The sequence below is a fragment of the Rhamphochromis sp. 'chilingali' genome (genome assembly GCF_963969265.1).
Source record: "Rhamphochromis sp. 'chilingali' genome assembly, chromosome: 17".
NCBI classification, from domain to species: Eukaryota; Metazoa; Chordata; class Actinopteri; order Cichliformes; family Cichlidae; genus Rhamphochromis; species Rhamphochromis sp. 'chilingali'.
In genome coordinates, this window is record NC_137944.1 from 2,066,877 (window position 1) to 2,211,055 (window position 144,179).

Sequence of the window (144,179 nt, forward strand, 5' to 3'; positions counted from 1 at the left end):
GGACACAGGACGACCCCAGATGTTGGCAAACATACAGTCAGTCGTGACAGAAGCGCTCTGTGCTCGACCACAGATTCAAACACCAAACATGTTATAATTGTGTTTGAATGAATTCAAATCAGCTTATTTACAAGAGGTTTTTATACATTTGAATAAATATCTTGTTTTTAATACACTTTATATTAATGTACAGTAATGCTGCTGTGAGAAGTGCTGATAGTTTTTAATAGAAGGCCTATAGCACACAAATGTTTACTTCTCACTGTTATGTTGTAGAATCCACTTAATCATGAAGTGCTGTGTCCTGTCGACTGTAAGGTTTTTTAAATTTATGAAACAAACTATAATTTAGGGCTCATGAACTGTCAGGTAAATGTCTCATAACATCAGGAGCAAATGTCATATCAGAGGGATTAAGCGAATAAATGTGAGTCCTAGGCACAAGATGAAAAAGAGCTTCCAAAAGTCATTGATGAACAAACACTGGGCACTAAAGTGGCATCCTCTCTGCGATGGGGTGTGGTTTGCAGCTCAGCAGCAGGGGAGGGATGGAGAAGGAAGTTCAGAGTGTGGTGTCAGGGGAGGCTGACCAGCACAGCAGGTCTCCATCACCTAATAATGCCTCGTGTGTTTGAGCAGGATGACCTGACAAGAGCGCTGTGCTGGAGAAGAGGCAAATGGAAAGCTGCACAAGTAGAAAAGTGAAGAAACGCTGACAATAATTATGAAGACGACAAATGTTCATCTTCTTTTCCCACTCTGTTAGTTCAGAAGTCGGACCGAGTCCATTCAATCACTTGAATGGGGACAGCTTTGGGGGATATTTTGGTGAGAATATTTTTACTAACTAAAAAATGGTTTAACAAGTAGCCAGAAAATATAATAACTGTTGTTTCACCGCTGAGCTGATTGATCTGGTACAAGGATCTCTGTGCAGCGCTGGAGGCGATACATGCCACAACTCAACTAGAATAATAAAGATTTTAGCCAAGCATAACACACACTACAGAATCCTACCATTACTATTATTATGACGATTATTAAGTCCTACACACAGAGGGGTGTTGCATTGTAACTGCCTCAACAATAACTGCAAAAACTAGTGATTTGGTCACATTTTGGAGGTTACATCGTTTTTCTAAGGAGAACAAGAGAGAGAGAAAACCATGAGTGGAGCACTCTGGAGATGTGGTATGTGACAAACAGCTTGAATGTATCCAGCATAGGTTAGCTCAGGAGGTTATAATTGTAATATTGTGACACAAATGATCTTGAAAACTTCATATTACACCTCTCAGAATCTTTTTGTGTAAAACAGCATTTAATATTCATTTCACTTTGGAATAACTTAAAAATAATACAATTATGAAGTCAAGAAAAAATCCTGCACTGAGCTGCAACAGCAACATTTCTGTACTGTGTTCAGAAAAGCAGAGCTCGACGGTGAAAAATAAATGATTAATCCTAAATAAAACCAAATCTACGTTTGGCTGCAGCCCTTAAAACAATTTACATGTATGTATATTATCAGATCCTCTTCCTCAGTGACAGAAAACATTTAGATATCACATAGAAAGACACGCCCCCTACTGTTAACGGTTGAAACAACAAACCAGACATTTCAAAATAAACGCCAAACGCCAGGTAAAACCTCCCGGCTTCGAACTACAAAACAATATTTCTAAATGTAATGAGTGTTATGATAACATGGCTGAGCTATTCCTATGTTTTTGTTTTGTTTTTAGAAACGATTGACGTTACACAGTGTAAAAGTAAAACTACAAGTAAATAGTTTTATTTCATCGGGCCAAATCCTGATTAGACAAAATCTCACAAAATATAAATTATTAAATGTGAAAGAAAATCATTATTAAACCGCGTTAATGTATCTGTTGGTTATTCCTACACTGTGTATTTATGTGTTCACTTGTCATTGGAGCTGATGATTGATTTGAACCAGTGACGCTGATGGCTTGCTTTTATTTTGAAGTCTGACAAGTACTCCGGTGTGCGGCGGTGTGGAGCTGGGCGCTTGACAGACTTCTCCAGCAACGATTTGTATTGATGTGATCAAAGGCGAGTGAGGTGGAGGCTGACCCGTGGGCGGTCACACTGCGCAATACCATAGGGCAAAGTTTGCCTGCTCTGATCTGTCGCTTGTGACTCGGAGGACTGCTGTGTGCGGCATGAACCAGGGCTGAGCGCAGGCTCGGGTGGTGCGTATGTCCAATATTATCTTTAATGAATGCTGCCGTGTAACCGCCGTGTTTCAGAACGTACTCTCTGGCGCGGGCCTCTGCCTGTCCACTGCACCGATCCTAGCCATGGGTGGGAGTCTGGGTTGCCACCGCTCCATCCCCAAAGACCCCACTGATTTCAGCTGCGGCAAGCGCAAATTCAGCGCCGCCTGCAATTTCAGCCACATTTTGGTGAATCAAGAGCGGCTGAACATTAACATCGCCACCGAGGAGGAGCTCATGACTCTGCCGGGAGTTAATCGCACAGTTGCGCGGAATATCGTGCAGTACCGGGACTGTATCGGTGGCTTTAAAAAGGTGGAGGACCTGGCGCTGGTAAGCGGGGTCGGGGCCACCAAGCTGGAGGTGATCAAACTGGAAATCTGCGTTTCTAGCAGGACCAGTTCTTCCCAACACTCTCCGTCGTCACTGCGCAAAGACTTGGACTCTCAGTTCTACACCGGGATGAACATCAACACCGCCACCCCGGCGCAGCTCATGAGTATTCGCGGTATCACGGAAACGATTGCAAAGAACGTGGTTTCGTATCGCGCGGAGCACGGCCCATTTAAAAGCATCGAGGACCTGGTAAAGGTGAAGCACATCAACAGCTCGCTGCTCGACAAAATCCGGTTCCAAGTTTTCGTGGAGCGCTCCCGGGCACCCTCCACCAACACGAACGCAGGGCTCCCCGGCACCACCAAGTGTCACCCAAGCCCCTCTTCCTTTAGTCTGGGCAGCGACGACTTGGACCTCCCACCTGGAGGCCCGACCCAGATCGTCTCTGTGCGGCCGAAGGTGGATCGCCCGCTGGGGCTCCGGGACGGGAAGTCCGTAGTGCGCGTGGCCACCTGGAGCCTGCAGGGCTGCTCGTGCGACAAGGCTAACAACCCGGGGGTCAGGGAGGTGGTGTGCATGACCCTGCTCGAGAATGAGTGAGTACCTGCACACACACTCATCACACCTGAAGGCCGCGTGGTTACTGAAGCGTGGGCAGATGAGGAAAGCTTATTGTTTAAGTGGTCTCGGACGTGTGTCTGATTTCTGTGCGTGCATCCGGCAAAATACTGAATAACTCACTTTATTAAATTCAATCACTTTTATTTATATTGCGCGAAATCACAATAACAGTCTTAATGAATGAAAGTTTGTAAGATAATAAACAAAACAACTCGAGTTTCATTTTTCCATCACACTAAATGCGCACAACGTACAGTCAGCTGCATGTGTGCTGATAGTCATTATGTCAGGATATGCCAGCTGTGCCGTCCACACACCAAAGGACACCTACAGCCACTCACGGAGCCTTAACAGGACGAACCCCTCCCACAACATTACTGCGCGCAGGCCCAAGTGTTCTTGTGCAGAAACCTAAATAGTGATTTGATTTGAATGACAGTCGTGCAGGAATGATGGCTCTTTGTTTCAGGTTTATGTTGTGCATATTTCAGACTTCACAAAACCCAGACTGTGAAAAGACTACAGCACACCAAAGTAGCTCTTTGCTTTGTGTTATTTGTCATTTATGGGTTCAAAAATGTGGAAACATCATTAAAACTACTGCAGAAAGAAAATAAGAGAACATTGTTTAAAAAGAAAAGTTCAGAGTCATCACCTGATTTTACAAAAGCATAAATCTGGGATTTAACAGACCAAACTTAATCGTGACCTGACGAGTTTTTTGTAGCGTTAAATCTGGTTTTATGTCCAGAATAAAACTCGCATCATGCATCTTTTTTTATAAAGCCATCAGATGCATATGAAAGGGAAAATGTATCATACAAAATACATGAAAATTCTACCCCGAGACAGCAGGCGAAAAACATTATCAGGGCTTCGTGATTGAGGTCAAGCCAGTTTTGTGCTGCAGGGTGACACATTCTCAGATTCCCTGTCAGACTTGTGAAATGAATAAAGAGCACAGTGGACCGTGGTTCATATTCCACCAGTGAAAATGTTCTTTTAAGCAGAAAACAAACTAAAACAAAATAAAAATCCATCCATGCATTTTGTTTGGCTTATCTTGGGCTGGATCGTGGAGGCAGCAGCCTAAGCAAGCATGCCCAGACCTCCCTCTGCCCAGCCACCTCCTCCAGCTTATCCAGGGGAACACCGATGCGTTCCCAGGCCAGCTGAGAGATTTAATCTCTCCAGCGTGTCCTGTGTCTGCCCCGGGGCCTCCTCCCGGTGGGATGTTCAGCTCTTGAATGACTGAGCTCTTCATCCCATCTTGTCCCTGACCCAGAGTGGCCACTACAACCTTCTCCGTCTGAGGACCGTGGCCAAAGACTTGGCGGTGCTGATTTTCTTTCCAGGCATTGGTCTGCATACAGTGAAAACATAAGACTCTGTGGAAAAACTTTGGGTGTATATACCTGTGAAGACCATGAGTGGCTGTGAAAAAGGAGAGTATAGGCAGAGCGCAGCAGCAACGCAAATCAGGCATTAGGGTTTAAATCTCAGTGGCTAGGCTCTTTCTTCTGTTCTCTCATGGATAAACGAGAAGCTAAAGTTTGGTAAGGTGTTTAATTGATACTCCCCCTTTTTTAATATTACAAAAAAAGTTCTTAAAGCCATCTATAGAGCTTCACCGTGGTTTCCAGAGCAAACTGTGTCAAGTACGGCCTAAAGTCAGTAATGGTGTTGTGATCATTGTTAGTGAGGAGCAGGAACAGCAGCAGCAGGAGGGCACTGTGAAGGAGACTCAGTATGTTTGCACAGTGACAAACTGCTGGGTTAGTAATCATAAGACCCAGTCTAAGTTTACACACTTCATGACTTTCCTCCAGGCAAAAGCAGACAGCTACTACAGTTCAATGAACTCTATTTTTTTTTTCACCAAAGTTTGCACAAACTGCTCTCGGCCCAAACAGCCTATCAGGGATGTGGAGTTAGACTCAGCTGGCTGCAGTCATCCTGACTATAGGGAAGTGAAAAGAGCTGACTTAAGCTCCTAATAGCAAGGTTCATATGGATCAAAGCATGCAAGCTGATAATGTGGTGTTAATGTTTCTTACTGTTGAATTCTTCTTTCCCTGCTTTTGAAGCATTTATGAAATATGGACCGTGTCTCTCAGTGTCCCAAACAAGGTGGGCAGTTCTGTTCTATTGTGTCAGCTGGGACGCATCTACTTCCCCTCCTGCGTCGACACTTCACAGAGAGTACTGACGACGGTGCACCCAGCATGCTTTAGACAGATCACTGATGTTAGATCCTTTGTCTTCCCTTTAATTTCTCTTGAACTTCCTGATCCATAATGACTGGATGAGCAGAGGCACGCCATGATTTTTGTTATATGAAAAGTAATTGAATTAATTAATAATGCGTAAAGTAGTGTGCTATTATTATAAATGCTGCCCGATATCCTGGACCTAAAGCTCTCTCACACTCTCACCTTAGGTTTGTTGTGGTTGCTGCACCTCAGTTGTGTATTTGACAGATTGTTGCCTATCTGATAATGTGCACAAACGTACAACTAACCAACAAAGAGGGATGAAGGGAATCATCTTTCACTCTCACTTTACGATACAAAGGAGTTCATGGTTGATTTAGAAGGTGTCCAGGTCTGGTGGCCTCAACATGAGCCCAGATCATCACACCTCCACCACCATGCCTGACAGTTGGTATGAGGTGCTTCTGCTGATATACTGTCATATACGAGGGGGCCAAACAGGCCCAGCTTTGTTAGCCAGCTAACCTAACTAACTAACCATCCAAAGCATATGGGACTGAATTAAAATGTCGAAATTTAATGTTGAAAGATTTTTTGTTATTTTTGTATTTTGGACATTTGAGTGAGATAAAAGCCCAGTACTTACGTTCATTAGTTTATACCTGGAAACTGGACCAGTTTCTTGGACCGGCTCCTATTTTTTCCCTCCAAATATCCTTCAATCACTGATGTGCGATGAATATTGGGACAGGGTGGACCTGGTGCAACCTGTAAATCTGGGGAAAAGAACGCATTTGTGGGTTGCTTTTGGACGAGCCCATGTGGACAGCCTTCGTCTCCTGGTTGTGACTTAATCAGTCTTCAAATGTGACGCTCAAAGGACGCAGCCACTGATGCTTCACCGTGTCTCACTTGTGTCTGCATTGAAGCAGCTAATATGAAGTCCTGTTTGGCATTATCAGTGGTTGCTACTGTCAGAGTGACACTGACGAGTCTTTATGCAACATTTACTCTTATGCTTATGTGTATTTTTCTTGCTGTAAACCCAACTAATTTTGTCTACCTCTATAGACTTGGCCATAGAGTCGTGGCTTACAGTTACCAGTGTTGCCCTGATGAGATGGCTAATAGGCAGCTCAGACTGTGGGTGTTTGAATCCTTGCCAGTGGAAATGGGAGGATCAGGATCTTAAGCAGCAGGAGCGTTGCATGCTCTCAGAGCGATCAGACCTGCAGGGGAGGAAGGAGGTATTGTCTGTGGGACTGCAGGCTGTTTATTCTGAAAACAGGATCTGTGGACAAAGTTTCTGCCTATAATCCCATCAACACCAAGCTGTTCAGCGTCTCAGGTGGGCCAGTGTGGCAGAGCAGTGAAAACATGCAGGTGCTAGAAAAGTGAAACGGAGTCCAGCAAAATGTGGTCTGAACAGGGTAAAAAACAGCTTTTTAAAACTTTTTAAAACAACAGCCACTGATCAAAGCTTTACAGCTAAAAGAATAATGAAAAGCATGATACAAATCAAAGAACACAAGTAAAACAGCACAAGTTAAAAAAAGAAGAAGCCATAATTAGTTTGGAGCAGCTGTTGCTCAGGAGGTAGCCTCGGTCATTAACCAATCAGGTGGTTTGATCCCTCTACTCTCGTCCTTTGGCAAGATACTGAACCATGATTTGCCCTTGATGTATCCACGGAGCGTGTGCGTGTGTGTGTGTGTGTGTGTGTGTGTGTGTGCATGTGTGTGTGTCCCTGATGTGTTTGTCACATTTTCAGTATTCAGGGTTATATAGACTGAGCGCTGCAGAGGTTCATTAACAGGATCAAACACCAATTAGTCTAATTGAGTAGAACCTGGAGTACCATTGAAAACCCAGCAGGCACAGGAGGAACATGAACCTCCACACATACTTACCCAGCTGGAGTTTAAATCATGAGACGCTCTGTTTTTATGCCATGTGTACTGAATCAGGAGAAAACAGGGAGCACGAGGGTTTATTTGCATTTTCAGAGATGCAAATTTAACTTGATAATGAATTAAAAACATTGCTATTGTTTTCAACAATGAAATGTTCGTCAGGATTTTAATCATTTTATCTGAACTGAGCATTCAAAAAACCTCTGTGCAATAAACAACATGTAACTAAACTTGTGTTTTTCAGTGATGGTCTGAGAACATCTAAAGCTAATGAGCAACTCTGTCTAGATCTCTGGTTGATAAGCGAGCACGAAAGACTGCGGCCGATCCTCGACCTGTGTTAAAGATTCTGACCGTTCGTACGACTTTGAGGTGCTGATTCTTTTAAACATGGACTTCCTGCTGCGATGTTTCTAGAACAAAAGAAATCAATATTTTGATCAGCTGTTAAATACTAATTCACTAACAGTGACTCAGAGAGGCCTCGTGAGTCATTGTGTTATATTTAGTTGTTTTTGCTCTTTGGTGCTATTGAAATATTTCCATTCATTTAGTCATTTGGGTTTTTGCTGGTGTTGTTTTTTTATTCTTGGTGCTTTGGTTGTAGCTGCATAATGTAGAAGTTTACAACTGAGCAAAATGTAATTCCCAGGAGTAAACACGAATCATCAGGAAGGACATCCGGTGTAACAAATCAAAACAATCTGAGCAACCTGTTGTGGCAACCGCACTGTAAATAACAGAGGAGCTCAAAACAGCTTTTATTCTTGGTGGTCTGAGGACAGACTGACTACAGGCATGGAGTTTTAGGGAACTATTGCATGAAGACTGTAAGACTGCAGTGTCATATATGCATGTGATCAGTAGAGTCCAAAAGTGTGGAACCAGATTTGCACATTATTCAATGTTTATTTTTAGTCTTCAGTTGATGCAGATGGCTGTTGTTATTGTCATCGTCCTACAAAGACTGTTTAGCCGTAGCCAGTAGCTTTCAGAGCGCTGTCTCTAATGCATCTGGCTGTTTGTGGAGTCTAGCTTCAAATTGGCAATCACACATAGAATTATGAAGGACTAAAGTTTATTTTTTCCTTTTCTTTTCTTTTCTTTGTTTTGTTTTGTTGTTGTTTTTTTTAAATAAAAGGAGTGAAGTCGATGTAAAAATGTGGATGGGCTGGTGGTGTGTTTCCTCCTCACCCAGGCAGGTGGAGTTCTCTAGAAGACCTGCTGGGGATGCTTATAAGGACCTCAGCTACCCTTAATCCTTTGAAGGGCCACATTTAGACCACTGCCAGTAAAGGAGGTTGAAAACTGGAACTACTGGTGTGTAGTCGTGGATGGATAGATGGAATTGGCACACTGAGCATGAGAGTGCTGAAGAAACAGCTGTGATGTTTATTTATAGTAGCACAAGTACAAATGGCTGAGACGGTAGCTTCAGTGCAGCTTTTCTTCCTTTTGTGTTGGTATGTATTGACAGCGTGTAGAAAATCTTTGCTATAACAGTCACAGTTTATGTTGATTCTTTGAAAACATCACTAGTTGTTGCAGAAATGTCTGGAAACTGCTCCATTTGAGCAGATACCAGGTGTTGCACACACATCTCTTCTCCACGTTACCCACAGTTGTCAAATGACTGTTGGCGATGAGAATCGGTCCCCATCTTTAAAGGAGAAGAACTCTGCTCTTTTTCTCTGTCTGACATGAATCCTGTATAACTGAATCAACGTGGCGGTCTGATCATGGCTGAATTGTGCCATGTCATGTGACATGTTGTAACTCAATTCTGACTCCTGACTGACGGCATTACTTATGATGCTTGTGCATCCCTGGTTTCATTGAGGATCAGCTGACAGGAAGCAGCCAGCAGCTGTAATGTTGAGTGTCTCACCTGTGTTGCAAAATGCAATGCAAAGCAGCTCATCTTCAGAGTAAAAGTGCCTGTTAGAAATGTATAGCATTTTATTAAGCTGACTGTTGATCTGGGAAGTCATTTGAAAAGTAAACAGTTCAATATTTATTGGGCTGTAAAGGCCCCTCCTTCATGCAGTGTTGGCACATTGAATTTCAAACAGTCTAAAGTGTGTCTATAAAGAGTCTTATTTTCTCAGCTGTCTGCCAGTTTGTTAAAAGAAACTTTAAATTTGGCCTAAGTTTGCTGTGTGTTTACTATGCTGAGTCAACCATAATACATGACGATCTCCTAGAAAAACTGATCTCAGCTTTGCTTGGTACCAGTAAGTCATAAATGCTGTGCAGATGCAGTGCGAGGGTAGAAAGAAGAAATGAAATGCTCAGAACTTTTAAGGCTAAAAGTTCCATTAATGTTAGAAGATTTCTATAAAACAGAGTCATCCCTCACATTACTTCATAGCTAGTAATAATTTTAATTTTTCAATGTTCTGATACAATGTTTGGGGAAAAATAAATTTTAAGTTTATAAATTTTAATTTACAAATACAAAATGGGTGTTCTGATGATTAACTCTAACCAGTACGGTTGAGTTTCAAAGTAACCTGAAAAAATGAACGTGGTCCACCCAGTACTATATACAGTGGTGTGAAAAGTGTTTTTTTGTGTATGTTTGTCACACGTAAATGTTTCAGGGTCATCAAATAAACCTAAATATTAGGCAAAGATAAGAAGTAAACACAAAATGCAGTTTCAAAATGAGGGTATTTATTAGTCTATTAGGGGAAAAAATCCAAACTCAAAGGCTCTCGTGAGCCATTATCCACAAATGAAATCGAAAACATGGAAGCTAGTGAACTTTCCAAAGAGTGTCTGACCAAAATTACCCCAGGAGGTCACAAAAGATCCTAGATCAACATCCAAGGAGCTGCAGGCCTCAGTCGTGTCAGTTAAGGTCAGCGTTCATGACTCCACCATAAGAAAGATGCTGGGCAACAATGGCCTGCATGGTGAGTTCCAAGACGAGAACCACTGCTGAGCAAAAGGAACATAAAGGCTGATCCCAGTTTTGCCAGAAAACATTGTGATGATCTCCAAGACTTTTGGGAAAACACTCTGTGGACTGATGAGACGAACGTTGAACTGTTTGGAAATGTCACATTACATCTGGTGTAAAAGTAAGACAACATTTTCGAAATGGAGCATCATACCAACAGTAAAATATGGTGACCATCTATTGTGACCTGAAGCTGAAGTGCAGTTGGGTTCTTTAGCAGGACAATGATCCAACACACATCAGCAAGTCCACCTGTGAGTGGCTTAAGAAAAACAAAATGAAGACTTTGGAGTGGCCCAGTCAAAGTCCTGACATGAACGTGACTGAGATGCTGTGGCATGACCTTAAAAGTGCAGCTCCTGCTTGAAACCGTCCAGTGTGGCTGAATTACACCATTTCTGGAAAGATCAGTGGGCCAAAATTCCTCCACAGCGCTGGGACACACTCACTGCCAGTTAACACAAACACTTGATTGCAGTTGTTCAGTTCAGTTCAGTTCATTTTTATTTCAAACATTTCAAACATGTGCCTTCACAATCATTACAAAATATCATTCCATTATTTGTTTGAAAAGGAGTAGGCTGAAGTATTTACTTATTTGTCCCTACCCCCTCAAGTTTTACCTCTCATTCATTTAATTTTTTTTTTGTCTTAAATTAAACAAACAACATATGAAACATATAAACATATGAAGTAAAACAAAACATAACATACATAAATCAAAAACAAGAAATTAGCAAGCCCCACCACAGTATAGTTTCTTTCATATGAAAAATACAGAATGTGTATATTTGCAGATACACAAGTTATGGAAAAACAACAAACCAAAACAAAACAAAAAAACAACCAAAAAAGAACCGCAACACCATTACCAGCAACATTACCATCCTGGGTTAACCCCGTTTTCTTCATTCTTATACTTATTTAAAATTAGGTTTTTATATTTTACTTTAAACTGTTTTATGTTTTGACTGTCTTTTATTTCTTCTGTTAGACTGTTCCATAATTTAACTCCTGCAATTGAGATAGACATAGTTCTTAAAGTTGTTCTAGCACTTTGTATTTTTAAATTCCATTTCCCTCTTAAGTTATACCCACCTTCTCTTTCTATGAACAATTTACAGATTTCTTTTGGAAGCAATTTATTTTTTTACTTTATACATTATTTACGCTGTTTTAAGCTTCACCAAGTCTTGGAATTTAATAGCTTGCATTTTGACAAAGAGTGCATTTGTATGGTCCCTGTACCCTACATTATTTATTAATCTAATGGCCCTTTTCTGTATTATAGTTATTGTTTGTGTGTTACTTTTGTATGTGTTTCCCCAGACCTCTACACAGTAGCTCATATATGGCAGTAGTAAAGCACAGTATAAAATGTGCAGTGCTTTCTGATCCAACATATGCTTTGCTTTTCCCAGGACGGCAATGCCCCGTGCCAATTTCCCCCGAACATAAGTAATGTGTGGCTTCCAACAGAGCTTGTGGTCGATGATCACCCCAAGAAATTTTATTTCATTTACTCTTTCTAAATATACATTGTCAACACATATTTCTACTTCGATGTTTTTCTTTTGGTTTCCAAACAACATAAATTTTGTTTTATCTAGATTCAATGATAATTTATTTATATCAAACCACTTCTTTAATATCGTTAATTCCTGTGTGATCATTTCCAAAACCTGTGGCAATTCCCCACCTGCACACAGTATATTTGTGTCATCTGCAAATATTACAAACTTTAAAATCTCCGATACTCTGCAGATATCATTTAAGTACATAATAAACATTTTTGGACCCAGTACTGAACCTTGAGGTACTCCACAAGCTATATCCATCAAATTAGATTTATATTCATTTATTTGTACATATTGTTGCCTATTCCCTACATAGCTTTTTAACCATTCCAAAACCACTCCCCTAAACCCGTACTTTTCCAGTTTTTTTAATAGAATTTCATGATTAACAGTATCAAACGCCTTCTTTAGATCTAAGAAAACTCCGAGCGCATACCTCTTATTATCCATACATTCCGTTATCTTTTCCATTAAATCTATCAGTGCCAAAGCTGTTGATCTGTTGTTTCTGAACCCATACTGACTATCTGTCATTAATTCATATTTTTCCACAAAACTGTCAAATCTTTTTATGAAGAGTTTTTCCATTATCTTAGAGAACTGGGAGAGTATTGACACTGGTCTATAGTTTGTAAAATGATGTCTTTCACCGGTTTTGTAAATGGGAATAACTTTAGCAACTTTCATTTTTTGTGGAAAAACTCCTTTTTGAAACGACAAGTTGAATATATATTTTAATGGTTTTACGATACCATCAATAACTGTCTTTACAATTACCATCAATAATTGTTGCTGCTAAGGGTGTTTAGGGGGCAATCACTTTTTCAGACCACTGGAAAACCATGTAGTAATGACAGGAGGAATGCCCAAAGTGTCCTTTTGTTGTCAGTGGGTTTCATTATCATGCTTTTCTATCAGGTTTTTCAACTAATTATTTATTTTAAGAGGATTTGGGTAAATAATGCATATGTATGTATATGATGTACGTGTAAAGGTACATTTTTAAAAAAATGCATTCTCTCTCTTATTACAGTATCAAGTTACTGGCAGTGCAAGACCTGCTGGAGCACGAGGCTATTGATAAGGTAAAGTGGAACATGAATTACACTTATCCCAACTTCTATTGTAAATGAGGTGACTTGCTTGCACGGGCAGCAGGAATCAGAAATGTGACAGCAGCTTGTCTTTGTGTATACTCTGCAGGGTTTCAGTGATGGAGAGGATCGTTAAATTGATTGGGTTACAGCCATGTGGTTTAAGTACGCCTGAGTTAAAAATACTCTTGTGCTCTCGCTCCCAAGACTGACACCCTCAAATTTTAGTTTATTTTTTCCGTCACACTGCTGCCAACATTAGCGCACATTTCATTCATTCATTCATTCATTCATTCATTCATTCATTCATTCATGTCATTACTGATTTCTCGTAACTTATATTTGTCATATTTCCTTTTAGTGAATAACATAATGATTAGCAACACATCCTGTCTCGTCCCCCCCTCTTTGTCACTGGCTATGGGCCAACTTGTAACAAGTGGGGGCTTGTCTGGGATCTAATTCATTGTTGGAGACGGTTTGCATCATCTGACTTAAGCTCATTGTTCGATGGAAACTGTTTTCACTCCTGTCTTGGAAGGAGTCTGTTGGCTTGGTCCGCTCTGTGTACATTTGGCTTGTGTTTTTGTTCTTTTGTCACAGCTGACAGAGGAGCGATGTCCCGTTTCTCTGGGCTGGTCACAGTAAGGGGGCAGATGTATTTAGTTGGGATGTTTCTGGCAACTATTTTCTTAGTTGACTAAACGAGGGAAATAAATTTGACCACATAACTGACTAGTCTAAAACTAAGAAACACTCAGACGTCAGCTTACGTTTGAGAACCGTTTAATAAACAATATTTAAAAACTCTGAAACCATTAATCCCATTCTTCATGTCACTTAACTGGGCAGCACCTCACATCGTGTGTTATAAATATTACACATTAAACTCCAAATAGAAAAGGAAGAAAAAAACTTTAAAATAATAAACGAATGTTAAGTTTAACTATACTACAGCGTTACTACAGAAGATGCTCATGTGTTATTAAAATATAACAGATTAACATCTGAATAATTAATAAATTGTTGCTGAAAAGTCTGGCACATTGTGCCGGGTATCATTCAGAATGTAGTCACGTGACACACATGAACAACTTTAATGAATAAAGATTTTGAATAACAAATCAATAAATTATAGCCATTTTCTTCCGCTTATCTAAAGTCATATCTTAAAGATCTTATAGTACCTTATGACCACTGAGGTGAATTGGCACTTCATGAGTAATCAGACTCCATTTTATCTTAGAGACTTCGTAGTACCGTGTCACTCCAATAGAGCACTTCACTCTAGGGACTCTAGGGCTTACGTGTAAATTATACTCCTTCAGGAAATCTACGTCGTAACTCGCGCTTTAACTGAAACCCCATCCTATACCAAAACCTTCTATATAACAGATCGACACACATCACAAGGGCTTGAATGCCATGGGAGGTTGTGGTATAGTGATAAAAGGAACTTCTGGTTATTATGCAAGTTAGAATGTGGCTTTCCAACAGAGGTCCAAATCAAGCTGTGGTTGCGAGGATATTTAAAAGTAGAAGCAGAGCCTTCAGCTTTCAGGTTCCTGGTCTTTGGAACCAGCTCCCAGTTTGGATTTGGGAGACAGAAAACGTCTCTGCTTTTAAGATTAGGCTTAAAACGTTCCAATTTGATAAGACATATAGTTGAACTCCAGCGATCCAGCAATGACTCCTCCTCTAGCTGCTCTACAGAAGGCCTAGGGTGCTAGGGCAGCGGTCTCCAACCTTTTTTGCGCCACGGACCGGTTTATGCCCGACAATATTTTCACGGACCGGCCTTTAAGGTGTCGCGGATAAATACAACAAAATAAAACTAGTACCGGTACCGAAAAAAAGAACATTTATTCATAACACACGTGAAAAGACCCAGGAAAACCGAGTTAACGATAAAAACGATAACAAAATAACACTGAAAACTGATAAAAACCCTGAAAACCACACATTTCACACCTGAGCCTCAACTCTCGCGGCCCGGCACCAAACGACTCACGGACCGGTACCGGTCCGAGGCCCGGGGGTTGGGGACCACTGCTCTAGGGGGGTTCCCATGATGCACTGATTGTTGCTTCTTTACTCACATATTTTACTCACTATGTGCTTACTCTGCTCACTCTGCATTTCATCATTTGTTATTATTAATCTCTGGCTCCCTCCCATCACCTCAAACCAGCTGTGGCAGATGGCTGCCCCTCCCTGAGCCTGGTTCTGGCAGAGTCCTCCTCTTGCTAATAGGGAGTTTTTCCTTCCCACTGTTGCCAAGTGCTTGCTAAAGGGGGTCGTTTGAGGTTTTTGCTGCAGGGTCTTTTTCCTTAAACTATAAAGCACCTTGAGGTGATTTTTGTGACTTGGCACTAAACACTGCCAGTCAAAAGTTTGGACACAACCTCTTATTTAATGGTTTTTCTTTATTTCTACTACTTTCTACATCATAGATACAAACTGAAGACATCACATATATGAAGAAAGATACATGGAATTATGTAGCAAAGAAAAAAAGGATAAATAACTCTAAATATGTCTTATATTGTAGATTTGTCAAAGTAATGCTTTGACGAATCTGACAAATCTTGCTTTGTCGACAGCGCTGCAAACCTTCGGCCTTCTCTCAATAAGCTTCATGATGTAGTCACCTGAAATGGTTTCACTTCACAGGTGTGCCTGTCAGGGTTCATTTGTGGAATTTCTCGCCCTCTCATGCAGGAATTCTGATAACCTCGATCAGGATTTTTATTCATCTTTAGGCATGAAAAAAGATTTTTTAACTTTCTTTTATACATGTACTTTAAAAAAAGTTTTTTACATGTTAACTTATGTGGACAACATCACCTTTCATCATACCATCAACACTGACGCAAATACAAGAAAACAGCCTTTGAATAGCTGCCCACTGTAGTGACCACTGTGCGTGAAAGAGTTAATGGGGTTGGGACCATCAGTTGTGTTGTGCAGCGGTCAGGTTGGTGCACAGCTCACAGCTCTGTTTGACAACTGATAGAGTTCATATTATGGCGAGAACCAATCAGCTAAGTAAAGAGAAACAACAGCCCATCATTACTGTAAGGACTGAAGGTCAGTCAGTCTGCAACACTGCTAAAGCTTTGGCCCCAAGTGCAGTCGCAAAAACATCAAGACTACGATGAAACTGTCTGACATGAGGACGCCCCAGGAAAGGAAGACCAAGAGTCCCTCTGCTGCTGAGGATACATTCATCTGAGTCACCAGCCTCAGATCAGAGCCCAGATAGATGCCACACAGCTCCAGTAGCAGACACATCTGTACATGTTCAGAGGAGACTGTGTGAATCAGGCCTTTATGGTCAAATAGCTGCTGAGAAACACGACTAAGGAAAAGCAACAAGAAGAGATTTGTTTGGGCCAAGAAACACGAGGAATTAGACCATCTGTGCTTTGGTCTGATGAGTCCACAGCTGAGATCTTTGGTTCCACCTGTTGTGTCTTTGTGCGATGGTGAACGATGGTCTCTACATGCACTGTGAAGCCTGGAGCAGGAGGTGTGATGGTGTGGGGGGGCTTTGCTGCTGACACTGTTGGGGATTTATTCAAAATTGAAGGCAGACTGAAGCAGCATGGCTCCCACAGCATCCTGCAGCCACATCCCATCATTTATTCTTCAGCAGGACAATGGCCCCGAACACACCTCCAGGCTGTGTGAGGGCTCTGTGACCAAGAAGGAGAGATGGAGTGCTGCACCTGATGGTCTGGCCTCCAGTCACCTGACCTAAACCCAGTGGAGATGGTTTGGGATGAGATGGAGGACCAACAAGAGCTCAGCATCTCTGAACTCCTTCAAGACTGTTGGAAACCTTTTCAGGTGACGACCTCGTGAAGCTCATGGAGAAACTGCAGAGAGTGAGCAAAGCAGCAATCAAAGCAAAGAGTGGCTACTTTGGAGAATCTAAAATATAAACGTGTTTTGAATTATTTCACACTTTTTTATTTACTACATAATTCCATCTGTGTTCATTCATAGTTTTGATGCCTTCAGTGAGAATCTAAATTTAAAAAAAAACAAAACATGAAATGTGAACGTGTGTCCAAACTTTTGACTGATAGTTTATATATGATTCAACTGAACATTTGCTTTAATAACTGTGCGCCGGTTTGAGTGGTTTAAAATAAGATTTCATATTGTTTGCTATTAACTGCTGCTCACGCACTAAGTATAAGTTGACTTTAAATTGAATGTCCGGAAATCCGTATGTCTTACTTTTGAGAAAATAATATAAAATGTTCATATTCAAATCTGAAATATTAATTTCATTTTTAAATTTCAAGTCCTGCCAGCTGGGTCCTTTTAATTTACAGGGAGTGCAGAATTATTAGGCAAGTTGTATTTTTGAGGAATAATTTTATTATTGAACAACAACCATGTTCTCAATGAACCCAAAAAACTCATTAATATCAAAGCTGAATGTTTTTGGAAGTAGTTTTTAGTTTGTTTTTAGTTTTAGCTATTTTAGGGGGATATGTGTGTGTGCAGGTGACTATTACTGTGCATAATTATTAGGCAACTTAACAAAAAACAAATATATACCCATTTCAATTATTTATTTTTACCAGTGAAACCAATATAACATCTCCACATTCACAAATATACATTTCTGACATTCAAAAACAAAACAAAAACAAATCAGTGACCAATATAGCCACCTTTCTTTGCAAGGACACTCAAAAGCCTGCCATCCATGGATTCTGTCAGTGTTTTGATCTGTTCACCATCAACATTGCGTGCAGCAGCAACCACAGCCTCCCAGACACTGTTCAGAGAGGAGTACTGTTTTCCCTCCTTGTAAATCTCACATTTGATGATGGACCACAGGTTCTCAATGGGGTCCAGATCAGGTGAACAAGGAGGCCATGTCATTAGTTTGTCTTCTTTTATACCCTTTCTTGCCAGCCACGCTGTGGAGTACTTGGACGCGTGTGATGGAGCATTGTCCTGCATGAAAATCATGTTTTTCTTGAAGGATGCAGACTTCTTCCTGTACCACTGCTTGAAGAAGGTGTCTTCCAGAAACTGGCAGTAGGACTGGGAGTTGAGCTTGACTCCATCCTCAACCCGAAAAGGCCCCACAAGCTCATCTTTGATGATACCAGCCCAAACCAGTACTCCACCTCCACCTTGCTGGCGTCTGAGTCGGACTGGAGCTCTCTGCCCTTTACCAATCCAGCCACGGGCCCATCCATCTGGCCCATCAAGACTCACTCTCATTTCATCAGTCCATAAAACCTTAGAAAAACCAGTCTTGAGATATTTCTTGGCCCAGTCTTGACGTTTCAGCTTGTGTGTCTTGTTCAGTGGTGGTCGTCTTTCAGCCTTTCTTACCTTGGCCATGTCTCTGAGTATTGCACACCTTGTGCTTTTGGGCACTCCAGTGATGTTGCAGCTCTGAAATATGGCCAAACTGGTGGCAAGTGGCATCTTGGCAGCTGCACGCTTGACTTTTCTCAGTTCATGGGCAGTTATTTTGCGCCTTGGTTTTTCCACACGCTTCTTGCGACCCTGTTGACTATTTTGAATGAAACGCTTGATTGTTCAATGATCACGCTTCAGAAGCTTTGCAATTTTGAGACTGCTGCATCCCTCTGCAAGATATCTCACTATTTTTGACTTTTCTGAGCCTGTCAAGTCCTTCTTTTGACCCATTTTGCCAAAGGAAAGGAAGTTGCCTAATAATTATGCACACCTGATATAGGGGGTTGATGTCATTAGACCACACCCCTTCTCATTACAGAGTTGCACATCACCTAATATGCTTAATTGGTAGTAGGCTTTCGAGCCTATACAGCTTGGAGTAAGACAACATGCATGAAGAGGATGATGTGGACAAAATACTCATTTGCCTAATAATTCTGCACTCCCTGTATATCGAAGCAGATTGGTAGAAGATGATACTTAATACTTTTAAAATGTTTTTTGTGTGTGTATTACCCGTTTGCCATGTTGTATTTAAATAATTATCTATTAGATAATAATTTGGGTTGGCTGTAGCTCAGGAGGTAGAGCAGATAATCTCTAATCCGAAGGCTGGTGGTTCAATCTCTGGCTGCTCCAGTATCCTTGGGCAAGATACCAAACCCCAAGTTGCTTTAGATACTTTGTGCCAGTTGCTTCCAGAGTTTTACAAAATGTTAATTTGCTTTTTAGTTAGTAATATAATAACAGGCAAACCTGTCTTTATGTGTTGCAGTTCTGTGCAGAATTAAATCAAGGAACACTTGCCAGTTTACAGAAGTGGAAATGGCCACGAGGGCTGTGGAAAAGTGTTGTGTCGGAAAAACCCACCGGCCATTCCAGCAAGGTGGGTTTACCATTGGCAGCTGTTACAACGACACTTTAAATTGTATCCACAAAAATAAATCAAAGTCTAAACTTTGCCGAAGATCAATCAGTTCAGTTTTCAGTTCCCAGAAATCGATTTGAATAATTTACCCGTCGAGAGTTTTTAACATTTTTTAACACTGTGACTTTTTTTCTTAACCACTACAGTTTCTTTTATTATCTAGAACTGTTGGAGGTGTACTGCAGTAAAACTATAGTAGTGCTACTGCACAGACTGATCTTTCATGCGGAATAAATATGAAATGATCTTTTGTAAAAATAGCAGTGACCCTCCAGCTCTATTACCAGCAGCTGTTTACCTTCATGCTTACACTCTAAGAATCAGCATCAGTAAACTACATGTCAGATGTTTATGTAACTGACATATGAATAGCTGTGATTGACTAAATCATAAGTAGAGTAAGAAGATTGACTTGAAAGTTTATATTAATTAAATAAACCTTTGAAAACGTATCTAACACTAATACATCCCTCTGTTCACAGGGAGTGAGCTACTCTGGCTTTTTGTGGGATAGCTCCTCAGGAATTGATCTGAAGGATGCCCTTGTCTTGGAGTCTCCTGCTGTCAATGGAAATGGGAGTCATGTACACCATCCACTCTATGTGGCTCACTTTTTAGTAAGGCTATAATTTATTGTCATTGAATTCATGTGTGTTTGGTTATAAAAAACAATTCAATTAATTTTATTTATATGGCACCAAACCCACCAACAGCTGTCTCAGAGAGCCGTATCTATAAGACCCTGGAACGATGAAGAGAACAGCCCAACAATCAGACAATATCCATTTGTAATTGTTTAGGATCTGAATACTTTCTTAAACCTCCAGAACTAACACATGGTTGATGCACTGCTGCATATTTCTTTGGTTTTATGTATTGTTCTTCTTTTTACTTAGCAGGATAAAAATTTAAGTGGTCAAAAAATTGACTTTTTCCATTAGATTGGTTCATTTGAGCTGACGGTGGTGAATGTCCATATGCAAGCCCCTGCTTCACCAGAGCAGTCCGGTGGCAAAAACCAAAACTCTGATGAAGCCAAGTGTCAACGCCTCCCTCCCAGCATCCAGGGAACACTAAAAGGTTAGTCTGCCAGGTCGGACCAGTCGAGACCGCATGTGTCAGACGCCGTAGACGGATCCGCAAAGTCTGACGTCATTTTTGACGTCTTGTCCTATTTTCCGTTTCTTCCTTTGCAGGTGAAAAGGATCTACTAGTGTTGGGCAATTTTGGTTGCTCTCCTCAGAGCTCAGAGCTGGACACACTGAGAAAGGAGAAATTCTGTGCCCTGATACCATCCACTCAGTTCACCAACATCACCACCTGCTCACCACAGGGCACCCGCTGCGTGGACAACATCTGGGTCAGCCGTTCTCTGCAGAAGATATATTCAGGTACATGTACAGTTGTGTTTGGACAGTTGCACCGATTAAGATTAAAAAGTTCTCTTAGGTTGTCTTGATAAGGTCAGGTTTCATATTAAGGGAAATTATCTGTGAATTCATTCAGCATTCATCATATCTCAAGTTATTTAGTTCAGTTCAGTTTTATTCGTGTTTCATTAATTCAGGGCAAAAGTTGGCTAAGTTTACATTACAAGTGCATCTCAGGATATTAGAATATTATGGAATAGTTTTTTTTTTGTAATTTAATCAGGTTAGACCTGATATGATTTCTTCTGCTTTATTTTAAATGTTGGTTCGCTCAAATTATTATTATTAGTAGTAGTAGTAGGTAGTAGGTAGTTGGATGGACAGCTGTCTCGCTGACGGATATCGACACTCCATGGAGGGAAAGCCACAGAGGATCTGTGCTGAGAAGGCTGATTGATTTCAGAGAGCTATATCAAAGCTTTTTAATCAGAGGTTGACTAGAAACTAAAAGTATGGTAGGAACATCTGTATAAGCAAAAAACAAAAGTTGATTTTAGGAACTTGGCTGAGGCTGGTCTTAGCAAATCACGAGCCACCGTGCACAGATGTCTTCAGGAAAGAGGCTACAACTGTCACATTCCTAATATCAAGCCAATCCTGAAAAATAGAATTCTTTTAGTTTATTATCTGAGCTAAAATGAAAAAATGTTACCATCCTGCTGTTAGACTGTTGGTCCAAAGTCCTCTTTTCACCTGAAAGTAAGTATTGCATAGAATCTGGATGAAGAGTGCAGAGACACAGAAACCACGATGTTTGAAGACCAGTGCGATGTTTCCACAGTTTGTGAAGAGATTAGATGATAGTTGTAAGTTTGATAACTTTCTGACCATTACTGTAGGAGGAATAGCAGCTCTTCTGAAGTCTGAGTGGATGGACGAAGGATGCTTTTAAATTCAATTCATTGTATTTTTCTGGCACCAAATCACAACAGTTCCCTCAAGGTGCTTTGAGACCATGCCATAACCACACCGATTCTCAGAAAGGCCTAAAAATAGCCAGTTGTCCACCTAACTGCACATGTTTAAAGGAAAGAAAAATCCTTGAAAAGAACGTTAAAAAAAAAAAGAAATTCAAAAAACATTTTTTTCATCCCTAAAGATGAATAAAAATACTTAAAAAAAATTTGTCATAATTCATGCATGAAAGGGTTAATGAATATTTGAAAGTTATTATATTAAAATAGTGAAAAAAACCCCAATTTTTCATAATGTAATTTTTTAAAATGGAAGATGGAGATCCTGCAGAGTTAAAGAACAATCAGAGTTCCCGTCTGATCCTCTGAATCGAGCTCAGTTGTGGCATGATAGAAGACTCTAGGTTAAATAGTCTGGATACACTGATATGAAGTTTTAAAGATAAGTGGCAATGTCCACGTTGACTCTGTCATTTATTTGATTTTTTTACATAACTGTATATAAGTAAATAAGCCGAGTACACCTCCATGATTCAGGAGCTTGTAAAACCAACTTAGATTTTTTGTTCTGTCTTGTTTATTTCTGCCTCTTTCTAACATGCGTACTATGACTGACAGAGCTCTGACCAAGAGTTCCAGTGTGCCTGCTGGTTTATGCACGAATGGCAAATAAAGAACTTTGAACCTTGTATTTTAGCTCACTCAGGGTTTTCATTATGCACAGCTCCAATTTTTTATGAGGTGCGTTTTAGAAAGATGGGGATTTCTCTTGGCGACCCTTCCAAACAAGCCGTACTTGTTTAGTCTTTGTTTCTAACTATCAGGAACTCAAACATATAACATGCTAACTTACGCCTGTATAATTTTAGATGTAGTTCTTGTGTTATTAGTTAGCACTGCGTGTCTACATAGAGTCATCACAGAAGTCCAAGTCGAGCGTTGCTTTTACACAGGTGGTCAGTTTAGTTCTTTATATTGTATGTTTACAATCCTAACAATCAGATGAGCCTCTATGAACAGTGGGAAGGAAAAACTCCTTTTTAAGAAGAAGAATTGAAAAGAAAGAAAGAAGTCACACAAGCAACTAACGATTAAATGTATAGCAGTTTATAAACTAGTCATATAAAACAAGTAAAGTCAGGTTTTTCATTAACGGTCTTAAAACGAGGCTGGCTTTAGTTTCAAGTCTGGTTAAAAACAGGTCAGGTTTTATGCCGAACACAAACTAAATGTTAAGTCAGTTCTCAGGTCCTTTACACAAGACTAAGTGTGCTCTGGAGTTCACCAAACCAATTTAAAATTTGGTCTCCAGTTATGACAAGTCAAACCAGGTGTTCAAGTCTAAGTTTGGTCTAATCTGAGTGTCAAATCATCAACTTACCAAGTGTGCCAAGACAAGTCTGAGCCTAGTTAAAAGCACTTTGAGGCCACACTTGCACCTGAGTTATTTAGACTAGAAGTCACTCAATCAAAGTTTAAGTTGAGTCTCAAGATAAAAATAATTACAAAATACATGTAAAAATGTATTTTAAACTATGTGTAAAGTAGAGGATACATGGTTACTTCTCAAATGTATGATGAACGTGATCCTAGTTTTATAGAAGCTACTATCAGATCAAAGTTTGGTGCATTATTTGTGTTGCATGAAGTTCTAAGTATCTCCTGACTGTTCTTGTGTCCTTTGTTCTTGACAGGCCACTGCATGGTAGTTCGGGAAGGCTTAACTAACCCCTGGATCCCAGATAACTGGTCATGGGGCGGTGTGGCCTCTGATCACTGCCCTGTGTTTGCAGAATTTTATGCAGACCTACCTCCTAAGGAGCTTAGCGGACCTGGTATGGCAGTGGTGGACAGGGGAGACATTCTGCCCAAACATGAGCGGTGACATCGGCTGCAGCAAAGACAGAACTGAATGACATGAAGATTTTAACCTATCAGGATTCTGCTTTATCTCGGTTTGCTGTGGCGCAGTTTCCTACAAAATGTGAACAAGTGCCAAGATTGCCTTTTGGGTTTCAGGTTATCAATGGAAAATCGTAAATGAGAAATATTCAAGCCATAACAAATGTTTAGACAAAAATATGATGTATTTTAAAAGAAATGTGCCAAACATTTTATATATGTATAGAAAAATAAAAATAAATTGATAGATGATCACGGTCTGTACGAACTCTTATTGATACAGTTTGAGCACCATCTGAATGACCTGGATCTCTTTACAGGCGCTGCTGTGTCCTTCATCTTTTATAGTTCACTGGAGAGTAAGATTCAATCTCAGCTGCTGAGCTCATGAAAGCTGTGTGCTTAATTATACAAGTGAAGCTTGTGTGCATGTGAACTGCCATACTTCCCTGAGAATAACGTTGCCAGGCACAGTGACATCACAGGGCTTTGCTGCTGCCCTTAAAACTGGTCGTTAACCACCTTCACAATACTGCTTTTGAAATTAAACAGCCGAGTAACACACACTTGTGTTATACTGCTCAGCACGAGGCACACACGGGGTTTTAAAAGCACTGTTTATGTGCACTGACGCCTTCCTGGGCTGCTGTTGCCGACTGGCTCTTTCTGTTTTGGTACACAGCTGTTCTCTCTCAGCTCCTCTCTCCCTCCACATCCTGTGTGCTGCTCAAGCAGGGGAGGCATGATCTGATGATCCCTAACTGCATTGGCCAGCCTCCTCTGGCACTGCCCCCTGAACCCACTGCACCACTCCCCCCACTTTTTTTTTTTTTTTTTTTTGCCCTGTAACACACACAGATTTTACCACATGAGCTTTGAGCTATTTTCAGGTCTTACTGATCTTATTGACCTTACTGACAAAGCACTTTACACAGCAATCAGATCAGAAATTGACTCTGAGCAGTCACGTGATCCCATGACAGCAGAGATGACGCTGGTGATGGTTGGATGACTCCTCATGAAGTGATTAATGTGCTGCTCAGTAGTGAGAGCTGCTGGATTAAAAAAGTTACTGCAGGCAACCTGGAGAAAGAATTTGTCCCATGATTCTGATACCAGGAGACCAAATGATCCTGATTATAACCAACTGATGAAATACAAGGTGAAGTGTATGTATTCCAATTAATTTGGCATAACAGTATATCTAATATATGTTTGGTAAGGGTCTAAGGAGCTTGGAAAGAAGAATATTTTGTAATGAAGTATAAGTGAAAAGCGTAAAATAAAAATGAAAGTTTTGTTTGTGCTTGTCCCAGTGGGAGTGATCGCACTTGTGTGTGAGGAGGAGGAGGTTTACACACATGTCTGCAAATAAAATCGTGTTCATTCGTGTGAACATAAAGAAATGAGTCCACGAGCAAAGCATTGGGACGTAACTCACACTACAACTGCGCAAAAGTGGAAACCGGATCGGGAAAATAGGCACCGCACGGTGATAGGACACTGCTGCTGTACACGTCACATAATGTTTCTTAAAGCAATACACGCACCGATAACGGGTGTGGCTAGCTGTGCTCAGGGACCGCAGATTTCTACAGCTTGATACACTCACCGACGTTTTGGTATCGTGTTTCTTCATCTTCCAGACGCTGTCACTACAAAAAAATGTCAAACTCACTAAACTTAATAAAGAATTCCCAAATCATAAATGTGTTCCTTTTAATCTAGCTTTTAAAATAAACCCTGGAATGCAACCTCTGGTCCCCATCACAGGGACCAGTAGTGACCTGTAATGGAAATGGGTGTGACGTTTAAACCCATCATAACTCCATGTCATATATCCTCCTCTATGTCTATTTTAACATTTATTTCTTTAATTTTTATATCTCAATATCATTACATATTTTCTTGTTTAAAAAAAAAACAGAAACACAAGTTGACTGAATCCAAAGTGTTGAACCTCATAACATTGTTAAATAATCAAGATTAAACTATCTGTCCAAAATAATAGAGATCATTGAGTAAGATCCTACATCTCCAGAGTTTCATGACTTTTGGTGTTCTTTAGATCAGTCACTGCAGACACAGCCCAGACAAACTGGAAGCTTCATGTTGCTTCACCTCACCGCCCGAATCAGGGTCTAATGCTGCATTTTGTTTTTCACATTTACAGTCTGTCAAACTTTTTCAAAAACTAAAACTAAAAAATGAGGGAAAGTGGAGGCAGGAGAAGCAGGTCCGAGTGTCAGGTGAACTGAACTTCAGGTAAGAAGTGATGACCTGCAGTCTGTCTGGGTCAGATATAAACCAAGTTTAGGTGGAGATTATTTTCGTTGTGCTGACTTTTTACCGTCAGTTTCAATAACTCGTACTGCGTACTAGCAAGCATGATGGAGTTTCTATACAGCTGGGTGGTGCTGTGATGTTACTGACTGTGAACTTTTTTTTATTCATAGGGTTAGTTAGTAAAGTTGCCAACCGTCCTGTAAAAACGGAATCATCTCGCATTCAGAGAAAATATTACACGTTTGGTATTGAGCTGAAAAGAAACAGTTTCATTCAGCTAGAATGGAAAAAGACACAAAGCTGGATTTATTCTTTGTCTTTGCTGCACAGCTGCCTCTTCTTCTCTCATTCTCTGCCCTCTCTCTCCTGTTGCTGCTTCAATCATGAAACTGATCAGTGATCAGCTGATCATCTCTCTTGTTTGTTTATCACTCACTTTGTGCCGAAAGAGGAAACCAGCAGATGTCGCGCTAAACAACAGCAGCACGTTTAAGCTTGATCAGCTGTTGTTAGAATTTATTTAATATTAATTTCTAGTATCAGCTGATGTTTGCTGGAGCCACAGCTGTAAAGCTGCTGGTCATGATGTCTGTTTGGATATGTGGTGAGAGGGAAACATGAAGATGAAACCAGGAGATGTCCTTACTGGATCATCAGAGCTGTGATGGAGAAACAGGTTTACCTTTTAGGTGACATGAATGAGTTGAAGGGAAGTTATGAACTGTTTCTGAGAGACAAATAACACCAGGATCCTTTTCTAAGTAGCTGACAGCTGGTAACTGTGCAGGGGCGGGGCACAAAGAAATACTTTTCTTTCTGATTCTCATTTAAAATGTCTCGCTTTTATTAAATAATTATCTGAATCTTACAACCAAAGTTTTTATCTGATGTAAAATGTATAGAAATCATACATATACCAACAAGACTGTACATCACTGTCACAGCAGCGTTTGTTTTCATTCAAAGGCTTTATGGCTTTTCCTATAAATACCTGGTGGGCCGGTCTCTAGTCAAAATGCCCATTTATGTCCCAGTCCAGCCCTGGCCGCAGCCAAAGCACTGAGCGGGCTCCGTCCATGAATGTGCTGCAGCGGGTTTTGAATCCAACAACGAAGCTGTGCTGCTGGTGATACATGATACAAGAATGCATGACTCTGTAGTGCCGACTTCCAATGTACCGGGTTGGCATGAATTATGTTTTTGTTTTTTCCTCTTGCGAAAACTTAGACAGGATTGTAATTCCTGCCAAAAAAGCAATTTCCGACATTTTCCAAAATTTTGATTGGCGACATTTAAACGATCGTAAATTACAAATGTTTAAAGCCAGAAACAATATTTTTGTCACAGGTAGAAACTGCAATCAGTTTTTTTTTTTGCAAAGCAACTTTTATGTTATTAATGAATGTATATATTTACATTCAACTCATTGACATGAAAAGATTTATTTTCCAAAAGAGATCGGACCAAGAGGGCAGCAAAAATTGCCAAGACATAAAACAAAAATTAACATAACAATAATTTCAGAATATTTTAAGTGGTCAAAAAGGCTGAATCAAATATAATGTAGAACACAGTATGTAAAATAACGCCGAGTCGTAAAGATACCCGCAAAACAGGCCATTTCTTTATTTTATATGTAACACCTTCGTAAACCCTGCTGACTGCAGATTATTTTGTAATCTGAGCAAACATAAAAAACACACCGAAACACCGGAAGTCATTCTTTGGCACAACACCGGTCACGACCCCTCTCGGTGATTTTGATTGGCTCTAAGTGGTCCGTTGAAGATGTGGAGTCTGCGCAGTAGTCACAGCGCCGAAATTCAAATTTGAACAGAAGCTGTTTGGTACAAAGAGAGAAGCTGGAGTCGCGCAGTTCTCTGTACACGCAGTTGTAGTAGTTTTACTTCAAACTGCAGTCGAGTTGTTAGAAAGTAACCAGAATGGATCCGTTTACTGAGGTGAGTCACAGAAAAACTTTACTAATCAGCCAGCAACGGAAGAAGCTGCGTTAAAGTGACTGGATAGTGCACAGCTAACGTAGAAACCAAATGTTATAATGGTAGTGCTCAGAGAGCACGGGGCATTAGCTTGTTTGTTATTAGCTTTAGACGTTGACGTTATTAACACGGCTGAAGAAAACATGTCACGTGTTTCTTTGGTCAAAACGACTACATGAGCCACAAAAGTATCTCATTTTAATGTCAGTATGTATGTGGCTGGAACAAGTTAACAAGTATTTCGCTCCTGAATGATCGTTATATTTAAGCGCTCCTTAACCTTCTAGCGTCCACATATGTGGACATCACATTTTGGGTTATTTAGACCAAAATACTCAATTTTGCGCTACAAGGGCCTGATGTCCACTTACGAGGACATTATATGCTACTGTTCTATCAAAACTTTAAACGAATATCCTCATGTGACTCTCATTTTTCTTAAAAACAAAAATAAGGTTAAAAAAAACCTGGTAATTCTTTGTTTTTACATTCATCGGGCCCCAATGTGACCAAATATCAAAGTGAAATTAAAAATGCTGCCGTGGAAGAGTTCGGGTCTTAGGAGGTCAAACAACGCCCCAGTCGTTAAACTCGCTGAGTGTCCGTAGCTGCGTCCAGCAGTCGGACCTGTTGGGCGTCAGTTTCTTTCTTTTCTGTTATTTTCACTCATGTCGGTGCTGCCAGCTAACTAACCGACATGAATCAGGTCTGATGTCATTAGAGTTTAAACCGCAGGCGTACAGGAGCGTGCGTCATTCTTCAGCAATGCTTTTCGTCAGCGCCTGCAGAGCTGATGTAGGGTGTCGTACGTGTCGGGACTTGCACAGCAGAATAGAATTAGGCCTTTAGTGCAATTGTTCATGGACAACGAGGTTATGGGTGCATTCCCGTTAAATATGCAGCAATTAAAATATGAATAGTAAGACAGCAGAATGAAACAAACAGGAGAAATGTAAGCGCAGTGTTAGAAACACGAGGGAAAGCAAACACGTTCTTATTATCTTTGGTTACTTCGTGTTTCTTTGGATGCGTTCACATGTTTCAGGAGTTATCAGCTCTGACAGCTAAAACTAAGAAACATTAGAATCTGACAGTGAGGGAAATATTTGTAACAGTAGTCAAAGAGAACAGTGAGAGCCCAAAGCTATAGGAGACTATTAAACCGTTTATATGAGGTGTAAACACTTGTAAATGATCTTTGATGCAGAAACTGTATCTGTGAGCGGCATCATCCCTTTAGATGCAGCAGCGTTGCCATAAATCCCTCTGTGCACCTGGCTTTAGTTTGTAATTTAGCTTGACTCCGTTTCACTAAAGCAGTTGAACACTACAGAGGTGATGTTTTATTAACAACCCAACTCTACCAAACTAGAAACTGTTGGAGCGAACTCGAGCTCGCAGAGAGAACCTCCAGAAGAAACTCGCAGAAAGAACCAATGCAGCGAACAGACAGGTGGTGAAAAGGCCTCGAGAGCCACTGACTGACACAAACATTGTGATCAGCGAGTCTCTTATTGATAAAGGTATGAGCCCCTTTAGTGTTTTGGCACTTTAACCTCTGAGCTGCAGCTGTCTTGTGTTTGCTTAAATCTCTTTATTGTTTTCAGTGCCCCAGACGTCCACAAAGCCATCTCCCTCGAAGCGCAAGTGCTCTGGAGAAAATGTCCAACCTGCAGCTGATGAAGAGAACCAGGAGCCGGTGATGCCACAAGCTCCTCTTCTCTCAGATCCTCCCACAGACAAAAAGCCCCCGGTGGGTCCAGCCAGCATCCGGCCTTTCTCCTCCTCGGAGAAGACTTCAGGAAAGCCTGTTCTGCAGTCTCAGGCAGTGCAGCTGAAAGCGGAACGCCCAGAACCCGACAAGGTGGCTGTCTGCACTGCTCTTGTTCCTCCAAGCAGAACAGAAGCACAGATAGGAGCCGCCAATCCAGCTCCTCAGAGTAACACAGAGGATCCAGCTCCATCTGCTGCTGGCATGAAATCACGCTTAAAAAACCTGGCAGAGCAGAGGAAGTGCTGGAACACTGACGGTAACGGTTTCCTGCTGTTTAATTTACATAGAATGAGTTTAAATTTACAGGAAGTTATTAACAAGACTTCAGGAGGGGGGGGGGGGGGGGACAAAATGATCAGAAATAAATAAAAATTAGTCTGAGACAAAAGATCTCCATCCTGAGATAACAGCTGAGGGAATCTACATGAAATCGGCTCAACCAAGAAATGTGTGTGAATTTCTGTCTATGTAGAAAGTCCCAGATGTGGGATTTTTGATCATTTCTCACAGTTGCTGTAGTTTCAGAAACAGATCGTGCTGAGTGTCAGACTGATGGTACAGTGAGTCGGTCTTATGGCAGGTTTTAGTGACTGTGTGTAATCTAGTTTTAAAAATGCGATAATGGCAGTAATATCGTATCATAGGTCAGGTATTGTGTTGTCTGGTGATTCCCACTTCTACAAGCAGACAACAGGAGGTTGAAATGCTTTCTGATGCTGTCTATTTTAAAGAAATCTCTCTTATATGTAATGTAGAACTATATAACACACTGTTGGCTCTCTTATACGTGATTCTTTTGGTTACAGTTACAGTTTATGACACCAAGAAGCATTCAGAAAAACAGATGTTCCATCTTCGTCCTCAGATGAGCTCTAATCCTGAAATTCCAGATAACGTCTGTTTTTTACGTGTGAATAAACGTGTAAAAGTGAAATAGTTTCTCCCTTTTCAGATTCTTGTGATGTACCTTCAGACTGTATTCCTGTATCCACGATAAAGAGACCGTTTGATGCCCAACCAGCTGCCAGTCCCTCTGTCTCCTCAGAAATTTCCCTTGGGAGGAGAGGCAGACTGGCCAACCTGGCTGCAACCATTGGTTCCTGGGAGGATGATCTCAGCCATGCTAAAACCCCCAAAGAGAAAGCAAAGGAGACGCTCGCTGCTTCGTCTAGTCCCAGATTTACAGTCAGAGGTGCTGCGGCTTCCAGCACTAAACCCAGCGTTTCGGTGACCAGTTCAACCGTGAGGAGCAAGTGCACGGGCATCTCCAAGCAGGTATTCATTTTTTATCTTGTGCATAATCGCTTCACTATTCAAATTTTAGCTTTTCCTGCAAGGTTTCCTGGGTCACTAGAAATATATCTCCTGTATAAATAAACTGGCTTTCCATCTGTTTATTTTTCAGCAGGCTGCGTTTTCTCCAAGCCTTCAAAAAGCCGACTTGGTATCCAGTCCTCAGAAGTGCTCCAACCAGGGCGCGACAGTGTCCTCTATTCATCAGAAGACCTCGGTTGAGGAACCGGCCCTCTTATCTAGTCAGCAGAAGGCCAGCTCCTCCATGTCAGCGCTTCAAAGTCCCCAAAAACATCAGGCCCTGTCCAAAGGCCCAAATGTCTCCTGCAGTCCCCAGAAGCTGGAGCTTTGCGCCAAGCCCAGCTCATCTGACCTTCCAGCCTCGAGGGAAAAGGTTACTACAGGAGCTTTTGGTGAGTTGGACTGGAAAGCTGGTTATGATGAAAATTGCTCAGTGGCAGTGTCTGCATGTTTTGATATGGCCAGTTTCTTAGCACATCAGCCGGTTCTATTCACTTGTGTACCAGGGGCACCTTCCTACATTGTCATTTAATTGTCTGCTCAAATCAGTGTTGACACAGACCCATTAGTTGATTCTATCCTCCACAAGTTAGAGTGATTTTTACCATCTCAAATAGGAGTGAAATCTTTGCGGGAGCGCATCAACCAGAGCTCACCTGCTCGAGTCGGAGTACAGACCAGCGCTGCCTCTGTGAGTCCAAACACCAGGTCGGTACAGGAGAGACTCAGAGCTGCCCAGGCTACAAACACAACCACCGCTGACATCACTATGAGGCAGAAACTGGTAGGTTGATGTCATTCTTGGTGCTGCAGTTATGTTTTTCGCCCTTATCCGAATAGCAGAATGGCACATTCTAATATCAAGCCTGCTCGTTTCAGGAGCGTGAGAGTGAGCTGGCTCAAATTTGCAGTCGCTTCCAGCAGAGGAGCAAAATGTGGAAGGACAAAGAAGGAGGAGCGGACACTAAGGTTGGACAGGAAGCATCAGGCACACACAGAGTAAATAAAGTCTCCCAGCATTCACCCCAGTGGATTTTTCAAATGATGTACTTTTCAGGAAGAGGTCGTAAAGCCTGTTGAGAGAGAAGTGATCTCATCTGAGCCGCCGGATGAATTCCCTGCACCATGTAAGAAATCTGACGCACGCGGCGAGTGCGCTCCTTCAGGTATTGCATGACAGTCCCGAACAGAGCCCGAGTAGTCGGACTACTGGTAAAGTGAAGCTATCAGTTATCTGGTGTCGGGCAGATTATAATATGGCATATTGTTTTTAGTCACAGTGCAATGACTGCTGTGTGTTTTGTCACCATCGGTGGTTCTGTTGGACCCTCAGCAGTGATTCAGTTTAACTTCAGATTTTGAGTTTAGGATGTTGGTACAGCTCTACACAACAAAACAAACCATACTTCCTGATGACAATCTCAAGACTTGTAACATGGGTTTAAATAAACAGCAGGTCGTCAGCTGAGCTCCCCTCCAGTGTTGACCTCCAGCCCCCTGAAAGTGGCTGTTCACACTACAGATAAGTTGACTGAAGAGACCCCAGAGGAGAAAAGAGAAGAAAACGTGGATCAGTCTGTCAATTCTACCGTCATCAACGAGCTGTTTGGAGATCTAGAACAGAGTGAAGATCCCAGCGGTGATGAGGAAGATGCTTTAAACATCTCCTCGATGTCCCTCCTCACTCCACTGGCAGAGACTGTGGCCGCTGTGGTAAACAGTCCAGAAAAAAGAATGATGGTAAGCACCGACGAGTCCTCGTCCATGGAAATGCAGCGGTAATTGTTCAGTGATAATATTTTCTTCATGACTTGTGCAGACATCCACTCCAGCCAACTCTTTCATTATGAAGAGCACAACTCCCGACGATGTCGCCATAGCCAAAAGCTTCCAGACCTCCTCAGATGGAGATGGTGCAAGTGTCTCAAGTGAGGACCACAAGCTTCCCTACAGGTAAGTGTTTCCTCCGTGCAGTGCTGAGATGCTTCAGAGCCGTCTGTTTTCACCGTCTCACTGAATGTTTGTTGCTGTGTGCAAGTATCGATGCATACAGGTCAACCAGGGTGAAGAACACCGAGAGGCCCAGTGTGAAGCAGGTTATTGTGAGAAAAGAAGACGTTTCTAAGAGAGCCGAGGAGCCCCGAGCATCCAGCCTGTTCAGTGTCAAACAGAAGATAAAGGTTTACATTAAACTTGTTCCATATAGGATTTCAACTGGTAATAAACTACAGTCTGATCTTACACACAAATCTACCTTTTGTGTAGATTCTGACAAATGAAATCAACCTGCAGCAGACGGTTATCTATCAAGCCAGCCAGGCACTCAACTGCTGCACAGATGAAGAACACGGGAAAGGCTCGCAGGTGGAGGCTGAGGCAGAGAGGCTGCTGCTGGTGGCAAGTAAGCACATCTCTAATGTTTCCTTAGTCAGCTCAAGGTTGTTCACATAGCACGATCACAGAGTCTTGAGTAAAGGAACACAAATAAAAATACACATAGTGCTAATATTTAGTTTCCTGTATAAAATGTGAAAGCATTGCAGAGACCTACCCTGTGTCGATGTTAGAGTTCCACATGTCGGTGTTTAGAAGATTAACGAGGGACATGGTTTGGCCCAAAGATATGACTTTGTTTACGTTTGATGGCCTCAGGCGAAAAGAGAGAAGCACTGAAGGTGGAGCTGGACCAGCTGAAAGGAAATCCAGGAGGAAGGAAAGAGGGGCCTGCAGCCCCGCAGCCAATGGCCTCCAAAGGCTGCATCACCCTGCAGGAGCTACGCCTGCCTCTCAAGGCAGACTTTGTCTGTTCCACTGCCAATAAACCAGGTACACGATCCATAACTCTACAGTTCTCCATGTTCTCCATTAGACCACATCTCAAATGAGTGCTTTTATTAAACTGTTATTTGTCAGTTTTAAGAATCTTCAGTCAGAGTGAAATCCCACAATTTCACACTAATGTTGTCATGCTGTTTGTTTCCATTATTTCAGAGTCTACCAAACATTCATTTTTCATCATGATCAGGGCGGGAGCAGAGAACATTGTGGCCACGCCTTTAGCCACGACACACCGTGGCCTGAGTGGCGACACCCTCACCTTCCCCACCAAGTTCACTATGTGAGTCAGAAGCAGTTAGTGGAGGCACTGTTGGCCTTCAGTCACACCGCTGTGGTCACTCATCGTTTCAGCACGTCGCCTCTGTTGTGAAACACTATTAACTAAACATAATCAATTTATTTACTGATTGCTGAGGAGAATCTTTGACTTTCAGATCTGACGTTGACAGTGGCTTTGACATCAGTGTAGAAGTATACTGTCTGGTACGTGTCCTCGTTCTGCAAGTACTAACGCTGTATTTCTGTGACACCGTCTGTTCATAGTCTTCTGTAAGTTTCTGTTTTGCAGTGTTACTGATGGTGCACAGTGCTGTTCCCTTTCAGGTGCAGAAACGGGAAATCTGCAGTGACAAGAAGAAGAAAACCAACAAGTCGAAGGTAATTCCTGTTTTATTTTACGTTTGTTGTTTGCTGTTGGGATATGCTTTTAGAGTGTGTGGCTGTTCTCACTTTACTCTTTAAAACAAATGTAATATTTCTTCATCTTCCTAGGCTATCACTCCAAAGAAGTTCCTTGCCATCACTGTAAGTATTTAAAAAAAACTAAAACTTTAAAGGAAAAATGAGAAAAAAGCTCCTTTTTTCCACATGTTAATTAATTTATTCTTCTCCTGCAGAAGACGACACAGACACCAGGTATGTGACACTAAGGTTTATACAAACTGTGCTGTGAAGACTATTATGTAACAAAGTGTAAAAGATACAGAGTGATGGTCTCAATATAAGCTTCAAGGAGAAATGAGCTTTATTAGGTCAAATAAACGTACTGGATGAATCAGTGATCTGTTGTTCTCACACTGTGGATTCTGTTCATTTGGGCCGTTTTAAACAGGAGAAACATTTCAATACTCTTCCAGGTGACGTCTTTAGTCACAGTGTGACAGCTTTTGTGTGGAAAGTTGTATCTGAGCAAAACCAAATACAGATGTTTAGCTATAATGCATGTCTGAAAAAAACAAATGAGCCAGATGGAGCCAGAGTGGGTACACATCACCAGTGTTTTCAAGTCAATATATTTCTAAAGATTCTTTTGACATGAAATTCTCACTAGATGTCAGTAATGAGGCACCTTTTTATAGGAACCAGCTGAGACGCATTTGCACCCAGTAGCAGGGTTTCTAATTACTGACAGATGTCTGGGGGTGTGTCCATGCCTTTTTGCACCTTCCTTTTTTCATGTGTTCAGTACTTTCCCCCTGTGTCACTTGTCATTATTAAGCATAATGTATGTTGTTGCAGTTGTGGCCAGTCCTGGAGGCCCCAATGCGGTTCGCACCAGTAACTTTGCTCTGATTGGAGCATACAAGCTCACCCTGGCTTCAATTGGGAAGACCCAGTTTCCTTTGGAGAAGGTATGAAAGCCCCGAGTTCATAGTCCATGTATATCTGTCTCCATTCACACTGTTACATCCATGGCAGTAACATCCTCATGCATCTGTAAACTCAGTAATTATGTCAGCCTATGTATGTAACCATGACACACACACACAGTGTTTCCATGTCCATATTCACCTGTAGACTGCACCACTGTTTTTCTCCCACATGTACTGAAATCGAATGATTGTCATTTCTTATTTTCCCAGTAAAATATAAAGAAATGTGCAGTGGCTCATGACTTTTGCATAGTGCTGTATGAAGTGTTAGCCTTCCATTCAGTCTGCCTGCTCTGGGTCATAGGTGCCATTCCTGTGCCCTTTGGAGGGCCACATCTACCTTAAGATGCACTGTGAAGTGGGCTCAAAGGTGGAGGAAAGGGGCTTCCTGGTGAGTATGGCTCATGAGGCTGATGCTGGCCTTAATGTGCTGCTGCTACAACTATTCTTGAAGTCTAATCATCTGTCTTTGTTTTTTCTTACCACAGACGATGTTTGAAGATGTTAGTGGGTTTGGAGCTTGGCACAGACGATGGTGCGTCCTGTCAGGATACTGCATCTCCTACTGGACTTACCCAGACGACGAAAAGAGAAAGGTAACAATGCTGCGAGCCAGCAAGCAAGTTTGTCTGTTACTCTACATTCACGTGCTGACTAATATGTGACTGCTCTAAACCTGCAGTAACAACTGAAAAACATTAAATAGACGGTGCCAAAGTTTAAAGCTTTAAGAATAAAATGTAAGCAAAGACTGAACAGGGTTGTTCTACATCTCGTAGAATCCCATTGGTCGCATCAATCTGTCCAACTGCACAAGTAAGGCAGTGGAGCCAGCCAGCAGAGAGTTCTGTGCCCGACCCAACACGTTTGAGCTCATCACCATCAGACCACGGAGAGACGATGACAGAGAAACGCTTGTCAGCCAGTGCCAGAACACCACGTGTGTCACTAGGTACGTTTCCACCATATGGACAGGTACTTACTCCTGAAGAGTGGCTTGATGACAGTCAACATACTCTGCTTGTTTTCCTGTGCAGAAATTGGCTGAGTGCTGACACCAAGGAGGAGAGAAATCTGTGGATGAAGAAGCTGAACCAGATTCTGGTGGACCTGCGGATGTGGCAGCCAGATGCCTGTAACAGACCGCTGCCCAACTAATCCCTTTGTATTCTTTGGACTGCTGATGATGCATGGCTTACTAAGTGCAATATACTATCATACCAGTTGGATATTTGAGTAGGATCATTGATCACAGGAGGTGAAATAAACATCCGACACATGCTAGAACAGGTTTTTCTGCATTGACGTGGGTGTTGGGTTTTTATATATCTGATGCATAAGCCTGGTTTGATGTGCTTTGGCTGATGTTGCCACGTTTTTACGTTAATGCTAATATTTAATATGCACATGCTGCATGGCTTTAAAACTTTTGGTTTCAGTGTTGAAATTTGAATGTGCGTGGTGTTCAAATTCCTCTGTCTCTAAATATATACGTGTGTGTGCGCGCGAGTGAGTGTGTATATGTGTCCATGCTTTATAACCCCCTCCCCCAAAAAAGTATTATGTTCAATGGAGATAACTGGGGAGCCGATCTGTTACATATCCTGCTCTGAAGCCTGAGTCTGCATAACCAGCATGCTGGCCCATGTCCCAGCTGCCTGTCTTACCCTACTGTGCATGTCTGTGGAAGAGAGAACCAGGCAGGCACAGGTAGAACATGTCAGCTCCACAAAGAGCTCCAGACATCAGTGTGATGCAGCAGTGTTTAACCACTGTGCTTCCATGTTTCAGTTTTCTTATTTTTAATTAAAATGTAAAGCTTCTGTCAGATATAACACATGGCTCATCTACACAAAGAAATTGAGGGGGGGGGGGGGGGGGGGGGGGGTTTAATTTAGGTGACAGTTTTGACCCCTCAGCTGTAAAAGGCTGATGAGAGCTTGTCACCCTGGCAGGTGGGCAGGCAGCATGGACATGCATATGAACACAGTGACGTAGGAGTTTATACGATCGGTATAACTAGTGTAGTTTGAATCGCAGCGACGTGGAGGGGGGAGGTTGAGGTCACTTCACTTGTGACAGTAACTTGATGATTTTAAAATTGATGCCACCCGTGTATCTACCAGGAAGCTGGGGGCAGCATCAGCAGCCACCTTTTTCAAATGTCATTTTATATACATGTTAATGAGTCTCAGGTGTAACAGCAAACTACAGAGTGCACGTTTACCTCTTAGGTACCTGTTAGACAATGCAGAGTAAATAAAATAGTCTAGTGACCTGCAAATAAATAACATTTTCAATAAAAGCACTTTTTTAAAAGCAAATGTTGATAAATGCAACCTGAAAATGGTCTCCATGCATCATTATCTCTAGTTATCTCTTGTTCCATCCTTTTACACTGATTTGGTAAACGTGGCTGTTTAACAATGTACGCTACAAGCTTTATTAAAAAAAGAATGGACGGGCTGTTTTACATGTTGCTGTGTAATTATATTGAATGAAAACGGTGCTTTTTTACCTTTTTGCAATTTGGTGCATTAAAAAGAGTATTTGCCCTTTTCTGATTTCTTGGGGTTTTCCACAGTTGTCATGCTTGTTTCAGATTATCAAACTAAGTTTAATAGAAAAATAACTCCAGTAAATACAAAATGCAGATTTAAATGATTATTTCCTTTATTGGAGAATAAAAGCTCCAAACCTTACTGGATAAAGTCAGTTCCTAAACTGAATCACTGGTTGGGCCTTCTCAGCAGCAAGAAGTGCAATCATGTGTTTGTGATAAACGGCAAAGAGGTTACACAGCGGTGATGCAGGAAACAAGTGACCTCACTGAGATAAACAGTTCTGTCGTGAAAAATAAAGTTTCCACAGGACTCTGCAACCACATAAATACCGAAGTACATCTTTAATGGCTTACATGAGATTTCAGAGTAACAGCCATGTGTTGCTAACAAAATGCACTTGATTACCTGATCATCAGCAAGTGTGACCTTTAAAGACAGCTTTGGCAGTTGGCTGGTCTAGATCGTGCACCTCTCTGCTTTTGTAACCTGACACATTAAGACAGCTGCTGCAGCTGGAACGTCATTAAATCTACCATCGTAGATTTAATGATGTTCCAGCTCAGGAGCCCCGGGCGGTCAAATACCTTACAATGCGTCCTGAGGTATTTAAACAGGAGCAGTATGTGCTCCTTTGTGCAAGGAGGAACAGGATGAGCACTGCCAGAGCCCCACTGACCACCAACAGGGCCTCTGACCAATCAAAGAAACATTCATCAGGCTAAATTTGAGCAGTCCATATAAAATGTGTTCATGCTGAACAATATTAGTTTTCTTAGCCTTTTCCATAGATGCTTATTATGGAAAAGGCTAAGTAGAAAAGCATCAATATAAATACCACCCAGAAATAGAAGTAGCTCACATTTAGTTTCTATTTTAGCACGATAGACTATTTTAGCATGACCCAACCCTCGCCCCCTACCGCTGCTGCACTGGCACGGCCTGTGGTGCTTATTGTGCTTAGGTTATGTTCTATGTGCAACAGTTACTAAATACATCCATCCAGTCGCTTCTGCTTGTCCTTTGCTGGAGCCTATCCCAGCTCTCAGATTTAGTTACTAAATCGCTCAAAACTACATTTTTAAGTGTTTTATTAAACATGTCTTTAAAGGCTAGAAATTTTTAATCCAGCTTTGCCTTTATTTGCTAATATGGGACAATATGGATTTCTAGTCCGTTGCTCACTGCAGAACTCTGGCTTCACTAAAGGCTTTGAGGGCGTTATTAGCTTTAAGGCATGCAGCTGAGTTATATCTGGGAGTAAAACTTCCTCTGATATGTCACTTTGTCCTTCAGAGAACCCACAGCATTATATGCACTATATACTATTACCTAAATAATCGTGATGTCTCGTCATGTAAATAGTGCAGATATTAATTGACACAATAAGCAATCAAACTGCTGGCCTAACAAAAGATGCAGATATTCCTTTATAATAATCAACATAGACTATTCTCCCATTCACCACCCACATGTGTCTGTCTTCCTCCGCTCGGCGACACACCTGCTGGGAATCAAACTCTGGTACTTGGTGATTCTGTTCTCAGACATTCAAGCTACAGACACCAGCAGCCACAGTCAACTGTCTTCCAGGAGCCAGAGCAGGCGACACCGAGGGAAATTTATGACCCTGTGGACAATATCCTGCCTTGTGGGTCAGCAGTTGAGGACAGGGGGAGTCAAACCTCTTATTTAATGGGACATATCTCTGTGTGACTTCAAGTGGGCTAGACTAGTGAAACAGTTACTGGCACTGAATACCCAGTGTAGCACGCCATTCCTGTACAGTGCCAGGAACCTACTCTCTGTGGCAGTAAAGAAGGCTAAGTCTCACGTGTTAGTGGTGAGCCGTGTAGTTAGAATGATGGAGCACATTTTCTAAATAGTGTGATGTTGGAATATATGGTTGAAGTAGCTCCAAAAGCAGGAAGGCAACACTGTGAAGTTGAACTGAAAACAGTTTTGCCCCCTTTATACTGTCTAGAAAAAACATTTCCTCTGCCTGAGCTGCACTATAAAGCTGTAAGTACGAAGTGTGTCAGCCACAGAGCGAAATGAATCTGCCCCAATTGCTTCACTGTTGCTGAGCTGAGCTGGCTGGAGGCAGCGTGGTGGCACATGAAAAATGGGACAAGTCAGTTTTGTGTGTCACAAAAGTGGCTCTTTTTAAAATCTGGTTAAATCACCATAGTAAGTAATGCTGAACATACAACTTGGGATACAGTAAGTTAAATTCAGAGTTCTGGTTCAAAGCTAGCTGGAAGCATCACATTTTCTCACCGATCCTTTGATTTCGTGAGTATCTACTCGGCGATGGGAAGTTGAATCTCTGATTCAGTTGCATCAGTGTGATGTTGATCTTGGTTGCAGATCACCGGACCAGCTCTTTATTCTATATTCGAGTGTGGTGACAGTTTGACCCTCCAGTCTACATCTGTTTTGTGGACTTGGACTTGGACATTTGATCATGTCCCTAAGACGGGGTCCTTCAAGAATTTGGGGTGTCTGACCTGTTGCAACATTGGGAGAGATTGTTCTGGATCACCGGTAATAAGTCGAACTTGTCTGTTGATTGATTCTAAGAATAGAATAAGGTATTTTTTACTGGTGTAATTTAATTTAATTTTCAGTTGTTACAGACGGGACAGACATGGCTGGGGGATAGGAAAGGGAGAGAGAAAGATGAAGGAAAAGAAAAACAGAAGGAAGAGGGACAGTGAGAAATATACAAATGTCCTGGATCACCTGTTGAGAGAAAGAAAAGAGAAGCAAAAAAAGAGAGCAACATAATAAACACAGCACCATCGCATTAATCTAGCTAAGTGTAAATAACAGTAAATACTATATACTGAATGTTGTTGTGCAGCACGCAGGACCGACAGCACACAATGTGCTTTGAGGTAGCAACAGTCTTCTTTATTAAGATTACTTAGTGAAAAACACTGAATAAGTATTCTTGGTGTGTGTTCTTTGTTCTACTACATTTCAGCAAATGGTGTTGGGAATGCAGCAGAGTACAGTCAGATATCACGCAGTACCATCTGGAAGCCATTTGATTGGAAACAGCTTTATTATTCAGCATGCCGATGATCCCGAACACACCGGCAGTGGAGTAAAATCATACCTAAAGCCATTATTTACAAATAGAGGAAACAGGAAACATTGTTAAACCTACCAAAGTTTCTCGAAGAGTGCACTGACGACTTATCTGGGAGGTCACAGAAGGACCCTGAACATCAGCTAAAGAACTCCCGACCTCACTTGCCTCAGTTAAGGCCAGTGTTTATGATTTCACAATATGACAGAAACTGGGCAAAAATGGCGTTTATGATAGAGTTCAGAGGCAAAACCCACTGCTGACCGAAGAGAACACAAATACTGTGTAAACTAGGAGAATAGATGAGCTTTTAAAACTCTTGCGATCCATGGTGGGCTGTGTAAACTTAAATCTACATGAAGAGTGACTGCATTAGTGTATCAATACCATACTCTTTGGGTGTATAAGACACATATCATGTCATGTTCTTCTTCTGGCACATGGTGGTGCTAAACATGTTCTAAGAACTTCTCCAGCTTCACAGAGTTAAGTCTGTGACAGTTTTTAGAGCAGGGCTCCGTGCTGTAAATGAGCCTTTTTACATGTCATGTCCACTTTAAACACAGTCGGTAGGCTGTCATTCAAGCATCTGCAGTTTCCTTCCTCCACAGCAGTATCTGCCCAGCACCCCTGTGTATTTTCCATTACACAAAGTAGAGCGGCGTGCCAGGTCAAGACTGCCTTTTCCCTTTGGCTGGAGGGTGACCGCCGGCAGTAAAACACTACTGAAGGTGTCATTTTTTTCTACATAATCATACCAGTCCTGGGCTTCTTGGTCCTGGAGTTTCATTAATGATGGATTAGTGAAGACACACTGTTGGCTGCAGCTTCTCTATCAGGTTCTACGTCTGTGTTTAGAATGAGGTCAAAATGAGGTTGAGAGACGCCACCACTTTTCTACTTGTATCTAGTCCAGTCGGCTGCCTGCTAAGGACACTGGAGGATGACTGTTACTGAGGGCATACTGGTCTCCAACCATTACAGTGTTCTGAATCACTTTCAGGTCAGCTAATGTGAGTTTGAGCTAACTCAGGGGTCACAGTAGCAGCACCAGTGGCTAGCAGCATATCTTTCATAGCCGTTCCTCCAGTCTTTTAAACAGCTGAGAAAAAAAGACTTTAAAAGCATGGCCATCCATGTTGGGGTGTATACTCAGCAGCGGAGAGGGGTGCAGGGTTGAGGTGGGACGTTTGAAAGCTGTGTGGACTTCTAATCTGATTCCCAGTCAGCTCCAACTGTGAACGGTGTAAACTGCAGTTTTCAGAGCTGAGAACAGGATACGGTGATAATGTAAGAGGAACCACTCCCTTCCTTGCTTCGGTTTCCTGAGAAGAGTCTGGCTGCCTGCCGACAAGACCCCACCCAACCAACCGTTTAGCACCGAGTGAAGAGATAGCAGGACCATTTCTGCAAACTGCCAACTAACGATTACTAAATGGCCGATTTTGTGTTCATCCAGCACGTAGTTCAGATAAAAACACTTTCAGATTATCAGGACAGATATTTGACTTTCGTGTGCTACAGAGAGCAACTTTCTATTTTACTTTTATTTAAAAGTATTTGCCCCCTTCCTGACTTCTTATTTATTTTACATATTTGTCACACTTACATATATATTATACTCATAATATTAGGCAAAGATATCCAAAGTTAATACAATATTAGTTTTTTAATTATTTCATCTGAACCCTGTGTGCAAAAAGTAATTACCACCCCTTATTAAACCATGAATGAACTGTGATTAACCAGAGTTTTTGAAAAGCTACACTCAGACCTGATGACCCAAGAAATCACAAAGTCTGATAAAATGAAGTAGCTAAAAGATCCCATAAAGCAAAACACAGCATGTCCTCGAGCTAAAGACACTCAGGAGCAGTTTAGAAACAGAGTCTTTGGGACTTCATTGAACCATGGTGAAAGCCGTTATCCACAAAGGAGTGGGTGACACAGTTAAAAGTCAGATGTAGTGGTGGTGGTGTGATGATCTAGGGCTGCTTTGCTGTTTCAGGACCTGACCAACGTACTGTAATTGATGGAACCATGAATTTAGCTCTACAAGAAAATCCAGCTCAGTTCACGCCCTGAAGCTTGAGTGCACTCGGATTATTCAGCAGGACAATGACCCAAGACAAACCAACAAGTCCACCTCGAAATGGTACAAAGAAAACCATCATCAAGGTTTTGGATGTTTTGAAATGACCTTAAAACTGATCCAGATGCTCTGGAATGACCATGAAAAGCAGTTCGTGCTCAACAATCCTCAAATACGGCTCAACTGAACACTTCTGTAAAGACAAGTGGGCCAAAACTCCTTCACAGTAGTTTCAAAGACTCATTACATTATTTCAAATGCTTGATTGCAGTTCCTGCTCTCAAAGCTGGCACAAGCAGTTATTAGGTTTAGGCTAATATTTTTCCACACAGTGCATGTTGGCTTTGGTAGCTTTTCCCTTAGTAACAAATAAAAGCAAGTAAGCCCACCAGCCTCAATAAATTAAATAATCCCTTAACACTACATTTTGTATTTACTTGGGGCATCTTTGTGTGAAAGATTTGTATGACAAACATGCCAAAAAAATAAAAATTAGGAAGGAAGAAAACACTTTTTAACGGCCCTGTTTAACCAACGGATTTACAAATGTACTTTTATTAGTATAACTGAACACATGATGTACAATTCCCTTCCTTTGAAGAAGTGGAATCAAAGTCGTGTTTTATAGCAAATAATTGTCCATCACGGTCATCCATGGGCACCCCGACTTTGGATGCAGTCCTGTAGTTTGGTGCTACACAACCCATTTGCTTACACACAAGGACACACGATAACACGTTTACCTTCAACAGCACATGTGGTGCAGCTGGAACCAGTGACACCGAGTTTGCTTCTGTTTTTCCCACAAAGTTACCAAATTGTAAACTTGTAAAGCCTCGTTAGGCTACCTTTGAATAAGCGAACAAGCTCGCGTTCATAGCACTGAGACGTGCAAAAGCCGGTGGCTGCGAATCCTTAACTCAATCAGTAAGAACTGCTCAGCCTTTTATCTCACTGCAGCAGCAGTTCGACAGTTACATACACCCAAACGCTTCGACGCTTCCACTCTGATCATGTTAATCGATGTCCAAAAAAGTACTTGAGCATTACTTTTTAAAAGTGTATTATTAATGCCTTACAACAAAAATTCCAAACATGAAAGGAAGTAAAAAAACAAGAAACAATCACTACTCACTGAACATGAAAATAAATTCTCAGATGACGTTTAACATCACAGTTTTTATCCAATGTTAGCAGCACTGACAGTGGCACAGTAATCACAGGACGGGCTTAGACATTACAACAATGCAAGTAAAGCATGTGGGTCCAGTCTATGTTCTGCAATACAAGGAGACATGACCCTGAAGAACTTAATAAATGAAGAAATGTGGCTGGTGACCTGAAAACTAACATCTTAGCAGCAATGCAGATGACACTTGCATATCAAAAAGTATAATGCTGACTGATTGTCATCTTACTCCAAGTGTGACTCTGACTTCTCACTGTGGTTTTTTATGATAGTAGTTATAGTTGTTAGCTTTAAATATTTGAGCACTAACGTCAATTATTGACTACATTTTGTAATATAATCTAATATCAGAGAGTATATAAAGCCCTTTTTTGGTGCAGTTGATTGAAAAGCAGCCTCATGCTAAGAAAACAACTCACATGAGTCACATTTTGGTCTTTTGACACTGCTGTCAAGTGAAGAAACTGATTACTGTTATGTTTAAACAGTAACCAGATGATGAAAATCAATTAGTGTAAGTGTACTCTTGTCATGTCATCGAGACGTGTCAGCAGGAACACAGGCGCACCTCTGAAAAATAGCTTCTATTCAACTGTAGCGATTGTGACACGTGACGCTGTTTCTAGGAGTCAGTAGTGATTCTGTACTTAGTGAGTCGTTGTCAACTTTCAGAGCTTTGGTGGAATATACACGATCGAGACTTATTTGATTGTTTTTAAGTTGGTACAGCGCATGTTTCAACAAATAAACACAAAAGCTTTTTGTCCTTCTTTGAGAGTTCGGCGTATTGCTGCACTAACTTTAGAATGACTGTTTGCATTCAGAATCCATTGCACTGTCCTCAGTGGGAGCACCGGCTGACTTTAAGCCATTTCAGTTGAAGGAACAGACCCAAACAAAAAGGGGCAACTGACAGAATGGGTATCACTGTTCCAGCTAAACCCAGTGTTGTATTCAGCCGTACTTGTGCAGCTTTAGATTCTGCTCATAGTTTGTAGTTCCTCTACTAGCACATCATCTCTTCCTCTTTTGCTGCCGCAGCACCTTTCTCCTCTTCATGATCATGGCATGGAGCTTCTCCAGTCCCTCCTGCAGTCCCTCGCCGATAATGGCACAAGCAGGCTGAAGGTGCCAGGGTGTGGCAGTGTTGAGCTCACCTAGAGACAACATGCTCTCCATCTCAGGCAAACTAAGAGAATTGCGCAGGTCCTGTTTGTTAGCCACCACAAGGACCGGCACACCCTGGTTCTCTGCCAGCCGTGTGATTTTGTGCAACTCTGCCTTGGCTTCCTCGATGCGCTCGGCATCCACCGAGTCCACCACAAACACAATGCCATCAGCACAGCGCGTGTACGAGCGCCACAGAGGCCGCAGCTTCTCCTGGCCGCCTACGTCCCAGAAGTGGAAAGACGCAGTCCGACGGCTGCCTCCAAGAGACACTTTGATCTTCTCTGTGTTGAATCCCTTGGTCGGGACAGTGTTCACAAACTCATTGAAACGCAGGCGATACAGCACAGTGGTCTTGCCTGCACAGTCCAGTCCTAGAATGACAATGTGAAGAGCCTGAAAGCAGGGGAGGCAGGGGAGCAGCGAGCGATGATCCGACAGTCCGTTTCCCATCTTGGCACACAGACCGAAAGAAGTTGCCACTAAATATTCCCGAGGTTGATCTTGTTGTGAAAGAACTGCAGCAAAAGCTAGAATGTAGAGGAGAAATGCATGAGTCAAGGCATGCAAACACACAGCACTCTGTTACTTTACAAGGGCACAAACACCCAGGAAGTGAATAAACCCACACACCCTTACATTATCCTGACACTGAGGACTGAGCTCGGAATAAAACAGCAGGGCGCACTTCAACGTGTGACTCGTAAACAACGGGGAAGGAGATCTTTTAAATTCCCCCCAAATCCATCCGTCACCTCCATGGACAGATCAAAACCGGCCTTTGTGTTTTTTAAACTGAGCACACTGACATGTTGCTTTAAAAATGTGTTGCTTGGCAACCGACTTCTTTATGCCGAAAGGTCCGTTTCTAATCTATAAATTAAAATAAATCTTACGTTACTAACAAATCGACATGTGCTGAAGAACTGGGCTCCCGTGAGGTCGCTGATGAACACGTTTCCGACGACAAGAAAACTGCGTTTCTATGACTTTATGCCCGGTTTGCAGCGGCCGCTCCCGCCCTGCTCACTGAAGGTAGACACACGGAGACGGCGATAAGTGATGCGCCACCAGCGCTTCATTAAAACCTAGTATTAAGAGTTAGCCCGAACTGAAATATGGCAAATAAAGATTGATGAAACATCTCTATCTATATCAAACACTGTGAATACCTTTAGCTTGTTATCCGAGGAGCGGCGTCAGTTTGTGAGCGATCCAAATGGAGTCTGGCGTGCAGTGCTGTGGGTCCTGTGTTACAGACCTGACTCGCTTGCAAAGCCAACAAGTGTTGGAAAAAGCAGTCTTAGCGCTTTGGGCCTTTTATGCACGTTTACATATAAAGCAGCGTTAGGTTAGCGTTACATGACAAAGCAGGCGGACATCAACGCAATTTGCTTCATTGAGGGGAAATTAATTTGAGCTGTCTCTGGGGTTGGATATGATTTCCCGGCTGTTATCGCTGTTTTCTACAGAAGAACGGATCCGTCACAGTAGCAGCGTAAGAAACGTACCTCGACAAACGATGTTAACCCATCACAGCTGGCAGTGCGTCCACAGGTTCGGTCACCCACCGCTGTCACCTCCTCAGACGTCTACAACTACTACTACCTCTCCATTCCGCAGCGGCGCTAAGACCACTAGAATAAACACCACTATTTCCGCTTTCGCTTTTCAAAATAAAAGCACAGCCGGCATATTTGGTTTGGCTGACTTCCACAGGCTTCGAAGCAAATCACGTAAAAGGGAAGGGCTCATTAAACGTACCGATACAAAGGGTGCTGTTGTTTGGAAGGGTTTGAAATAGGAAATTATATAGCTTTAGGTTTCCCCATAATGCATCATCCTCGTGTAAAATCTTGTAATCATACAAGAGCTGCGAGTCCAGCGTCAGTGGCCTATTTATACGATTCCCCTCGTGTTGTACGCCCACCACGGGAACATTCGTCAAAACATGATTAAAGTAATACTTGTAATAGTAATGGATACTAGTGATATTAAAAGTTTATACTATTTCAGAGTTACTCGGGATTCATTCCATGCACTTTATAGTCTAATTATCATGAACCTCAATTTTTCCAAAGTTATGTAACACTGTTAATTTAAAGTCATTTATTTATATATTTATTTATTTAGCGACTCACTTCGCGGTTACACTCAAACCCGGGACTGTGCATCAAAGAGCACGTGTCGGTCGAAAGGTTTCTTTATGTATTTATTTATTTATTTATTTGGAAGAAGGCCAGTTTTTCAGGTTAGTATTCCACACACAGTGGCCTAAATTATGTTGAAGGGTTTAAAAATACATTATAGACGGGATACACATGGACAGGTCGCTAGTCCGCCGCTGGGCTAGACGCAGGGAGGCAGACACATTCACACCTCTGGGCAATTACGAATTAACATAATCCTTCTAACCGCATGTCTTTGGATTGTGGGAGGAAGCGGGAGTATCCGGAGAGAAGTCACCGGGCCCCGGGTGAAAACATGGAAACTCCACACAGAAAGGACCCAGACAGGTGCAGTAGGACCTTCTTGCTGTGAAGCAGCAGTGCTAACCCCCACGTATACAATTTAAAAAACAAAGAAACAACTACATTGCTTATTTTAATTTTTATCATATTGTCTCCAGCCCATAAATGAGCAACTCTGCTCTGTGGATGAGGTTGAGATTGCACGTGCTTTTGGATCAATATGAATGTCGTGGCCAAATATTGTTTATTACATATTTTTAATTATATTATTATAGGCATAGTTGGTGCTTGGAAATGTAAAATTCATCTACACCGGGCCTCGTGTTCACCCTCTGGTGGTGGAATTGTATCATTCAGACTGTGACTACTTGCATACATGGATGGAGAAACTAGAAGACTAAATACACTGAGTCTGCCACGCTTTTGTTTCAACTGTTGTAAGAAGTGGTAACAATTCACAGGAAATGAATGACTCTCATTCACACAGTAAATATAAAGCTACCCAGTACACATCTTGCAAGCACAGAGCAGCCAATACACATATTCAGAGCAATGCATTTGCATTTTTTAAAACTGCTGTTTTTGTAAGTTTAAGGGATTCAGAAGGACCGATACAAAAACAGATGGCAAAGAAAACTTTCCAGTGTCCTGGCAGATGATGCATCAGGAGGTGTAAACCATTATGTATCACTGCCTGCACCGTGGATGTGTCAAAACAGACCAAAGAAGAACAGAATGCAGGAACTTCCAACATTTGATTATCTACTTTTATTATATAGCTCTGAAGTTTACATGCTTTATTTCAGCTGCACAATATTGTCAAAATCAGGAACATCCTTCCAGAGAATAATGCCCTGGACTGCTGAACTAGAAGATGACACAGTAGCCTTCAGTTAATCCAATATGCTGCAATAAGAGTACTAACAGGGATGAGCAGAGCTAGTATCGCTTCATTTGAAACCCTCAGCTGGCCAAGACTTCATAAACACTCGTAACATTATGCACGCCATAAAAACCTTTAATTACTGATTACTATCAAAGCAAGCTGAGTTGTTTCAGCTGGTATGAGAAAGCAGCTTATTGCGCAGTGAATACAGGACTGTTCCCATTAAAGGATTTTAATACAGACTGCTTTGAATACAACAAGCCTCTAAAGTTTAGAGGCTTGTTGTATTCAAACTTTAGGGAAGAAATCTACCACTGACAGTACACATGTAGATATATATTTAAATTGTGCTGATTATAAAGATGATAATATTTCTGTGTTCTGGTGATTTATCATGTGAATGTTTTAAACATTCAGAGACTTCACGCTCCTGGTGATAGAGTCCCAGTAGGAAGGGTCCCAGGCCAGGAACCAGCCTGTGAAGTTGGGAGGTTCATGGCCTTGTTTCACCACCACCACAGGAGTCAGCTTGTCACGCCCCCCTGGGTCAGTCTCAATGTACTGTTTGGCTGCAGAGGAGACAGTGAGTCACAGACAGGAACCTCAAACAAAAGTTTGTTGTAGGATGAATTTTGTAGATAAAAATCTAAAAAACAATATAATTAAGGGTTCCCATTAGCTGTTAGCTATTGTATTTCAGAACAGGTTCAAATAGTCTCTTTATTATTCAAAGATCTTTGAATATTACTATAGTTTGTCTCATGCTACCTAATAACATTCTGACTAAAGTCAAAAGCTCACCAGATTTGAGAGATTCAGCTCTCTCCACCTCGTTTGCATCCTTTCCAATCCAGACAAACACCTACAACAGAAGAGTGCGTGTGAGGGGTTGTTCACTTTGTCCTAAGATGTCTGTCGTGTTCTACAGTTGAGTACCTGGTCCCAGACATCCAGCAGCATCACGTCATCTTCAGCTAAGTCATCCTGTGTGAAATCTCCTGGAACCTCTTCAATCTGCATACAATAACATTTAAACTCAGCTACATTTCAATGATCAGTGTTTAGCACAATGTGACAAAAGTTGAATGAGGATTAGAAGCTCAGAATGTAGGTTTTAATGACACGGGACTGTGTTATAGCACAACTGTCCCACCTGACCACATGGGGAATGTAACAGGTAACTGAAGTGCTGTGAATAACTGTAACCTGTGTTATAAAGGCTGCATTTATTATTTAGAGGAGTGTTTAATGATATCCGGGTCTTCCAGTTTGTTTAAATGCACTACACCAAATGTGCTGATTGTCTGACTGGAAAATATAACAGCACATAATTACTGGTGAAGCAGCTATACATGATGTGGGTCTTATGCTGTCAAGGGCCTATTTAACACAAGTGACTGACATCCAGAAGTCCTACCAGTGGCTGGGCAAAGCTGGACTGAAAGACAGCACAGAGGCGCTAATCATGACCCATAAATAGTTCAAATGTGAGCCTCCAACTACGATTGGATAGTAAGCAAAGAAAACTGTCCCTCCATCTTAGTTTGTTACATCTGTGGGAAACTGTGGCAAAAGTAATACAAACAAAACAAAAAAAATGTCATTAGTCTGATAAATAATATAAATTCAGGTTTTTGTTTTCTCATTTTTATGATGAGCGGTCTAATAAATTTGTTAAGCACATAATTTGGGGGCGACCGTGGTTCGGTTATATAAATGCAATCCATTATTATTATTATTAATTATTATTATTATTATTATTATTATTATTATTATTATTAATTATTATTATTATTATCATAAACGAATACAATAAAAACAGAATAAATAATATGCTGGAAAGAAAAGTAACAAATAGATTCCTTCATGAGGGGAAAATGACACATGTTAAAAACTTACTGTGAACCTGCCAGTCTTGTTGGAACATCCAAAGAGTCGAGGAGGATGAGTCATAGACGGACTCTCCAGCCTCTCTGATGTCTGGTACTCCTTCTTCCCTCCTAATTCAGCCCAGAACTTAGCTGCAAGACAAAATACAAAGTGACATCTCAGAAGCTCATATAATCACATTCAAACATTCATATAGAGCAGACCTTCCCAAAGTGTGGGGCCTGCCCTCTGGGGTGGGGAGGGGTGGGGGCGCAGAGCCATTGCAGGGGGGGACGCGGTATGAAAAGGGGAGGAAAAAACAAAAAAACAAAACGCTTGGACACTGCTAGCACGGGGCGCCCACAGAAACGCAAAGCAGGAGATGAAGCATCGCTGAATATGTTTCCAAACCAACTTCATTCTAAGCCAAAGACTAGAAAATATGGTGAAGCAAATCTTCCCTCTGGCTTCACCTGCACAAGTGCCGAGGTAGGTCTCCCTGCAGGATTGCTTTTCCTTTAGTCGGGAGCAGCGCTGGGCTGCTGGCTGTTTAAATCATGGACAAACAGGATCCCACAGCTGTTTATGTTTTTGAACCCATTTTGCACAGAGAGGCATTTTTTGAAAAATGTGTTGATATCAATGTTGAATATTATTACACAGGAAAAAACAACTACATGTAAAATAATCACACCATGACGCCTCTGCCTTTGTAAATGGAGGGACAGTAACTGCGTGTAAAACCTGCAGACAGTCAGATTACAGTTTTTTCTGAATGCTCAAACCCTAACTGTGATTCCTGTAACACAATCTCTAAAACTATTCAGACTTATAGCAAAACCACTCACTGAGTTTGCAAAACTAAAAGCACAAAAACTGCTTTGCACTCAGTTTGCAATTTTGTAACACACACTTTGCAAAACTGTAGGCACAATTCACTGCACAACACTCAATTACCAAATTTCCAACACACTCCTAGCAAAAGTATACACATGTATGGCTATCATTAACTCTAATTTGCCAACTGTCTGGCACACTTTCACATGTGAAAACTTTTTTAGATAATTAGTTCACTTTGCAATCAGCCTAAGCACTATAATACAGGTAAGCTGTGTGTGCGGAGTACAATGGAGGGAGCAGGAAGAGTGAGAAGTAGAGGAGGCTGAGGAAGAGGACGTGGAGGTGAAGAAGTAGGATGAAGAGGACGACAAGGACAAGGAGGAGCAAGAGGAAGACGAGGAGGGGGGAGAGGAAGATGAGGAGGGGGGGAGAGGAAGGGTAGGAAGAGTAAGAAATAGAATTGCTGATTACATCAGAGCTACAATAGTGGACCATGTAATCAACCGTGGAATGACCCTGAGGGAAGCTGGCCAACAGGTCCAGCCTAACTCGAGCCGCTACACTGTAGCAAGCACCATAAGGACATCTTGAAATGAGAATCGGTTAGTACAGTCACTTCGCACAAAGATTTGTAGCACTGCCATATGCCAATGAGAAACACACCAATACCATTGATGTAAAAATACTGAAATTGTTACTTTACAGAATTGCTAGATGACCAGATGCTGGGGCAGAGGAAGCATGTTCACTGCAGACCAAGTAACCCATATAGTCATTATGGCGATTGCAAATAATCCTATACTTGGAAATAAACACTTGTGTTTGTTTTGATGTGTTTGAATAAACACCAGTACTTGAAGTTTGGATCCCTCTATGCTTATGGATCTATGACAGAAGTATGAGCTCAAACTGACATAGCCTACCTTGTGCACAGAGAAAGCAAAAGCCAGATGTGTTTTGTATTCATACCATCAGTGTGCAGTTGGCGCATTGTGTGCTTAGTAGATGATGGCTTGTGTGTACTGTTTGATACGGAAACACCATTTTTACGAAGGTGTGAAGAGTTAATCTAGCTGTGTTTGCTTTTGCAAGAGAACTACAATGTTTTGATGATTGGGTGACAGGTTTTCTTATTTGTGTGAAGAGTTTTGCAAAATTAGCCAATAGTTACAAAAAATGTGCTTAAGCATACAGAAAAAACTGTAACAGTATTTTGTCTCTATCTCCATTCTGCAATTCATCTCATGTAAACAATAACGTGGCCACAGCGTGACGTGAAAAAGACTCATACCTTTGACGTTGTGTGACGAACTCTGTATTCCTCGTCCACACGTAAACGCAAAAAAGGAGTTTTAAAAATCTCAGTTTTCGGTGATTTGAAACGTCGTTTACGTGGACGAAACAGCTGCGTTTTCAAAAATACCCGTGTAGGTGCGGACGTAGCGTAAAAGAGTTAGTAGTTTATTTTATTACAACCTTTAATTTATTGCAGTTTACTTGTATTTGTTTAATTGTTTACTAAATGTTTGAGGTGTGAAATAAACCGCAATGGAGCAAAATATGGGTGTGTGTGGTTGTGCGTGCGCAGGCGCGCGGAGGGGGGAGGGGGGGTGCGAGCATTTTTCTTGTAAAACAAAGGGGGGCCCAGCAAAAAAAGTTTGGGAACCACTGATATAGGGGATGCTTGGCTGGCTGTAGCTCAGGAGGGAGGTCCAAAAGTTACCACACTAATCACAACTTTTCCAAAATTAAAAATGTATAATGTACTTTTTTCTATGTGAGTGCCTTCTATCTAACATTCACACACATATTCATACTTCGCTGGATGCATCAGAGAGCAACTTGGGGTTAGTATCTTTTTTTAAGGGTGTTAAGCCGAGTCTCCCATTCAGTGATCCTGGCCTCCAGAGCTGCAAACAGGCTACAGTTATTACAAGTATCGTTATTACTAAATGAGCCCAAAGAGTAACTGTAGACTAGAAAAATTTGCATTTCCTGCGAAAATGCAGTGTGGATGCTTTAAAGCTGAAGCTGTATGCAAAAAGTAGCTGAAAAATCTGAAAAGTTGCAGAAATTGTAAAAACTTTGCAGAAGCAAAGGAACTTTGCTAAAATGGAATAACTTAGCAGAACTGCAATATCTTAGAGGAAACATAATACTTGGCAGAAATACAATAGCATAGCAGAATTTAGCAGAAATATTGTAACTTACCAGAAACATGATAACTTCTCAAAAATACAAGAACTTAGGAGAAATAGTATAAGATAACAGAAAGAATATATTTAGCCAAAAATACTTAAACATTACAGAAACACTATGATTTAGAAAAATAGTACAACATAGCAGAAATACTGTGATTTACCAGAGACACTGTGATGAACTATGAATATTGTAATTTTAAATTAAGACTATGTTTTAGCACAAATATTATAATTTGGCAGAAATACTATGATACAGCACAAATACTCTGGTTTAGCATAAATATTATAACATAGCAGAAATACAATTATATAGCAGAAATGCTATATTTAGAAAGAAAAATATAATATAGTAGAAATAGTATGATTGAGCAGAAATACTACAATATAGCATAATAACAATGATTTAGCAGAAATACTATGATTGAGCAGAAGTACTAAGATGTAGTAAAAGTACTTTGATTTAACAGAAATACAATTATGGAGGAGTAATACTTTAAAATGGGAGAAATATTGATACACACACACACATACACAGAGCCTAAAGGGAAGAGTATTTGTGCCATGGAGTGTTAAGAATGTGAGGTCCATATTAGAAAAGCTGGTAAAATCATAAAAGTTTGCAGAATTGTAATAAATGATGAATATGAATTACTGGTCTGTGACAGTGTATTAATTTGTAGGGAAAAAAACATGTTGACCAAGGTGGAATCGAACCCACGATCTTTGGCTTGCAGACCCGTGTCATTACCAACTGCGCCACTGGGAAAGAGAGGAGCCGTTTTGAAAAACAGGGTGATGAGCAGTCAGAATTAGATCCCGGTGAGAGGCGAAAAACGCCGTTTTTTGGAGTTACAAAACGTTGTGTAACTCAAAAACTAGGTGGACTAGAAGCATAATTCTTGTACTGGGTGAATCAGCGGACTTTGGTGTACTTTGACTGCGATTTTCATTGCTCTTTGTACAACCGTCGCTGAGATATGACGAGAGAGGAAACGGAAGACCTCAGACATGATTGGCTGGCTGGGAAGCCGTGCAGGCCCTGATATGTGATATGTGTCTGAGTCCGCACAGAGGATTGGCTGCCTGGCAGAAATATATAGAAATAGTATGATTAAGCATAAATACTACATTTAGCAGAAATACTATATTAAGCACAAATCCTATAAAAAGCAGAAATAGTATATTAAGCACAAATCCTATAAAAAGCAGAAATACTATATTAAGCACAAATCCTATTAAAAGCAGAAATAGTATATTAAGCACAAATCTTATAAAATAGCAGAAATAGTATGATTTAGCACAATAGTAATAAGTTAAACAGAAAAATTGGAAAAGCAAAATGGACAGCTGAAGAAATGCTGAACATGCTGAGGGTCCCTCAAATATACTTGTTAAATGAAAAAAAATCAGCAAAAAAATATATAACAGCCACACAATCAGAAATATGTACACATAAGGAAACACACATGCACAGAGAGACACACACACAAGATCCAATTCAGTCAACCAGTCTAAATATATTGAATTTGAATCTTAGAATGAGATCATCCCATTAAAAGGCCTTCTCTCTCTCTCTCTCTGTCACACACACACACACACACACACACACACACACACACACACACACACACACACACACACACACACACAGGGAGAGAGAAGTAAGTTTCTAGCTCAGTCAGCCTGGGAGCTGCTGAATTTGAATCCACCAATCAGAGAGCCTGTGCACTTTTTCCCGCCAAAACAGGTGCATCTATTTACACACGCAGCACAGAGAGACACAGGATTATCCGGTTGTTCAGTCTGACGTCACTAGCCGTGTCTGGGTCTAAACTCCGCTGCAGGTCCATATATCAAACGATCACTATGGCATTACTGTGAGTTGAAAAACTGTCTAAAGTCTTTCATCTTGAATAAAATGATCAGCGTTCTGCTCTACCAGGTGTAACAATTGAGTTTAACATCCAGGCATCCATGAAAACAGAATTTATGACATTTAACGGAGTTAGAAGTTAGCAGGGAGTTAGCTCGCTAGCTTCTATCTAAATACAATATAGCATGTCCTGACTGCGGGGTTTTGGAAACAAATTAAAACGTACAGCTCTGTTATCACTTCCAACATAAATGAAGACAGAAAGCTAAACAGCAGTGACGTTTGTAGGGTTACTGAAGTTTGGCTAGCTGGTATATAATGATGTGCTACGTGACCGCTAGCGACACAGCTATGTTAGCATAATATAAACAAGCTAACTTTTTTTCCACTTGATAAAAGTTACCGTGAGTGTTCTCGGTGGTCAGGAACAAATGTAATTGCATGGCAGGATGCTGTAAACGGACCAAACTTCAGCCAGGAGAACAACTGAGATAATCCATCCACAATACGAGGTTAGTCATTCATATACTGCTGCATGGGCTGGGCTGTAGTTACATCCTAAGGTTTTAAAAACTGAGCTTAAATAAATGATTAGCGGTAATAAAGGGAGGTCAACAGGGATCACTGACTGTTTTAGGAGCTTTTTGAGATCAAATAGAAGAAAATACATAACATTAAACATGTTAACAACACAAATGCCATATTAAACGCAGACTACTTTAGACCCGGAAGTAGGATTCGTCGCGTCATCACTGAACAACCGGATTGCAGTCTATTTCTCATAATGACGACTCCCCTCAAACAAATGACCATAATTTCCTAACCGTAGGGGCTAGAGCGGTCATTCTTACACCGTTTTGTTCAGAAGAGATGGGGGAATCTTCAAGTGTTGACAATTTATCATTAAAATATGAATTTTTAGAGATATATGACATGGATGACTTGTTGACTTAGAAGCCACGAATTCCCCAATATGCAAATTTGAATGCCTCAGACCACATATATGATTGGCTGGCTGGGAAGCCGTGCAGGCCCTGATTTGTGGATTTGAATTCCTCAGCCCTCAGATATGATTGGCTGGCTTAGAAGCCATGAAGGCCCCAATATGCAAATTTGAATGCCTCAGGACACATATATGATTGGCTGGGAAGCCGTGCAGGCCCTGATTTGAAAATTTGAATGTCTCAGTCCTCACAGAGGATTGGCTGCCTGGGGACCTGGCAGAAATATATAGAAATACTATGATTAAGCATAAATACTACATTTAGTAGAAATACTATGTTTTAGCACAAATACTATAAAAAGCAGAAATACTATAATTTAGCATTAATACTATATTAAGCACAAATCCTATAAAAAGCAGAAATAGTATGATTAAGCATAAACACTACATTTAGTAGAAATACTATGTTTTAGCACAAATACTATAAAAAGCAGAAATACTATAATTTAGCAGAAATACTATATTAAGCACAAATCCTATAAAAAGCAGAAATAGTATGATTAAGCATAAACACTACATTTAGTAGAAATACTATGTTTGAGCAAAAATCCTATAAAAAGCAGAAATACTATATTAGGCACAAATCCTATAAAAAGCAGAAATAGTATGATTAAGCATAAATACTACATTTAGTAGAAATACTATGTTTTAGCACAAATAGTATAAAAAGCATAAATACTGTAATTTAGCAGAAATACTATATTAGGCACAAATTCTATGAAAAGCAGAAATAGTATGATTAAGCATAAATACTACATTTAGTAGAAATACTATGTTTTAGCACAAATCCTATAAAAAGCAGAAATACTGTACTATGATTTAGTAGAAAAACTATAAATAATCAGAAATACTATATTTGGCAGAAATACTATATTTTGCACAAATCTTATAAAATAGCAGAAATAGTATGATTTAGCACAATAGTAATAAGTTAAACAGAAAAATTGGAAAAGCAAAATGGACAGCTGAAAAAATGCTGAACATGCTGAGGGTCCCTCAAATATACTTGTTAAATGAAAAAATCAACAAAAAGATGCACAGGGAGAGAGAAGTAAGTTTCTAGGTCAGCCTGGGAGCTGCTGAATTTGAATCCACCAATCAGAGAGCCTGTGTACTTTTTCCCGCCAAAACAGGTGCATCTATTTACACACGCAGCACAGAGAGGCACAGGATTATTGCAGCCTATTTCTCATAATGACGACTCCCCTCAAACAAATGACCATAATTTCCTAACCGTAGGGGCTAGAGCGGTCATTCTTACACCGTTTTGTTCAGAAGAGATGGGGGAATCTTCCAGTGTTGACAATTTATCATTAAAATGTGAATTATTAAAGATATTTGACTTCTAATGCACCATAACTGAGTAGAGCGAAGCAAAAACTGGCTTGACTTGCCCTCAAACAACGCTTTCTAACTCGAAATCTATTTGGAGTATCGATATCATTCTTTCACCGTAAGAGACAGCAGGCTTTGGTGAACAGTCATGGAAATTTTCAGGTCTCTGTGGAAATCCAACAAAAAGTTATGACGAGAGAAAAAAGTGGTTCATTTCCAGGGTTTGAAATTTGAAGAAATCTGAGCGACGGACGAATTTCCTACCCTCAAACAAGTCCAACTCATTTCAGAACGGTAATACGTGAGAAAGAAATTCTTGAATTGTGAGCGTCACGAGTGTCTGAAGATATACCGGGACAAGCCTCATGTCTTAACTTTGCTTCGTTAAGGAGATATGACGATTCGAATATGCCTCTCATTACAGAAATGCAGCGGTGATTTTGAACAAACTCTCCATTGACTTTATATGGAGAGTTTTCCGACATTGTGTTGGTCTGAGGAGATTTGCGAAAGTTCTATGAATACCACAACAATGATAGTGACATTTTCGGAAACCCAGCAAAAATACCTATGTTTTGATGTATAATTTGTGGAAGTTGAGTGAAGATTGAGCAAGTAGCAAGAAGTTGTTCGGACATGAAGAGAAGACTGCAAAACCTTCAGTGGCACACTGGAAGCCAAGTGCATAGCAACCATAACAACGCATGTATTTTGTGAAAAATCACAATTTTGCAACTGAAAACTTTAAGAGGCATAAAGGTAAAACGGTAAAAGATTTGAAAAAGCTGAATCATACCTGAATAGCCCAATAATTTGAGAACATTTTAAAGTTTGAATGGTTGTTCTACGTGAAAATATGAGGAAGTAGTTAAGTTTCAGAAACAAGCAAATTTTAGCAGAATTGCAGAAGTTTCCCATTCATTTCAATGGGACAAATTAAGCTTAATATTTTAAAAAGTATAATAGTGAAAAATACCAAAAGACATAGCAGGAATTAGCAGAAATAGCAGAATATTTTAAAATTTGAACGGTGAAAATCGGCTGAAAATTGTGGAAGTAGTTAAGTGCCAAAAAGTGTACGGAAGTCCCAAGAGGAACTCAATAGTGTGGATGCTTAAAGCATCCACACAATAAAGTATAAAGAGAAACAGGAACTCAATAGTGTGGATGCTTAAAGCATCCACACAATAATAAAGGATAAAGAATAAAGAGAAACAGGATCTCAATAGTGTGGATGCTTAAAGCATCCACACAATAACTGTCATTAGGCACTTACAGAAACATCGGCAATAACGAAACCCTACGTAAGTCACAAAAACAGGTAAATCTCGCTGCTTTCGGAGGCACGAAGATTAAGTCCACAGGCACAGTTACTCTCAAGTGCAAGCTAGCTGGACAGTTACCTACAATTCCAAGTTGTAAAACACGATGTGCAATCCATCATCGGATTAAAGGACAGCGTGCGAATGAAACTGGTTAGTTTCAGCAAGGAAGTCTACCATGTTGACACAGATCAGGATGAGACACCTGCACAGAAAGTTTTTTACGAATACACAGACCTGTTCAAAGATGAAGTCGGTGGCTTACCTGTAACCTACTCAATGAAACTCACTCCAAACGTGCCACCTGTCGTCAACCCTCCAAGACGCGTTCCTGTTCCCATGCAGTAAAGGTTAAAGAGGAACTCCAAAGAATGCAGGCCGTGGGAGTAACTGAACCAGTGGAGGAACCCACAGAATGGGTATCCAACATGGTCGCAACACACAAAAAGAATACCGATGATGTTCATATGTGCATTGATCCAAGGGATCTGAACAAGGCACTAATGCAACCTCACCATCCCATCCGAACTGTGGAGGAAGTAGCTGCTCAGATGTCTGGAGCAACCATCTTCTCAGTTCTGGATGCAAAGAGCTCCTTCTGGCAAATCAAACTAGATCCTGCCTCATCTCTTCTCACTACATTTGCAACACCTTTTGGCAGATTCACATTCTTGAGAATGCCCTTTGGTATCAACACCGCCTCTCACACGAGTGTCCTCAGGCAGCCTCTGAATGCTAGACACTCGGAGACCTGTGTCTCTGAGTGGGAGACCAGAGATCACATTAACATGTGTATTAACAAACATGCCACGTTGGCCCAGTTTATTTTTCTTATCATTTTCTGTTGTTCAGTTCATTTGCTGTCATGGATAAAAAGTCTTTTTTCAGTCCATTAACACCAAAGCAGGTGGTGAGATTACAAACACAGAGAGGACATGACAAGATTGGAGTTGTAAGTAAGGTATGTGCTGAACCTCGCTCTTATGTCGTTGAGTCGGATGGAAAGGAAGACAGGCGCAACAGACAACATCTTCTGCCTGTGAGCGAGCCTCAACCGGAAAAGCTCGGATGAAACTGAACCCGATAAAGCACAACCCAACAAACATGAAACGATTCAAGTTCAACTCGCCCCACCACAACTTGGCACAAAATAGTCTGAACAAGTGATCAAGGACAGAAAAACGCAGGGTAAAATGAACACACCTAAAAAATGCCAAGTATGCTCTGATGACAACATACCGAACCAGATCTGGTAGAGTGTCTAAACCAAATAGTAAATACCTGGATTAAAAGCACACTGATGCTGTATTTCCTGTTTTGAAATGTGTTTTCTCTCATGTTATGTTGTTGCATATTTGTTGCATTTAAGACAATGATTAATGATTAATCATCCATGATTAAGACTGATTATTATAAGCAAACCTACAGTAACTAAACATCTGACACACTGAGCAGGAAAGTGCAGGAGGGACAGGTGAAGAGGCCGTGCTGCTAGAGAGCTAAGCTAAGCTAGGTGAATCCCTAAAGACGCAGTGAGTGAATACTGTGAATATAATTAGCGGGCGAATCAACAGAGAGTGTGCTTTGGAGAAAGCATGTGAAGATTACACTATGAAATTGGATGTTATCTATATTTTATCAGTTTTTTTTAAAATTCATTGTACATAGATAATCTACAAAAAACACCACTGTGCACTGTAACAGGAAGTTACAGTGCACAGTGAGAGCCAACACCAAGTGAGCAATGTGAAACATCATGTTGCTCAATATTTTGGAAACTGATTGGCCAGGTTTTAATGACTTGTGCTCACGACAGATGATGTGAGTCCTCGCCTGATGTTGACTCTGGGGAGGACGAGCTGGTGAAACGAGGGCTACTGGTAGATATCCTTGTCTCCAGAGTCTAAGGAAAACACGTCTTTTGACTTCATATGGGTTGTACCAATTTGTCACAGTTCCATCTGACTTGCTATAGGAACCCCCGGCACACTTCAGCGTCTCATGGACCAGGTGCTGCAGGCCCATGCTGTATGTAGCGTCAGCAGTGACTCTTTGGCGGTGCATTTGGCCACAGTGCTGGAGTCAATGAAACAGGTGGGGCTCGCAGCCAGTCTTAAGAAATGTGCGGCTGGATGGAGGGAGTTACAGTGTTTGGGGAGGCATCCCAAGACCAAAAAACAGCTAGTAAGGTAGTAAGGTTCCTGGGACTTGCTGGTTATTACTGCTGGTTCATGCCAGTCTTTGCAGAACTGACCGACTCTTGACCAGCTTCACCTGAAAGTGTGCCCCAGATCTGGTCCCCTGCAAGACACCTCTAACTTTACCCTCACCTTCATCCTAAAGCTTCGCGCTGAGGGCCGTTTTCTCCCAGCAGGTAAGACGGCTCCCCAGCCTAAGTGGGAGAGGGAGTGTATGTGGCAGTGGGGTGTGGTTTGTGGCTCAGCTGCAAGGGAGGAGTAGTCCAGTGAGTTCACAGGCAGGTGTGAGCAAGGAATGCGTTCATCTATTTAGTACGCTTGGACCAGAGCTGCAGGACTGAGCTAGTTGACTAAAGGAGTGTCTGTGGTGTTTTGAGTACACTGAGTACAAATCCCAGAATCAGAGAAACCCATTGTTACTGCCCATAATGTGTCCGGGTGGCTGTTTTTTGTTCCGCCTGTCTGTGTCTTTAAGAGTCTCTGCAGGTCCCTGATTGGAGAAGCTGACGGCTGCTGATTGGTCCCCTTATCATGGTAAATGGACTGATTCTTATATAGTGCTTTTCTATTCTCCCGGAGTTCTCAGAGCACTCTATACAACATGCCACATTCACACCCACTCATACAAGCACTTCTAAACACAAGTGCAAACTAATCTACACTCACACGCATTCACACTGAACGCATCGGAGGGCAACTTGGGGTTAGCATCTTGCCTAAGGATATTTGACACGTAGACTGGGGAAGCCAAGGATCGAACCACCGACCTTCCAATCAGTAGCTGATCTGCTCTACCACTTGAGCCACAGCCAGTCGTCCCGGGACAGCAACTGACAGCAGCGTCAGAGCCATCCTTGGCCTCCAGACCCTGTGTTACTCGTGTGTGTGTTCCTGAGGATTGCTGAGCTTCTGTATATAGTGTGTAGTTTAGAGTCACGTGTAAATAGTCACTGAAGCTGAAGGGTGAGCTGCCTTCTTATTTTCTGTCTCATTTTCTCCTGTTTATTCAGGTCGGGGTAGCATTTGTCTTTGGTTTGCTCTTTTTATCACGTAGGGTTTAGGTAGCACCTCCTTGACTGGTTTTGTTTGTTATTTTGGCCTTTGTTCACCCCGGAGTCACGCTGCAGTTTAGCCACAGTAAACCAGTTTCACATCTGAATCGGCTGTGGTATGGTTTTGGGGACCAGGGCGGGGTCACTCTTCTTTTAACATATGCTACGTTCCTGTACCCCTAGACAGTGGCGTAACGCCCATAAAACCATTTTATTCAACACTGGTTGTGTGATGTGGTTCTGTGTAGGATTTTGTATTGAATGAGTTTAAAATGTTTTTGGTTTTTTTGTCATTGAGAATTTGTCCAAAAATCAGGTTTCAAAGATAGTGGAAGGTCTTTGTCCCATTCGGGGATGAGTACAGATATTGAGTTTGTGACTGAAAGTAGTGAATATAATTTTGAGAGAATAGTACATTTTTCTTGTCTTGTCCAAATCTTTGAAACAAATTCGTATCTGACATGAGTTTATTATCTTAAAAGAGGTGTGTGATTCCTTCTTGCGCCCATGCTGTAAAGTAAAGAATTGCTCTGTTGACCTGAAAGTCTGAGTGGTGCCACTTTGGAGAAAACCTGCTGGATTCTATTTGGGAGTTTGTGATTTCAAGGGTTGTTCATCAGGCTGGTGAGGTGGAGAAGATGAATGGGTTTTTTAAGCAGCAGTGGCATTTAATTAAAGCTGTAATCAAGGGACGTTCTGAAAGTTTATCGTTACCGTCTGCTTGTTCTAATTCTATCCAAGAGTTTTGTGCTACCTTTGGGTAAATCCAACTGATAATATGCTGTATCTACATATGCTTTTTAATAATATTTTTGATTCCAATGAGCTCTATTCAGTCATGGTTGATTTCACTGGGAAACAGTTCATTCATGATGCTCTTTTTCATTCATGGTCCTTGCTTTTAACCAGTTCTTTTTGCTGGAAATGTTCAAATGTAGCGATGACGGGACGTGAGACCGTGAGACAGTGTAAGCAGTAGAATGACATGTTGTTAACAGTTTTCAGGATAATCTGGTGCATTTTGGGGATTCCTGAGAAAATCAAGGTGTCTCAGTCTCAGTGCTCTTGTTTGTATGCGGAGGACAGTTTTCTTCTCAGTTTACAGATTTGCCCTCTGAGCTATTATTGCTGACACAGATAATCTGAGCTTCCAGTTGCCCTTTGGGAGTTTTTAAAAACATGCAAATAGAAGATTAACTAGTTTAACTTTGGGAAACGCTGGATGACACCCTATCTTGTGGAGCCACGGCACATATTTCACATTAGAAAAATCACACGACACACCACCAGACAAAAATGTCACAAAAAGCATATTGATCCTTTTTCCCTGCGCACCAGGTATAGTGGAATTAACTCAGTTTGTCCCCAGTATAACTTTTTTGCTTTCTTCTGACCCCTACTCATACTGGGCCTTCATCTGGGTCAGAGTTTTCTCCAGGACCAGGTCAGACTGACTACCTTTTCTCTTCAAATATTTATCCATTGCTGTTAAACACTGTTCTCTCACTCACAGCATGATTATTATGAAATTCCTTCTTCTTCTTCTGTTTTACTGGCAGTTGGCAACCCATTTAATTAGAGCAGGTAGATGCACTGCCCTCTAGTGGAAGAGAATGTAATTGTTCTGCCCGTTACTCATGCTGATTGCTTGGAGTACTAATCAGGTGGAGCTAGATAATCTTACACAGCACACCTATGTGCTGCATCACAGTGCTCTGATCTAACAGCCCCGTGCTGCAATTTGGATTTCTCTGGCACTGAGAATCTCACATTCTCACAGTGTATTGTGTGATCTCAGCCTAAGAACAATCAAATAGCCGTTTTCAAGTTATAAGGCTTTGTTGTTAATTTTCAATCAATAAATCATGAAGTTAACCTTGAAGAGCTTGGTGGATGTAAGCCAGATTTAATGAATTGTTAACATTACCCCAATCTTCTACCACTCTAAACATTTTGAGCGATCATGTTTGTAGACAGAATGCCATGCACGCACGAACACACACAAACACTTCCAAATACAGTGGGGGTGGTACCCACAGCTGATGACCTGATCAAACTTACCAACAGCTGATGAACAAACTACGACTACTGTGAGATGGTAAACCAAACCAATAAGTTGGACACTAACTGGAAGGTTGGTTGTAAAAACATGACCTCCTGGGCAGAGGTGAAAAGTCCAAGTCCTCATGTTGCAAACTGAGACATGAGCGCTGGTAAAAATCTTCACTTTCTATCATATTTGTATTTGGTTTCTTTTGAATGGAGATTTTCCTTTTTGCAACAAGTGTTCAAAATAAAACTTTATGTCTGTCATGGTCCCTGTGTGTGCCCGGCCAGCCCTGCAAGACTACATGTGTTTTTGTTTTAGTTTAAATCTCTGTTCCCCTCCCTCCTGCTCCTGCATCACTCAGGCTCCTGCCTTTGACATACTCACCTGCCGCTAATCACTCACCTGTTGCTCATCACTGTTTCTGGACACTACTAAAAGCAGCAGCTCAGAGCCTCTCGTGGCTGGAATATTGAACACGTTAGTGAGAAACCCGGCTTATAGATTCGACCCGCTGCTGCTAGCCTGACAACGTCTATACTGTGTGAAAACATGCAGACCTATGGGAGCTTGTGTCTGCGTGTGCGTATCATATGGATACAGACATTTGGTATATGTATGCCAAGTGTTGATCATGACCTGGTTCTTGTCCTTCAGTGATGCGTTTGCAGCTGCAGTTCAGCTCTTTGCTCATGTACTCAGCTCCCTTTTCCTCTTCCTCACTGGCCCCTTTGCCTATCCACAGAAAGCCCTGCCCATCAGGGGTCCTCAGAAAGAAGGCATCATTAGAGTTTAGGCTGGCGGCACTGGCATCAACCTAAAACAGACAAGAAGTTCAGCATCTTTGCATAAACACATCATTACTTTACTAACGACAATCAGGAAATGGTTTACCTCAGCAATCCTGGTGATGGTGCCCAGGTTCCGTCTGACTTGGAAGAGTCGCGTAGGAGGTGGAGGAGGATGATCGCCCAGGCGGGATGTGCCGCTCTTATACACAATGAGGGGTTTAGATTTAAAAAGACTGAGCAGATGTGGGGGTTCTTTACCCTGAGGCACTCTGACCTGAAACCATATGAAGCAAACTGGTTTTTAACATACCAGTTAAAGAAAGTTGAAGACAATTATTTTTCACAGGACAATTTAAAGTGTTTCTGGTCGACTCGCCCGTTTTCTGTCTGTGTGTGTGTGCATGTGTAGGTCTGCTTATGTGCTTCAGGGGCGGAGCTTGCCTGGCTTCCTGCTCCTTTGGTATCACATCTGTGATCCATTGCTGATTATGGACCTGATTCCATTATGAATGATCTACACTCTAGTGTCAAAAGTATTTGCTCGTCTGCCATCACACGAATATCAAATTGAGTGATTTCTTAATCCAGAGGGTTTAATATGACCCAGCCAACAGTCTGGGAAGGCTTTCAACAAGCTTTCCACAAATGTGCATAAAAGAAGGGCCATTACGTTAGCTCCTGTCTGTATTGGGTTAGGGTCAGGTACATGGTATACACTCTTAGCATGTTTCAATGAATCACTGCACCAACTTCCTATTTTCTAGCAAAATATAAAGAAATGAGGAGTGGCTCAAGATTTTGCACAGTACTGTGCATTTAGAATAATTAACAAAGCAATCAGTGCTTCTCATATTTATTTGACACTGGTGTTGTACCTGAACCGCATTCCCTCCCAGTGAACGATCCAGCTCTACGGTCAGGAACGCTGAGGCAGTTAGCTCATCCACAGAGCAGCTGGCTCCCTGCCTGCAGGAGACAGTAATAGTAATCAATATTCAGTTAGTCAAGTTACAGTAAATCTAGAAAGTGAACCAATCTATATTCTTAAAATAAAAATGCATAAAATAACTTTGTCACCAGCTCATTGTTATGGATTTCCAGTGGGAACCTTTTTACTTTGGTTCACTCAGTCCATTCTCCCACTTTGATTTAGTAAAATGTGAAAAAATTGAAAATAATCAGAAAAAACTACCAAACAAATAGACAAACATTCATGTTCATGTAGCTGTGATTCACTGTGATTCACTGTATTAGGAGTCTTAGCTGTCCATAGGGTGTTCTGTGATGGGAGCTTCCTTAGCTCTATGAGAAAAACTTTCAATTACCCTCATTTTGTAATAAAGATTCTGTATTATGGATGATGCATTATCATCCACACTTAGGACTAGTCATTTGAATTTAAAATTTGAGCCCTGTTTAATCCAGAATTGAATTCAAAATCCTGCTCCTCACATACAAGGTCTTAAATAATTGTCATGGTTAGCAGGGCAAACCGTGTGGAATTATTAAAGGACCCAAGATGCAGGCACTACTGATGTGAAGGAGCTTTATTTATGGTGAGTGAACATACAACAAAGACGAGGGTGGCGAAAGCAGAACTGAGAAAACCTAAACTGGGAAAACAAGCAAAAACCAAACATGAAACGGAGAAACAGGGAGATGCAGAAAGACACCGGGAGCTAACGAGACAGGAGGCAAGTAAAACTGAACACGCTGACATCAGACACGAACCTTCAAAGTAAAACAGGAAACTCAAAACACACATGAAGACAGAGACTCAGAGACGCGGGCTCTACACAGAGACCTGACTACACTAGAGGGGGTACACAGGCAGGGCTGACACAGATCAGAGGGAGCACAGAATTAACACCAAACCAAATAACAAAGCCTAAAAACTAGAACTCAGGAAGTTCTACAAAACTAGGGAGCTAGAAATACTAGGACAGAAACCAAAACACAAACAGTCATAATTCATAATAAAATCAAAAGTAAAAGTACAAAAACCAAAAATAACTGAGTCACCGACCTGTGACAATAATCAGGCCCCATCTTATCTTAATGTATTAATTAATCAACAATATTCAACATATGGACACCACGGCGCCAGCTGCTCAGGCCCAAGGCTGGAGCCCACCAAAACAACTCCTTGATAACGACTGTGTGATGACTATTCTTCCCATCCCATGCAAGGCCACCTGGGTTGGCTGGCAGACTGTTTACTTAGCCTGATGGGGCGAAGGACACTGTCTCAGCTGAACTCTGGACACGCACACACACACACTTACACTGATAAGCACGCACTCATCCCCCTCCCTTTCCAAACGCCTTCGATGCTTGTTTCCTGCGGGGGAAGACAGACGGCGGGTCTGCGCGCCGCGCTGGAATGGTATAGGACGTATAGGACGTATAGGACGACTGCTGTGGTCCTTCGGATTACCCCCCACCCCCCTATCCACCCCTGTGGCTAGTCACGTGCTCTAATGTTGTGATGTGGACATTAATGTGCTCTCTGTGCAGAGGAGTTCTTTTTGTTTCCTGTTCTCATGCTGTCCTCCCATAGGTGCCCAGCGTGAGAAGAGGTCTCTTTTTTCCTCTTGTACTTTTTCCCATTGTTGTGTAATTTTTCAGTGTTTTCTCTGCAACGCTGACGATCTCCGACTGTATTCCCATGTGATGTCTTTGTTGTGTGTGTAAGTCGGGGGGTCCTATTCCTCTGCGGGGCAACCTGCATATGGCCAATAAAGCATTCATTCAATTCAATTCAATTCAATTCAATTCAATTCAATTCAATTCAATTCAATTCAATGACCTTGTAGTACCATATCACCCTATTAGAGCACTTCGCTCTCGCTGTGCAGGCCTACTTGTTGTTCCTAGAGTATTTAAAAGTAGAATGGGAGGCAGAGCCTTCAGTTTTCAGGCCCCTCTTCTGTGGAACCAGCTTCCAGTTTGGATTCAGGAGACAGACACTATCTCTACTTTCAAGATTAGGCTTCAAACTTTCCTTTTTGCTAAAGCATATAGTTAGGGCTGGACCAGGTGACCCTGAATCCTCCCTTAGCTATGCTGCAATAGACATAGGCTGCCGGGGGATTCCCATCATGCACTGGCTGTTTCTTCTTCTCTGACGTCTTATCATTCACTGTTTGTGTTTATACACTACTTTGCATTTGATCATTAGTTATTATTAATCTCTGTCTCTCTTCCACAGCATGTTTCTTGTCCTCTCTTCTTCCCCTCACCTCCAACCAATCACAGCAGATGGCCCCGCCCCTCCCTGAGCCTGGTTCTGCCGGAGGTTTCTTCCTGTTAAAAGGGAGTTTTTCCTTCCCACTGTCGCCAAAGTGCTTGCTCATAGGGGGTCATATGATTGTTGGGTTTTTCTCTGTATGTATTATTGTAGGGTCTACCTTTCAGTATAAAGCACCAGAAGGTGACTGTTGTTGGGTTTTGGCGCTGTATAAATAAAATTTAATTGAATACTAGGTTTTTGTAATTTTTTAAAAGTCTACTAACAATATTTACATAGATACCACTCTCCTTTTTAAGAAAAACAATAACAAAAACCTGTATTCTGATTAAAAAGACAGAAATCACATAGAGAATCTCATATTTCAAAATGTTACTGATGTAGCACTTGGTAAAGTGTAAAGCTAAAATATGTCCAAAACATTGCATAAATCTGTTGGTATTTGTGTTATTCAACTATATGTTTGGATTTTTGGCTGCTACATGTTTTTCCACCAGTAGGGGGCAGTCACGAAAAAAGAAAAACTATGTTCGAAAAAGGAAAAGAAGAAGAGTGTATTTTTGGGCTCTGTATGTGAAAGCCACGGTTCTGAAGTACCCAAATAAACTCGGTTCTGCTGTTTACACCAAGTTGTCCTGGAGTGGTGTAACATTTTGGAGGTTCCACCGAGATAGTTTTTGGGACTACTTCACACAGAGGAACACAGTAAAGGAGCGTGACAGAGCAAAGGAGCTAATGCTAATGGATTGCGACAGTCTAGCTAATGCCACGGAAACTGTGTTTTCTCCGGTCGGATACACTGAGAGAGTTTTACTCGTCTTAGTTATCTTTCAAGCATGTCTGTGAACCGTGAAGATTTTTTGTTGGAATTGGAGCAGAAGTTATGTGGACTTTCTTTGGAAGAACTGCTCAGAGTATGTGAACTATGTAATATTACAAAAAAGGGCAGCAAAGAAATACAAAGCAAATCTCGCAGAGCTCTCGTTAAGCTTATTAGCCAGTTTTGTGAACGAGAAGAGCTTTTACAGCGAGAGGATGAAGGCATGTCGGTGCTTCTGGAGCTAAATGATGTGCTGGTTTTGCTGGTGGAGGCGCGGTCAGCGGCTGTCGGCGCAGGAGCGGTGGTCCGGTCTTCATCTTCAGACAGAGCGGAGATGACGGTGGAGGCTGTGCACGAGGAGCAACTGGCAGCGGCGCGGGCACCTCCGGAGCAGCGGACAGGGCCGATGACATCGCTAGAGCATCAGGCGGCTCAAGGGACATCAGCGGAGCAGCAGGTGGCCATGAGGACGTCGCTGGACGGCGAAACACAGCGCAAGGGGAGAGACTGTATTGGCAACAGCTGCTGTAATGTTTCATCAGGTGGATTCAGAAAAGACTTCAGGATAAGTGGACATGTGGGTGAGTCTACAGCTAAAGACACGCTGAGTTTCAGTAGCTTAGAGCACCAGATGGAAAGCGGCTTAAAAACGGGCTACTCTGAAGCTGAGATTGTGGAGGCTGTCATACGTGCCATCAGTCCTGGGTTAAAACTAAGGAGCTATTTGGAAGGGAAAGAAGATCTCACATTGACCAGCCTGAGACAAGTTCTAAAAGCCCATTATGCAGAAACGGATGCAACAGTACTGTACCAGCAATTAACCAAAGCTACACAGGGGGCAAATGAAACACCACTTGAGTTCCTGATTAGAGTGCTGGATTTGCGTCAAAAAATCCTTTTCGCATCTGAGCGCACCCAGTCTAGCCTAAAGTATAACAAAGAACTTGTTCAAAGTCAATGTTTTCAGTCCATTAGAACGGGTCTTCTAAATGACAATGTCAGAGCAGAAATGAGAGCATATTTGCAGGATGAAAACTGTAGCGATGAACTCTTATTAATGAAAATGCAAACAGCCCAGTACAATGAAAGCAAGAGAGCGTTAAAGGCAAAAGCCCACAGGTCATTTAGAACAGGACTAAATGTAGTTGAGCAGAATGTAGCGCTTACTGATCCCCGCACAAGCCAGCCTGACACAAAACTGGCTAAAACCCTCAAAGATAACTCCTTATTTGCAAAAATTGAGGAAAGTAACTCAGCAATTAGGGAACTCACAGGACAGGTAGCTTCACTAGTGCAAACTGTCCAACGAGATAGAAGTGGTGATGGTGGTAGACAAGTCAGGGCATACAGAAAGGCAGCTCAGAGACCAAAAAGGCGATGCTCTGCATGTCAACAAGAAAACAGGGACTGTGACCATTGTTTCAAATGTGGCAGTGACTCTCACTGGGCAAAGGGATGTAAAGTAAGGGGAGCTCAGAAGCAGGAAAACTGGGCGGGGCTGTGACTGCGGGACAAGCCACAGCTTTACCACCAATGTCCCAATGTGATAACATTCCCAAGGCCCAAAGCTTATCCCTAGCATCACCAACCGACTCAGGAAATCCTAAAATTAGGAACCAACCCCCAAACGTGTTAAATTTAAGTACCAAAAAAAGAAAAGTAGCACAGCTCGTGGGCAGAAAGTGTCTAGTATGGTGTAGAATGAATAACTGCAAAACACAGGCACTGTGGGACACGGGAGCCCAAGTTTCAATAATGAGTGCATGCTGGAAATCAGACAATTTACCTCACTTAGAAGTTCACCCCATCAGCGATTTACTAAGTAAGGATGAACTTTTAGACTTGAGAGCTGTAAATGGATCTGAAGTCCCTTTCCAGGGTTGGGTAGAAGTTAGCCTTAGCCTTTGTGATTCGCGAGGAAAAGCTGTAGCTCAGAATGAGGTTCGGGTTCCAATCCTAGTAAGTCAGGATGTGATGCAAAAACCAATAATAGGGTTTAATGCTATTGAGGAACTGATAAAAAAAGACACTACTCAGTCCAGTGAAAGCTTGTCTTTACTCAGAAACTCTCTAAGAGTAGGATCAAGCAAAGCAGAAGCACTGTTGAACCTTATCCACACCACCAGTAGCGAGATAGTTACTTATCCTATCAGATCAGGACGCAAAGCTATTGTCGTACCGAGTGGACAAATGTACGGCGTTAGTTGTTCCATCAAAACAGACCTAAAGGTAAAAAGTGAAATGCTTTTTGAGCCAGATGAAAACTTGTCTTTAGATGAGGGTCTGAAATCTAACTGCCAGTTGCTGTCTATATCAGGCAGTACCCGCAAAGTCAATATCTATGTTACTAATGCTACCAAACATGACATTGTGCTGCCACCTAAAACCCTTCTAGGTAACATAGAGAGGGTAACACATAGTTATCCTGTAAATCTCAAAGAAGCTCAGATAGGCTCGATTGTAGAAAAAGACAATCAGAACCCACCTAGCTCAGCAGAAGAGCCTTGGGAACCACCTGTCAATTTGGGCCACCTTAACACAGAACAACAGGCAGTTGTCTTGAAAATGTTAAGGGAGGAGTCAGGCGCATTTGCTAAACACAAAGAGGAAGTTGGTTACATAAAAAATTTAAAAATGGATATCAAACTCACTGATCAGATTCCTGTAGCCAAATCCTATAATGCGGTCCCACGTGCTCTCTATGATGAAGTAAAAAGTCACATTCAGGACTTGTTAAAAAAAGACTTTATTCACAAATCAACCTCACCATATGCCTCTCCAATAGTGTGTGTGAGGAGGCGGGATGGAGGCCTGAGACTCTGTGTTGATTATAGGGGCCTCAATAAAAAGACCATTCCAGACAGACACCCTATTCCACGAATACAGGAAATCCTTGATGGACTTGGCGGCAATAGGTGGTTTAGTGTGCTTGACCAAGGCAAAGCGTACTATCAAGGTGAAATCAGCGAAGACTCAAAAAAATATACCGCCTTCACAACACCCTGGGGGCTGTATGAATGGAATAGAATCCCATTTGGACTCACCAATGCACCTGCAGCTTTCCAGCGGAGCATGGAGGAAAGTTTGGAAGGCTTGAGGGACAAAATATGCACTCCATATTTAGATGATGTTTTGGTGTACAGTCAAACATTTGAACAGCATATTGAAGATTTGAGATCAGTTCTCAAACGTCAGCGGGCTTGGGGAGTAAAACTAAGACCTGATAAATGTGACTTGTTTAAAAATGAGGTCCGCTATGTGGGCAAAATCATTTCAGCAGACGGCTACAAAATGGATGACCAAGAGGTACAAGCAGTACGAGCTTTGAAGGACAACCCACCAACAAACATTAAAGAGCTGAGAAAGCTTTTAGGATTTTTAGGATACTACCGAAGCTATGTACAAGATTTTTCAAGACATGCAAAGTGCCTATATGATTTACTCTCAGTTGACCACACCCAAACACCAGCGCGGTCAGCCAAGGCGGGGCATGCTGCACCCACCCAAAAAATCATATGGAGTGACAGCCACCAAAAAGCACTAGACTATTTGGTGGATGTTTTGACTAATCCACCTGTGATGGCTTATCCTAAGTTTGAGGAACCCTTCATTCTGCACATCGATGCTTCAGAAGAAGGCCTTGGTGCAGTTTTGTATCAGAGGCAGGACAGTAAATTAAGAGTCATTGGATATGGGTCAAGAACATTAACACAAGCTGAGAGGAACTACAGGTGGCACTCAGGGAAACTTGAGTTTTTGGCACTAAAATGGGCTGTGACTGAGCGCTTTAGAGACTATTTATTCTATGCTCCCTCAGTGACAGTGTACAGTGATAACAACCCTTTAACCTATTTTTTAGGCACAGCTAAACTGAATGCAACAGGACACAGATGGGTTTCTGAGCTGGCTGATTTTAACATAACACTGAAATACCGACCCGGAAAAAGTAACGTTGATGCAGACTTTTTGTCCAGAACACCTTCTAGTATGGATTCATACATGTCAGAATGTACTGAGCTGTGTTCGCCTGAAGTGTTAAGCGCAGTACTGAATGCCATTGAAACACAGGAAGACAAACAACTGGATTGGATATCAGCCATAACATGCAATCCAGAAGTAAACAAAATACTTACAGAAAATCTGCCAGATGTGAGGATCACAACGCAGGAGCTATTGCAAGCTCAAAAGCAGGACCCTGCCATAGCTTATGTTCTCAACTTAAAGAGTACTGGTGCGAGTCTTGACAAGACATCAGCGCTCAAAACCCCTAAAGGAAAACAGCTACTACACGAGTGGAAAAAGCTGTTTATCTCAGATGACGGGTTGCTGATACGAAAGACTGTGACTTACACTCAGATTGTGATTCCGGAATCGCGCAAAGAACTGGTGTACAAACACCTTCACTGCGAAATGGGTCACTTGGGGGTGGACCGTGTGATGAATTTGGCAAGGAGTAGGTTTTATTGGTCGAATATGTACAAAGATATTGAGTTTTTCATCACACAGGTGTGGAAATGTAATATTCAGAAAAAACCTACAGTTCAGTGTAGGGCCCCCATGTGTCATGTGCCGGCTACTGCACCCTTTGAAATGGTTTCAATAGACTATGTCCATCTCGAAAAGAGCAGGGGAGGGTATGAGTATATTTTAGTGTTACAGGACAACTTCACCAAGTTTGCTCAAGCCTACCCTACAACAAATCTGGCAAAACAGCAGCAGATAAAATTTTTAATGACTTTTCCTTGAAATTTGGTTTTCCTGGTAAATTACATCACGATCAAGGCAGAGAATTTGAAAACCATTTATTCAAACAGCTGCAGAAGTACACAGGAATAGCCAATTCAAAGACCACACCCTACCATCCACAGGGGAACCCAGTGGAAAGGTTTAATCGCACCTTGCTGTCAATGCTCCGGACCCTGGATGAGGAAAAGAAAGGAAACTGGAGTGACTATGTAAACAAAGTTGTGCATGCCTATAATTGCACAACTAGTGACTCGACAGGATACTCGCACTTTTATTTACTCTTTGGTAGACATCCACGTCTCCCTATTGATGTAATTTTTGGACTGAGTGAGACGAACAAATGCAAATCATATGAGGATTATGCTCACAAATGGCAACAACAAATGAAAGAAGCATATGACATTGCATCCAGAAACATTAAAAAGACTCTGGCAAGAGGGAAATCACATTATGACCTGAAGAGACAAAGTGCTGTACTCACCTGGGGACAGGGTACTTGTCAGGAACATGTCAGAGAGGGGAGGCCCGGGAAAGTTACGCTCCTATTGGGAGGATCAAGTTCACATAGTGATCTCTCAAAAGGGGGAAAACAGCCCTGTTTATGAGGTTAAGCCGGAGCGTGGTGCTGGGCGAGGCCGTATCCTCCACCACAACATGTTAATGCCCTGTAATGCATTACCGCTTCCCACAATAACAAGAACTGAACGATGCCACACTACACAGACACAAAAACAAAGAGACCTACAAGACGCATCGAACCATATAGAGAGCTCAGATGATGAAGAACAGTATTGGTCTCAGAGAGTGAGGCACCACCACTGTCAGCCTCAAGGGGATTTAATGGTGTCTGCACCTGCTACTGAACTGGACCAGGACCTTCAGCAAAAGAGCACGGAGCTTAGAGTGGATGCTGAAGAGTTTCAAGTAGAAATGGTGAATGGACAAGGTAACGCTGAACATGACACCTCAGCATCATCAGACACTGTTGCTTCGCCAGGTCAGCCCAGTGAAATGAACCCAGAACTGTCGGAACCGCAGCCGAGAAGATCTCAGAGGGAGAGATGTCCACGGAAAATATTGACTTATGATGCGTTTGGCCAACCAGTTCAAAGAGCAATTGGTCACAGTGTTAACCCATTGTATGCCAGTGCAGCAGCACCGCCATTCTATGACCAGTTTGGAGTACCTTGGGCAGCTCTACAGATGCCTTACTATGCAGCTTATGTGCCAGTTAGTTATTATTGAACTGTGAAAGAGTTTTTTTGAATTTAAATGATGTTACTTTTCAAAAATGTATGGGGACTTACAAGGCCTTACCAATATGGTGACACAAGTATTTGATACTTTTGGGATGGTAGCGTAAGACATTGGATTGTTATGTTTGATGAGGTTAATTGTGATTAAATGGTTACTATCTAAGTTGATAAGCTCCGGAGCACGTGATAAAGTGATAGTAATGTCTTAGAGGGTAATAATTGTATGTGGACTGTTGGAAACAACTCAGCATTGTTATAAGCCGATGCTTATCTGGTAAGAGAGTAACATGTGATTCTGTCACCTGAGGTCCAATAGTGCATCATGAAAGTGATCTTAAAGCACTGCTAAATCCTATTCCGACTTACGCCATCTCTACGTTGTCACAAGGAAAAGAGAAGTATAGTTGTTTATTTTTGTTTCTTATTGTCATGTTTCCTCAATGTTGGGACAACATTTATTTAGCAGGGGAGGAATGTAGCACTTGGTAAAGTGTAAAGCTAAAATATGTCCAAAACATTGCATAAATCTGTTGGTATTTGTGTTATTCAACTATATGTTTGGATTTTTGGTTGCTACATGTTTTTCCACCAGTAGGGGGCAGTCACGAAAAAAGAAAAACTATGTTCGAAAAAGGAAAAGAAGAAGAGTGTATTTTTGGGCTCTGTATGTGAAAGCCACGGTTCTGAAGTACCCAAATAAACTCGGTTCTGCTGTTTACACCAAGTTGTCCTGGAGTGGTGTAACACTGAGTATCAGACAAAGGTTTCTCAGAAGAACATTCTCCAAGCTTTGGAACCGCCGACATGGCTCCAATAGCTTGGAGAATGTTTTCTGATATGCAAAATAAAATGAACATTTTTTCCCCAAACATTCTCCACTTCTTTGACCTTCTGGATGAGGTTTCCTCACTTAACACTGAACGCTTGTCCTTTTGCAATATGCCAGCGTTGAGTTCTTTTTCCCACGTTGCCTTCCTGTATCACCATGAATCCTTTATTCATTATATTTTGATCCATCAGCCTGATCTGTTTTTCAAATCATTCTTGTAGTATTCTTCTTGTAGGCATAACTCAGGATGTCAATTAGTATGTCAACTTCCCTTAATTCTCCCGTTTCAGTTTTTTTTGATACAGTAATCCCTTACTTGTAATTACCTTGTAAATCCCCTTTGTAATTCTGCAAACCTTCTAAAAGGTCCAGTCAGTGTACAAACTGTTGTGATACCCTTGTCTCACAATTTTTTATGCTCAATCTTCCAAGTATGGAAATCCCAAAAAGTTGATTCTGCTCACCTGGATGTAGCGTTTTCAATGGGAGAAATGTTTTGTCACTCATCCAGGTGACTTCTACAGTCTCAGCTGACTGCAGACTACAGGTGCAAGTTTCAGTCATTATGCAAATGTACTGTTTATATGGTTGGGGAACCTGCAATCACCTAAGACCAAAGAAGACACTTGAATGAGTGACTGAACGAACGCTACGTCCAGATGAACAGATTCAACTTTAGGGCTCAGATTGGTATTTTAATGTCTCCCTCCAAAATATGCTCCCCCAGATTTTATTCCATTGATTGATTTCATTATCACTTTCCTGAAGATGTTTTATTCCCTTGGTCTAATAATGATGTTGGAATTCGATTTTGGATTCTTTGTCCTTTCATCTTGCTTGGTAATGAGAATAGCATACAGAGACTGTTCTCATTCCCGACGCGTAACATACCGCCACGTCCCGAGGCGCTCCATAGGAATGCGAAAGGTAACCTTCCACGTCCCTGTGATACATGCCGGATTGTGGATGGAATCCAATAGGATGATGCTCCCTAACCTAAACCACAACCTTAATCGTGTTAGATAGTGTTTTCCAATCACAATAAATGATTCAGTCCAAAAGGTTCTCATCTTTCCTCCTGTTTCCGAAAGCGTAACATACAGATGATTTGTCGATTTTGTAATATGTTACGTTTTGGGATGAGAACGTGTTGGCATACATATACAGTGAGCAGAGCATAATACGAAGTCTTGATCTGGTCAGTTAGTGGACGGGGCTGCTCAGTTTCAGCTGCTTCAGTGTTAAATACAGAGATAACAGTGAGACTCCACCCCCCTCATATTTTCTGAAAGCAGGGAAATAGCATGGTGTCAAAAGGGCCAGTGACCATGTGGAGTGTGCCCTAAAGGTCGACTAGTCCTGGGGGTGCACCACTTTTTACCAGCATCAGCAGTGACAGGACATTTGGTGGTGAGAATCAGAGCATGTGTATTGGATGCAAAGTAGCTCAGTTTCTGAACTCATACCAGGTGTAGATTATCTGCCCCTTCCTGTAAGTGTACAGGATGATGTAGCAGTCTCCACCGTAGAACTGACCATAGTTCTTAGGATCAACAGGGACCCTACCACTGCTCTCCACCCTCCAGATCTATAAAATGAGAAAAATAAGAATAGTTATTTCTCTAGTAACACCATAATAATTTTCAACAAAAACTGATTTGCTGTTGCAATAGGTCAACTCATCTTCCCTCAAAGCAGTGTTCCTAGTATCATGTGCCAACATGAATCATGTCACCTACAGCCAAATAGCTCCAGAATCAAAGCAAATTAATTTTACTTTATATAGCACTTTTAAAAACAACAACTGTTGACCAAAGTACTGTACAATAGAATAATCAGATAAAATTTAAAAAGAAAGTAAAATTAAGGATAAGAAAATAATAAAATAATGACAGACCTGACTGGCCTTAAAAGCCAAGGAGTAAAAATGGGCCTTTAGACGAGTTTTAAAAGTATCCAGTGTTGGAGAGGATCTGATATGTAAAGGCAGTTTAGTCCACAGTTTCAGAGCAGTCACAGCAAAAGTCCGATCTCCTCTGTGTTTTAATCTAGACCTAGGGACAACTAGAAGCTCCTGCGAGACCTCAAAGATCTCACTGGAGTGTACCAATTTAGAAGGTAAGACAAGTGCTGAGAAGCCATCTCAGTGATAAGAATAAGACCCATGCTATCAATACATACAGATTACCAGGCATCAGATACTCAGGTGGAATAATAAACTGGCTACACAAGGACATCAATGCCACCAATGTCAAGACATGAAAGCTCCTTATAGTACATGGAGGTCTCCACCTAAAGTTCACTGAGGCTCAAAGAGCAACAGCAGTTTCAGAGCCACAGTCTGAAGCACACCTATAGCCCCTCGTGCTTCTGTTTTCTTCTCTCCTTCTTTCTGATGATTGCCACCACTACCACAACTGCTGTCTTCTTCTCCGTGTTAACTAGTTGGCTGCCCAGCAGCTGCTTGTCAATTTTCAGTGTAATTTAATTTTATTTACAATACCGCTCAAAGGTTTTAGAAAACCCCAATTTTTCCAGTTATTTATTGCAATTCATGTCGTTCAAGTCCAATGAATAGTTTGAAATGGTACAAAGGTAAGTGGTGAACTGCCAGAGGTTAAAATAAAAGGTAAGGTTGCCCAAAACTGAAAAAAAGTACATTTCAGAATTACATTAAAAGGTTTTTCAGGGAACACAACATGGGCCAACAGTTTAAATCTGTTCTGCAGCAAAGGAGTTTGATCAAGCTTTGAAAGCTGGTGCTGCTAATTCCTACAGATGTTCCAACTTCTCTGGATGACTTCCAACGCGCTCTGTCTGCATGAAAGCAGTGTTGGAGCACACTGTGGCATCATACCCTTGTGAGCATCAGTCGAACAGTACTGCAGAAAGTAGTGTGTTGCTACAAAAATAGCGAGAAAAAGGCAATTAACATTGGAAGAGAGACAGACCATCACTTATAAATGTAGGTCTGTCCTACAGAGAAACTGCAATGAAAGTCAAGGTGTCAGTGAGTCCAGTTTCCTTCACCATCAAAAGGCTCAGAAGCTGGAGCAAACTGCAGGTTTGACAGGATGAGTTGCAGCAAGAAAGCCATCCCTAAGATGGCAGAATAAGACAAAGAGGCTTGTCTGGGCCATGAAACACTGCGACTGGGCTACTGAAGACTGGAAGAAGGTATTATGGACTGATGAATCAAAGTTTGAAATCTTCGATTCATCACGCAGCATCTTTGTAGGCCGTCGAGTAGGTGAAAGGACGGGTCCACTTGGTCTATAAACTGATTCCATGATTTATTTGATTCCAATTGCTTATTGGTACTATGCTTTCATTTCAGAGTGCAATGAGACATTAAACTGCATAATTCTCAATAAAAATCTGGAAAAATGGGGGTGTTCTAAAACTTTCGACTGGTAGTGTAAGTCTCACCATTTGAACACTGTCTTATCCCCAATGTCATCAGTAGTCTTTAAGCACAAATGAACCAGGATTCTGATGCATGCTCAGGTACTTGATTTCACACACCTGTGGCCATGAAAGCTATTGGAACGCCTGAATTCAACGGTTTAGATGGACGAGTGAATATTTTTAGTAGTAAAGTGTGTATGTATCTTAGTGCCTTGAGGCAATTGTTGTTTGGTGCTATATGAATAAAACTGAATTGAACTGAATTTTTTTTACAGGTCCACAACACAGAAATGAAGATTTATTTTTTTTATTCTTTTATTTTTTGTGGGAAATTGTTACTGTGTCTCCACAGTATTCCTGGTAAAACAGGAAAAAACAAAAACGGTCGGATTAACCACGTTACCCCAAAGACGGTGAACTCTAAAGAGAAAATGATAAAGGTAACAAGTGAAGCACCAGCATAGTTTCACATGGACACTACTTTTAGAGTTCTAGGGAGCTTGGAAAGAAAGAGACAGGACTTCTTTCAGTTTCTTCTTCTTCTTCAGTTCTAAAACCAAATGGTGGAGAGTCTCAGGTATTTAAACCCTAGTGGGTGTTGTGCCTTAAGAGGGTTGTTGACCAACTATCGATCATGTGCATCATCACATGAGCCAAGGTTTGGAAAGGGTGTGGGTCATTATCAGCAGAGGTTTCGGGTGAAACCACTGTGAGACCTTGCCTCACCCTATCGGGATCAAATCACACAAGATGTGAGTGAGCGTTAAGACCACTTCAACAGGACAAGAGTCACCTGTACATCTGCACTTAAAGGTAAGGATCACTCTTTCTTTCTTTCTTTTCTTCAAGAAACTTTAAAAAGTCCAGATTACCACGACCTCGATGACTGAGAACATACACAGACATACAGTACAGTTCATTCACCTGTGTTTCTCCACTCCCATCATCCACCATGTTATACTGAGCTGCCATGTGGTGGGACTCATGAAGTTTTGAGGCATCAAACTCAACTTGCTGAATCTCGGCAACCTTCTCAGTGGTGAACACCTTCCCAAAACCCTCACTCTGATCTCTCTCCTTCCAGTCCAGGAAGAACTGCTTGAACATGGGAGTCTCTCCTCCTTCTGGAAGCACCTGAATCTGCAGGACCATCAGGAGGAACATCACTGGAACTATTTCCATTTCCAATACAGGATAGTTTTCCAATAGTCCTGTACTTTTACTTACAGGAAACTTTCAAAGAATAATGTGAAAATATGTCCAGTTTCCATGAAGTGAAACTGAAAGTAAACCTGTGTGTTTGCTGGGTAGCCCATCTGCTTGATGAAGTTCTCAGCTGTTTTCATGGCCTCTTTTCTTTCATTGGGATTAGCATTATGTCCTGCAGGAAAAAAATAGATGAAATCAATGCTGATATGAAACTGGGTAGCTTATTTCACTTATAACAAGCCATTCAAAGCAAGTCCCAGAATCTCTTAGCTAACACTGTTTGAGCACCTTTCCATACAAATATCATTTTGTTTTTGCCGTGATCCAGGATGAAGCATTCATCTGATAGTAGGTCACTCTGCAGGAAGGGGTTTTCTTCCTTCACAACAGTCACTGTCATGGATCCTGATGCATCAGACACCTGGTAATAATAATAATAATAATAATAATAAAAAGTTATATGATGGTTCTTGACTTCATTTAAGAATTTGTGCAAATGTTAGATAGAAAACAAACAGAAAAAGTTCTTATATGAATGTGTTTAAATGTGTGAATGATGCAGAGGTGGAGTACAAATACTCTGTTACTGTACTTAAGTAGAATTTTCTGGTATCTGTACTTTACTTGAGTAGTTATTATTCTGACAACTTTTTACTTTTACTCCCTACATCTTTAAGCAAATCTCTACTTTCTACTTTTTCATTTTCAAAACGTTATTTTTGGTTTAAGGGATTTGAGGGGAGTTATTATTTCATGTCATTGCGGGCCATCAAACTGATTTGACAGTAACAGTAACTCATTAAGGCAGTCGTGTTTGCATATTAACCACCAGGGACTGTTGTACAAAAAGAAGTGAAAGATGCAAAACTGTGTGTCAAAGTCAGGCGATGAAGTGGCGTCTTGTTGTTTTGTTTGGGTTTTTTTTTGCACACCAGAGCGACTGCAGGTGTCCATAAGTTGCGGTTGCGACACTTCAGCATCTAGCTAGATTTAGAGACATGCAAGCATAAAGGGAGTAATACTTTTTAAGTGGGAGGTAATTTCAAATATAATGTTTCTATCAGCTCAACAAACACAAACAGTTTGTGTGCAGTTTGCCTCACAGAGTGTTGCAGCTAAAGGTCCAGCTGCTGTATCTGCTGTTGCTGTGTAGCTGTGTATCATCAGCAACAGCTAGCAGGATTCAGAGTTATGACAGTGTTTGGGGAAACATTCTAACTATTAGACAAAAAAGATCTTTGTCGATTTTTTTCAGTGTTTGTTGATGATAATACTGTACCATATATAGTTTAGCCATCTTTCTGTTAGACATGTCTGCCTCTGTGTCATCATCATCACCTCCCTCTGACAGCGGTGGCTTGTCTCCAAGAACCTGTCCAACACCAGAAAAAAGCAAAAAAAAAAAAAAGAAGAAGTGAAACAATTAATGCTTCCAGTAAATCCAAAAATAAACAATTCAACCAAAGCATAAATATAGCAAACTATAAACAAGCATAAAAGAAATAAAAATGAGTTGAAAACATGAATTGAATGCACATGTGAAAAAACTAGTGAATGTTTTGCACTATGGTATTTATATGTAGATTTATCAACTTATGTTTTCTGAAGCAACACACAAAAAACGAATAAAACACAAATATCTGTCAGCATTAGGTGTTTAGTCTACAGTTCAAACATATATTTCTTGTTTGATTTCAAGTCCACTGCTAATGTAGAGACGCACCCCCCCCCCCCCTCGCCAAAAAAACCTAGCTCTGTCTTTCTCCAACAAAATAGGGGGCTAACTGTACTTCACACAAAAATGAAGAAATTAGAAGTGCAAATGTTTATTAGCTATCGAAAAGGGTGGGACCAGACAGTCATCCATAATCCTGTCAGGGCCTCGGGCCTGTAGTCATTTAGCCCTGTGATGGTGGACTTCTTTGGTGGAGTGTGTGAAGCAGGAGGGAGCACAGTTCCAGAGATCTGTTAATAATCCAGGTGAAGATTGGGGGCCAGTTGGTCACACAGATTTTCAGGCTCAAGGGGGGCATGTCGTCAGATCCTGGAGCCTTTCTGGTCTTCTGTCTCTGCAAGTGTAGACCCACGTCTTCCTCACAGATCTTTAGTGCAGGTAGGGAGTCAGAGGGCGGGGGTGTGTGGGGGGAATTGAGACTGCAGGTAGTCTTTTTGTGTAGGTGTGAGTTGAGGGTGAGCAGATGGGATTTTTAGGGGGTTGTCTTTAAAATCTGCAGTAGAAGGTGTTAAGGTCATGAGCAACCAGGGCTAGGGGAGGGACTCTTGTATTTGGTGATGTGCTGCAGGCCTCTCCAAACGGATTCTGGGTCACTGGCTGAGAAGCTGTTCGTTTTCTTTAGCTTTCTTTAGCTCCTCTTAGCTACCCTGATCTCCTTGCTCAGCTTGTTGGGAAACAGCCCAATGAGGTCCATGCACTCACATGGTCATGAAAAGAAAGAAAAACCATTAAATGAGAAGTTGTGTCCAAACTTTTGACAGGTAGCGTATACCAATACCTGGTAGTGGTATACGCTATATGGACCTATAGTGTATATAGAACATATACATGTACAGTGGCGGTCCTAGCCTGTTTGGCGCCCCGGGCGAACACTCCCTCTGCCCCCCCCCCCCCCCCCACACACACACACACACCACACTCACATAAAACATATTAAGGATTATACATTAACATAAAACTGTTGTTGGAACCATACTGAATTTCACCAGAGAAACACACACACACCTGTATCTTTAGCTCGTTTCTCCTCCTCTTCTTTTCTCCTTTTTCTAAACTGAGCACCTGATGGCTTTGAACTTTTCTTGTCCATCTTGGTTTTAATTTTGCACTCCAGTATGAACACAAATCCCCCAACACGAGGATCACCACAACATAACCTAAAAGACCTACACCTTAGTTCACAGATTCACTTTGTCTAGGGTTTATTTCTGAGATTTCACACAACCCAGGATTCAAATCATGAATACATGATGGGCTTGGATTTACAACATTATAAATGAAATGCGCTCTATCTGGAAGCAGCCGGCCCCTCCCCTTTCGACGGGTTGTGTGAGACTTTAAATCATCAACTGTAAATTATAAATTTTAAATTGTTATTGATCCCTTTACCCCGAGTCCTAAAGTGTGTATTTATTTTCTTACTCTTCTTATATTTATTGTTTGTTTACTTGCACTGCTGTAGCTGGAGCTTCGTCGTCTCGTCTCTCTATATGCTGGACTGTATGTAGCGGAGATGACAATAAACTTTACTTTGACTTCAGCAGCGAGCAGGCGCACCGAGGGCTCTCGCGCTCACTTTTCGCGTATAGAACTTCAAAAAAACATCGATGCAAATTATAAGTCTGTATCATGATGTCTGGTGTTTTCGTGTTTGTTGTTTTGTTTTATTTTGTTTTATTTTGCGAGTTGGTTATTAGATGCTGCTCCAGCCAGTCAGAGAATCCCCCGCCACCCCACCCCCTCCTCCCTGTGCCGCAAGCAGCAGACGCACCTCGCAAACGGAGGGCGATAGAAAACCAATCGGTGCCTATGCCATCCCCACTATGCACTGGCATGACGTCGATGCCCGTGATGCCGTCCCCCACCATGATGCCGCCCCGGGCAACCGCCCGTGTCGCCCGTATCAATAACCGCTACTGTACATGTACTATAGTACATGTACATGTACATTCATGACTATTTACATTGTAGATTCTCATCAAAACTAACTATGAATGCACACATATGGAATTATGTGGTAAATAAAAAAAGTGTGAAATAATTCAAAGCATGTTTTATATTTTAGATTCTCTAAAGTAGCCACTCTTTGCTTTGATTGCTGCTTTGCTCACTCTCGGCATTCTCTCTCTTCATGAGGTCGTCACCTGAAATGGTTTCCAACAGTCCTGAAGGAGTTCAGAGATGCTGAGCTCTTGTTGTTCCTCCATCTCATCCCAAACCATCCCCACTGGGTTTAGGTCAGGTGACTGTGGAGGCCAGACTGTGGAGGCAGCACTCCATCTCTCCCTCAGTTTTGAATAAATCCCCAACAGTGTCACCAGCAAAGCCCCCGACACCATCACACCTCCTCATGCTTCACGGTGGGAACCTTGCATGTAGAGACCATCATTCACCGTTCTGTGTTGCACAAACACACGGCAGGTGGAACCAAAGATCTCAGCTGTGGACTCATCATCAGATGAATGTATCCTCAGCAGCAGAGGGACTCTTGGTCTTCCTTTCCTGGGGCGTCCTCATGTCAGACAGTTTAATTGTAGCACTTGATGGTTTTTGCGACTGCACTTGGTCAAATAGCTCTCACACAGCCTGGAGGTTGCTTTTTCCGGACTGACTGACCTTCAGTCCTTACAGTAATGATGAACTGTTGTTTCTCTTTACTTAGCTGATTGGTTCTCGCCATAATATGATTTCTAACAGTTGTCAAACAGAGCTGTCAGCTGTGCACCAACCCGACTTCTGCACAACAGAACTGATGGTCCCAACCCCATTAAGAAGGCAAGAAACTCCACAAATGAACCCTGACAGGCTCACCTGTGAGGGGAAACCATTTCAGGTGGACTACATCATGAAGGCCAAGAGTTTGCAGCACTGTCAACAAAGTAGTCTTCAGTATGTATCTACAATGTACAAAGCAGTTAAAATAATAATAAAAAAACCAAAACATTGAATGACAAGGTGTGTCCAAACTTTAGACTGGTAGTGTATATGTTTAGAACAGGAAACCCAAATGCAAAATAACTTAACAGCCATAAAATAGGACTTACATCTGTTAACTTTGATGGTTCACTTCCTTCTTCTACGACTATCACTTCTGCACGAGCATTCCTTTCGTTGTCACGGATACCCCTGGCCACTTGTGTTGCCTTCAGTCGCTCATACTTGTTACACTTGGATCCACACCACTGGTAGATCTTCTGCTGACACAACAACAGTTAGACAAGGCAATACAAACTTGGCTCTGGGCCCTATTTAATTTACACTCTCCCTGCAGATACACATAGTGTCTACATATACTATATCTGCCTTCACACGCATATGAACTTGAGTAACATCCCATTCTTTATCTTTAGGGTTTAATATAGCTCCACAGGTTTTAAGAGTGTTTTTATATTTTTGACCATTCATCCAGAAGCACATTTGTGAGGTCAAATACTGATGTTGGCTCACAGTCTCCCCTCTAATTTATTCCAAAGCTGTTTTATCAGCTTTGGATACACCATCAGTCTTCCTGCATTTGGCAAAATGCAGCCAGTTCCATGTTCCTGGCAATGCCAAACCCAGACTTGCCAGTGAGATTACCAGATGGAGAAATGGGATTCATCGATCCAGAGAACATATCTTCCCTGCTCTTTGTGATGTAACGCTTGAATGTGGCTGACCCAGCTCTATGATTTTGGGTGGCCTTCCACTTTGTGGGTCAGTACACCACTAGTCGCATAAGTGGCATCCTGTACCATAATACAATGTCCTGAGCTTCTGAAATTGACCCTTTTATTATTATTATTATTATTATTATTATTATTATTATTATTATTATTATTATTATTATTATTATTATTATTATTATTATTATTTTACAAAAAAACCCCTTTTTTAATACTTATAAGTAGAGAGGGTGCCTTTGTCCTAAATCCAGATTTGGGTGCTCGTTCTACAGAAGTGGGGCCTGGAAGCTGAAGGCTCTGGCTCCCGTTCTGTTTTTAGATACACTAGAATTACAAGTCAACCTGCATTTTTAGAACAAAGTGCTCTGATGAGGTGACAGTACCATTAGGTACAATGAGTGATAATGAAATACTTTTGGCAGTATAGTATATACCAGTTTGTCCTTACATCTCCAAGGTCAATGATGAAGCAGTCTCCACTGTTGAAGCTGGACCAACTGAAGGGGACTTGGGTGGCTCTGACAACACGCCGACCCTTGACATGTAGAAGTCTCTGTGCTGTAAGATCATTGGTGACCACATGGTTGAAACCTGAGGCCACACCCCCTGTCTGTGGACAGAGAACATATTATGCTGTCAACCTTCTCTGTTTACACTGCACTGTCACTTCTCTTTCTTACTCTCTCTTGCTGTTTCTTTCCAGTCATTGTTCCCAAATATAATGTAGCAGGGTTTGCAGAGTACAACGTTATGGTATAAAGTCAACGTAAAAAAAATATCTGGCTAGTTAATAAAGGACAAAAAAAATCAAGTGGTCTGTAAAGTCATATTTTTGAGCCTACAGTAACAATAAACTTTAAATTGCAAAAGCCAGCTAGTGACAATTTCTAAATGGTATGCATGGTATAAGTTGTATACTACTTTGGTTACCTAAGGCAAGGTGTAAGTGAGGGTTGAAGTGTCCTTTGTTCTTTAAATGCACTCAAAGCACAAACGACACTCTTTTGAGGACGCCACATCTTGGACTAAGAAAACAGATGGTTTAAAAGGGAAAAAGCCATTTTCCCCTTTCAAAGTCCAAAGTCAAAAAACCTTCACTATACAGAGGTAGTGGCTGACAACACCATCAGCCACCACCCACACAGTCTTGAGAGCCAGGGGCTTCAATGCCCACTCACACATGCCCTTAGGTGACTTCAATGGGCCACATGATGGGGTGGGGCAGGGTGGTTTCATCCTTAACTTCCTTTGACATACACCCTTATCCCCACCATGGCTCATGTGATGCCTCACGTGATTAACAGGTCATGGACAACGACTGTCAGAACCACTAAAGTTACACAATCATATTTTTAATTCTGTTTGAGAATATAGACCGTATTTGTTTTTCTACTATGGGCACAGCAGAGAACAGTCCTCCTGCAAGATGATAGTTTAAATAACCATATGTTCCTCCATGAACTGAATGCAATGATGACGTTGGCACTTGTGGTTCAGGAGCTTTAGACATCTAGAATTGTAATTAAAAGATCAGCATGTTGCAGCAGAGCTCATGAATGAACATACTTTGTAAGTGAGCCCTCCTTTGAAGTAGCTGGTGAAGGCAGTTGACTCAACCCCCTGTAGTTCTCGGTACTGGACTGGCTTTCCACCCAAGTAATCATCCAACTGCACAGTAAAGATGGCTGCAGCAGTGCTCTCATCCTGGCTGCACTCGTTTCCTGTCAATAATAAATAAGGACAGTGAGAAAGTAGTTAAGCAATCCAACTGTATGTTGAAGTAAACTGCTGAATGTCATAAGGTGTTATTCCGGATGGACCAGAGCCTCCTGCCTCCATCTGGTCCATCAGGCATGGAGTGACTCAAAAAGTTTATTTCTGGGGTGGATGGTGTCAACAGGGATCTCTTTTGCCTGCCCCGGGGCCAGGGAAACATTTAGGTTTTGGAAGAGAAAGCACATTGCTGCCAATCAACTTGTGAGCAGAGCAGGTGATGTGCTGTATTCTGCCATTGTCTCTGGCAGTGCCAGCAGCAAATTGTTATGGAGGAATTGAGGATGGCTTCAGTAATGAAGAAGCAGAAGTGCACCATCACTGACAGGTTGAACTTCTTCGGCTGCTACAAGAAAAATGTCCTTTAATGTGCTGTTTTGATGAGCTTCCCACTGCAGATCCTGGGAAGATGATGGTTCCCAGGAAGTGGAAAGACTTCACAGTGACCACAGGTCAGTCGAGCAGACTCATGGTGGCCTGGTTTCATTCTGAAATTCACAGTCGCCTCCACTGTTCTGTCAGCATAGGTCTCCACCTTGTTACTGAATCATGGCTACCTGAAGGGCCTGATACGCATCACCATTATGGTAAAATGAAAACAGTTGAAACCTTTCCTACATAAAACTCTTGACAGTTACCTGAAAAACACATTATTGTTTGTTAAAACTTGTGAACCTAAATGCCTGCCAATGCGGTGCAACCAGGGCCATCCTGAAATTCACAAGAGTGTGATCTGGGGTTTTTGACATTGTACTTAACTGGACACTCATCCTGCAACTCTGCCTGTGTGTGCTTCGGGTCCTGCCAGACCAGCTGCTGGCACAGATGCTGGTGGAGCTCACCGTGATGCACGGGGACTAAGTGGTGGTGGCCCAGACCAAGTGCCAGATGCAATTGCTAGAGCAGCTTCACAGGAGACGACACTCTAAGATCAGCCTTTGTGATAACAATTGATGGTCACATGATGACTTATCACTGACATTTCCATTTGTGATGGTTAGGAACAGATTATACCTAGTGAGCTGTGACAACTGAACACAGGTCGAACACACTCAGTGTGTCTGACTCAGTAAAAGAGGCTCTCTGTGGGGAACCCCTGCTCCACACACCTAATTTTCCTTTCCTTTTATTCTGCATAAGGACGTTTTGAACACATCACTGTTTTGTCCTTGCAGGTAAGGGGGGTTGATGGCTCTGTTGTGTACATCAGGCAGAAACTGTCTGAGAGAGGCCTGTGCCTGTCTGTTCAGACCATGCATAATGGTTCCACTGAAAGATGCCAGTGCCTAGATCACCCAGTGGCATCTCGCCCTCCAGCCATTTAAGTTCGAGGTGGTCTATAGGCCGGGGACACGGTGGTGGCTGATTTCCTCTCCTGCTCACAGAGAGGGGAGTAGACATGGCCGAGTGGCTCCCTGGCCTCGTTCAAATGGTAGAGGTATGTGACCGTGGTGTGGTCTGAGGCTCCGATGCAGAGGAGTGGTGGTGCAGTGGGTTCAGCAGGCAGTGCCCTGGAGACTCGCAGGGCAGCTGGGACTGATTATTTAATCACACGCTCTCTGTTTTAGTGGTAAACTGGGATAGGAGGAAAAGAGCAGTGTTGGAGTGAATAAACTGAGCTAGAGATACAGTGACTAAAAAGTCGAAGTATCACAAGAGTGTGATTTATTGTTGTTGATATTATAAATAAATGGACTCTCACCCTGCAACTCGGGTCCTTGTCTCAATGGACAAGCCCCCAAACTAACACTGCTATCTGCCCCTGGTGGGTTAGGGAGACTTCATGTTGACATTATGAACTTGGTGAAGTTATGAATAATGCTGACATTCTCTCCAGACTTTTGCCCGGATAGAAAAGAAACATCCCAGACAAAGCTGAGACAGCAGCTGAATCAACATGAGAAGGAAATGTCAACAAAGAGTGAACCGTCAGAATAAGACAAGCATGACAAGTTGCTGGTTAAAGCTGCACACTACCAATACAAACTTTGTCAAAGAGTAAAGCTACTGGAGATTTCTTTGTGTCTAAGTCAAAAGAATAATGCTGTCAGCCCAGTGCTAGAAAATAACATGGAACCATTAGAGGAAGAATTACTTGTAGAGCGTAAACAGAAGTCTTACCATAATAGTGGTAAAACTACTACTAGCGTTGTGATAATTGTACAAGAACAATTTATTGAAAAATAGCAGTCTGTTACATAACAGAAAAAAGGGGTGACTGTAACTAAAGAGGCAGAGCAGGTTATCTACTGATGACTGGCTGCTCCAGTCTTGTCACGCTAACTATCCTTGGGCATCATATTAACCCAAGCTGCTCTCTGACGCACCCATCACAGTGCCAATGTGTGTGTGAATGTTTGTTCAGCTTGTTTGTTTTCTTAAAGTCACAAAAAAGAAGCTTAGAAAACCCGAGCAGCATTTAGTGCCATCTAGATATAACAACTTGCTTTGTTTGAATGTAACTTTTTAGGAAACAGTGAAAATTGGGTGAAGTGAACCCCTAAGTACAATTAATGTATTTCACTTGATTTTTATGTTTTATTCAATCAGAAAATCAAAGCACACAAATATCCCTCACTTTTATAAACACCCTAAGGATTACAAATATACTCAAGCAAGTCCAGTCATGTTTACATGCTGCCAAACATACACACAGCTCATCTACATATCAGCATAGAAAAAAGAAAATATGTCCATACTATATAGTTTTGTAGGTGTATATCCATCGTTCTTAATGGACAAGCACCAGACAGAATGTTGAGAGTAGAGTAGAGTAGAGTTACTCAGTACACATTTGGTGTTTACTTTCACATTTTGAATTGTTGTCAAAATGGTTCCAATCAAAAACTGTAGGTTGGTGTGGCTCAACATACTTTTGTGCGATGCCTACTGTTTGCAAAGTTGTTGCAAGTGAAGTGTGCAAAAAGGAGGCATGAAGAGATGCGGCACCAAAACTTAAACTAGAGCGCTAAGTGTTGAAGTGTGAACTCATGTACTGTTTGTTACACCATTACAGATTTCTTATATCTATGACATGCTGCTACTCATGACCTATGTGGTGCAGAATGACAAGCCAAAACCAAGAGTGTTTTAGGCTTTTCTTCTTCTCTGCTGCAAATAAATAAAAGCAGTAAGAGTAACGCCACAGCTCAATGTTAAAAAGATAATCAGCTGTTGTCAGTAAATGATTAGTTTGGATATGATCATTGTGTGATTATCAGGGGGATCAGGTAACGCCAGGCGTGAATAATGAGGTGTGGCTATGATGGAGCCGTCAGCTCGAGAAAGGCTTATTCAGGTTTTGGAAACTTTATGGCACACAGCATTAAAGTATATCAAGCTTCATACACACACTTATTGTTAGCATGATGTGTAGTGATTGTATGGAACAAGCGAGGACTGATTTTCTGGCTAAACTTTCCTGAGGTGTGAAGTAGTGGTGACATGTTGCTGAAGAAAGCAAACTGGTACCTTAGTCATTTATCCACAGCAAATTAACAACAAACTTCATATTTTACTGTTGCAATATTTTTTTAACTATGCAAATCAAGCTTGATGGAGTTGGTGACTTTGCAGCACCTTCTCATTGTGATTTGACAACATTTCACTCACTGAGCTATTGAGTCACGTAGCCAATAAAGCGTCCTTGAAAATGAAGCAGTGAAGTAACAACAAAAACTAACAATAAGCTTCTACTTGGTCCAGAAGGCATCAGACCAGCATCATATGTGAGTGCAATCCGTTAAGTGGGTTACCAATTTATGATGACAGATACTATATATACTGTGTAGTACTCCATGTGTATATTTAATACGTAGCACTTTTCATGAATTAGTCCCAACAGTGAAGTAAACTGCAGGAGGAGGAGGAGCAGCGCAGGGGATGGTCTATACGACAAACCTGACAAAGACAGCATTGTTGGCAGGTATTCTGATAGGACACTACAATATTTTTATAAAGTTTAAGCATTTAGATACACTGTTAAAAAAAACATCTTAAAACAACGGTTATATTCTGGCAGCTCGGGCGCCAAAATACTACCGTAAAATAACAGAAAATAACTTCCTCATAAAAATACAGTTATTTCCAGTAATGACAATACAGTTTGTTGCGCTAATTTTACATGGGATTCTGCCTTTTCCAAGTGCTTTTAGACATTAAATTAGGAACATTTTAACGTGATCAAACAATGGTAAATGGACTGGTTCTTATATAGCGCTTTTCTACTCTTTCTGAGCACTCAAAGCGCTCTACACAACTTGTACATTCACCCATTCACACGCATTTGCACAAGCACATTTTTCTAAGTGCTTTCTAAGTAACATTCACACACACTTTCATACTCCGATGGATGCATCGGAGAGCAATTTGGGGTTAGTATCTTGCCCAAGGATATTTGGGATATTTGCAGACTGGGGAAGCCAGGGATCGAACCACCAACCTTCCGATCAGTAGATGACCCGCTCTACCACCTGAGCTACAGCCACAATGAAATTACCTATAAACAAGGTCAATGAATGTGGCAATATGAATCATAATACGTAAATGTACAGAAATATACAGTTAACAGTTGGTTTAAATAATAATGGATTGCATGCCCTGGGACAGACTGACAGAGGCGAGGGTGCCATATCGCACCATTGGCCCCTCTGGCCGTCACTAGTAGGCGGTAGGTGAAGAGTCTTGACCACGGACACAACGACGGAGAGTGTCCGAGCCAGGGCTCGAACCGGCAACCTTCTGATCACAAGGCCAACTGCCAACTCTTGAGCCACGATCGCCTTGAACAGCAGTGATAATAATACTTATGTGATGTAACACAAGCTTATAGGAATCATGTTATATACTTTTCCATAGCATTACATTTGAATTCAACAGTTCAATCTTTCAAATAACGGACAGATATTTGTGAAATCATGATACATTTGTGAATCTGTATCTAAATATGCATATGTACAGACAGATACATTTAATAACCATGAAAATTATGTTTTATTACATTGCAGTGATTTAACTTTAATTTACATTTGAAATGTGAAATCAGTCTATTTATGTAACTTTAATGATATTCTAGAAGAACAGAACAAAACTAAAATGCAGTAAAATACTTTTATATTAGGATTTGTTCCTATAGTGCTGCCATACACGCAACCTTGTGGTTGTTAGTTCGCATTCATTGGCCGATGCTTAGTGTCATGTTATTATGTGTCCCAACATCCAATGGCATGTCACATTGTTTTCATGGCCACACCCTCACCCCAGGTGCAGAGGCCTATTTCTGTTCAGGAATGTTGTGAATACTTTGAGATTCATATTAATTGCAATTCCTACCTCTACATTTATTTTTTAAAATATATAATTAGCACAGCGTGCAATGTTTTATATGTTTTTTTTTTTTAGTTTTTATTCCTATTAATTATATTTTCACTTGTTACCTCTGAATTATTGAATCAGACCTAGATGACATGAAATTTTCAGCAAAATTATCATTAATTCTCATTAATTTTCGATCATTTTATATATTTTTCCATAGTATTACATTTGAATTAAAAGATCATTCTCTCACATAACAGACAAATATTTGTGAAATTATGATATATTTCTGAATGTATTTTTACAAACTAAATATGCATATGTACAAAAAAATATATTTAAAAAACAAGTAAATATTTACAGTGATGTTATGTTATTTTACCTTTGACATGTAAAATCAGTCTACTTATGTAAATTTAATGATATTCTAGAAAGACAGTACAAAACTGTAAAATATACAGTAAGCTACTTTGACATTACTATTTTCTGGAACAGTTTAGAGTGAAGTTTGTGTTATAGCTGAATGTGGATCATTCAGAAAGCTGTGAGGAAAATTATTTTCTCTGTAAATGCTTTTGCTATCTACACAGCTTCCTAATACAGCAACGCAGTTAGATCACCAACTACATAAGACATTTGTTTGAATAGAAATTAAGAAGGGTTCTTTAACCTGTTGCACATGATAAGAAAACATAAAAGTTATTAAAATTAAAGATGAAAAATGAAAAGTAACAAAAATGATTGTTTATGTTGTGAAAAAAAAATCTAAACAAAATCAGCTGGTCAGAGCAAAAACGATGTTAAAACGTATGTCTGACCTGTATATAAAGCAATATTGTATGATTTTGTATGATTTTGTGATTTCTCAGGGAATAGAGCAGAATCAACTTCACAGGTGTTATAAAGATAGTGTCACATCCTGGCGTTGGTAACTTTGTACATTTGTGGACTTTTTTTTTCTTTCCTTAGAACTTCTAAGGAAGCTCTTGAGTGGTTCCTTGGAATTTAATTTGAGATTTATCTGTTACCCTGGAGGACCCCTCTGAAATAGGACTTCTTCCAATGATAGGTTATTACATCCAATTATAACTCATTTCCCTTATTCTGAGTGGAACAATAAACTGACACAATGAATTAGGTCCAGAGCTTTAGTCACTTACCCAGCCAGTAGTGCAGATGGTAAAAAGAGCTCTCTTTCTTTTTGACAGTGTAGAGAATCACATAAGCATCCCCTGTGTAGAAGCTCCCATGTAAGTTGTCAGGCACAGGGACCAACTCCATATTCTCAATCCTCCAAATCTGCAAGCCAGCTTTCTTGCCTGCTTTGGTGAACTCCTCATGCTCGAGCATCATGTCAAGCTGTTGCAGAGAATCTGACTGAAGAGGTGAAAAGGGTGGATCGTTGAGAGCAGAAACACACTGCCGGCCTGTTCCTGGCTGCTGACTGACTGATAGTGTAGCAGCAATGTTTCAGCTTCTGCTTTTCTCCCCTCTTAATACACACAAAGTGGGCGTGTCCTGTCAACATACACCAGCATTCTCAAACACACATGCCCGAGAAAAGTGGCTCAGTTCCAGATCACATACAAACTCATCTGCTTTTCTGTAACCACAGAAAAACTGTCAAGCTTGTTAGTAGTAAAACTAGAATTGTGACCTGAAACTGTCTCCTTGCAGATTATTGTTTTTTCAATAGCAGTCTTTTAGGAAAAAAGTTTGTGGCATGAAATGTGGAGAATGTGGGGAGAAATTAATAGGGTAGTATCTTTAAAAAATAACAGAAATACAAAGACATGCTTAACAGAGTGCAGCACAGAGCAGGTGCATTTCAAGCACACATGCACTTCATCAGACTTTGGTTAGTATCATTACAGTAATGATTACCCCGTCTTCCTATACAACCAAAAGCCACATGTTGCTATATAATTTTTTGATTGGTCGACATGGTACATTTTTCCACCAATAAGAAAGGGTGGCTTTTCTTTTTTTTTTTGTTTTGCTTCTTTTTATCAAGCGCTGTCCTTAGAAAAGTTTTTACCATTTCTTCCTACGGTAAACATGACGGTAGCATTCAGGGAAAAAATGGCATTTCTTTGAAATGATCATAACTCTAGTTTAACGTGGCCTATCAACACATCAACACAAAGCAGGGTCATGCAGTGGGACCAGCGATTAACCGTCAGCTGGACCTCACAGACCTATCCTCCATCAGTTGGGGCCATGAGGGCTGGAGGGTCAACGGCTGTTGATGTGGCCACTGTGCAACTCAGCACATAAATTTGTTGGAGCTGAGGGCTGTCCACCTTGTGCTCCAACAGTATCTGTGAAGACTGAGAGGCTATTACATCATTGTCAGGACAGACAGCACCAGACTTGGACTGAGCCCTTCAGCATCCTCCCGTTGAGCCTCTTAAGGATGATGATTTGAAATGGCTTTCCCTCAAAACGGTTACATTGTAACCTTGGTTCTCAGAGTGAGACACTGAGCCCTCTCCACCTTTAAGGTCACTCGAAGACACATTGCTATCAAGTGATCAGTGACTTCCTGTGGGGCGTGGCCGGGCAAGCTGGAGTGAGTTAAAGAAGTACCGACAGGCCCTGACTAAAAGGGTGGAGAGATAGTGTCTCAATCAGAGAACCAAGGTTACAATGTAACTGCACTTTCTCAAGTTATCGTATTTACAAGGTCAGAGGTCGGCGAGCTTCCGACTTGAGTTACTGCATTCACAAGATTTTCAGAAAACTTGACCTCTGACCTTGAGGTTGAGGTCACTGAGATTTTTATTAGATGCACCTACAGTATTATTTTGAAAATCCTACATCACATTGTTTTCCAGTAATTGCATTCACAACATAGTCAGAAAATCTGACTTTTTGACAATAAGATCAAGGTCACCAGGATTGAAACTCACCTGAGATTCTTACTAGATGCACTGATTAGACTATTGGACTCACAAACTGGGTCCAGGCTGCTCACCGGCCTGCCCAGTGGGGTAAAACATATTTCACATCATTTATTGTACTTGTAAGATATATGTGAATACAACTTCATCAGTGTTGTTTTTGCATAAAGTGTAGGTATTGTCACTTGAGGAAACAATTGTGGAAGGGTAAAAATGTTCACCATTTTTCCAAAACATTTATTACTTACTGTGTTTATTTAACACATTTGGCCACATGGAAAGCAACTGTGCTGATGACTTCAGATCATCTTTGTAAGCTGGATGGATACGGTGGATACACCACAGAGGCTTACTTTTATATCTGATTCCCCGAAGTCCAAAGTATTCCGCAGCAGGGAAGGATGATGTGCTCCGAAGGTCAAGCTCATCACCTTCTGCTGTGCCAGACATTTGAATTTTGTTGTGTATCTGTCTCTCAGTGTAGTTTTAGCTGTCCAGGAAGCCTCAAGCTGTGCAGTGCAGGGAAAGCTGTGATTGGCAAATGCAGGCGGTGATTTCCTTTTGCTTTTTGTTTTAATGGGCGGAGCAAGTATTTTAAATATTGCTTGATGATTCTCTTTTAATTGTGAAAAAATAAATTCATGTTCATACATTAAAATACTCTTAATTGTGCAGCCCTAGAGTACAACATTTATACATGACAAAGTTTTGTAATCACTTTCGCTCCTCTTAAATTTAAGCCTGTCACGCAGAATTTCAAGCTTCAGCTCTGACCACACATCATGTTGTCATTTGAGGTCAGTCAGGGAGCTGGTCAGCTCTGTGAAGTTTGGGGTGAACCTGTGGTAGTAACCAGCCGGCCCTTGTTGTACTGCTGATGTTAGCATGTTGATTCTTCCGTGACAACCTTCCCAGTGAGTAAAGTTTTGCCTTCCACCTAGTTTACTTAAGTAAATCCAACATCCCACGTGGCTGTCCCTGGCTACAGCCACCTGGTTGCTGTGTTGGCAAAGGGCTGGACATCTTTAAAGCTCCCTTTAACACTGCCAGTAGGCTGAATGCCACCGTCTGGCGTTCTCTTCACAACAGGAGCAGCAGGTGCATGGCACAGTCCCGCGTCGCCCACTTACAGGCTTCTGCCGTGGCTTCAAACATGTCCACAAATGACTAGGGATCATCCGTTTCATTTTATGTAGTGTGATCGTCGGAGCAATGGGAAGCAAGGATGAAACACCAGACCAGCTGTGGGATCAAACCAGCACAGTAAGTTTTCCAATGTCTGTGTGCATGTGGCACTTGGACTGAGCCTGCAGGGCCTCCAGTTGTTGCCGGTTAACTACTGCCTGTTCTTACTGTAGCACCCACATTGATCAGACACAAAAGTGCTGGAAAAGGTTGGGTGTCAACATAGCACAATGGGCCACAAGAACATCCCAAGATACACATGCTCTCACACCGTACCCACATGGGAAAGAAATAGAAAAAACTTATAAAAGACTTGCATCAGATGTGGCCTACTTCATATAGTGAATCATAGAAGGCTTATATGATTTACTCATGAAAGTGGCCACTTTCTCATTACTTTCATATATTGTTTTAGTAAGTATCCAAAACATGCAAGTTTCATTTATATGATTTTTCAAGGGCTCTTATATCTGTTTTACCTCTTGTATGCTTTTCATACAAGTTTCACACAAGACAGATACAAACTTTATAAGATTAATATATATCTTTACCATATGGGCTGGCTTGCATGTTTATTTTATTAGTACTCACTGTATGTTGTAACTTTGCCATTGTTGCCCAGTGTTGGGCCAGTGGCATTCCCAGCTGCTCACTGTACTGCTTCCTCCTGGTCCCAGGATTAGGAATTGCATACCAGCTGCACTAGCTAGCCTTTCCTGGTACGAAAAGAGACTATTACTTGTCAATGATCAAAAGAGGTATAAATTTGGTAGTGATTAGTTCAATTAAAGTTAATTCAATTCAGCTTTATTTACAGAGCACCAATAGTCACCCCGAGGCGCTTTATAGTGTAAGGTTGACCCTACAATAATACACACTGAGAAAAACCCAACAATCATATGACCCCCTGTGAGCAAGCACTTTGGCGACAGTGGGAAGGAAAAACTCCCTTTTAACAGGAAGAAACCTCCGACAGAACCAGGCTCAGGGAGGGGTGGGGCCATCTGCTGTGATTGGTTGGGGTGAGAGAAGGAAGACAGGATAAAGACATGCTGTGGAAGAGAGACAGAGGTTAATAACAGGTATGATTCAATGCAGAGAGGTCTGTTAACACATAGTGAGTGAGGTAGAAACACCCAGTGCATCATGGGAATCCCCCAGCAGCCTACATCTATTGCAGCATAACTAAGGGAGGATTCAGGGTCACCTGGTCCAGCCCTAACTATATGCTTTAGCAAAAAGGAAAGTTTGAAGCCTAATCTTGAAAGTAGAGATAGTGTCTGTCTCCTGAATCCAAACTGGAAGCTGGTTCCACAGAAGAGGGGCCTGAAAACTGAAGGCTCTGCCTCCCATTCTACTTTTAAATACTCTAGGAACAACAAGTAGGCCTGCAGAGCGAGAGCGAAGTGCTCTAATAGGGTGATATGGTACTACAAGGTCATTAAGATAAGATGGGGCCTGATTATTTAAGACCTTGTATGTGAGGAGCAGGATTTTGAATTCTGGATTTAACAGGAAGCCAAAACAGGAGAAATCTGCTCTCTCTTTCTAGTCTTCCTGATAATAATGAATTACAGTCGTCCAGCCTGGAAGTAATAAATGCATGAACTAGTTTTTCAGCGTCACTCTGAGACAGGATATTTCTAACTTTAGAGATGTTGCGCAAATGGAAAAAAGCAGTCTTACATATTTGTTTAATATGTGCGTTGAAGGACATGTCCTGGTCAAAAATGACTCCAAGGTTCCTCACAGTGTTACTGGAGGCCAAGGTAATGCCATCCAGAGTAAATGGTTAGATACCATAAACCTAACATCTAAGATTAGTGTGTGCAATATTCAAGTCTAAAAATATAAAGTCAAAGAATAACATAATTATATACATAAATTATATACATAAATAACGTTAATAATGGTTCCCTGGAAGCCCCAAAATGTTTAGAAAATAAGGTTTCAGTGGTGATTCTTAGAAATTATCACAAAATTGAAATAAATGAATGCGAGGCACTGTACTAGATTACCAAAGTGACAGACGAACAATTTGCTGTTCTGGAAAATAAATGACCAACATTTTGTTAAAACGTCCCTGAGAGACAAATGGCAATACTCTTATATAAGTCACACATTTCACAGACTTTAAAGGCTTCAACAAACAGACTGAGCTTAACATTTGTTAGCAGCCTCTGCTCCAGGAAATCTAAACATCAGTATCATCTCTGAGTGGCCAGTGCAGAAATGACGTGTCTTAAGCCTTAGCACAAATACTGAGGAAACTGCTGATAAACCACCGCCTACTGTTACGATCAGTCTAATTCTGTGGCTTGTGCTGGCAGTCAGTTGCTAATTTTGGCTTCATCTCTAAATAATGTAAATTTTTACTGTAACTGTTCCTTATTTTAAAGGGCTGATTAGTGTTGTTAATCTTGTAGTGTAGTTCACAGTATTAGCTGTCAACTTATTTGCAACAGTGTTGCAGTTTATTATTATATTTTTTATGGTGTGATTGACACATAAAACGGCCCATTTCAATGCACAAAGTTGATAACTGCTGCTGTCATACCAGTTACTTCTGACTGAGAATTTAGGTTTTGTTAACCAGTTAATACAATAAAAACCTGAACTTCATTCGTAGTACATCGCTCTATTTAATTGATTTAATTTCTTGCTAACCAGGGTAAATGGTGTACTATAGATAACTCTTTATTGTCATTGCACAGTCATACATATTACAATAGTACAGTGAAATTGGAAAACTGTCCCACGTTGGCACTACGTACAACACGACACGACACAACACGACACAACACAGGTAGCCAGTCAGGTCAGCTGTTAGCACTGATTAGGCCTGCCCTGTTGTATCTGTTTGTGACCTCAGCAACCTGAACCTCCTGCCAGACGGCAGCAGCTTAAACACCCGGTGTCCTGGGTGTGGGCAGTCCCGTAGGATGCTGCGTGCCCTCTTGAGACAGCGAGTGCTGTACAGGTCCTTCAGGGAGGGAAGAGGATGTCCAATGATTTTTTGGGCCATATTAATGACCATCTGAAATGCCTTTTTGTGTGCCATGGTGCAGCTGGAGTACCACACACAGATGCAGTATGTCCGCACACTTTCAGTGGAGCAGCGATAGAAGACAATCAGCAGCTCCCTCTTCAGGTCCGTTTTTCTGAGGATTCTCAGGAAATGGAGATACTGTTGGGCCTTCTTTACAACTGCTGAGGTGTTTGAGCTCCTTTGGAGGTCTGTGTCTATGTGCACACCCAGGAACTTGAAACACCCTTTCCACATACTCCCCGTTGTGCTGACAGGTTGCAGCTCAGACTTCCTCCTTTTGAAGTTGACTACCAGCTCTTTTGTCTTGGTGGTATTGAGGTCCAGGTTGTTGTCTGCACACCAATCCAACAGCCTCTGAACTAGGGCTGGGCCATATGACCCAAAATATATCGTTTAGCAGGATGGCGATATACGATATATATCTCGATATTTTTTTTAAGCCATAAGGTAAAAACAAAAAGAGAGTTCTTAGTCAAAGCTGTGTCCCAGATGTCACACAGGCACTTTTATTAACATACAGCATAGATGTACATGAAGAAATTACTCAAACATAAATTATCAGCATTTATTAAATAATAATGCTCCATGAATAAAATAAAACAATGTTGGTTTTGTGCATAACAAAAAGCTCACAACTGTGCAGTCAAAATGTAAACTAACAGATGCTGAGCATAATAACAAAGACAGATTTCGCAGCTGCTCTGTTCCCAACTTCTACTGCGTGACTGACAGCCTGGAGTTTGAAGTCTGCTTCGTAACCGTGACTCTGAACAGGTGCCATTTATGGTCCTTATACACACACAATACGGTAATATTACGTTGAAACAGAGTACGCATTACTCCGCAGGGCTCCAGACTATGGTAACGGTAATGCTCCGACAATCCATCAAGCGGTGCGGCTTCGTAGTTTACCAAAGTCGAACTAAAACATTTATTGACAGACTGCTGAGCGCCGTGTGCCACATAAAATTGGTTCGTGGTCATTAAGCACAACCAGAATTCATACATAAGGCGCGCTGTCGATTTTTGAGAAAATGAAAGGATTTTAGGCCATGCATGTCATTAGCACGGTTAGCTCGTTAGCACGGTTAGCTCGTTAGCGCGGTTAGCTCGCTAACACGTTGACGCCATCCAGCCCCACGCACGGGGCGATGAGTTGTAACTCGTTAACGGAGATTTGCCGTGTTCATCTTGTCGTTGCCTGCAGGTGAAGCGATGGGGGAGGGGGAGTTGTGTTCAGTGAAGGAGAGGCGAGGCCGAGTAACGTTGTGTAAAGACAAAAGTGGACGAAAGAGAGGCAAACTTGCGGCTCCACAAGTATAATTGTAATGTAACGTAGACTATATCAATACAAACGATATTGTCACATCTTATATCTCGTATGAAAATATATCGATATTTTTAAAAAACTTGCTATATCGCCCAGTCCTACTCTGAACCTCAGCTCTTTATGCTGACTCGTCTCCCCCAGAGATGAGCCCCACCACGGTGGTATCTCAACTTAATGACTGGGTTGCCTGGGTGGATGCTGACACAGTCACGTGTGTACATAGTGCCCAGTAGGGGACTCAGTACACAGCCTTGTGGAGAGCCGGTGTTGAGGGTGACGGCTGAGGAAAGATAAGGACCCATTCTTACTCTCTGTACAAGGTCTGAAAGAAAGTCTCTGATACAGCAGCAGGTGGTAGAAGGAAGTCCAGCAGTTTTACTGTTACTCTGTCGAGTAGTATCGTATTGAAAGCAGAGCTAAAGTCAACAAAGAGCAGCCTTGTGTAATGCCCCTGTTGTTCCAGGTGAGAGATGGTGGTGTGGAGCGTTGTAACAATGGCATCTTCAGTTGATCTGTTAGCTCTGTAAGTGAACTGGAGTGGTTCAAGGATGCAGGACTGGGACAGCGAAGCTTTGAAGATCTTAGTGAAGACCCCAGCCAGCTGGTCTGCACATTCTTTTAGGACTCTCCCGGTCACTCCATCTGGACCAACGGTCCTCTGTGTGCACCTCACCTCATATTCCTGCACCATGAGACTTCTGCTGCTGCTGCCTCTGGTCCCTTCACCTTGAAGCGCGCAAAGAAGTGGTTCAGCTCTTTCACAACTGCTGCATTGCCCTCAGTCATCATGGTATTGCCAGGCTTGTAGTTGGTTAAGTGCTGAACTCCCTGCCATACCTGTTGTGAATTGTTGTTGCTGAAGTGTTCTTCAATCTCCCTCTTGTGCGCTGCTTTGGCCTCTCTGATACCACTTTTCAGATCAGATCTGGCTGCACTGTACTGTATACCGTCCCTGGATATGAAAGCGGCATCACGTTGCTTCAGCAGGACCTGGACCTCTTTAGTCATCCAGGGTTTCCTGGTGTTCAAACATACTCCACTCTGTGTTTTCTAAACAGTCCTGCAGCTGATGTGGTGCACCTTCTGGACAGGTTTTCACAGTCTTTATGGCTGGGGGGGCTCCCCTCGTAACAGGAGTGTATGCAGGGATCAGCAGCATGGACATGTAGCCTGACAAACCTAGAGGGGTTGCTCTGTAGTTTTTTTGGATGTTGCTGTAGGCTTTATCCACTGTATCATCCCCCCCTTGTTGCACATTTAATATGCTGTTCAAATCTGAGGAACACTGACCCTAAGTCAGCATGGTTAAAGTTCCCAGCTATGATGTGCACTGTGTCAGTACTGCATCACTAATGCTAACTGTGCCTTATGCTAGCTTTTAGGAAGCTTGGTCTCTGTCTTTTAACAAACTTTTTGTGGGCCCTACAATAGTGCAACTGTAAAAGGTTATGACAGCTTCCTCTCCTGGGGAAACCCCAGACCTGTGATCCTTCAAAGATCAGCCTCGTTTAAAGCTGTGTTTGCACGAGGTTTCTCAGTAGAAAACATGGATAAAAAACTTTCACTGGACAGTACAAAGTGACAGGGACAGATAATAATAGTGAATTAACATAAGAGAGTATAATAAGTTTTAGCACCCAACAACTGAAAACTGGAAGGTGCAATCAAAAGGTCCTGAGACTGGTATGAGCAGTGACTGTCCTTAATCTGGATTCCATGTGATGATGTCAGTTGTCAGTAGGTTGAGGCCACATACATACACACTAAAAAATGCTGGGTTAAAAATAACCCAATTTGTAACCCAGTGCTTGGTCAAATTTGGACCGAGCCAACGCTGGGTTGTTTCAGCTTAATAGGGTTGGGTTATTGGCTTGACCCAGCACACTGGGTTCGGATAATTATCCAAAAACTGGGCTAAATTGACCACTGTTTAAAGTTGACGTTACCAAAAATTGGGACGAAACTCATATCTCACCACAAGGGTTATATTAAATTACCATTAACATTTAGGTTAAGATTCTATTTACTGGGTGCCGGTTTAGCTAAGTTGGATAGACAGGCGACCATATGCTGCATGGCTGAAAGCAGTCGGCCTGGGCTCAAGTCTGACATGTCTCCCCCTCTCACTTTCCTGTCAGTCTTCATTGTATCTGTCTAATAAGGCCAGAAAACAGGATTCCTACTTACAGATTGTCTCAAAAATACTTTTATTGCCATATGATACATAGAATAGACAGTATTGACAAATAGTTTGTCAAACAGAGCAACCTCAGCCTCATTTGAAACAATAACTTATTTTAAAGTAACTATAAATAACTATAGCTTTCCTCATCAGAAGCTAGCTGGTGTTATCTGTTAAATGGCCTTTGAGTAGGTAAAGTTCTACAATAAACCAATAAATTGCATTATCAAAAATAACCTTATGATTTTCAAACTTTTAGAATTCACTTTTTACTTATCATGTTTGATTTCATAGTAGAGAAGTCCAGTGATGTCTGATCAGGTCACAGTCTAGTTGACAATGGCAGTTTTTGAAGAATGATATGGCTTCTTCTGAGGTTTGTATTCAACACAAACAATTTGATCAAAGCTGCCCAACCTAATTATTTAAGCCGGAGAGTTGATTAAAGAACCCAGCACATTGCCAACAGAACTCCCGAGTCACGACTTTTGAACCAATATTCGGTCAAACTAACCCAGCTTGGCTTTTACCCAGAGGCCCAGCATTTTTCAGTTTGTATGCTTACTTCTGGGTTTTTCCTGTTCCTTTTCTTTTCAGCAAAAGCTAACAAAGCCAAAATGCCTGAACACACACACTGCGTTTGTCAGTAGTCCAGGCTTTTCTCTCATGATTTATCCATGTGACTATGTAATACAGTACCGTAATACCCAGCTAGTAGCTAGTTTGGCACATTCTTTAACAAACAGAGTAGGTGCCTAAATGAATGCAGATACTGAATGCAGATGCAGGCAGTGGCCTCACAGTCAGCCATTATTTTCACACTACAGCCACATCTGCTAACCCTCACTCTAAAATGTCTAAGCTATGACTGAAGCATACCAAATTTCCTGTTTTTGAATGTCAATGCATATATGAGGAACTGAAGACAAAGTAGATTATGTTTATTTTAAAGGCCTCACAGCAACATCTGGCAACAGTGTAGGATACCAATATGTGTAGTGTTGGCACAGTGCAGTGGTACCACTTACAAATACCCAATAAGATGCTCTTGTGTATCTAGTTTTTTTGTGATTTTCTGACATTTTGTTAACAGTCAATAACTCTTTCATCACGTCGACAGACCAGTCAGAGCAGACTACAGTGTTTTGTTTTGTGGCTTTTAATGCAAAGAAGAGAAGAGAGGTGTTTGAGAAAGAGGGTAAAAAACGTGCTGTAACCTTTTTAAACAGCAAAGGGTGAGCACGCGGTGGTAAAGTTCAATTCCTTGGAATTGTTATTCTGCTTGTGTAGCTTATCAGCTGTCTGCTTATCAACAATCAGCTCATTTCAGTTCGTGTGCCAGAGGAAGAAAAGAGTGGCCCAGTCTACAGCATAGATATGAACATTACTTTTATTTTTATTGCACAAAAGGATGAGCACGCGGTGGCAACAAACAGGTCCGAAACAACTGCATCCTGAACTTTGCGTTCACACATAAATACTGAGAGAAAGATCATATGAGCGTCCTCATTAGGGCAGGGAATTTGTGTTGGTGTGTGCGACTGTAGCCGAGAGGTTTATACTGATAAATGTGAAATGACACGCCACAACCCGAGTGTAGGCTGCTTTTCACACTTTAACAGTTTTTCTCTACAGATGGTTTTCTGCACATCCTGCTGTCACTGCTGCTGATGCTATCACAATGTCCTGATCGATCAGCCTCGTTGTCAGTTGCTCTGCCTCCTATTCTCTTTCTCTCTGGCCCCAGCAGCTACTGAATTAGGGGAGCTGTGATTAGAATGATGGCTCCCTGAACCGGAGAGCCTTCTTCACCTGCATTAATGTCACTGGCACTGCCAGATCTGATGCATCTTTTTGGGTGAGATCAGTTCAGGGGCTGGTCGGTTCCGCAAAGTTTGAGATGAACCTGCTGCACATGCTCCGCCCAGGTGTCACTGTGGATGATAACATATTTTTACATGACTTGGCAATTGCATGTCCACACATGCCTTCTGAACATGATCATTACAAGTGCAATTGTGATCTTCTACGGGTTATTGCAGTTTTTTTAACCTTATGGCCAGATAACCTTAAGATCACCTTAAGGCTATCTGGCTGTCTGAGCACAGACAGCCAGTTCATTTCAACAGTGACCAATCCAAATGAACATAAGCAGCAAAAGGGCAGCCTGATGAGAGCAAACATAATCTAGGTTGTGGTGCAACAACTGACTGTGCTTGAAGCTGCATTTATTTGTTAGCACTTTGTGTTTCTCCACATCCTGTTTACAGATGGAAAGTGTGACCCAAGTGGTTTCTAAATTCTGTATTATCAGCTCTTTCTTATCTGCTACTGTGTCTCCACTTAACATTTCTCCACCATCTAAGACATTTCATCTACCAGTTAATCCACAAGTCAGTAATAACATAATTACAAAGTGATTTCCCCTTCTCTTATCAAGCAACTCACATAAAGTACAAAACTGATCTTGTGCAGCTTTGTAAAGCAGAGGATTTGCTCTCCTCGCCACACAGAGCGCAATTTCAGTACTTTCTGAGCTATGTGCAGACACAGTAAGCTATGCTATTTTCACTGAAAACAGCAAACTGTGACCACAAGCTTAGTCTATAGGTGCATTTTTATTTCCTCTTTAGAAACCTCCACCTGGCTAAACTATCCACCATCACAATGCATCTTTCCATTCCATTGCAGAAGCATTTATATACCATGTGACTTAGCCTTGCTATTTTTTAATTGTTCTGCTTTTAGATGGCACAAGATTTTCTTCCAATTTAATTACACTAATCAGAATTTATGTTCAATTTGTTCAGTCCAAAAATTGTATCAGACTTATTCAAAGCGCCCTTTATAAATCTGTCTGCCAGAAATTATGACAAACCATTTGATTCAGATCTATGCTCTCAACCACATGTTACTAAAAAAATGTTCAGTTCTCCTTCCTTTGGTTAAAAAGTTCATCCATGACCACCATAACAGGCACCAGCCGCCCTGCTGCTGCAGCTCTTTACAGCTGTCTCTGGCATGGAGTTGGAACTCAATGTCCCAGGCTCCCTTGCTCTCGGCATTCTGCTGGAGGTGAGAGTTGAAGATCTCCTAGATCGGGCACGCACCCTCACTATATGTTTTGTAAGGTCTACCCAGCATCCTCCTCTGTCACCTGATCTAACTCACCACCAGGTGGTGATCAGTGACACAGCACTTATCATCTACCTGCGACCTGGGGTGTCCTGGTGCTTTGGGCTGTGCAATGTGACGAAATATATCAGATGACAACATTAACATTAATGTTATATTATACTCTATTGTTTATTTCGTGCTGTCGCAAAACACACTGTTTAATCCAGTATTTTTTCATTGGTTTAGATGATGGTTTGCAATAGTCATCACGGCACGACAGCCAAACACCAGCCAAGACAAATCGGGGAGCTTGTTCCTAAACAAGGGGCTATCTCTGTAGCATGGGCATGGTTTGGTTATGAAAAGTCTGACATTGTGCAGAAAACTGTGCAAATTATGCAGCAAACCGGTCTCCACCAGAGACACAGACACAATGAACCTCTTCTGCCACTGATGCAACAATCACGTGAGAGAGTTTAAGAACTAAGAAAGAGAAAAAAAACCTCAGACTCAAATGTTAGCACAGGGCTTTCCCCGTGGCATGCCATTCAATAAAGACTTATGAAGATAATAGCAGTCATTACAAATTATATCCATAAATATAGCGTACTATGCTGCAACAAGATATGTGGATGAGCTGAACGGTGCACTTCATCAGAGACTGGACACTCTGCAGTCGATGTTTCCAGACAGGCTAGTTTTCGGACAGCCATAAAGGAGCAATTATGATAGCCTTAGGAGCCTGAGGCCTCAGGGCTCTTGTGTGACTGCATAAAGGATGTTCAGGATCTGTTCCCCAATCTGAAAGAGCAGGAAAGCAACCCTCTGGTCCACCAGGAAAAACTCCAACATATATGCAGCAAGCCAAGGGGATACAGGAATACCCAAAGCTGCCCTGCGCCTCTCACCGAGGGCACCTCCAGACTGGAAGTCCAGTGCCTCTCTAGGTGACTGGTTCCAGCTGTGCGCTGAGGTGAACCCAACTATATTAAGCAGGTATCACTCAACCTTACACAAATCCGTTCCCTCAAGAGAGATGTTATTTAGGGCCCAATTTACTGACATCTGCAGGAGCACAAACCCTTCTTTTAATGTTAAAAACCTGCTGGATTTACCAAAGAGGCACAGTGTTAGCTTTGTGACTGAAAGTTGTGAACAGGAGTATTTTTGCTGCTGGCTTTACAGTATAAGCATGCAAGAGTTTCTCTTTCTGTGGCAAATGATTTCCTGCAAAAAGCATGAAATCTAACACGAAAAAAATCATGTCTTATGTCTGATGTGGCTGTGACAGTTGCTACTAGAACAGTAATCAGCACTTTGCACTGATAGCTCCAAATTGTGAGCGCAGTGCCAAAACTTTGACTCTGTCCTAAAACCATTCACTCAGTCCTCGTGCTGAATATTTAGAGACATCACTTATCAGTAACACTGAAACAGCAGAAGTAAACTAAAATTAGCTTCTTTTCTTGGCAGTGCACACACAGAGAGCAACTTGTCTCTGCTGAATCTGTAGATTAAAGTGTTATTGTGTTAGATTAAAGTGTGAATGTTGCATAAAACTACAAAGTCGCGTGTGCACTCACACTTGTGGCACAGTAACACGGTAACTGGGGTGGCTAATGACTAGAAGAGTTATTGAAATACTGATTTTCCTTCAGACTTATCTCAAATTGTAACGCTGTTTTCAGAGATAAACACATGCATGAAATCTGATCTTACATTTGGTTATTTTGGCATGTAGGCCCCAACGCTCTCCCTCACGCTCCCTCCTTGGGAGCTTTTGTACGAAATGTAAGCGACCAAGAGCGAAAACACACTGATGGAGCTCTGATATAGCAACAGACTTCACAGTGGATCTGCCCTCAAGTCTGTCTGTTAATAAATAAAAAAAACTTGTTCCTCTTCATGACCATTTCATTTTTTTCTATGATTCCAATGATAATAATGACAACAACAATAACAGTAATAATAATTTCGGTGATTATTGGATAAAAATGCTTAAAGACAGAAAAACTTTATTGCTTACAAAGGGAACATTAATGTGATCAACCTTCACTGATAAATGATGGTTCCCTGACAGTCACTGTTTCACATTTACTAAAATAAAGTATTTAACGAATATAAGGTTGTATCACCAAATGGAAATTTATTACAAATATCTCAGCTTTTGTAAAATGTAAAATAAGCCACTATGAACAGATCCAGGCGTGATGAGCTCAGAAATAAAAGCAAAACCAGATCTGGGCCTGATCTGGTCCGACTCTGTGATCCGATTTGGATCACAGAGTCGGACACATTTGCTGGTCTGTTACGGAGCCAGACCAACTGGGACTGATTTAGGTGATTTTCAGTGGAAAATATGTTAAAGCTTAGACTCTGAATTTCAGACAGTAAATGATTAAAGCTCAATCTGTGAACACATTTCAACATGAAATATAGTAAGAATACACACTGTCACTGCATTTAAAATGTTACTTTCAGATTTAACACTTAACTAAATGGATTAAAAGGAATTTCAGCCTCATATATTCACATAATCTCCAAGATTCGACTGTGACAAACATTTTCCAGTCTGTGTGACAAATGATTTATCATTGAAAAATGTGTAACTTGCAGTAAATGTTTGCAAAGCAAGGAAACTGACAGTTCACAGCATCGCTATAGTCAGAGTCAAGATGGAGACTCAGTAGCGACACGGGCGGTTGCCCGGGGTGGCATTGTGGTGGGGGGCGGATTCACAGGCATCGGCAAAAAAATAAATAAATAAATAAAATTGCTCGTATTCATGCTGCCCCGACATCAGCCAGCGCATATTGGGAATGTCATAGGCAGATAGGTTTTCTATCGCCCATTTGCTGGGAGTAAGGGCGCCCTACGTTTGCGAGGTGCGTCTGCTGCTTGCTGCACAGGGAGGAGAGGGCGGGGCGGCGGGGGATTCTCTGACTGGCTGGAGCAGCATCTAATAACCAACTCGCAAAATAAAACAAAATAAAACAAAACAACAAACAGGAAAACACCAGACATCATGATACAGACTTATAATTTGCATCGATGTTTTTTTGAAGTTCTATATGCGAAAAGTGAGCGCGAGAGCCCTCGGTGCGCCTGCTCGCTGCTGAAGTCAAAGTAAACTTTATTGTCATCTCCGCTACATACAGTCCAGTATATAGAGAGACGAGACGACGAGGCTCCAGTTACAGCAGTGCAAGTAAACAAACAATAAATATAAGAAGAGTAAGAAAATAAATATACACTTTAGGACTCGGGGTAAAGGATCAATAACAGTTTAAAATTTATAATTTACAGTTTGATGATCTCACACAACCTGTCGACAGGGGAGGGGCCGGCTGCTTCCAGATAGAGCACATTTCATTCAAAATGATGTAAATCCAAGTCCATTCATGATTTGAATCCTGGGTTGTGCGAAATCCCAGAAATACACCTTAGACAAAGTGAATCTGTGAACTAAGGTGTAGGTCTATTAGGTTAAGTTGTGGTGATCCTCGAGTTGGGGAATTTGTGTTCATACTGGAGTGCAAAATTAAAACCAAGATGGACAAGAAAAGTTCAAAGCCATCAGGTGCTCAGTTTAGAAAAAAGAGAAAAGAAGAGGAGGAGAAACGAGCTACAGGTAAGCAGATGTGTGATTGGATCATGGCAGGTCATCCTGAAACAATCAGAATCAGAATACTTTATTAATCCCTAAGGAAATAATGTGGGTTACAGTTGCTCCAAAGAGAAATGGTAAAAATAATAACAGTAACAGACTAAACTCCAAACAATACATTATGTTACAGATTTTAATATTAAGTAGTCATTGTCAGTTGTAGATTTGTCCTGTTCTCATTGTATGACGAATTATGATGGCTGTTTGATAGCTGTTTGCATACAATGCATACTCTCTCTCTCTTCATGTGTGTGTGTGTGTGTGTGTGTGTGTGTGTGTGTGTGTGTGTGTGTGTGTGTGTGTGTTTCTCTGGTGAAATTCATGTATAAGTTGTATAGTTTCAATGTTTTACTTGGGAATAGAATGTATGTATGTGTGAGTTTGGTGATGGAGTTCTTATTATGTATGAATTATGAACTTTTTTAAATGAATTATTTGTCCATTTTTAATAAGTTTTTTGGACAACAGATGGAAATTAGCCTTTGGCTATAATCTGGTATGTTTACATTCATGTAATGTTTTTTTTTTTTTTTTTACATGTATGTTCATTAACATGCACTGTCCTAAAAAAAGAAAAGAAAAAAAAAGCGTTTTATGATGATGCATTTCAGGCTGTACAAAAAGTCATTCACTAAATAATTCCTGGGTACCTTATCCTCCCAGTGCCACTCTCTTTGTGCTATGAGAATTATTCCTGTAGATGGCGACATTTTTCCAAGTTTCATGTGAGTGACCGATCCCATTGACGAGATAGCAGAAATGCAGGAACTTACAGCAAAGATCCACTACCTTTTATTTCAAACAGCACATGTCCACATTTGTCATTTTATGGAAAGACAATTAAGTGCCCAGCCTATGTAGTGGATGTAGCATTTTCAGTGGGAGAAAAGTTTCATCACTCATCCAATGTGGGAGACATCAGGATCCCCTTCAGTTCGCTTGTTAGCCCCGCCTCGGAGCTGAGTGCTCCATCATGTACCTGCTCAATCATGTCCACGCCCATTTGGATGAGGCGGCAAGCACTTTGACAGTCATGTTTTTCAACTTTTCCAGCGCATTCAATACCATCAGGCCGACCCTCCTGGGTGATAAGCTGACAGTAATGCAGGTGGATGCCTCTCTTGTGTCCTGGATTGTTGATTACATGACAGAATAACCACAATATGTGCGTCTTCAACATTGTGTGTCTGACAAGGTGATCAGCAACACCCCCTACACCACAGACTTCAGCCATCTTTTGAAGTTTTCAAGGTAGCTTTATGTTAATACATGTAAAAAAACCTGAACAAAATCAGTTAATGACAATTAATGTTTGTTTTAATCAATTTATTCATAAAACAAACTAACAATTAACAATTATAACAAAGCAACAAATACATTAAAAAATTCATATGCCATTTCTCATTTGGGAACTAATCTTTCAAGAACTGACCATAATCTGTCCGTTCTTTCCCTGCTCTCCTCTGCTCTCGTCTCCTCAGCCTCTCGTCGCTGCCTCATGTCCTCTCTGATGAAGTCTAGCAGCTCATCATCCCTTTCCACCATCCCTATCCATCCCTGCTCACTCGCTCTCTCGCTGCTGTCACTCCCAAAACTGTACCTTCTTCCTAAACAACCAAATGCCATCGGTTGCCCTATTTTAAAATTTTAACTCTGGTTTTATGTGGCCTATCAACAACTGCGTCTTGTCGCTATGTCATCTTAAATGGTTGACCCCAGAGGGATAATATGATATATTCATGTATGATCATGTCATAACACCTAAACATTTTACGTCATAAGCTTACATTTTAATTTTAGCATGACAAATCTTTTATTTTATATATTTTTTATGATATTTTCTATTTTTAAAAGTGATGAATGTAGTTTTCTTTATATTGAATTTCCAACTCCTTTTCAGTTCCATACAATACAGACTTTTGGACCAATCACAGATCCTTGAGTAACCGTCACACTGAAATATTCTAAATTCACACAGTGTTGTTACTTTGTACACATTGTTGTCTATTTTTTTTTACATATCTTGTCAACCAAGTATAGTTTGTAGGTCTTATTCCATGTGACTCTAACCTCTTTAATATCTGTCTATACCAAATGCTTTCTGTAGGTCAACATAAATACAAACAGAGCACTCATCATTTTCAATGACTTAATTAATTCAATCAATTCAATGATTTCAGTTATTTCTTTAAACTTCGTTATCACGGCAAAAGTAATAATTCTGTTTCTCCCAAAACAATTCTGATGCTCATCCAATATTTTATATCAATACAGAGATGCAATTGTTCCTTAAAAAACTTCTCTAATATCTTTGAAAAGGGAAATATGCCTGTAAATGCAATGCTCATGTCAATGTTTAAGATTGGAATTGCCTTCGCTAATTTTATATTATTAGGAAAAACTCATTTTTTTAAAGATTGATTGCTTGTATACATCGAAGGTTTTACTATAATCTCAGGAACTTGTTTTATAACTAATGTATCAATGAAGTTTATATTAAATGCTGTTTAGACTGACTTCACCCCTGTTCATCATGTCACTCTTGTTGATCATAACAACACCTAACTTTGGGATTTATCAGCCACTGTCTGCATTCTTTCACCTCCATAACTACTCATAAACATGTATAGTGCTGTATATTCTCCTTTATTATCCTTAATTAGGGCACTCTAGGATCTAGGTCAAAGAGGAAAATGTTGATGTACATGTACTGTCAGGATCTCTGAATCCATCCATCCCTTGTCTTCCACTCTTTCACACACAGGCTGCCCATCTGTCCAGTGTGATCAATCTTAATTTCTTTCCTCTTAACAAAGCTTAAATGAAAACCCAATCAAGGTATCTTTTATTTGAAATGAAGGTTTTTTCTTTCCTGACAAATTATTAGTAACTCAATAAAACCTACTGCCAGGAAACCCAGTTTTTGAGTTTTATTTTGGACTTGTTGATTTCTTTGAAAATGTAAGATAATTATGTTCCTGGGTATGTTATTTTTTTAGTGCCTTTTTTATTCATACTCCTTGATTTTTCTGCTTCGTTTCTGATTGTTCCCCTTTGTGTCCAGTCTGTCTCCGTTTCCTGTGATCAGTGTCCCCATGAAATGTGGAGTCGAAGAGTTTAAACACCATAACTGAAAATACTTTATTTATTCAGATATTGATTCATCTTAAATATTTGGGTAAAATGTTCTATGTATTACACTGTCTTCTTTTTTGTCTCCTTACTTGTGAAAAAGAAGGCTTTCACATTACACTATACAGTCCTGTGAAGAACTAATTACACGCGATGATTCAATAGCTTGTAGAACTTCTTCACAAAAGGTAACTAACAAACAGGTCTATAAACAAAAGCTAGACAAAGGTCTAAGGCACCTAATAATGAAACTCAGGAGCACAAAGGAACAAATTATAAAACCACTGTTGGAAAACGAAAGCACTAAACATGAATCCTTTCTCAGATCATCTGTGTAGGTTCTCAGTCATCCAGGTCATTGCAGTCTAAGGAGCATAAAAAAGAAAAGCATCTGAAGAAACTTTCATCCTCTCATACAAGAAGCTTCAGTTCTATGACCAGTCTGTGGAGAGTCCTAGATTTTAAGCCCTATTCGGAGTTGTCCCATAAGAGGGTCTTCGACCCACTATTGATCATCTGCATAATCACATGAGCCAAGGTGTGAAAACGGGTGTGAGTCATTGTCAGCAGAGGTTTCAGGTCAAAACCATTGTGGGACCTTGCCTCACCCTATCATGTGACTTATTAGGGTGACTTAATAACTGGCAGATGTGAGTCAGCGATAAGGTGTCTGGGGAGGGATGTGAAAACTGGATTATAGATGGTGTTGTAAGACACCCCCTCTGCTCAAGAACTGTCGTTCACAGTGGAGATCAATGGGCTCTTTCAAACCATCTGTCTTCTTTGTCCAAAATGCAAACACTGGCATCCTTGAAAGAGTGACCTTTGACCTTTAGATGCAGATGGACAGCCGAGTCTTGTCCTGTCGTGATGGCTCTTCCATGTTGTGGCGTTTATGAGTGGTTGTTTGGTTTCTCCAATGTTACACTACGTTGTTCAGTTTGTCTTTTGGATGAACCAGTTTTTGTCTGAGTGTGTGGCTGAGTCTGAAGTACACTGGGATTTCATGCTTGGAGAAAACTCTCCTAAGTTTCTCTGATAAACCTGCTTCATAAACGATGACAGCGCTGTTCCATTTGTTATTCTGTTTTGAGAGCTTGCTGTACATCTATGTGTTACTTTGCTATCCCATCTGCCTTGGAGGGAATGTTTTCTTCCAGGTGTTGTAGAGTCCTAATTACTCCAAGTTTGTGTTCCAGAGCGTGGTGGGAGTCAAAGAGGAGGTACTGGTCTGTGTGTGTGAGCTTCCGGTAAACTTCAGTGTTGAGGTTTACCATTTCTGGAACATGCACGTGCATTTTTGAGAATGGAAACCTCAATATTAAAGTTTACTGTTTACTTATTTAAGTTTACTTATTTAATCCAAAATGCATTAAACCAAGCTTATTAGACAGGAGCTAGCTAACAAGCATTCTGTGGAAAGGTAAAAATCTGCCTTTCTCAGCTCCAGTATGAATAGCCAAGTCTTCACTTATCCCATGTAAACTTACACCCATTTGGAATAATCCAGATATTTATCAGAAAAAGAAAATACAAAGTTTTTCATTGTGGCATGTGAAAGGGATACAAATTCTAGAACATATTATACAAGATGGAAAGTTTATTTCATCTGAAGAACTACATTTCTTTAATTTCATTTTCTGTCTGTCAAGGACCCAGGGTCCATGAGTAGTTATGGACTGTTTATATATTGATGGGTTTGGCTTAGTGGTCCTTGCAAGGTGACCTGCCATGTCCATGTATTGTATTGTTGTCCCTTGTTTTCCCTTTTACTGGTGTGTGTGTGTGTGTGTGTGTGTGTGTGTGTGTGTGTGTGTGTGTGTGTGTGTGTGTGTGTGTGTGTGTGTGTGTGTGTGTGTGAGTCAGTCAGTGAGTGTGAGTCTGTCGCATTGGGAATGTACTAACGGCTGCCTCTGCAATTTCCCAGCAGGAGTGCCGAAACGAGAGGGCAGCGAGCATGGGGTACACAGACACTAGGGAGCAGAGACATGGACTACGGACACTGGGAGAAGACAGGCCACGAAGACACTGTGAGCACAGGGATTTATTGTTGTGTACTATTTACCTCACTCTAAATAAATGCACTGCATTCATCAGAGAGTCCTACATCTACATGGGTCTGCCCATGACAATATCAGTTTACTTCTTGATCACATTAGTCTGCCTCTTCCAGAAACCAACTGGATGAATTTCTCTCTTTCTGGTCCCCACTGAATAATTCCATTCCTTAGTGGTTGGCTATTATGGAGTGCCAGGACTGCCATAATGAATTAATTAAATACACCATTAAATAATTAATTAAATGTGGCAATAATTAATTAAAATTGGAATTAATTAATTAAATAAATAGTTATGACACATGTAATTAATTAATTATTTATGTATTTCACATTTTAATTAATTATTGACACATTTAATTGATTATTGACACATTTAATTAATTATTTAATGATATATTTATTTATTTCATTTTGGCACAGTTGACTCCTTCGGGTCTCACCATGAAATAATTTTATCTGTCAGCCTCACCCATCAAACTCAGGGGGCGGGGTTAACGCTGATCGAGTCAAAATCATTGCTTTGGCCTGGTGGCCATTGTTTCTAGCACACAACAACCGGCATGTGGAAGCTAACAGAACTGAACTTTGAAAAACCCTGTTTGTGTGTTACCAAATACCGTTTTAATATTTTTTTAGAGGAGAATGTAGTGGTTTAATCTTCATGTGTCTGGTCGGTTTGTCAAGATACAGCCTCTTTGCAAAAGTGTTTCGATGATTTCGGAGATGTCTGCCCAGTCTCACGGCAAAGCGTGGGATAGACCCGCTCGCCTCGCAAGCAATCCCACCGACAAAGCGCAGGCCCCGGTACACAGCTGTAGTAACCCCCGCTGACTTCTTTTACTGAGGTTATATTTATCGGTGTTTTATTTCCTGATGTTCTTATGTGTCCTACGTGTTTCAGTCTGAATTATAACTAACATCAAAAACATGTTTAAGGAGGAGAGAGAGCAAATAAATCTGTTTAACATCTGATCTTTGGGTTTTTGTTCAGTAATCAGCGTGACCTGTGTATAAACGCATAAAAGAGATAACGTTGGTGTTTCTGTCATGTAGTAACTGCTGGCTTTAACTGTACAAAGGTTGTTCGACACTATGAAACACATACAGACTTCATGATGTTCGGCTAATATTTTTATTGTGAATATTAATCATGAGGGTAAACGGCCCTGTACACCACGGAGCGAGGTCAGCATATCCACGATATCCTCAGCTCCATGAGTTAACACAGAGTTTCCCAGCTGACTATCTAACTGCCAACTATTCCAGAGACGTGAAAATATACAGCATAAAGAAAAGTGTAAGAGACTCAGCAGCAGATTAGAATAACAGTTATACATTTAATAAATCACCAAATTAACAAACCTGTTCGAACAGTTTGAGTTTGTGTTCCCTCAGCTGCAGACTCGCTGCTGTTTAAATGTTTGAAAAGGAAGATTAGATATAAAAAACGTCAAACATAGACTCAGTCTGCCTTAAATGAAATCCAGCGTTTAACCACTGAGAGCTAAAACTCAGCTGAGGTTTGAAAGCTGTGTGCCGGTGATTGGACATCAGTCGCTGATGAAGCTGTTCGCCTATAAAGTGCTCTGTAAGGAAACAAGCTCCAGCAGCTCTGCGCTCGGGGAAAACACTATATTTACTTATCTTGTGCAGAAAAATGCGCTGACATTGCGTTATATCGAGCACCGGCTGCCCAGTTAAACTGTGACTATCACCAGGTAACTAGGCGTGTTTCTTGAATTAGCAGCAGGTGTTAAACAGCTGACAGATGAGGAGGAGGATGCATGCAGGTAAACTGAGGGTCTGTTGAGCTGATCGCTGGTGTCCTGAGAAACAACTCAGCTCGTTCTTTATGTTACAGAAGCACAGAGACACAAGACCAGGCGGAAAGAGACGATCGTTCGGTGAAAATGAGAATCTGCGAATGCAACATGTGGAACACGGAGAGTGGAATATGTAAACAAACCGGTTAACGTAACCCCCTCGGTGCACTCTGCATGCTAACTGTTAGCAGAGGTAGTGAAATCTCTGAAAACATCTGAGCACTTTTGCAAACATGTTCTATGTTGACAACCTGACCAGACGTACGTCGCGACATTCGCGGCTAAAACACTGTTAAAAGTGTAGCTGGTGACAGAAAAACGGGGTATTTTAAAACTACACCACCACCATTGCTGCCTGTGATTTGATCTGCATTCTGGGATAACTGGCTGCCCCAAGTCTACACAAGCAATCGATTATCTAGGATCGACCTGTTTTGACTTACTTTGCACGGCAACCAATCAAATGTTAGAGAAGCTGCATGGGCAGCGTTAACCCCGCCCCCTGAGTTTGATGGGTGAGGCTGACAGATAAAATTATTTCATGATGAGAGCCAGGCGTCAGGACTGCCAAAATGAAATAAATAAATATATCATTAAATAATTCATTAAATGTGTCAATAATTAATTAAAATGTGAAATACATAAATAATTAATTAAATGTGTCAATAATTAATTAATTACATGTGTCATAACTATTTATTAAATTAATTAATTCCAATTTTAATTAATTATTGCCACATTTAATTAATTATTTAATGGTGTATTTAATTAATTCATTATGGCAGTCCTGGCACTCCATAGGCTATAGTCTCGTTTCCCTGTTTGCCTTGTGGGTGGATGAGGATGGTCGCTGGGACTACTGGTGTGTGGTGGCCTCTGTCTGTGTGTCTTCCTGAGTTGGTGGCGATGGAGAGCTGGAGTGGGTGCTGCCTAATGGTCTTGGGATGTGGGTGCTTGTGGTGGCAGGTGCTGGCCCCCAGCCTGGAGCAGGAAACACAGCATCAACACACATCCACCTGAAAATCAGGCTTTTATTCACTCCAGAGTTTTATCATATCCCATATGCCCTTTTTAATTTGTCGCAGCACTATAGGATATTTGTTTATGTCCCGATGAATACACCTAACCTCCACCCACTTTGCCTCCAACAATGCCCCATGCAGGCCAAACCAGGGTTTGGTCTGTGTGCAGTACGAATCCATCATAGCCTGGCACCTTACCACTATACTTTACATCCCTCTAAGACCAAGGGAGGGTGTTTTAGGGCTGGCAACATGGAACACCTGTCCCACGTCCGACCACGGGCACTCATGGTGGACGTATCCTGGTTGCCATCACCTCCAGCAGTCCCTCCCCTATTGATGCGGCTCCCAGTAAGTGAGGTGCGGAATGTCAGAGGGAACAGGTGATTATGATGGGACTAACGACTCTCTCCCCTTTTACAGCGACAGAAGAGACTGGTGGGAGGAGTGTGTGTAGTGGAGGAAGCCACAGAGAGAGATGACTCTGGGCTACAAGATAGTGCCAAACATAACACTGCTTGTGGACAAAATATAACTGAAACCACAACAATTGTACACTTTTCACACAGACAAATCTGTGATTTATTTTTTTAAACGACAACACACATCAATGGCATTCACTAAGAAAGGTTTAAAAAATGGGCAAAGATTGTGGTTGCTGTTAGTTTGTTGAAGGACGTCTCTTATATCATCATCAACAAGTGATGAAAGTTTCATTCTAATGTAAATGATCCAGAAGAACTGAACAAGTTTTATTGGAGACTTTTTGCAATTTGGCACCATCTGTGAAAGATAAAAATTCTTAGACGTTGAACAGCGGAAATGAGGATTTCTTTTTTGTCAAGAGATGTATTCTAAAGAAACTTCTTCAGCTGAGAGTCAGAGAGGAGAAACACACAGTTTTACTTGCAGCAAGGGCAGCCACAGAGCACTCGCACGACAGTGGGGGCTCAGGGACTTGCGCTCTTACTGCTCTGGTCTTTATTTACATACAAGGGTAATACAACAGTAAATACGTTTGTTCATATCAGTGAGATGTTGATGCGTGAGCATGTGTGTGTGTGTGTGTGTGTGTGTGTGTGTGTGTGGGTGTGTGTGTGTGAGAGAGTCTGTGGGAAGCGGCTCCTCTTCCTGATAGGGAGGGAAACTGCTTGTTCAGCTCTTATTATAGCTGGAAGAAGAAACTGCTCTATTGTATGATAAGAGGGAACAGAACAAGTCTTGTAGTGAACAACAGTCTGAGTCATCAAAAGGTCATCATGCAGTATTCTATCACATGCAGACTTATATCATTAAAAGTTTATACTGACTACTAAGTACAATTCTCCATTGACATTCCCTCCTGCATGTCACGTATAACTTTTGAGTGAGATATCAGTATGTAACATCTTGTTGTACATTTTCTGTCACATCATCATTAAGTCTTCATGTTCCAACAGGTCGGGGTCATCATCATCATCATCATCATCATTTGTCACGGCTATGTATGCAGCGACAGTGGAAACAATTATGCGGTTAATCATGAGTTTTAGACATGGCAGTATACATGTTACAAAAACACAAAATAAAAGTAAAAATACTCCAACTCCATTGAGTAATCTTTTTAGCACCTGTAGCCAGGAACCAGTGTAAAGCCAAGAAAACCAGTCACTTGTATCACTTACATAGTCCTGATTTTGGGCCTCCTGGATCTGTCTCAAGGCGTTCAGGGCGTCAGTCATGTTTGATGAGTGTACATTGTCTGGTATGTAAGTGCAGCAGGTGTTGTTGAAGAGGACACAAAGTCCCGCTTTCTCTGCTAGTATCATGTCCAGAGCTACTCGATGTTGCATCACTGCGATCCGTAATGCATCAATTTCCTGGTCCTGCTGTTTGTTGATCTTACACAAAGCGTTCAGGAAAAGTCCAAAACGATAGTCCAGAGTTTCTGTTGGCATCTGCGACCCTCAGCCTGCTCCCCCAGCATGCAACAGCATAGAGGATCGCACTGGCCACAACAGACTCATAGAAAATCCTCAGCATTTTCTGGCAGATGTTGAAGGACCTCAGTCGCCTCAAAAAATAGAGACGACTCTGGCCCTTCCTGTAAAGTGCTGTGGTGTTTTTAGCCCAGTCCAGTTTATTGTCAATGTGTACTCCAAGGTATTTATAGTCCTCCACAATGTCAACACTGACCCCCTGGATTGAAACAGGGGTCAAGTGTTTCCTGGTCTTCCTGAAGTCCACGATCAGTTCCTTGGTCTTTGCCACGTTGAGCTGCAGATGATTCTGCTCACACCACGTGACAAAGGAGTCGACCACAGCCCGGTACTCTGTCTCATCATCATCATAGAAGTGGTGTTTACTGTGGTCATCCTGTGGTCATCCTGAAAGTGTGGTCTGACAGGAATATGGAAGCACATGTTCCTGTCCAGCCTGGGGGCAGTATGAAATATGCCCGTTGTCCACATAGCCAGGCCATTCCTTGCACCCAGTACGTGCCGTTAGATGGTCCAGTCGTGTTCACAGGGGCACCTTCTCCTGCTCCGGCGGTCTGTATTTTCCGATTCTGCCCTGGTCTTGTCATGGATATAGCGGTACCAGGCATTGTTCATCCAAGGGTGGATGTGGTCTTGTATCATGTCTCTTAGGTGGGAGTTGTCATGCGTCCATCTTTTCAGTCTGCCTCGTGGTTCAGCTGTTTTCGGCATCATATAATTTCGGCCTGTAAGGGTAAGCATCGTAGTCAAGGTAACCAAGAGGGTCCACCTTCCCATGGCTGCGTACAGGTCCGTCACACCCTACTGCTTGGTTACCCTAGAGTTGGCCAATGGCTGGAGGTGGAAGTGTGAGCAATGCTCAATCAGCAACCAAATTTCCCCTTGTGGGACAATTAAAGGATTACTCTATTCTATTCACTTTACCCTCACCACTGAAGCAACCAAGCGAGGGTGAAACTTTCCCTTACTAGTTGATTTCTGTGAAGGAAGTGGAATCCTCTGGGACCTCAACTTTCTTGCAGTGGCATTGGTGTATCCAGGAAGGTCTTTCCACTATTTTGCAGGTAGTTGGAGTGGTCAGAAGCACTTGGTATGGACCCTCCCACCGTGGTGAGCACCAATTTTTTCTTTGGAGTACTCGGACAAGGATCCAATCACCTGGCTTCAACCTGCAGGAAATAGAAGCAGAGTCTTGCATCAGTTTATTGTTCAAAACAACTTCTCTGTTTGTCAACAATTGAGTCATCCAACCCCTGAGACAGACTCACCGAACCCCTAGGGTTCGATCGAACCCAGGTTAAGAACCACTGCTCTAAATTGTCAGAAATCTTTCAGTCCTGCTTTAAGCCATTCCACAGTACGGAGACAGCCCTCGTAAAAGTTATGAATGACATCCTGATAGCGACAGACCGTGGTAAATATGCAGTGCTGGTCTTGTTGGACATGACCGCTGCATTTGACACTGTGGATCACGATTTGCTGATCTCCCGCTTGCAGCATTGTGTGGGAATTTCTGGTTCGGCACTTTTGTGGTTAAAGTCCTATCTTTTAAATAGGACATTTTGTGTTAAGTTGGGGTCGGCTTCATCCTCTGTGGCCCCTCTGCTTTGGGGTGTGCCACAGGGATCTATTCTTGGGCCGTTATTGTTTTCATTGTACCTCTTGCCTCTTGGCGCGATTTTCCGAAAGCATAAAGTGCCATTCCATCTATACACAGATGATTGCCAGCTCTACTTACCTTTTAGTCATTCTGATAGTCTCCCAACTGGACCTCTGCTTGACTGCCTTACTGATGTCAAAGCATGGATGGCAAGAAAACTTTTAAAATTTTAATGATTGGAAGACAGAATCAATTTTATTTGGCCCAAATTGTTCTTCTCATACTCCGGATGTTGATCTTGCAGCTTTGACTTCCAAACTAAAGAGTTCAATCACAAATCTCGGAGTTAAAATTGATTCTGCACTCACCTTTGATGACCATGTAAACGGGGTGGTAAAATCAGCATTTTATCACCTCAGACGTTTATCGAAGGTTAAGCCCTTTCTTTCCAAGCGTGACTTGGAAAGTGTTATTCATGCCTTTATTACCTCACGTTTAGATTATTGTAATTCTCTTTTAACAGGGGTTGGGCAGGGCACTTTGTCACGCTTGCAATTAGTGCAAAATGCTGCGGCACGATTTTTAACTGGCAGAAGAAAATTTGATCACATCACTCCGATTTTGGCCTCTTTACACTGGCTTCCAATTGAATTTAGGATCCGTTTTAAAGTCCTTTTATTGGCTTTTAAATCTCTAAATGGTCTGGCACCTGTTTATTTGTCTGACTTGTTGAAGCCCCACATCCCCACTCGTTCCCTTCGGTCAGCTGAGCAGTTGCTGCTTTCGGTCCCAAAGTCACGGCTGAAACTTAGAGGAGACCGAGCGTTCTCTGTTGCAGCGCCGATGCTTTGGAATAACCTTCCTCTCCATATTAGACAGGCTGCATCAGTGCCAGTTTTTAAGTCTTCATTAAAAACCTATTTTTATTCCCTGGCTTTTAACTCTGCGGGTAACTGATATTTTTTTTATTGTCTTTTTTAATTTTATTGCTATGTCTGGTTTTATTACTATGTGCATATTAGTATTGGTCAGCAATTTGGTCTACCAGGTGTGTTTTTAAAGTGCTATATAAATAAATAAATGATGATGATGATGAATTTGCATATCAGCTCATAATGCGCTAAGTTGACAGGTCAACAGAAATCAATCAAGCAGAAAGCATCTCACAATTTATTGTATTACCAACTAAATTTATTGTCTGATCACTGCTTGGTCATATCAGACTCTCTCTCTCTCTCTTTTTCCTCTGTTTTCACAAACGTTTCACCTATTGTCCTGCAAGCTGGAGAGTTAAATGTCAGAAGTGGATAAATTCAGCATTTGATAACAAAAGTTTTCCCTATTTTAACACCAATGAGAGATATAGGCGCATGTATAGTGTGTGCTATAGTGTAAGCTGTTCTTCATTACATGTATGTGTGTTAGTACACTTGCATGCAGGGCCTGTGGGCCTGTCTCACCCAAAAGGGCATTTTCTTAACAGTTGCCTTTCAGTTACTTTTCACAGACTCTGTTAACCTGCTCTTTAATTGTTGTCGCATTTGGTGGTCATGAAATTATTTTTGTGAACTCCGAGCTGAGACTTTCCTGTGGATGCCATACATATCTATATTTAAATACCAGACCTGGTGGCACAGCCTGTGAATGTTCCCCCTCCTAGCACAGGAAACACTCTCCACTGTCAGCAGCACTAAAAGTTGCACGCAGTTCCCATACCCCTCGCTAATGCCTCAGCCCAAAACTTAGATTCTGGCCCTGATTCTGCACACGTCTCCTCTCTCTTCTTTTTTTTTTATTGATCAGCGCTTTTTTGTCCCACCCCATGCAGTGGACATAAATCTATCCAGTCTAACAAGATGAATCCAATCTCCTCAGCCCAAAGTGCATACTCACCACTCATCATCACAATACTTTCTGACAATGATTCTCCAACGTGGGCTGTGTACATATGTTAAAATCACAGCCTTTGAGTGCTCCATGAGAGTAGAAAAGTGCTATATAAGAATCAGTCCATTTACCACAGCTGGGCACAGACAGTGAGTTTTGGGCTGAGCTTTGGAAATGTGCAGTGTTAATATTTTTTTATTGCCCTTTCAGTGTAACAACAATTCAAGCAGGTGCCTGCAGGGGACTGCATTTTTAAATTATTCAGTCCATACATAATTAGTAAAAGTGCTGTTTGAGCATTTGTGTAACACCTTTTACTAATTAACTCTTCATATATTTATTTGTCATGAGTCTTGAAAAAGTCAGGAAGGGCTTCAGCTGGTTCCTGCATATTTTTTCTGAAAATTTTCACGTGGTTTATTTCCTACATTCAGACGTGTCACATCATGATCATGTTGCTTTGACTGCACAGTCACAAAAAATTATAAAGAAAATACAGTAGAACCCCGACTTACGAAAGACCCTCGTGAACGAATTAATTCCGTAAGTCGAAATTTTTCGCAAGTCGAAGCACCCATCGCACCTTTTGTGTGAACGATAGGCTATAGGCTAATTGCTAACTTCAACAACAATACGTCATTCAAGTGTAACAGCGAAGCGCAAGTATGAAGGCCAAGTGGGTTGTCACATGATTCGGAAGGCATTGCGTTAAATGGGGTATTTGTAAGTCGGGGTTCCACTGTATACAAAATAGATCTTAGTTGCTGAAAATCTCCTGATTGGAGTCCATGGACGCTGCAAGCGCTGTTTGCATAGTCACTCATTAGGACTGGGTTGACACTAATAATGTGTTAATTGTCTCCTACCTTTCAGCACATTGAGGTTTTGCACCCATGACAGGCTAACTAACTAACAAACACACTAAATAAATAAAGACTGCAGCATTAGGTTGGGAACTTTTTGCATGACATATATATGTGATTGCATTTGGAGTGTCCCTCTCACAGCACAAAAATTTTGTGCAGAGTATTAATAAAATTAATCACACAGGTGCCATTTATCAAGTAATGACCCATGTATGCTGACATGTATGTTATTGTTGCTGTTGTGACTGGTAATTTATTTGGAAAACCACTCGTCCATGATGAGGATTACCAATAGATTTAAGAACAGTGTCAAAGCTGAATTTTTATATAAGAACATTAGCAGTGCGGTTCATTCTATGCTTCCATGTTCAGAAACATAAATCTAAACATAAAGGAAGAAACCTCTGGCAGAACCAGGCTCAGGGAGGGGCAGGGCCATCTGCGGTGTTGGTCAAGTTACTTGAAAAAAGTAATCAGTAACTAATTACTGATTACTTCCCCCCAAAAGTAATCCCATTACTTTACTGATTACTTATTTTCAAAAGTAATTAATTACTTAGTTACTTAGTTACTTTTTAAAAACACGATTTACAACCTGAATATGTCACGGTTTGCCGGGGCAAGCCGTGTGGAATATTTAGGACCTGGACGCGGCAGCTCTGGTGCAGGTGAGTGTTTATTAACGAAGGGAAAAACAAACAACAAAGGCGCAGGGAACATGAAACTGGAACCTAAACTGGGTAAAACTAACAAAACAAACCAGAAATGAAGATGCAGGGAGATCCGGGGAAATACACATGGAGAGATACATGGAGACCGAGGGGAAACAACACAGACGAACCAGCAACTACTATGACAGAAGACACAACTTAAATACACTCAGAGAACACAGGGAGATTACACACAGGTAGGGAACACAGCTGGGAGTGATTAACGTGACGAAACTAGGGAGGCAAACTGAAAACACTCACATAAGACGCAGACCTTCACAATAAAACAGGAAACACATACACGCAATGACATAACACACCAACTTAACACAGACTGGGAGACACAGAACATAGGAACATGAACCATGAAACAGAAGAGTACAAACACCCAAGGCAACCAAAACCACAGAATACTAATAAACTAAACATAAACACGGACTCCGGACCATGACAGAATAGGTGATAAAGTGATAGATCTTTCAGCCCAATTCTACATTTTCTGCATAATCCATCATACAAAATGTAATCAAATGGAAAAGTCTCTTTTTTTAAACTTGTTTTATTAGTTTTAACCTATTAACTTTATGCATCAAGCAAAAATTTAATTATATGCACCATTCTCTGACTGGAAGAAATTAGTTTAACATTTAAACCTATTTTCTGCACATTCCAGCACATAAAATAAAATATTTTTTTGTGTTTACACTCAGTCTTTCAAATAGATGCAAGTAAAACACAGCAGAAAATAAATAAAGTCAAAGACTCAGCGGTCCTGTTGCTCTATTTTCACCTGTAAAGCAGGAGTTGGGTAGGCGGAGGTTTACCCTGGTGCAGGTGTGCCGCGGTCAGTTGAAGAATCCGCGAGTTTCTCTGTGAGTTTCCCATTACGTCGTAGCTACTCGGTGCTTGCTTGGAAGTTTAGGTGTTTTTTTTCGCTGTAAAAAGAAGTTTTCTTCCCACGCACAGCGGACACTAATGTTTTTGTCACTTTTTATAGAATCAAACTCAAAGTAAGGTCAGTACTTCCACGCTTTAAACGCTGCACGCTCATACTCTCTCCCGCACTCGATATATTATCCATTGTTGATCTGCACACAGCTGTTGTCACGAACGTGGCACTCGCTTACGTCACTGTCATGAGACATTCCCGCAAAAAAAATCACAGTTTTAGTAACGCAGTAACGCAGCGTTCCTACGGGAAAGTAACGGTAATCGGATTACAGTAACACGTGAGAGAAGGAAGACAGGATAAAGACATGCTGTGAAAGAGAGACAGAGATTAATAACAAGTATGATTCAGTGCAGAGAGGTCTGTTAACACATAGTGAGTGAGGTAGAAACACCCAGTGCATCATGGGAATCCCCTGGCAGCCTACACCTATTGCAGCATAACTAAGGGAGGATTCAGGGTCACCTGGTCCAGCCCTAACTATATGCTTTAGCAAAAAGGAAAATCTAATCTTAAAAGTAGAGATAGTGTCTGTCTCCTGAATCCAAACTGGAAGCTGGTTCCACAGAAGAGGGGCCTGAAAACTGAGCGGGCGATTGTGGCTCAAGAGTTGGGAGTTCGCCTTGTAATCGGAAGGTTGCCGGTTCGAGCCCCGGCTTGGACAGTCTTGGTCGTTGTGTCCTTGGGCAAGACACTTCACCCGTTGCCTACTGGTGGTGGTCAGAGGGCCCGGTGGCGCCAGTGTCTGGCAGCCTCGCCTCTGTCAGTGCGTCCCAGGGTGGCTGTGGCTACATTGTAGCTTGCCATCACCAGTGTGTGAATGGGTGGATGACAGGTTGTGTAAAGCGCTTTGGGGTCCTTAGGGACTAGAAAAGCGCTATACAAATACAGGCCATTTACCATTTGAAAACTGAAGGCTCTGCCTCCCATTCTACTTTTAAATACTCTAGGAACAGCAAGTAGGCCTGCAGAGCAAGAGCGAAGTGCTCTAATAGGGTGATATGGTACTACAAGGTCATTAAGATAAGATGGGGCCTGATTATTTAAGACCTTGTATGTGAGGAGCAGGATTTTGAATTCTGGATTTAACAGGAAGCCAATGAAGGGAAGCCAATACAGGAGAAATCTGCTCTCTCTTTCTAGTCCCTGTCAGGACTCTTGCTGCAGCGTTTTGGATTAACTGAAGACTTTTCAGGGAGTTTTTAAGACATCCTGATCTCTAATCAGGACAAATGGAACATAGTAGTCCTACATATTTGTTTAATATGTGCATTGAAGGACAAAAATGACTCCAAGGTTCCTCACAGTGTTACTGGAGGCCAAGGTAATGCCATGCAGTCAGATGTCTATTCATATTAATGTACAGAATTCACCTGCTTGCTGCTACTACTGCACATTCACCCAATGTATATACTATATATATATATATATATATATATATATATATATATATATATATATATATATATATATATATATATATATATATATATATATATATAATGTTTTTCCTCTACCCCCCCCCAATTTTTTTGCACATGTCGAGGAGCGTGTCAGGCTACATTTCACTGTGTGTTATACTTGTATAACTATGCATGTGACAAATAAAGAACCTTGACCTTGACCTTGCAGAGTAAGAATCTGGTTAGATACCATATTCCTAAGATTTTCAGGGCCGAGTACAGTAACCTCAGTTTGATCTGAATTAAGGAGCCGCAGCAAACCGTTTATTGAGTTCCTGAAAAGCTGCATCGTTCCACTGAAAAGGACGTTTGGGAGAGGTTAGTTGTGTCATAGGCAAAGCAACTCGATTAAAGTCCTGGATAAACCATCTGTCGAAGTTAGCAAATCCGAGGAAGCGCTGCAGCTGACGCCGATTTGGCGGTTCTGGCCACTCCACAACAGCTTTTACTTTCACCGGGTCCCTGGTCGATTATGTAGCCCATAAAAGCGACGGTAGGAATGTGAAACTCACACTTCTCTCCCTTGACGAATAGCCGGTTTTCGAGGAGACATTATAGAACCTGCCTGATATGGTTCTCGTGTTTGGGCTGAGCTTTGGAAAAAAATCAAGATATCATCTAGGTACACAAAAACAAACCGGTTAATGAAGTCTCTGAGCACATTATTCACCAAGGCTTGGAAAACTGATGGGGCATTGGTGAGACCGAATGGCATGACTAAGTACTCAAAGTGCCCGAGGTGTGTGTTGAAGGCGGTCTTCCATTCGTCCCATTCGCGTATCCGAACCAGATGGTAGGCATTTCGCAGATCTAATTTGGTGAAAACAGTCGCCCTCTGGAGGAGCTCAAAGGCGGATGTGAGGAGAGGGAGCGGGTACTCGTTCTTGACCATGATTTTATTCAGTCCGCGATAGTCTATGCACAGCCGGAGGATTTTATCTCTCTTTTCAATGAAAAAGAAGCCAGCTGCGACTGGTGAGGTGGAGGCGCAAATGAGGCCGGCGGCAAGGGATTCAGTGATGTATTTCTCCATAGCCTCTTGTTCAGGTAGCGAGAGACTATAGAGCCAACTGGTTTGTAACGGAGCTCCGGGAAGCAGATCTATGGCAGGGTCATAAGGCCTATGCGAGGGTAGAGACTGGGCTCCAGCTTTTTGAAACACCTCAGCGAGGTTGTGATAAATGGAGGGAACATTGGATAAGTCAGCTGATTATGGTGTTTCTGTGCCTGGAGGTGAGGCACCCTTGAGGCAGGGCATGTGGAATTCCTCCCCCCACCCAGTGATGCATCCCTTAAGCCAATTGATGTGAGGGTTGTGCTGTTGCAGTGGGATCCGAGTAGCTTTAAACACCAAAAATCAGATCTCCTCTGAATGGTTGCCTGAGAGAGGGAGCACTACTGGTTCCGTGACAAGTGTGATGTCTGCGAGGCGTTGCCTTGATAGGCCGGTAACGCACAGAGCATGAGGCAGGGGGTCCAATTGTGAACCGAGGTGATCAGCTAAGGGCAGGTGGTTACGACATGTGCCTTACGGCTGCAACAGAGGCACTCACCGGCCGAAATCCTGCGCTGGCGCTCTGCAGCCGTAATGTGGGAGCCGCCTAACTGCATGGGTTCCTCCCCATCAGCGCCCTTGTGTGCCCGGGAGGAGCCTGATTCAGCCATGGCGCCAGTACCCAAGAATCCCACAGACTTATGGGAGTTGTAGTTTTGCTACGACTAGAGTTGGATGTCTCGAGACCACTTTTACGTGGTCTTGGTCTAGTCTTGGTCTCGACGTACTTTTGTCTCGGTCTTGTCTTGGTCTCGACGTACTTTGGTCTCGGTCTTGTCTTGGTCTCGACGTACTTTGGTCTCGGTCTTGTCTTGGTCTCGCTGTCTTGCTGTCTCAGGTCAGCATAGTGGTCGGGAGATTTGGAGTCAACAGTATCCATCACACACAGCGTAACGTTCGATAATGTATCATGCGCAAAAGCTTTAGCTCTTCAAACACAACTAAATGCAACCCGTTAGATTGAGCAGTATGCCCGGTCAGTTACAGAAATGTCAGCGACTTCGTCTGTCATAAAGGTTGCGTTCATAGAACACAAAGAGTTTTTGGTAAATGCAAAAAAGAAGCATTCGGCAAAGTGCAGGTTTTGTAAAGTCTCCTTGACCGAGACAGCCGGGACTACCTCAACCTTCACCAGGCACCTGGAGCGCAAACACCCTCAAAGGTAAGCTAGCCGGTAGCCATCTATCCATCTTCAAACTCTTCTAACTACCTTTCCAACCTCAGATGACCAGGTCATGTTTATGTAATATTGTTATTTATAATGTGTTCTTCAAACATTATAAATTATGTAGGGACAGTTTTTTTGCAACCGTCCCTGCAGACTTAACTTTAACTTAACGTTACATTACATGCTATGTACAGGTAGCTAGCGCTAGCAGTGGCTATCAGCTACTTAAACAATTTTCATTAACTTTAGGTATTTTGGTGAATTCATTGAGCAGAAATATATTGAAACCATTTCAGTGAGCACTTTAAGGGCTGGTATGGTGTGGTTTGTTGTGGACTTTAATGGGCATATTTATGTGGTTGCTGACTCGTAAGGACGGGCGTTTCAAGAGTGTCCCTATAACATTGCTCGGCTAACAGCGGCGTTCTTGACAGTGAAGACCAGATCAGAGCGGTCTATGGCTCTGGTTCAGATAGCACGGATCGCAAAACGGAGTCCTAAGGTTCTTAAATCGAACTTAAGGACTTTTGACTATGACTTTCTTAGGTGTTTTCTACTATGTTGCCCTACTAAACCAGTCCAGTGTGTAGGGGCTATTTTAGCATTATTAGACACAGTTATTTTGTATTGGTGTAACTTCAGACTTTATTGAGTAGTTCATTTCTTGTCAATACAGCTGTGTCTGATAGCTGACTGGCAGGAGGAGGCTTAATGCAACCTGCAAAGTTAATGCACAGACATTTTGTCTTTTGTAGATTCCATTCAAGTGTTTTTCTGTTCTTCTTATTTAAGGTCTTGCAACCCTGAACACTCCAGTATTTTCATTATTACTAGTTGTGCCTAATGATCTATATGTGTCACACTGGATTAGATTAGGTTATTTTGTATGCAAAGGTCTGCCCTCATTGATAGGTTTAAAATTACTGTGCTTGTAAGATACAGTAGTTTTTGTGGTTGAATAGAAACCGATGTTTCCCTGTTTTGTAGGTACTTGGAGTACAAGGCAGGATCTGCAACATCAGTGATAGCGGTTGAAGGAAATTTCCATCCCGGGTTTCCTCCGTGGCGTGAGCGATAAGCAGAGTTTTGTCCTTTCCTTATAAGACTCCTAATTATTCAAAGTAACACTCAGGTATGCCGTTCAGCGGGTTAGTTACAGCGCCGGGAGTAGCTTGGGAGAACAAGGAAACACAGACTGCTTCAGGTTGCTTTCCCATAATCAACTCAAAGGTTTATTTAGTACACAACAGCTTATATAGAGGAAAAAAGGTTCGTGTGTCAGCAGGTTCTCAGTTCAAACCGGTACAGACCAAATAAGGAAACGTCTTCCTGCCTTGTGAGCAAAGAAGGATCCTTTGTGTAGTTTATCTCTTCAGTTACAATTTATGATCATCCCAGCAAAATACACTCCTAGACATAGAATACAGAGTTCTTTCATTAGTGAATTCTGAAACAAACCACCTGGCTTTTTAACAAGCTCTTTTCTAAAAGATAAGGAAGGGAGGATGGGAGTAAGGAAGTGGTCTCGTCTCTGTGGTATTTTCGACCTTGGGGTACCAGCCTGTGATTCTTACACATCAATTCTTGGGTCAGAGAGAAAGAGAAAAACAACTAGTAAATGGGCCTTATTGAGTAACAGTTTTCCTGTATAATATCACTATAAAACAATATCCTGTAAATGCTACCATGGTATCAAAATATCACAACAGTTCCCTCCTTTTATCATGAAATGATAACATAGTATAAAGACAGAATGTAATAACATAATCTAAAGACAAATCATAAACATAAAACAAATCATGAATGTAACTGGTCCTTCGAGCAAGCTTAATATCAAAAATTCTGAGAGCGTATACATGGTATCACACAACAGACAATAATCATTGAAAACACGCTGCAACGGTTACAAAGGCTACAATTAGTTCCTTCCATTTTCCAAACGTGTCCTGTAGCCACTTGTCTAGCCACTGACCGTGGCCTGTATTGGCAATTGGTTCTATCTGCAATGCTTCAAGTCTATTCATAGCTTGTGTGAATGAACCGTTAGGGGCGGTATTATTGGGAATGAAAGTACAGCATACATCAACGGTTACTAGACCACAGGTACCGGTCCAATTAACAGGTAAGGCTAATGTAAGGGTATTATTGCACATCCAATAAGCATGTGGGATTGGTCTGGTCAGGCGCGTGACCATGTGTGATTTAACTAACTCCCCCCAGTCAGTGTCATTTAATACACCCTCTGGGGGAACAATGATCGATTCTCCGCTCGAACTTGAACTGTGTGTGTGTTCCTCCAGATATGATACAACTTCAGCCACAGAGACAGCTAGCCATGTCTCATTACAGCGTGCACCTGGGGAGTCAGAGAAGAATGTATAGTTATCCTTTGTATAATCTATGTGGGTGTCTGGGCCAGTTAACTTTAGTCTGCGCAGACATATCATACTAGTGTTAAAATGGAGAGGGATCTGTCCTAAGGGCAGTGAGGGTTTTAACCTATTCTTAGGGCGTTTCATTGGGGCGCAGGTCCCTGCGGTGTCATTAGATAACTTCAATAATTCGCCTAATGGAGTCTCAGGGTTAGTTGGTGTGTGTGTGTGTCTAAGTAGGCAATCGAGAGGGCTCAGAGTCAACTGTAAAGTGTCTTTAAGGAGAGCATTATCTCCGCCGATTTTCTCTAGTCCCTCAGTGAGGGGGAAACCGGATATGGGGTATCCTACTATAACCTGTTCTGGATTACCTTTTGAACAGACATAACAGTTACTGTTTCCTAAGTCACGAGCGGCTATTCTGGCATTTTCATACCAGGCGTTAGCTCCTGCTCTAGGGGGTGCATAAAATGGTTTATTAGTGGCGTCTATGTTGTCATTTACTGATTTTAGGGAACGTGAGGAGTGCATTAAGTAGGTGTCTTGCAAAATAGAGCATGAGGTATTGTCAGCAAAATACGACCTGCAGAAATGTGAACATGGTTGCAGTTTACAATACAAAATAGCAAAGAAAAATCCTAAAGTTAATGCGATAGATATGATAAATAACCTAAATATATAAGAACATATATAGGAAAAACAGTTCTTCAGTCGTCTCCTGGCCTGGTCCCAGGTTCGAGAGACATTGAATAAGCGTCGTATGATGACAATGGGCATTTCATTTTCTCCATTATCAGGATGGAATGAGTCTAGCTTTATCAGATTAGACATCATGTGGTACTCTCGGCTTTCTGTTCCTGCTGGATGTTGAGTACCTTGTTCTTGTTCACGTGAAGGATCAAAGAGCTCTGAGCCTTGGCTCTTTCAGGCGTTGTGTGTTAATCAGTAATTGCGTGTGTGTATGTACATTGGATCCTGGCGCTGGCTCGCCGGAGATGTCGTCTGCTTGATCCGATGCCTGAGATGGTCCGATTGGGCTGGTCTTAACCCTGCTGGCATGAATCCACTGAGGTTGTCCGTCTGTGAGGATGCTGGTTCTTCGTCACTGCCAGTACAGCCTGGGGGCTGGAAAATGCGCGGCCTCCCAGAGTGTCCTTGGTTTTAGCGGCTTCACCAACACCGCATCTCCTGGTCTCCACTGGTGGAACTGTGGAGGGGAGAGGCTGAGAGAGACAAACTTTCTGATAGTTATTATTCAGTGTTTCTACCAGATTGTGAACATAGTCGGACAATGCAATATACATCACCTTCTAATAGCGGTGCCCCTCTGGAAGCTGACCATGGTGTTGGAAACGGTCTTATTTCAAATGGAGATAATTTGGTTACTGCAGATGGAGTCATTCTAATCTCACAGAGGACTTGAGGAAGTAATTTGATCCAGGTCATTAAAGTTTTAGCACACTTTTGAATTACTTCTGATGTGAATGAAGGTCCTCTATCACTGTTAATTTGGTGAGGTATTCCGAATCTGGGTATTATTTCATTGCTCAACTTTTGATAGACTACTTCTGCAGTTTCTTTTGAGGTTGGATAAGCTTCTACTCATTTACTAAATTGATCCTGGTAGTACTTGATGCTTCCTTGTACTGGCATGTGTGTAAAATCAATTTGTAATGTATGAAATGGAAAATCTGGTTGTGGTAAATGCTGATGTTCTGCTTTTGGTTTTCCTACATTAGTTCGTGCCCATGTTAAACAAGTTGCTAATATGCTTTTTACTGCATGCAATGTTTTCTCAATTACAAATCTTGATTTTACAAATAAATCTTGATTTTACAAATCTTGATTTTACAAATCCTGATTTTATTGCCCCTATTACCCCTCTTTGTCCGACATGAAAATGTCGGACAAGGACTGGCAGTAGGGAAGATGGGAGGGCAATGAAACCCTCAAGATTTTTATATAGGCCATCCTTGTCATCTAAGGTACAGTCATTATTCTATGCAGAGGCTTGCTCTTGTATGAATTTTAAATCAACATTTGTGTCTAAATAGTCTGGGAGTTTAACAAGTGGCAGCTGTACGGGCACAGATAATACTTCCTGTGGAGGTGCTGCAGCTGTGATGCAGCTGCAGCCTTGGCTGTCACGTCTGCTAGGGCATTACCTGTTGCTTCGTCTGTGTCAGCTGTACTGTGTCCTTTCGTTTTCACAACTGCAACAGCCGATGGTAGCTGTATAGCCTGCAAAAGTCTTTGAATAAGATCAGAATTAGCAATCGGTTTTCCATCAGCAGATCTAGATCCTCTTTGTCTCCACAATGTGCCAAAGTCATGTACAACGCCAAACGCATAGCGGCTGTCTGTGTAAATTGTCACACGCCTATCCACATGTAACTCACAGGCACGTATTAAAGCCATGAGTTCTGCTTTTTGTGCTGAGTGAAATGGTAATGAGTGAGCCTCTAGTATGATGTCAGGCAATGTCACCACTGAATAGCCACAAAGAAATGAGTTGTCATTCGGCCTTGAACAGGACCCGTCCACATAAACCGTGGCTGAGTCTGGGATAGGTGTTTGCTCTAAATCTGGACGTGGTGCTGTGGATTCCTGTATACGTGTCATGCAGTCATGATCGTCAAGCCTGTCTGAGCCATCCTGTCGGTCAGAAGAACACAGCATAGGATCAATAAATGTGCTGGCGAATTGGGTGTGCTGCTCGCTTTTATAGTGAGATTTGCATATGTTGTGTAGTTATGTTTGCTAGAATGGTCGTGACCTGGTGATTGGTGTGTAGAATAGTGTCATGTGAGAGTGTGAGCTTCTCGCAGTCCCTTATCATGATAGAGCAAGCTGCTACTGCCCTCAGGCAGGCCGGCATTCCTGAACAACCACGGACAGCACCTTGAATAGAAGGCTACTGGACGGTAGCCACTGCCATGCTCTTGGGCCAGTACATCTGTGCAGGTTGACAACAGTCACGCAGAATGTGGTCATGAAAAGAACAGTCTGGTATCCATTGTCTGCAATAGTTCACCATGCCTAAGAAGGACAGCATTTCCTTCTGTGAGGGACGGAGGTCACAGCTTTGACCCTGTCTGCAGTCATGGAACGTTTTCCGTGAGACAGTGTGAATCCCAAATATTGAACAGAAGTCTGACAGTACTGCATTTTCTTTGCCGATGCTTTGTGGCCAGTCTGTTGGAGGTGCTGGAGAAGCATGTGTGTAGCAGTTTGACATAGTTCCTCACTGGAGCACAGAGGAGGAGGTCATCCACGTGTGGATCAGGGTGCAGTCCTGGAGGAGTGAAGCTGTCCAGGGTAGCACGGACCACCATTGAGAAAGCAGCAGAGCTGTCTACCATGCCTTGGGGCAAACGGGTCCAAGTGTACTGCTTATTTCTATGTGTGAATGCAAATAACGGCTGTGTGTCTTCATGCACAGGCACTGAGAAAAAGGCAGAGCATAAATCCACCACAGTAAAATGTGGATGGAAATGTATGTCAATATCCTGCGAACGTCTGGAACGAGCGGTGGCAGAGGCATAATGACTGCATTAATTTGCCTTAAGTCTTGTGTGAAACGCCATACGCCAGGTTTGTTAGGCTTTGGCACAGAATTGACAGGAGTGTGGGCTTTATTACTCCTGTAGTCAATAAATCTCCTATGATGACATCTAGAGCTGAGGCTTTTTCGGCAGAAATGGGACATTGCCTGACATATACTGGCTTGTTGCATTTCATGAGCTGTGCGTGATGAGGTGTAAAGTCAATATAAGGTAGGTTAGATCTATGTGTCGACATATGTCGTAACCTATGTCTGAGTTATGTGACAAAATCACTGTTTGACCTTCACTTGTGTGAGCAGTTATCATGTTGTTGAACAGTGTGAGAGAAACAAAAGTGTGGCTTGTTATATTTGTACACGTTTTTTTTTTTTTTTTGGCACAGTGTGTGACGTGGAATACCAGAAAAAAGGATGTTGAGTTCATTCTCTGCTGAGGCGTCCAGCTGACACAGAGGCTTGTTCCTTCTCCATCAGGTCGGTACATAGGGCAGAGAAAACATAAGCTGTTATCAGTGTCAGCAAACATTTCACCCTTTGTGTTAAATGAAATACACAAATTCATCAATTTTGTCTCTGGACATTGTTAGCAGGAATTTCTTTAGATTCTTAAAGAAATCGGTGATTGTGTCATTATTTACCCACAAAAACTCTGCAGTTGTGGATGCTTTATCATGCTTTGGATCTAATTCACCTATCTCTCTTATGAGTTGTGACTCGGTTACTCCAGGAATGCATTGACACAATATGTACCTGTAATCCGGACCACCCAAATGGTGATATCTGGTACTTCTCTGTAGTGCAGAGACAAAGGCTGTAGGATTTTTAAGAGGATCGGGAAGCTCTTTAATAGTTGCCACTAATTCTGAGATTTTAGGGGGCTGAATACAACACTGATCTCCTATTATCATAAAGGGGTAAGTGTCATTGACGTCACTAGATTTTGGTTCTGTTTGTTTACTACCGCGAGTGTTGGCGTGAGGACCTTTGTCATTCCGGCTTTGTTTTTCCTTTTTTCCTTTTAGATAAGTCTTTATTAAAGTTCGGGTAACAGGTATTTCTTTAGCTACCTCTAAACCTCTAGCTACGATATCGTGGCGTTTCATGTGGGTGTCTATCGTGGACACTGCCTGATGCAAAAGTTTTTCTTCATAGTCGTCTAAATTGTTTTTCATAAGTTCCTCACATTCTTCTTTCAAAAGTTTTTCTCTTTTTTTATGTTCTGCTAATTCTTCCTTGCGGCGTATATATTGTTTTTCCTGATCTTGTTCAATTAGGTGTCTAAGATCCGTTGCATGTGATTCAGATTTTTCGTCGCTTTCTTTTGAGCTGGTTGGATCAGAATGCTGACATTGTTTACGTGCAGCTGCTACAGCGACTATTAATTCGGTCTCATCGTAAGCGTGTGGGGCTGTAGGCTGAACGGCTGAACATGCAAGACTAGCTTTTCCTGCGGTAGGTTTATGTTCTTTGCTAGAGCCTGCACTAGTTTTATTTGATGTTAAAGCATCTACACCTGGTTCCGGTCCCTTTTTCCATAGTGGTAACATTTGATGTATCACGTCGCGGCATTCTATCATATATTTTCTACAGGACTTTTTAAGCAGACTACTTTTCTTATCGCAAATGGTATTCAACATTTCTACTGACCTGGTTTCTGGCGATAATCGTTCGGGATAGGGCTCCGAAAAGAGATTAGAATGCATTGTACTTACAGTTCTTAAGTTGTAAACAAAGTCAGTCATGTAAGTACTTCCGCATGTTCTGGTTACGTAATCATGGAAGTCTTCACCGATTCGCGGACGTGAGTTGCACGTGACCGGAAGTGGGAGGCGTACTGAGCCGTTATTTGAAACTTTATATATTTTTTTTTTTTGTTTTTACAGTTGATTTTGATTTTTTCTCGGACCTGTCTGTGGTCTTTGAATTATTCTGACCCATGTTCAGTGATTTCCAGAGGGGTTTACACGCTTTGAAGGATTTATGTTAGTATTTTGCTGTGGCACAGCTGAGGTTACTTTAAATTTATTGCTAGCAATTTTTGTTTGGGTGAGCAACTTCTCACTTAACGAGCAGCTTCTCGCAATACAACAGGCAACTTCCTGTGTCTTTCTGCTTTTAATTTACTTTATTCGGGGACTGAGGAAGTCGTCAGTGTATCTCTCTGGATCACTAAGTGAAACTTCGTCAGCATATCCCGTTTCTTTTATAGGTTGATCACTGAGAGAGGTATAATACGGTCTTATATAAATATAAAAGACGCATATTTACCTTCGTCAGGATCCCACTTCTGACACCAAATTTGAAGGAAATTTCCATCCCGGGTTTCCTCCGTGGCGTGAGCGATAAGCAGAGTTTTGTCCTTTCCTTATAAGACTCCTAATTATTCAAAGTAACACTCAGGTATGCCGTTCAGCGGGTTAGTTACAGCGCCGGGAGTAGCTTGGGAGAACAAGGAAACACAGACTGCTTCAGGTTGCTTTCCCATAATCAACTCAAAGGTTTATTTAGTACACAACAGCTTATATAGAGGAAAAAAGGTTCGTGTGTCAGCAGGTTCTCAGTTCAAACCGGTACAGACCAAATAAGGAAACGTCTTCCTGCCTTGTGAGCAAAGAAGGATCCTTTGTGTAGTTTATCTCTTCAGTTACAATTTATGATCATCCCAGCAAAATACACTCCTAGACATAGAATACAGAGTTCTTTCATTAGTGAATTCTGAAACAAACCACCTGGCTTTTTAACAAGCTCTTTTCTAAAAGATAAGGAAGGGAGGATGGGAGTAAGGAAGTGGACCTTATAGTTGGATGCTCTCTCCCCCTGTCTATCGTTGAGAATCCACATTTTAGACACTTCCTGAATGTCTTGGATAGCAAATACACTCCTGTGTCTAGAACCACTTTGACAGAGAAGCTGATACCTCACCTTGTCACTAAATTGAAGGGTGACATAATCAAAGCCCTGGAAGTCCAGCCAAATGTAGCAATAACAACAGACCTCTGGTCTGACCGGAGGCTTCGTACTTTCCTGGGAGTTACTGCTCATGCTGCCTGCAAGAACAAGGACTCTTACAGTTTACAATCATTTTTGCCTGACTGTAGGCGTTTCACAGGGAAGCACTGCGGCGAACGAATCGCCTCAGCATTTGACAGAATAGTTGAGGAGTATGGCATTGGCCATAAAATAAGCTACATTCTGACGGATAATGCATCCAATATGAAGCGGGCCTTTAAAGTCAGGATGCCAGAAGTAGAGCACCCTGAAGGTGACAGCAGTGATGACCTCGATGATGAAACAATGTGGGAGGATGCAGAAGGTTCTGATCCATGGTCAACGGGTGAACGTCTTTCTTGCTTCGCCCACTCGCTGCAACTTGTAATCAGTGATGGGATGAAAGAGGTAAAGGCAATAGCTAGAGCCATTGCCAAAGCCAGCAAGTTTACAAACCTGCTGCACAGCAGTAGTAACCACAAAGACTTGTTTGAGGCACACTTTGGCTCCAATAAGTCCATCCCAGCAGGAAACAACACCCGCTGGAATAGCACCTACAGACAGTTAAAAGCTCTGATCACACTTGACCACGGGGCCATCACTGAAATGTGCAGCAATACAGAGAATTTAGTGTTTTCAACCCGAGAGTGGGCTCAGCTGAAAGACCTTTGTGCTTTGCTTGAGCCTTTTTCTGATGCAACAGACCTTACAGAAGGTGATCATCAGGTGACTATTAGCATGGTGGTCCCCACTGTTCTGGACTTGAAGAATCATCTTATAAAGATGGAAGTACAAATGCCCCAGGCCGTAACTATAGTCAGGGCACTGAAAAGATCCTTAGAGAAACGGTTCTCTGGAATTTTCAGGCAGATTTGCATGGACGAAAAGGATCCAGAAGAGCCGTTTAGCCATCGGATCTACTTCCTTGCCACCATGCTCGACCCCCAGTTTGGACTGACCTGGGTAGATTTAGATGTCCAAAATGGTGAAACCGGACCAGCGCTGAAGAGGTTCAGAGATGACCTTAAAAAGTCATTAATAGGTGACTATATAATAATAATAATTTATTGTTATTGTTGTTGAGAGGGTTTTTAGTAGAGGAGGCATTCAAATGAGACCCCACCGCGCACGGCTAGGCTATAAGATGTTGCAATCTTTAGTTTTCTTGAAGTGCAATCAATCACTGTTTTAAAATGTGAACTGTTTTCTCTCACTCCTCTCTGAAAATATGCTGTTTGTTCATTATATATTTGTTCATAAGATATTTGTTATTTGTTCATAATGTCTGTGTTCTATTGTTCCTGCCCTACTGAACAACAGGCTTGATTTCATTGGCAGTGTGTTGTAATCTCATGCCACTGAAGACATCAAGATGCCAGAATCTTTTAAGCACTTGTTCTTATTCTTATTAATGCACAATTTGTATTGGTATGCAATATTTGTAGTTTGCATCTGGTATCATACAGTGTAATTTGGCTAGTACTACTACAATAGGACATGATGCAATTTCAATTTTATAATCTTCAGTTTGATGTTACAATTTTATCTATATATAAAGTATAACTGAAACCAGTTACATATTTCATATTTTAGTTGTTGGTGGTGATCGCTGTTTTGTCAGATGACTTTGGGGCCAGTCAGTACCATCATGTCAGCCCTCAAAAGCACACAAAAGTTAGTCTTTTTTTGTCCCGGTCTCGGTCTCGGTCTTGGTCTCGTCTCGACTTGGTCTTGGTCTTGTCTTGGTCTCGATACCCTCTGGTCTTGGTCTTGTCTTGGTCTCGGATTAGGCGGTCTTGACTACAAGTCTAGCTACGACTGGCGAGCCTGCAACCGTTCATTAAGAGGGACATCAAATCATTAAAGAAGGCAGGTAGATCATGCATCATGAGTTCATCCTTTAATTCCTCACAGATGTTATTTAACAAAGCGCTCCTTAGCGCTCCTGGCTCCATCCCGTCTCCTCAGTCCAAATCCAAAAGTCAATAGCGTAGTAGGACATGCTCCGCTTACCTTGTTTGAAGTTCAGGAGACGGAGAGCAGCGGCCTCAGCCCCGGTGCCTTGATTAAACGCACTCTTAAACTTAGTGACAAAGTCAGTATAGGAAATGGGTCAGAGCTTAGCACAACCTGGGCCCATTTTAGCGCACGGCCTCTAAAAAGTTGAACAAAACAAGTGATTTTTGCTCCATCATTATTGTGAAAATGTTGTTGTTCACAGAAAATTAAAGAACACTGAGCCAGGGAAACGGTGTACTTTTCAGACTTGCCCGAGAATGCTTCAGGCATGGGCAGGGGTCCGTCCAGGGATAGAGCAGCCCGAGGAGGGCTAACTGTCGCTGCAGTGGGTGCCGTCGCCCGGGGAGCGGGGTTAGCTGGCTGAGGGCTTCCCGGCTGCACATTTCCTTCCAGCGGTATTAACTGGGCAAAGGCCTGAGTTAATGCGGCAATGTCGTTCCGTAGCTGGATGAGCATCTGTTCATGGCAGGCAAGAGCGGCTTCCTGAGCGGCCAGAGCCTGGCCCACGGGGTCCTGTCCTGCTGAGTCCATGTTGGCTGGATTGTTTTGACAAGGTTCTTTTAACGGACTCAAGCGCAGACCAGGTATTCCTTGGTATTCCTTTACAATATGCCAATTCCTCTCCACAGCCGCTCCTCTCGTTCATCCGTCCAATACAAAACCAAACAGTTTCAGGGATGATCTACACACACAGAAAAATCAGGTTAGCAGAAAGTCACAAAACTCTCAGATTGCAGATTGAAGATTCGCAGGTTGACTGACGCTGATAGCTCAATGATCCAGCGAAGACTAGCAAAGGTCTGCCATCTTAAGTAGTGTGGCAATCTGCTGAAATCAGCAACAGGTGTGGTGATGAGAGCAGGTGGGCCAGCAGCGGGAGCCCGCGATGAGCACCGAAAACAAACATGTGGCCTGACACAGAGTCAGCCGGCGAGACACGGGGACCATGACAGGAGCAGAAAGTTAGCAGCCATCCAGGTCTTTATGTCTTTAAGACATTCCTGGAGTTTAACTAATTGGTGTGTGTTATCTGGCTTCATGGACAGATAGAGCTGGGTGTCATCTGCATAGCAGTGAAAATGTATGCTATGTCTTCTAATGATGCTGCCTAAGGTAAATGGTAAATGGACTAATTCTTATACAGCGGTTTTCTACGCTCCCGGAGTACTCAAAGCGCTCTATACAACATGCCACATTCACCCAGTCACACCCATTCTCACAAGCACTTTATCTACACTCAGTGCTTTCTGATTCACACACATTCATACTCCGATGGATGCATCGGAGAGCAAGTTGGGGTTAGTATCTTGCCCAAGGATACTTGACATGCAGACTGGAGGAGCCAGGGATTGAATCACCAACCTTCGATCAGTAGGTGACCTGCTCTACCTCCTGAGCTACAGTCAGCCCATAGGAAGCATGTATAATGTAAACAGAATTGGTCCTAGCACTGAACCCTGTGGAACTCCATAATTAACCTCAGTGTGTGAAGAGGACTCTCCATTTACATGCACAAACTGGAGTCTATTAGATAGATATGATACAAACCACTGCAGTACCTGTAATACCTACAGCATGTTCTAATCGCTCTAATAGGATATTATGGTCGACAGTATCGAACGATGCACTGAGGTCTAGCAGGACAAGCACAGAGATGAGTCCACTGTCAGAGGCCATAAGAAGATCATTTGTAACCTTCACTAAAGCTGTTTCTGTGCTGTGATGAGCTCTGAAACCTGACTGAAACTCTTCAAATAAACCATTCCTCTGCAGATGATCTGTTAGCTGTTTGACAACTACTCTTTCAAGGATTTTTGATATGAAAGGAAGGTTGGAGATTGGCCTATAATTAGCTAAGACTGCTGGGTCTAGAGATGCTTCTTGAGTAAAGGTTTAACTACAGCCAGCTTGAAGGCCTGTGGTACATAGCCGATCATTAGAGATAGGTTGATCATATTTAAGATTGAAGCATTAATTAATGGCAGGACTTCTTTGAGCAGTTTTGTAGGAATGGGGTCTAAAAGACACGTTGATGGTTTGGAGGAAGTAATTATTGAAGATAACTCAGAAAGATCAATTGGAGAAAAAAAGAGTCTAACTTAACTACTAAGAGTAGCTGTAGATAATATTACATCTGTGGGATAATTATTGGTAATTTTTTCTTTAATGATAAAAATTTTATTTGTGAAGAAGTTCCATCCATCCATCCATCCATCTTCATCCACTTTATCCGAGGCCGGGTCGCGGGGGCAGCAGCCTAAGCAAAGAGGCCCAGACCTCCCTCTCCCAATCCACCTCCTCCAGCTTATCCGGGGGAACACCAAGGCGTTCCCAGGCCAGCCGAGAGATATAATCTCTCCAGCGTGTCCTGGGTCTGCCCCGGGGCCTCCTCCCGGTGGGACATGCCTGGAACACCTCACCCAGGAGGCGCCCAGGGGGCATCCTTGTCAGATGCCCGAACCACCTCAGCTGGCTCCTTTCGATGTGGAGCAGCAGCGGCTCTGCTCTGAGCCCCTCCCGGATGGCCGAACTTCTCACCCTATCTCTGAGGGAGAGGCCAGCCACCCTTCGGAGGAAGTTCATTTCTGCCGCTTGTATCCGCGATCTCGTTCTTTCGGTCACTACCCACAGCTCGTG

At 41.7% G+C, this 144,179-nt stretch overlaps 4 protein-coding genes across 9 annotated transcripts; 2 read left to right on the forward strand and 2 right to left on the reverse strand.

The window, feature by feature from the left end:
* The first annotated feature begins 2,040 nt into the window (after nt 1-2,040).
* Nucleotides 2,041-23,842, forward strand: eepd1 (endonuclease/exonuclease/phosphatase family domain containing 1). The gene is made up of 7 exons (XM_080864048.1): nt 2,041-3,172; nt 12,899-12,950; nt 19,192-19,302; nt 19,827-19,961; nt 20,286-20,424; nt 20,541-20,735; nt 23,383-23,842. Exons 1-7 carry the CDS (start codon nt 2,223-2,225, stop codon nt 23,571-23,573), a joined length of 1,773 nt encoding a protein of 590 aa, XP_080720174.1. The 5' UTR covers nt 2,041-2,222; the 3' UTR covers nt 23,574-23,842.
* A 3,837-nt stretch (nt 23,843-27,679) lies between these two features.
* Nucleotides 27,680-38,024, forward strand: anln (anillin, actin binding protein). 6 transcript variants are annotated; one of them, XM_080862207.1, is made up of 23 exons: nt 27,680-27,837; nt 29,249-29,399; nt 29,484-29,906; nt 30,603-30,925; nt 31,056-31,356; nt 31,582-31,748; nt 31,844-31,933; nt 32,022-32,130; nt 32,421-32,704; nt 32,784-32,917; nt 33,003-33,144; nt 33,230-33,365; nt 33,617-33,790; nt 33,956-34,082; nt 34,237-34,285; nt 34,406-34,459; nt 34,574-34,606; nt 34,699-34,717; nt 35,321-35,433; nt 35,759-35,845; nt 35,943-36,050; nt 36,234-36,406; nt 36,492-38,024. In XM_080862207.1, the coding sequence occupies exons 1-23, from the start codon at nt 27,820-27,822 to the stop codon at nt 36,610-36,612; spliced, it is 3,336 nt and encodes a 1,111-aa protein (XP_080718333.1). In that variant the 5' UTR covers nt 27,680-27,819; the 3' UTR covers nt 36,613-38,024. The 6 variants fall into 6 exon arrangements, with proteins under 6 accessions (XP_080718333.1, XP_080718335.1, XP_080718334.1 ...); XM_080862209.1 differs by having other exon boundaries at nt 32,487-32,704; XM_080862208.1 differs by having other exon boundaries at nt 32,022-32,091; nt 32,418-32,704.
* Nucleotides 38,025-43,745: 5,721 nt separating this feature from the next.
* arl4ab (ADP-ribosylation factor-like 4ab) lies at nt 43,746-47,302 on the reverse strand. Its single transcript, XM_080862467.1, has 2 exons — nt 47,072-47,302; nt 43,746-46,090 (listed from the first exon to the last, which is right to left on the reverse strand). The coding sequence occupies exon 2, from the start codon at nt 46,011-46,013 to the stop codon at nt 45,408-45,410; it is 606 nt and encodes a 201-aa protein (XP_080718593.1). The 5' UTR covers nt 46,014-46,090; nt 47,072-47,302; the 3' UTR covers nt 43,746-45,407.
* Nucleotides 47,303-48,804: 1,502 nt separating this feature from the next.
* On the reverse strand, nt 48,805-94,805 carry scin (scinderin; the record flags this gene model as incomplete). The annotated part of the gene is made up of 16 exons (XM_080862586.1): nt 48,805-49,486; nt 49,719-49,779; nt 49,854-49,931; nt 50,817-50,938; nt 65,297-65,474; nt 65,552-65,722; nt 66,324-66,414; nt 77,816-77,937; nt 80,682-80,897; nt 81,050-81,138; nt 81,255-81,387; nt 82,246-82,338; nt 85,746-85,895; nt 86,815-86,976; nt 87,933-88,087; nt 94,613-94,805. The coding sequence occupies 16 exons, from the start codon at nt 94,803-94,805 to the stop codon at nt 49,323-49,325; spliced, it is 2,178 nt and encodes a 725-aa protein (XP_080718712.1). The 3' UTR covers nt 48,805-49,322.
* Between the last annotated feature and the right edge of the window lie 49,374 nt (nt 94,806-144,179).

What these genes read in the sequence shown, in the direction of transcription:
- anln (XM_080862205.1), top strand. An exon ending in CCCAGTTTCCTTTGGAGAAG is followed by an intron (nt 35,434 to 35,758) that starts GTATGAAAGCCC and finishes TCTGGGTCATAG; the next exon opens with GTGCCATTCCTGTGCCCTTT. An exon ending in AACACCACGTGTGTCACTAG is followed by an intron (nt 36,407 to 36,491) that starts GTACGTTTCCAC and finishes TTTCCTGTGCAG; the next exon opens with AAATTGGCTGAGTGCTGACA.
- arl4ab (XM_080862467.1), bottom strand. Translation starts at nt 46,013, where the DNA reads ATGGGAAACGGACTGTCGGATCATCGCTCGCTGCTCCCCTGCCTCCCC.
- eepd1 (XM_080864048.1), top strand. Translation starts at nt 2,223, where the DNA reads ATGTCCAATATTATCTTTAATGAATGCTGCCGTGTAACCGCCGTGTTT. An exon ending in ATGACCCTGCTCGAGAATGA is followed by an intron (nt 3,173 to 12,898) that starts GTGAGTACCTGC and finishes CTCTTATTACAG; the next exon opens with TATCAAGTTACTGGCAGTGC. An exon ending in CATCCAGGGAACACTAAAAG is followed by an intron (nt 20,425 to 20,540) that starts GTTAGTCTGCCA and finishes CTTCCTTTGCAG; the next exon opens with GTGAAAAGGATCTACTAGTG.